The sequence below is a fragment of the Misgurnus anguillicaudatus genome, chromosome 19 (genome assembly GCF_027580225.2).
Source record: "Misgurnus anguillicaudatus chromosome 19, ASM2758022v2, whole genome shotgun sequence".
Taxonomy (NCBI): Eukaryota; Metazoa; Chordata; class Actinopteri; order Cypriniformes; family Cobitidae; genus Misgurnus; species Misgurnus anguillicaudatus.
Genome location: NC_073355.2, coordinates 16,865,097 through 17,009,275, shown reverse-complemented (window position 1 = coordinate 17,009,275; position 144,179 = coordinate 16,865,097). Strand labels below are relative to the sequence as shown.

The following is a 144,179-nucleotide window of genomic DNA, read 5'->3' as shown; positions in this document are numbered from 1 at the left end:
TAAGCCACAGTGATGTTCTCACACGGCTGTTTCTTCATATTCTTGTGCCTGCAACAAACCATAAAGTAATTAATAACAAGCTCAAGCGTTCTTCTCCCAACTCCCAACTATTTACACATAGCACTGGACAAAATTAGGGATGCACCGATCCGATACTTAGGGGCCGATCCGAGACCTTTTAACTGAATTGGTTTATCGGACCAACGAGACCGATCCAAATCCGATACAGTGCATTAGCCGAGGTTGTTACTGTCAAGCTATTAAAAAAGGACTAAGTATTATAAACCATTGGATGGATGCAATACACTATAAAATATCTATTCTTTTTGCGTTTAACTTATTATTGCGGAGCAAAGATTCCCATGAGAAGATGCTTTTAGCTCATTAGTCTGCGCCCGCAATAAAGCATTTGTTAAAAAAATGAATGTGATTTTGTGTGTATGTGTGTGCAATGAAAAATTGTACAAGTAATGGATAAGGTGGTATCGGTGCTAGGCATGGGCCGGTATAAGATTCTGGATGTTAACCTTTAGCAAAAGTACAGTGTTTCGGTATTGCCATTGCAACACTAAAATGTGTTATTTTCAAATGCCAGGTAAAATAAAGCTTTTAAATTATAATATGCTTTCAAAAAATATATAATATTTTCAAATGTATATTAAATGTAAATAACAAATCAATCACATGACTTAATGATTTAATGGCTTTTTTTATAAACACAGCTCATACGGTATCACAGAATTTTAGTGGTTTTAAAACCATGACTGTTTAAACCTCAAAACCGGTAACCAGCCCATGCTTAATCGGTGCATCCCTACACAAAATGATGCTTATTCTCTGTTCTAGTGGTAAAATGAAAAACACAATGTCTTAATTTTAAGACTCTTGTACACGCTCCGCTATGTTTAAAGTGGGCACAAGTGGGATGCAAAAGGATGGTTGAGGCTTGCCAACTAAAACGTTGCTCAAGATTCCAGATGCCTCACAAGCGCTCCCCACTCAAAAAAAAAAAGCTTGGCACTGTCATGTAGGGCCGCTTTCATCTCCATCACGCTAAAGCTTTGATGTGACTAAACTGCAAATCTGCATGAGGAGCAGGTAAGATGGCATATGTCAAAGCCGCCTCGCTTTCCATCGCTCATCAGTATGGAGACGCGACATTTCGGATGAATCAAGAGTTTAAACATCACTCCAGGTCCACTAGAATCCAGTCACTGCAACCAAATGAGCACTAAACTCTGTAACACCTGGAAAATTATAAACATTTGCATGTTGGCTGCCAACTTTGGTTGTGGGCACAATTAGATATTTTTTCTTAGAGCCAAATAACATGAGTCGTAAAATCAGTCGCAAGATTGCATGCAAAAAACCAAAGCTCTTGCATTCCTCTCAACACATGATTTTTCACATATAAAACATTAAATAGAATTAAAACAACTTGAGAAAAATTTTTAATATTCCTTAAAGCTTGAGGAACCACAATGGTTTATACCCTACACTACTTTATACTACACTACACGGGGTATCCACAAAAGAGATCGCTCTAAACAAGATAGATTAGTCAACTATGAAGGTGCACATGCCACAGTCCTGCTGTGTACATGCATGTGCGTGTACTGGTAGTATGGGATGGCGTGCCATGCTCTATGGGTAATCACGAGACAGATGGTACGACAGGACAGCGGACACATACTCTCTCTCAAAGAACTCCGTGTTGGAGACGACCGGCACCACACTGAGCGCGGGAATCGTAGCGGGCCTGACAGCGGTGCGACCCCTCTGGATCACTTCCATCACATACCTGAGGAACATCCCTGAATTAGACACACCAGCTGCTACTGCAGGCTAGATACATCTTAATATGCGCATGCACCGCATTGTGCACTATTGAAGCTGACTAGGAAGGGAAAGAGGAGCCAGCAATGCATTTGTATTGATTTGAGGCAAATAACCTGTGATTATTGCTATACACTAACAAACCAGATTACTCAGTTTGAACTATTAACATGCCCAAGTCGATATCGCTTGAGAAACTTCAACTCCGGTGCCCTTGATCTCTCACCTTTGCTTGGCCTGCAAAGTACCAGATTTCTTCTTCTCCTCTTCAAGCCTCCTGCGCGCCTCCTCAAGCTGGGTGAGGGGGTTGGGGGCAGGGTTGGGGGGCATGGTCGGATCCTGGATGAAAGGATGCGAGGGCTGCACGTTGTTGCGGAGCTGAGCGGTGACCCAAGGGTGGACGGCCCCTGGCCTCTCCACAGAGCTGGGCCTCGACACCTCGTGACTCGGGGCCTTCTTGGAGCCTGAGATGCTTCTGAAAATATGCATGAAAAATAGTTTTAAAAAATAATCAGATGCAAAAAATTTAAACACAAGTAAACCAGACTAAACTAAAGATTTAAATCGCTGGTCACAAACTTCCAAAACTGATACATTTTAGAATTTTTTTTTATCGACTGCAAATTATTTTCTTCTGCAATTGGATAATATATTAATAATATAATATAATATAATATAATATAATATATAAAATAATGTTAAATGATCTGAGATGGTGGATTACTGTTTTTTTTTTTTTTTTTGCTATAATGTTTTTAACGTGTGCTGTATTTTATAGTATGTTTTTTTTTCCTTTGCTGGTGTTGTCAAAGAGAAATTTTAACCATGATTGATAATAAAATTAAATTATAATAAGTATTATAATCATCATCATTATAATTTTTTTCTAAACATGTTTGTAGACCCACAGCCTAGTTTGCACTAATTTGGGGGTCCACAACGTGGCAAACTATCATGTTGCAGTATACTTTAAACACAAGAGCAGATCACCGGCGATCAGTTTACTCACCCGTAAGGGCTCTTCTTGTAGCGTCCAGCTTCTTTCTCTCCTTCCATCATCCACTGCAGAATCTTCTGGTTCCTTTCCACATCCTCGGGTTGGAAGGGGTCTCGCAGCTCGTAGTTCCTCCCATCGTTTTCCTTCCTGACGGTTCGTTTGGACAGCGTGCTGCCTTTACTGCTGCAATAACAAAACCCAACTTCAAATCCACTGAAGCATTAAATAATTTCGACATACGGGACTAATACGAAAGAATAAACATACCCGTAACCCATGGGGTCCATGGCATTGGGGCCGACGCTCATGCCATCCGCATAGTTCCGTGACTTGGATCCAAAGTGGTGTTGCTCCATGTTCCAGGCAAAGCTTCTGGTTGCGTCCACCTCCGCCTGCTCTTTGGGTTTCCCCCCGGCGGGATAGTGCGTGTGGTGGACGTGTTTGTGATGGTGCAGGTGGGCCGCCTCACCTTTAGGTCCGGGCCGAGCCTGGTGCTTGCCCTGTCCACCAGGCAGCGGCATTATCATCCCAGGCATCTTGCCCGCGGGCAGCCCGTCTGGAGATCGGGACTTCGGAGAATGGCGGCCCGTTCCTGGAGACTGACAGCCTGGAGTTTTCATGACACGCTGGACGTGCTCATCCAGGATGCTCTCGGGGTTCTCCTCGTGAGCGTCTCGAAGTTGCAACCCGTTGTAGCTCATTTCAGAGTAGCGTCCGCCGTAATGCTGCACGTGGGCAGGAGGAATCCTGTGATTGGCCAGTGAGGGGGCGGTGGAGACATCTGCATCATCACCTTCTTCTTCCTGTAGGAGATAAAGATACAATAATGACAAATTACTATTAAGTTTGAACTGAATATAAAACATTAACAAATAAACAAAAGTGACTGTTAAAAATATGATGGGAATGCCATAAGGAATCTGACAGACACAAAAATGGGCTTGGGAAACAACAGTGCAGTAACAGATTTAAACCAGCAGATGTCCTCCTTCCACAGGCTTGACAAGATTACACTTTATTGAAATGCCTTTGTTATGGCCACATTCAAAAGAGACAATGACTTGAAACAGATCCATGTCTCAAAACATAACCATGAAATTCCCTTTAACATCAATGAAAACAGGATGTTTTCTTTTTTAGGATTCCAGATATTTTGCATTCACTAGCAAGCAGCACATCATTTATTTTCACAAATCTGGACTGCATCTTGTGACTTCAATGCATGCAATTCACATTCTACATAATTCGCTTTAGACAATGAAATCCGAAGCAGGTTTTGTCAATGAAAATAAATTCTGACTTCAAATCTAAATTTTGTTTTATTATTGTATTATATTCTCTGAGGCACGTATTACCTAAGTTTTTTGCCGAAAAACATACACATTTAAGTAATTTATGACCATTTTCCACCCTGCATTTCATCCTCTGATTAAAGAGTCTGATTTGTGTTTCCCCTTTATAGGGATAGTTCACCCAAAAATGAAAATTCTGTCATCATTTACTCACTCTCATGTTGTTGTTTTTTTTGATGAACACAAAGAAAGATATTTTGAGGAATGTTCGAAACCAAACTGATCGTGAGCCCCATTCACTTCCATAGTAGGAAAAAGACTACTTTGGAAGGGAATGGGGCTCACAAACTTCAAAATATCTTCAAAAATAATGTGTTCATCAAAACAAATAAACGTATACAGGTTTGTAACAACATGAAAGTGAGTAAATGACAGAATTTGCATTTTTGGGTGAACTATCCCTTTAAGAGTGTTCTTTACATTATATAGACCGTTTCAGCAGTAACAACATAAACAAGCTGCTGTCGCGGTCCGCACGTAACTTCCGGTAAACTCCGCTAAAAATAAATAACAACAAAGTACTTTAAACGTAGTTTATTTATATAACAAGCAAAAAAACAACACATAGATTACACCTAGGAAACCAAAACATTTGTTATTTTCGACGAGGAATTTGTTCAAGAGATCGGTTTAGCAACTAGTCAGACCATTAAAAAAATAAAACCGGAAGTAAGGTTCGGATCCAGACGTGTATCACGTGCGTCCGATGAAACCGTCTACAGGATGATTTTAAGTAGAAAATATTATTTTTTAAAAAGCTAGGTTTTCAAAGGCAGGGTCACGCCCCTACAGAAAAATCCAGCTAAAGACCAGCATAAGCTTGTCTCCCTGCTTTGTTTTAGCTGGTGTAGCAAGCTGGTCCAGCTGTGTTTTTGTCACTTTTTAAGCTGGTCTAGTGGGACTTAGCTGGTCAGGCTGAGAGAACCAGCTTAAACCAGCTACTGCCACCTTAAACCAGCTTAAGCAGTTCTTAGCTGGATTTTTCAGTAGGGGTACCTCTTCAGCTACCATGTTACATTATATAGTGCTCAAGTTTACTAGTCCAGTTGTCAGTTCTAGTGATATATCCGATTTTTGTGAGTTTTATGTGTCTGCTGTGTTAGCCGATTTTTTTCCGGCATTATTTACACACAGAGCGCTGGAAGCCGCAAGCGATTGCAGGTCATGTGACTAAAAACAACCAACCTTTCCATGACAACATCGAAAGCTCGGCCTAACAGTTGATCATAGCTGGATAAAGCGGGTTTTATTTCTCATCTCTCTATATATATTTGTATTAGTAAAGTGCTAGAAATCAAAATCCTTTGCAGATAGTTCCTCGTCACTGTGGAGAGTGCAGTTCATGGTTCCATAGCACCCTCACCTGTTTTTTTCATTTGTTAAATATAGTTTTTAAAGTTCAATAAATGTTACTTTTTTAAATTGAGACTTGTAACATTTGGCATCATCGTGTCATTTTTATGATTTAAATTCAGTGAGCAAAAGCAGTATCGGCTCCAAATATCGGCTCAAGAAAATTGTTAGCCTGTATCGGTCATCGGCTAAGGCTGATGAAACAAAAATCGGTATCGGCACTAAAAAAATCCATATTGGTCGACCTCTAGTCAGTTCATGACATTTTGATTTTTTTTATGTAAACAACGCAACTATGTTTTGCAAGTTTTGAGAATTCATATCAAATTAACATTTTCATTTCCTTCTCTTATTTCCATTATGGAGAAAAAGTAATCAAATGCTCAGGACACAGCAGGTAATAGTATGTGCAATGCTTTAAATATCTCTCCAGGTAGTAAAGCCCAAAAAGATTTGAGGATTTGGCAACATGCACATTTTTATTTGTACTAAACAGCTGTGTGGGTCAGCTCTCTGGACGCAGATCTTTGACACCGATCGTGCCAAAAAACAGAGGAGGAGGTGATAAACGGAACACAGCCGCAATGCGCAAAACAGCCAATTTATGATTGCCCTTTGTGGGCGATTCGACCTCTAGAAGTGGAAACTTTGATGCTTATCTAAATCTGATGTTAACTGTGCCATAATAATAATAACAATAATAATAATGTTAATAGCAATAATAATAATAATAATAATAAGTAAAATTTTGATGAGTGATGATGATAATGAGTGACTTTTAAAACTTTGTTTCAGCTTATGAACATGTAAAATGCCATCAAAATGCATTCATCTGTTCGTATTCTGTGCAGAATAATCAGTGAAAAGTAATCTTGGAATATTGTGGTATTTTTCTCCAATAACTTATCTGTGAGCTACTTTTTTTTTTTATTCATGTGCCCTCATTTTTAACCAAAAACTCAAATCTCCTCAAAACGATCCCTCTTTACTTCCGGTCATATGATATGGCAACTGGGCCGTGTCCAGAAAAATATTGCAGCGATTAGCAAATAGCAACATGACCCAACTTCAAAGGATCCAATCAGTCCTCAATGGATAAATTCAAGTCCAGCCCTATCTTTATATCATTCCAGAAGCAGTTTCACTCAGATATACATCAGCATGGGGAAGATAAGACAATCGCTACATCCGTTTTCAAATTTTTTTGGTTCCTTAATCGAGGTGGTACTAAAAAATTTTTTTTTGGTACTAGGTACTGCAATAATTTTTTTTTTTGAAAACCCCCCAAAAATGAGCAGTATCGAGCCATACTATCCAATGTTAAAGCCACATTGGATATAAAGAAGTCTTCTCATCTTCAAGAAGTTCACAGAACAGAGAGCTAATCTCCACGTGTGAGACCGGTGAGAATATCAATTAAAAAGACAATGACATTCCTTCTTCAGGCTCTTAATAACCGAAAGTCACTGTTCCGTGACACAGTTCCTCTTATAAGAGGCCAGACTACATAAATAATCTCTGGTGAGATTTAACACCTGGCTTTGAGTCTGGAAAAAGATTCCCATTTGCGATATGTGTAAGCATTTCTTCACGCCCCGACTGACTTCAAACAAAGTCATTACACCGAGGCAGACTAGCAAGTAGCTCCTGATTCACCTGACACTGAAGAAATGAGCCAGAGTCCCCTTGATGAAGTCTTTAGGAGGCATCCGACCGGCCCGCTCATAAAGAGAGCTGTCTCAGGGCTCAGTATTTAACACGAATCAAAATTAAAGGGGCTTTGTAATTTACAGAAGCACACGCAGGGACAGCAGATCGAGCGAAACAGAAAAACTATAGTACTATATACTATAAAAAGTACAGTATATGGATTACATGGGATTTGCTGCACTTTTAAAGAGTAGGTGAAATGAAATTTATTAGAATTAGCTAACGGACGGCTTTTTTTACTTATCACCAGTAATGAGGAATATATCTCTAGCAGGTTGAAGGCACTCACCAGTCGAACTCTCTTGAGTCTCTCCTCCAGTTTCTCTTGCGCCTCGCGTTCCCTCAGCACCCCCTCCAGCCGGCTGATCAGCTCCGCTGCGAACTTCTCCGGGTCCACGTGAATATCCTTTGGAATCCGGTTTGTGCGCTGACAGATACGAGGAGAATGCCAGTCAGCGCTCAAGGTCACCATTCTCATTTAATGCAGTTCTCTTACAAACCAACTGCACGTGCTTATTGCAGGTACACCAAGAGAGAAGCTTAACAATAAACACATAGTGGAGTACAATACTATAGGAAAAGCAGAAATGCATTAATAGTGGCTAAACAGAGAAATAGATTTTAAAATTAGGAAAATCAGTCATGGGCATGGCCTTACTCAGTCAATAATAAAGATATCAATGTTATATTTTCACATCAAGCAGGATGATTTTTTGTAGAAAATAGTCAATCACAAATACGACTTTAGGTTCACATATTACTTTACTGTACAATTTACTGCTAAAAAAGGGACTCAAAACAACAAAATTCCATGGAATGTATTATTCCAGAAGTCTGGACAGAGAATAAAGAAAGACGTAGAAGGAAAAGACTCATGAAGAAATACAGTCACTGCAACTGTATTTCTTCAAGAGTCTTTTCCTCCTCTGTCTTTCCTCCTCAGTCTTTCTTTGCCTGGATAGGGTCCAATAAAACCTTACAGGAGCTGTTAAAATTTTGATTACAGGGCCAAATCTGATCTAAAGTCTGTTTCAGTTCTCTTTGTTCTGCCCTTCTGTTTGCTTAAGATTCATCAGTCTCCTCCACAGCCCACATGGTTACATGCCCAGTGGAACTGCAGAATCTGTCAAGACTTGACAAGGCGTTTTGGTTACTAACGCTGCCTCCCTGCTGAAGACCAAGCTTGCAGAATTTAAGAGACCCTCTTTAAACTTAAGACAGCTCGAGCAAAAGGGGGTTAAAGCTGCAATTTTCCTGTATTGTGACGTCTCGCGAACAGTAGAGCAGTTTTTGTGAACTCGGGAGCGGGCGAATTGCAATACCGAAGAGGTCAAGATCCTTAAGCACGGCACTACTCACGACAAAAAAAATTAATGAAAATAAATTAAATTGTGAATGGTACAGCACAACTGTGCAAGTAACAACATTGGGCGTGGTCCCATTTTACAGTGAATTTGATTAGATCGAAATTTGGTGAAAAGCAGCTTAATGTGACAAAGCATTGAAAGCGCTTGGCGAGCTGCTCGTAATTTTTGACGCACATGGGTGCTGTACTAGTAGTTAAAATAAATCATAATGTAAGCCTTGTGTAAGTTGTACTAAAGTGTTTACATCAAATCCTTCCAAAACAATTAATTACTTAAACTATAGCAGCCCTGCTATAGTTTTAAAACAAATAAAATTATTTTTAGACTTCTAAATATATATCTACAGGGTTCCCAAACCTTAGTTAACTTTAAATTCAAGGACCTGTCAAGGACTTTCCAGGTCCAATACCCTCAAATTCAAGGGCTAAATGTGGGGACACATTTCAAGTGAGAGCAAGGTTACATTGTGTTACCTATAAAGATACATTGTTACAGTTCTCTTTCGAAGGGAACTCGCGCTGCGTCACTGCGGTGACGCCTCCAAGGGTAAGTGCGTCTGAATGTGTATATCAAATTCAACCAATGGTGAGGCTTAATGACAAAGACCGTGTGACGCGGGAGCCAGGAAGTATATCCCTATCTGAATATTGCCAAAGATGGCGTTACAGGGACGCAGGAAGTATGGCAAGGGAGACGCAGCGTCTCGTTCCCTTCTCAGGGAACAACAGTTACATACGTAACCCGAGACGTTTTAATGTGTCAAACGCAACTATGCAAAAAAGCACTTTGGTATGAATCAACATTCGCATACAGAAGATATAAGCATTTAAAGTGAACAGTTTAGCACATGTGCTTAAAAAGTCTAGAATTTTATGATATTATCCTACACTACACAAGGAATGTGGATTTTTTTCCAGAACAAAAAACTTAAAAATAGATTCAAGCACTTTCAATGACCTGTATCTATGTATTTATATTTTCAAAAACTTGAATTTTCCCCCAGATTCACAAACTTTCAAGGATTTCTAGGACCCGTGGGAACCCTGTTATAAAAATAAAAATATCTATTGTGTTTTGCGCCAATGTTTCGGCAATGCAAGTGTCACTCACAGTTATTACTGGGCATCAGTAAAACAGATCTGAAGTGCCGCTAATAAACTGAATGCAAAAATAGGATTGCGAAATTCCCAGAAGTTTGGAAGCTTTCCATAAAAATGACACGAAAATAAAATGGGAATTGTGGCACACAAATGAAGACGAGTTAGATGTCAAGGAAGCTAATGATTGTTTGTAATACAGAGTAATACAAATAATTTCCATTAATTCCTCAAGTTTCCAACTTGGCATCACAATTTAAACAATTAGCCAATTACGTTATCTACATATATTAAACTATAAACTTTTAGGACATTACAAAATATAGACTTTGGGGTCTACTATTCCTTTTAAAGGCCAGTTTAAGTTAGAAAAGTTTGTACATTTGTGACTCGACATCCGGGAGCCAGCTTTAGGTACACATATGAAAAAACAGCACATCGGTTCCTGTACATCACACACGCGCGCGAGTTGAAGCGTCGTCGCCTCCGAATCTTTCAGTCTCTATAGGTTGAGTGAAAGGCCCCGGTGAGGGGAAGTGTATGTTTGCTCTGTTAAATTGGGCTCTTTCTCAGAGGCTCCAATTATGCCGGAGCTGGTGCAGTGGGAAAGCCGAACCATCAGAGGGGAGGCATCACATCTGCTGGGGCAGAGCAGGCAGAGCTGACGAGAGCATCAGGAACGCTTTAGACAGCACACTCGCGCTCTTTCACTCTCCATCAGCTATTCGCCGGCACATGATCAAAGCTCCCCAGCCACCGCTGTGCATCTTAAGAATGCACATTCATTTTAGGGCCGATGGGAGAGACAAGGCATAGGGAAGAAAAGAGAGAGCGAGAACGGCTAGGAAAGACCATAAGATGATGGATGGAGACAAGATACAGAGAATAGAATAAAATGGGGGGTGGGAAGGAGGGAGGATGGAAAGAAAAGGTAAAGCGAGAAAAAGTGTTGTAGAGTCAATAAGGTGATGTGGAAATCCAAAGCATACTTACAGGAATATGAGGTAGTGGCACTCGCCCGTTAACTTTGGCACTTTCGTGTATCTCGCGTCGGTGGGGTTTGCGGTATCTGTACGGTGGGATTCCGTCTCTGATGAGGAGAACATAAAAGGATTTTAATTCCCAACAAAAGTACATATAAACCTTGTCTAGCTTCACCATAGGACCACTACTGCAAACACAAAACTTAACTCCTATGCCAAATTTGTAATGAACAACGTCAAGGATTCAATGACAAATTTTACATAACGTTTGATCTGCATGGAACAAAAATGGTGCTTTTGCCTCATACCTAGAGCTGTCACGATGATAAAATTTGGCTGACGGTTAATTGTTTAATAAATTGTGACGATTATGATGATTAATTGCCTGTTTATTGCTTTGACACATTATTCTCATACATTTTTTGTTTATAAAATAATTTTCACAGATTGTTGTGATTATTTAAATGAAATCTTTTGCAAGGTTTACCTGGCAGTAAATATTTATACACATTTTTAAAAGTAATCTGATATGGTATCGATTATACAGGCGCTACAGCTCCCCCTTGTGTTTTTAGAGAGATGTGCAATCATCGAGGTGATCTGAAATCATTGCGATGAGGTCAATCAATTGCGATGAGACGATTATTTAATCATTGTGACAGACCTACTCATACCAATAAATATGTGCATGAAAATGACTATTTGGTTCATCTAACTGAACACACTTAGACTGCAAAAATCGACTGGAGCCATTAACATTGTCGAATTTAGTAGAAGCAACATCCTACTGAATCCCCAGGGCAGCAGCGGCAACAACTTCAGAGCGGAGAGCGCTCGGGGTCCTTCACTGACACACAAACAGGGAGCCTTTAATCCCCCCGGGGTCCTGCTGCGGACCCCCCTGCATCTCTGCCTGGCAAACAGCTGATAATGGCCTCTAATCCAGCCCACTTCAGACACATGTTTGTGCCTTTAATGTGTTTTTTCATGACGCGGATCAGTCGTGCCATCTCCGCACACAGCATACTCCCTGTCGCTGCCTCGCCACCTCAAACTCTTCCTGCTGTTCTCCAGTCAAGCAAATCCTCCCAAAACACTTTAAAAAAGGAACTCGCTTCCTTTGGAAGAAGAAGAAAACGTACTCTTCTGCTAAATAACAGCCTAAAAGCGAATGAGGGCTAGCCGGTATAAAAATATATTTATCACCGCTTGCGTAAATGAGTACTAAAAGAAAACCGACCGCTGCGTATCTACGTAACGTCTCCAGCGGACCACGTCCTTTCGTGTCGTTTGAAAGCAATCATTTTAAATAATTGGATCTGACCGAAATACTTCCCGTGAAATGAGTGGACAAATTTGATTACACCTAAGGGCAAAACACTCATAAGTTCTTGTTTGTTTTCGATCTTTCGTTTCCTGTTCTTTCGATAACCTGCAAGTCTACGCTATAATGTAAAGGCCGTTCCCTTTGTTTTCAGGGAAAGTTAATTTAAAGGGAAACAACTCAATGCCTTCAAATTACAGCTCGCAGTGCTTCATACCTCCCAATTTGAAGCTCTATAATTAGCATAAGTAATGACATTTAAAAGCTTTCATTGGTGTGGATAATGAGCAGATGGTCCTCCTCAGAGAAGAGCAGATTTGTGTCTGTTCCCAGAGCAGGGCTGGGGGGAACACCACTAATTCTGCATGCAACAGACACTGTTCTGAGACCAGGGCTGCCAGCCTTGGCTTAAAACGCGAAGTAATATCAAGCTTTGTCTGCGCGGAAATATCTAAGCTTTTGCAGACCTGGTTGCGAGGCGTTTTTTGGGGGTAGGAAAATCCTGCCAATTTGACTCGGGGACAACATAGTGAAATTGAATCGCTGTAAGCTCTAAGATTGGAAGGTTCAGCCGACTTGGATGAATTTGTGTGCGTTTTAAAGATGTGTACGTACACGCTGCTGTCGGTCAGGGAGAGGGTGTCTGCGTCGCTGGACATGCTCTGCTGCTCGCTGTCGTTGGCGCTGGTGGCGGGAGCCATGGCGTAGCCGGTGTTCACGTAGTAAGGATTGACGGGCTCCCTCCATGACGCATGCCTGTTGATGACAAATGAGAGAAGAGATACCTGTTAGACTCAATAATGAAAACTAAGCAATTATGACCAATGTCTTTAATATGTCGTAAAGAAAGTATCAAGTTAAATAATGTATTGTTCTCTGCCCTACCTGCTTTATAACTGCTCATTGCTAAAATGAAGCAAAGTACTTGGCATGTAACCACGAACATATCTGGCATTAATGATGGCCAACAACTTAATCATCTAATTAACCACAAGCATTTCCAAAATGCGCTTTAGGCTGGGCGTGGGCAACATGCAAACAATCACACTTTCAGAAAAAAATCAATTATCCTGCAATTATTTAATGCAGACAAACAACAGCATACCACACAGATAACACCACCGTGTTCTCGTGCAAGAACATGTGCTTTATTAAATTCACAATGCTCTGCCCTTATAATCTAACCAGTACATTTTTACTATATTATGCTATAACCCTAATAACTTTTCTAGCAAAGTGAAGATCACTACCAAAAGAAATTTACCAACAAACAACAATCTGGATTATCTGGTTACAGCAGGCATTGTCTTTTGTTGTTCAAGGACATCAAATAGATTTTTCGACAGATTTTAACCGATTTTCACCTGACTTCAGCACAGCAGATTGCATCTCATCTTTTCTTCACGTCTCAGTTCACAGCTGGTATTAATACGTCCATGTTTACAAAGCTCCTACCTGCCTTAGCAGAAATCCACTGCAGAGCCTATTTCTACATCTATAACATTTCAAGTGTTTTAATGAAAACATTTTATGATTGCCTTCCACAGATTTCACCCTGCTGATACACAAGCCAACCGAGGCATATTACTCAAACCTAGACGGTCAATTTAACCATGACAGACGGATGATGAAAACATGTGGCAATGAAGAAAAGGTAGGCCGCTTTGAAATACTGATTCCTCCTTAAGTGAGTAACAGTTTACTCATCACCTCTTTTTACATACCCAGTTGTAAAATGCAGCAAGATACATTTTATATTAAAATATTGGGTGTTAAAATTGTTTTGAAACTAGGGGTGTAACAAGTAAGGGATAATTGTAGGCAGTCAGAAATATGCCCCGACAGTGTAATCTTATTTCACAATAACAACATTATCCCGCTTATTAAATGGCTATTTACCTCATAAGTCAGGTAAGGAACATTAAATATTGATTTGAAATATTTTATAAGCTCATTTTTATTAATGCAAACCTTCTATGAGGAAAACCTGTTTAATTTTGGTTTTAAGAAAAAGACAAGACACTTAAAAGTCACGAACACACTATTTGGTTACATAATTTGTATATATAATATCATATATGTTAATAAAAGACATATTATATTACATTTTGTGTAATTAAACTGTACCTGTCAAAATGATTTGCATCTAATCATGATTTGAAAACTATCTGTGATAACAAAGTTGAATACTAGTTTACATGAAAGTCAAAAACTCTGGTTAGATGTCACAATCATTTTTTATTAAAACACCGTATGAAGAAAATAATTTCAAAGACTGGGTTTTCCTTTCTGTTTGAAAACATACATCTGTATCCCATGTGAGCTGGTTTAAAAGCTTACGACTGATCTCAGTGTGCATTTGTGGCACAGCTTTTGTTGCAAAAAAGGGTCAAAACACCTCAAACCGATATCGACGGAATTATCTCATCCTGTATTACGTTACCGTAAAAATACTGATACATTACCAAAACTTGATATACCGCCCAGCCCCTAGCACATTATTGTTTAAACTCACCTGTACCATCTACATGTGCGACAGATTGCTTTATATCAACAAAGCATTACTAGTTGCATCAATAATGTTTGTACACGTATTTACCGGACTATAAGTCGCTCTGGAGTATAAGTCGCATCAATCAAAAAATGTGTCATGAAGAGGAAAAAACATATACAAGTCGCTTTGGACTATAAGTCGCATTCATTTAGAAAATTATTATTCTTTTGGGGGGCATTTTGTTTGTTAAGTCTTTCTCTATTGTCTTTAAAGGAACAGTATGTAGGATTGTGGCCAAAACTGGTATTGCAATAACAAAACTAGTGGCTAAAACTGGTACTGCAATCACACAACTGGTGGCCAATACACAAAATGACAACATAAACATCAGTTGAGGGCTGCAACTCCACTTTTTAAATGACAATATCCTGGCCAGACCACTGTCAGTGATATAAGTATTTGAAATGAAAATTATTTCTTAATGTCTAGTGACATATCAGGGACATTTTATGATTAATTGATATAAATTTCTTACATACTGTTCCTTTAAGTTAATGTTCCAGTTAACAGTTTTTTTCAGGGGTAGGCTACAGGAGCAACATACAGCGCCCTCTCATGGCTGTAGATGGCTTTCTTTTGGTTCATGTTGGTCAGTATGAATTAATTTTGACATAAGTCGCACCTGACTATAAGTCGCAGGACCAGCCAAACTATGAAAAAAAGTGTGACTTATAGTCCGAAAAATACGGTAAGTACCACAATTTTAAAACAAGTTATTTTAAGCCATTAAAACACAAACATTTATATGCGTGCGCTCTTCTGTGTGTGAGAAGCACACAAGTCGCGCAACCGCTGCTTATTAAGCTCGTGAGCATTTTCTCGCTTTATTGGCCTTAAATACACATATGCGTCAAAATTCCCATCTTTACAAGTATCCTCATAAACACGACCACAAGGTCTTAAGAGAAAGTGTACAGCTAAAAGAGAAAGCGCACTTGTAACAGTGTATTGATCCGGACTTTGGTCTTAAAGGGGAAGTTACCTAATTTTGCTCCTATCTGTCACTTTTTAATCAAACTGCATTGAGAGAAAATCTATACATATATACACACATCCATACTAGGGCTGCACGATGTGAGGAAAAGTTGCGATGCGCGGTGACATTGTTTAATGTTGCGATGACGATGTGAGTTGCGATAAATATTTTATATTTTTTCATGTTTTAGGAGCCATTCACATGTCGCGCATAAAAACGCATGAAAAACGCTAGACACGTAGGTTATTGTCACATGACCTGCACGCTGCGCTTGTGTCATTCTGAAAAGTTAAAATGTTTTTGAACAGCCTGGAAAAACGAGCGCGTCGCACCGCGGCGCTTCCAGAGCGCACATACTGCGCGCCTACATTTGAAATAATGAACTTGAGCACGCAATAGACCCAATATGTGAATCACCGCTTCCACAGTACCTGTGTTTGCGGCGTCATCTCTCCTAAATCCAAAATAATTCCATGATATAGCTGAAGTGCTGTTCCTTTTCACCACAAGGTCTTCGTCTGACAACACATTTTCCTCACTCTTCTCTCCTTCCTCCGCCATCGTTTTTGCTGACAGGCACAGCGTCGCAACTGACACCTCACAAATCAATCTGAGCGTAGCTGACTTGGGGGTTCCCCTGATTGGCCTAATAGCATGAACTAGGGCTGCTCGATTATGAGAAAAATCATAATCCCGATTGTTTTGATAAAAATCTTAATCTCGATTATTTAACACGATTACTTAAATGACTGTAAAACATGCATTTATACATGGGCTTGACATTAACTTTTTTGCTCACCAGCCAAAATGGCTAGTTGTTTTCCAAAGTTACTAGCCACTCAGCATTTTCACAGGCCACAATTTTGTTGCTGGTAAAATACATTTTATATGATTAAACTTGACTTTGGCATCCTAAAATGACTTTAATTCGAGCAAATTTACTTGGTTTAGCTAAATTAGATGCAGAATGAATTTCAAATCTCTGACCACCCAAATTAGAACAACATTTATTAGCTGGTATATACCAGGTATATCAGTATAGATCATATCATATATTTAGGTGCATAAAAACAGTCCAGTAAGGCATTAATAGATTTACATAGAATGAATATATTAAAAGTGGAGCAGGGGTGTAGAAGATTAACTGAAAAGATAAACACAAAACCCCTCGACAACCACTTTAAATATTTATTAACAACAGCAGTCAAGAAATGTACATGAATTTTACTTTCAACTTGTTTATGCAGATTGTATTTTATATTTTTGATCATGTTTTCTGTTAAAAGTAATTTAAGACTTTTAATGACTTACTGTCGAGAGGGCATTATTGTTGCCCAAAGTAGCCTACATTAAAATGATGCGCGAAGTTCGAACCTCTCAGCTGGCGGGTTTCCTTTGATTTCGTGTGCATTCAGGTATGCGCTGAATTTCTCTCTGCTCTTGCCCTGAGAATGTGCACGCAATATATATCTCTCTAATCACTTCCATGCAATTGTTTTGTCTTTCCCGAAGTGTGTATGCGCTCAGACTGCGTCCTCTTGTGCATTCGCTAATCCATCACCTCTGGCGCGCTCTCTGGGAGGTGGCGCTTTGGTCCGCAACGCTCCGCTGTCTTTGTGTGTTGTGCTCGGTGCAGGGAGTGCTCATGGGAGTTGTAGTTTCCCAGTGTCGAATTGCGCATTGGTTATCATTTTGCATAACTTTTAAGAAAACTACAAAAATGTATATTCAACCAGCCAAAGTGGCTAGTGAGATTGTCTTACCCGCCGCAGCCGAAATCTACCCGCATTTGGCGGGTGTTAATGTCAAGCCCTGCATACATTCAATGCATTGTTTAGTGTTGCTGCAGAAGGCTACACGTGTCAAAGCAGTAGTGTTTAAGTGCCAGCAGAACGCGATTCACGTTTTAAACACGATCGCTTGAAATGCATATAACTTTACAAAAATAAACAGGATTATTACCTAGTGGTCTGACTTTAAACAGATGCCTGTGCGCGCAGCTCTCTGCACGTGTGTGAGAGAGAGAGAGAGAGACAGAGATCGGCGCCACAATCCAGCTGATAATATTTTAAACGTGAGTGATAGTTTGCCTCCGCTCGCTTGAAAAGCATAAAACTGAACAAATACACGAGGATTTCTACTTTGTGTGCGAGGCGCAGCTACTTATGACGCGCTGGATTAATGTCTCAAAACGAAATAACAGAAATGCGGCACACTAATCGATCTCCCTCGATTATCTTGTTTTTGCAATCGAAATGTGCAAAAATCGAAATTGAAATCGAAAAACGATTAATTGCACAGCCCTAGCATGAACGCGCAAACCAGGACTAAACGTGATAGGTCAAATGTTTATTACATGCGCTTACCGTTTTCCCTTCATTCATCGCGTCAAGGCTGTCTGTTGCGATGTGTTCATCTCGTGAGTTCATATCGCGATGACGATGAAAATTCGATGTATCGTTCAGCCCTAATCCATACATAATTATTTATTATCATTCCTTTATCGTTGACTGTTTATCTTCAGAGAGCTTAAGTTTTGTTTCTTTTTATCTTCTTTTTATGCTTGTATAAGTTTTTTGTGTGAATTATGAACATTTCTATGGTATTAAAGATTTTAACCTTATTAAAACATAAAAAAAACATGATATAAAATAGGGCTGGGTATTGTTAGCAATTTCACAATTCGATTCGATTTCGATTCTTGAGGCTTCGATTCAATTCGATTCAATTCAATATTGATTTACTTCCTTCGATATCGATTCAACAATAAGTAAATACACAAGCAATTAAGTACCCGAGTATATTTTTAAATAATGTGTGTAGTATTACTAATGTTCAGAGGTGGAAAAAGTACTAAAATATTTTACTCAAGTAAAAGTAAAGTTACTGGTCTAAAAATCTACTCAAGTAAAAGTAAAAAGTAAATCATTAAAAAGTTACTTTTTTTACAGCGGGGAGAGGTGGAGGATTTTAGTATAGTTCAAAAACGACAAGGGAATATAAATCTCAAACTAGTTATTTTTAATTGTAGGAACATCTTTACAATTAAAGTGCAATAACAAAAAGTTAATAAAATAAAAAGCTTTTTTAAACTAAGAAACATTTAAGGAATTATTTAATGATTTTACATGTGAGTTATGCACTTTTGAAGGTGGTCAGCAGCTTGTAAATACAATCACTGTAAGGTTGTAATTGATGTATTGCTGGTAACATACATTATTTTATTAAACTATATATCTAGTTTAAATGAGCATATAATTAGATGAGTGCCATGTCATACTTTTGACACGTTTATTGTCTTCTAGCGTCCCTGACCTGGGTACCTGATGTCAGACCTTTATTCTCTCTCTCTCTCTCTCTCTCTCTCTCTCTCTCTCTCTCTCTGCAATGTCTAATGAGCTGCGCATTTTCGAGGACGTTCTGAAGTTGTGTTTGACTTGACGCGAAGCTGCTAGACTGCGATGGATAATGCGCATTGTATTAAAAACGCGTCGTGCAAATGAGCATTAAACCCCGGTCTGCAATTTCGTACTCGAGAGCATGAATCCTACCTTTCATAGGAATGAAACACTCGCTTCGCGTCAGTGGAAAGTGGTCGCTTAAATATGACCAGGGGTTTCTTTCATAAGATTTGAACTGAGGCGGGTCTGCATTAGCGCGCGCCTGTCTCGTCCGTCTCCATGGTTCTTTTTGCGCGTTCCCCCGCCCATCAATCATCCGTTGCGCGTCTTTATCACCTTGCTTTAAAAAAAATATACTCTGTAACGGATATGATTTAAAATGTAGCGAAGTACAATACTTCAAACAAAACATACTTAAGTAAAAGTACACATTTTAAAAACTACTCAAAAAAGTAAAAGTACACAAAAAACTACTCATTCACAGTACCATGAGTAAATGTAATTTGTTTCTTTCCACCTCTGCTAATGTTTGATCACGTTGATGGTGCAGGCTTGAAAGAAGTGCTGCTGTTTGACATCTTTGATCTTTCTGTTTTGATATAGCGCGTCTTGTACAAGGCTGAATGCTCTCACTAGAGTGTTGCCCACAGCGCCGCCACTGGCCGGGGGGGGCTGAATCGATTCATAGAATTTGATGAATCGATATTGAATTGAGAAACAAATAATTGCAATGCATTGATGAATCGATATTTTTACCCAGCCCTAATATAAAATGAATCCTATCGTGATAGAAGATTTTGGTCATATAGCCCACCCCTACTTTTAGTGATGTTTAGCATGTATGTGTTTATATCATTTACGCTTTTAAATATATTTTATTAACATTCAAATTGACTTATAACATACCGCATCATTTAGCAAGTTATGACCTTTTTCTTCAATATCGTGCAGCCCTAGTTTAAGGTATACCTGTAGATACTGTGATGCAACGTTTTTTTTGTTAAAGTGTTACATTACTTGATTAAAGCAACCACCATAAAAGCAGGAAGTTTTCAAAATTTTTACAATCTGTTGTATCTTTGCTGTGGTATTTTCGCTTTGTTTACAAAGAATGATAGGAAATTGCAAACAAGGCTTATTTATTGTGTGGTGGTTAGGAACGGCTAGGCACTGTTTGAACAATTCGCCAGTGAGACAGAAGCAACTCTTTATTGCCAGTCTAAACAGAGAATAGAAAGAAACAGACAGAAAGCGAGAAACGGAGAAAAGGGAGTGAGACACTCTGGATCTCTGCAGTCTCCAGTGATTATCCCTCACTCTCAACCCATCCACGGTCTTCTAATGATTCAAGCAGCAGCCATGTCAATATTCACAGTATAAGAGAAAGCCAGAAGCCTTCAGAGACGAGCCCAGCCTTTAGCAGCTCGCTCCACATGCCCAGCATTCCCCATTCTATTTGATTCTGTACAAAACAAAGGCTCTAAAACAGACAGGGGGCATCAGGAATCTCTGAATCATTACCACCATTCAAAACTAATCGATCGCCTCCTTTCCCCCCAATAACATACCTTGCCTGAATCCAACACATTAATTACTGTGACGTCTCTCATGAAAAGAAAACTCGCTATCATATAAAAAAAGCACAGGCAAATTAGGATTTAACTGCCTCCCCTTGCAGCCCATTACCACTTAAAAATCCCTGCATCTAAAGCAACTCTGCTGGGACAAAAGCACGATGCGCATTTGAAAGAAACCATTACCTAGATCCAGGCCACATCGCTGCTCCTTAGATTTGTGCACCTCCCCACACTCAGAATAATTATGAGCTCTTTGTCATCTCATTTTGCATGTGATCACAGCTGACTCCAGACTCCTACAGATTAAACCCTCAAAGGCATCTCTGTGTTTAACAGCACAGGTAAAAGAGACCGTCGTTCACATTACACTTCACCTCTTAAAGAGCCACACATTAGGCAAATCAACTAGCAAACACTGACTAAAGGGCCGTTTACATTATAACGATAACTATAACGTTAAATATATTAGCGTACACATCATAACGCTAACTTTATGCTAATACGCTTACGCGCTGGCCATTCGTGCAAATCACTTGCCTTTAATGGCTTTAACTAATATTGGATGTCTCTTGTAATAAAAATGTTTGCAATTGTTGCAAAAGTGTCACTGAATATGTAAATATGCATTGCATTTACACAGTGGGTAACCAGATGTATTCAACACACTGCGTTTCGCGTAACTCTAAACAATAAGTGAGTTTACATGCACAGTTTTATGCCGATTATGCTTAATATACCGATAACACGTGGGGTCCTGTAAACGCGTAAAATGTTTTTCTGTAATTGGGAAAAAGCCCATAAACGGGTTACGCAAAAACCAATCGGTGCAGGTAATTTTTTGCTCATTACCCCGATTTCGCGTGACACCTTGCGCGTTTCTCACGGTTTTGTCCATGTGCGCATGTCTCCGCGAAAGATAAACGTCAGACGCGGAAGTAAGCACAAAGTAAAGCATAAAAGTCTCTGCTCTACTAAAGCAGTTGGCATGGAAACTGCGAAAATAAAAATGATGTTATTTTTACAGGTTCTGGAGACACAAAAAGAGATAAAACAATATAGCTTTAGACAGATATGCCGTCTGCTTTTTGATCGACTATTATGTACTATAGGCGGTGACGTCACTGCCTGCGAGAAACCTGACAAATCTCCAAGTCCCATGTAAACGCATTTTTTATAATAAGCAGATTTTTGATAGTTATCCGCTTATTCTGTGCATGTAAACAACATACTCAGTGAATCTAGTAGTTTGTGTAATAATACCTTACCTTTTGGCGTAGTCAGTGTGGGAGGAAAAAAACATTATGTACTGAATTTTAAAGCAACTGCATCAGCGCTGGATACTTGGGGTACTTTTATGTTATGGAACTCAACAATGAGCTCCACTGCCATTTCAAGTGTAAGTTCAAATAAATTTGATTGGCTGTGAATTGTTTATTGTTCAGCAGGTGTGGGAAAAACCGCTCAGAAAGTGATCCCAACGATATCGTTCAATGTATCTTTATCGTTATAGTTGTGGTGTGAACTTCGATATTCTCTTTAATATAAAAAGATTTTCAAAACTATATTTTTTATAGTTGTAGTTATCGTTACAATGTGACCGGCCCTTAAATGTGTGCTAAATATACAAAAATTATTTCATTGAAATACTAAACTACAAATAAAACTATTTATTAGGGCTGTGCGATTAAACGTAATCGAGGTAAAACAAATAGGGGTGGTTTCCTGGACAGGGTTTAGGTTAATCCAGGCCTAAGCCTTAGTTATATTAGGTCATTTAAGGTCATTTTACAAACATACCTTACAAAAAACACTACAGGTGTGCATCTTGAGACCAAACAATAGCACTAATATATGTTGAGCTATTTAAGTACAAGGTGTTTTTAAATTAAAGCAGCTCAAACATGCATTTTAGTCTTAGACTAGGATAAGCCCTGTCTGGGAAACCAACCCTTATTTTGCGATTAATATACAAATTGTGTGCTGCTGGACCGATAGTTTGTAAGGCACTTCGAAGGCACCAGTGCTTTAACACGTGTAACCTATTGCAACACTTACGTAATAAAAAAGTTAAGTATGCATTTTCAAAGTCAGTGAGCAATCGTGTTAAATAATTGCATTATACTTTTTTTTACCCAAATAACCGTGATTATGTTTTTGCACATAATCGAGCAACCCTACTATTTATAATATCTTAATATTAGAGCCAAACTGAGCCAAAGACAAAACGGTTAATAATCCAGAACACGTATCCCACATATAAAGGAGCACAATATATCGCAATAAAATTGTTGATTCGATATAATTGTTGCGCGCCGATCTTGCTCACGTTATTTATGTGCATTATTTTCATGCTACAGTAGTAACACTCCTTTAAGATAATTTAATTAATAGGATGAAATAATCAGTTTTTACAATCTTTGCACTACCTACCATCGTTTGCCAGACGTTCTACAACATCTGCTTCAGTTTGTGTTTATTAACCCTTTAGTTTCACTTCATCACGCAGCTATTCCCATCAGAGGTAATAGTTAAAAACATTAGATTCATTAATAATCTAGTATGTGTTCATTTTCTGTCATAGTTTCTTCAAAATGAAGTTTCATTTGAGTCTTTTGATTGCACGCCCCCCAGCACCGCCCATCCCGTCCAACACCTTATGTAACAAATTTTCTGCTGGAAACCCTCCACAACACTATACCCCCTTCCCCAATATTGTGCAGCCCAACTATAAACATAATAAAAATATATTATAACACCCATAATAATCCCATTAAGAAAGTTAAAACCTTTGCTTCAGGAGATCACAAACATTAGCGGTGCTATAGATTTTTTTTATATCGATCTAGCCTAGAACAGACTTCTCACTGCAAAACGGTTTCAGATTTTAGTTTAGTTTCATTTTCGACCACAAGCTCTTGGTATCGTTTGCACATGGTTTTATTTCCGGTCAAACACTTTGCACAAACATTGCACCACACCGAAAATCAGCAATACAAAACTAACCGAGACTACGTTTCCAAACTAAACGTCTGAATTTTCTCACTTCTGATTTTTCCCAGCAAATCAAAGACACATGACGCCTGCAAAATTTAAACGCACAAAACCCTTAAGCGCTGACCTGAAAGGCTATTTAAAAAATAAGCGTGGTGTCTTTCTGTAATTCCGGCCAAAAACTTCATGTAGGCCTAATGAAAAAATCATTTGAGAACAACTTCACAAATACATTGCTCCCGCTAATTAAAAACACATCAGGTCCAGAGGCAATGGAACATACGTTCAGCTGGGTGGAGTGTGGAGGGTGTTTCTGTGGTTTAAGAATATCAGCCTTTCATTTTGTCATGTTATGGCTTGTTAAAAGGTACCCTTTAACAGTTTTCTAAAAATTAAAATGCTAAACAGAGCCTTTTAACGCTAAACATAAACTGCTAGAAGACGCAAGTCAAAAGGAGAAAAGGAAGAAGCGGCAGAGAAACGTTCTGAAATGCAGACGCGCATCCTTTTGTAAGACTCCTGGGGATGTTTCTGATGCTTAAAGCTTACCTGAACGTCTAAAGAGTTGAGAGTTTGGACAGATCAGGGTTACTGCATCATCAACAGATGTCAAGGTTCGTCTCAGACGGTTGAGAGAAAACTGGGTCAACTTCTAGGGGCACATTTCCACAATTTTCAATCTCTTTGCGGGAGGAGTGCCAACAGAGACACAGTGCAGTTTAGCACATCAGAGCGGCAGAACACAATGTATGCCTGAGCATTTTACAGAAGCTAAATCAGGCTGTGTAAATCCGCCTCCTGCTCTTCAATGCCCGCTTAGAATTTAAGCTTTAGCTTTGATAAAAGGAAAAAAGACACTGTGCTAAGAAATTCGTCTATTGTAAAACCCACTCTAAATTCTGATTGGCTGAGCTGGGCTTGAAGTCACTGTAAAATGCTAATAAACGCACACCTGTGAAAGCACATTTTAAATAAATCCACTGAAGCTAGAAGTATAGTTTAGTTTTTAAACACACGCGAGTGTCCCCATGCAGTGCATATTTTCGACATCAGAATAGTACGTGTGCACTGCCAGGCTTTTGTAACCGCCAGTGCCGGATAGGTGGCGCAAGCGCGTACAGGAGAATGTAGCTTGTAGGCCAAAAGATGCTTCGCATTTTGTCGCAATGCGCATGCGTTTACTGTCTGTGTATGTACAAGTATAATAATAATAATATATATATATATATATATATATATATATATATATATATATATATATATATATATATATATATATATATATATATATATATATATAGACCGTTTTATCGGGCGCACGTGCGGTGACGCAATAAACGTTCGGTCCGAACTTTACTTCTGGTTTCTGTTTGTTTAATGGTCTGACTAGACTCTTAAACAAATACCTCATCGAAAATAAGAAATGTTTTGAGTTCCTATGTAATCTATGTGTTGTTTATTTTGCTTGTTATATGAATAAACTAGTTTTCAAGGACTTTGTTGTAACTTATTCTTCACAGAGTTTACCGGAATTTACGTGATGACCACGAAAGCTGCGTGTTTGTTTTTACTGCTAAAACCGTCTATAGACGACAGTTTGGAACTTAAACATTTTTTTTTTTAACAAAACTATTACAATAACAACTACATTTAGTCTTGATTCACATATCGCGTCTTTTGCGCGCTCAAGTTCGTTATTTCAAATGTAGGGGCATGCCTTTCGATGCACTCGTTTTTGCCAGGCGCGTCCGCACCGCATCCAGTTAAAAACATATCAACTTTTCAGAATGCCGCAAGCGCACCGCACATGTGACAGAAAACCTACGCGCCTAGTGTTCTCAACACGTTTTTAAGCGCGACATGTGAACAGCCCCTTATTCGTTTAGCAGACAATTTTATCACAAATGAATCAGCATTTAACATTTTGTCTAAGGAGTCAACAATAAGTGTGTTTTCGTCTACAAAGGTATGTTTATATATTAGGTAGGAAGAGTTTACACCATACTAATTATCAAACATTGATATCTTTAACATTTATTGCACAGCTCTCATTTTGTTGTCAAATATATTTGACCATTGTCCCTTGCAAACTGCACTGTTGCGTTTATTATGTCCTTTCACAAATTAACAATTTTAATTCCACAACTATTCTTTACGAATTCAATGCAATAAGACGAATCATTTACTAGGTTCTAAAACCATTTCGATGTTTATTTTGTAATACTGACCTATTGACTGTACATTACACCTTACAAATTGCTGCCATTTTTGTACTAGCAACATGCCACATAAATCAGTGCTTATAGTCATTTGGGTTATAGGCTCTTCACCTATGTGACCCTGTCTGTAATCCAGGCTAAAGTCTCAATCTAATTTTGAGATTAGGAGCATCAAAGTTTGATTTCAACTATAAATTATCTTATTTAAATTTTTGATGTGCCGTTACTTAGTTAATATTAAAGATATCATGGTTATTTTTCACATAATGTTCTTAAGACTATGTAAGATGATTTTATGTAAAGAAACACCAAATCATAAAAAGTTACTATAGCTGAGTCTTTCAGACAGGGTCACATATGCCTGAGAACAACCCACACTTATGGTAAAAATCACTGTATAGCACTGCGTTTCCTTTAAATCGTCACTTTGAAAGCACCTGTCGATATTTGCTTTTAAAATCACAGAAAGCTTTGTAATCTTCTTCAGACACTGTTCAAAGGCCCACATGCACGGCTTTCTATTCCAGCAGGACAAGGATTAAAGTATTTAGCAGTCACATCTCCAAATCCCATTTTGCTCATATGGAAGGACTCGAGGCTCTGATGCATCAAGCGATTTGCTGTAAATTTCACAGCACGGCTTAAAAATCGGCCTCTGCAGATTAAACGATGTCTGCGCGACGCACAATGCGAACTAGAATTCCCCACACTAAAAGCTCACAATGAGCCATCACAACTGGTGGCGAGCAATGCCGTAGGAATGTCTGAGCACAAAACTTCACAATCCCTAAAACACGCATTCCGATATTATTGTTCTGCGGGCAAACTACGGGCGATTCGGGACAAAAGGGAGATAGCTATCTAAACATACAGCTGTGGGCTTGGAGATACACAAAACATACCCAGAGCCATCAGGTACACGAATACTTAAACCTTTCTTCAGACCGTGTGCATTTTTACTTTTTTTGCAAATATTCAATACGGTTTCTCTTTTGTGCGCCTTCTAAAGAGAATTCATGTTGCGGTTCTCCTGAAGAAACCTTTATTCTACCTCAAAAGACTGCCATTCAAGAGACACCTGCATGGAGAACACAAAGAGAACCCACTTGCACCAACTCGCAGTAGGTAAAGACACCGCTGCTTCCTGGTATCTGTCTTGCAACCACAGTCACAGTTACTTAGAGGTTTCTGCCTAATCTGCATTCCTCTCATCTCCTGTGGAGGGCTGCGCTTAACTCAGATTCGCTTTTTATCTTTTTCTTCTGACTGCGCCTGCACCGGGAGAAAGGCGGGGAAGAGGCAGACAGGAAAAGAGAGAGAGAGAGAGAGAGACGCTTTTCAAAGCTAGTGAGATTTACCTGTATTCAAGGTTGTCGTGATATCTCTTACTGGTGGCCACCCGTTGAGGTACGGTCTCCAAAAGCAGCTTCTGGGTCAGCCTGTTGCTCGGGGTGGGATCACTTTCCGGGTGATGGTCCTGGCCCTGGTCGCACCTCCATTCTTCGTCCTCCTTCACAGTTGACAAATGCCCCGGCAAGACTCTGCCATTTCCCGACACCGAGCTCTGGTCACTGAACAGTTTGGGACTTTCCCCACCCGTCCTGGTGTATTCCAAATATATGTCGGACTTCAAAAACAAAGGGTAGGTGTTCTCCTCCATCATAGTCTGAATCTCCGTCTGAGCCTGGTCGAACATAGCGGGATCGATGTGAAGCTTCATCACGCAGTCCTTGATGAAGCTTTTGGTGGCCGGTTTGATCTGCCTCGACACAATCCCGTTGTTATCCAATATGTACTTTTTATAAATGGCTTTCGCGAGTTTAAGCATCTTCTCCTCGTTGCCTTCGTTCGTCTCCTGCTTCCGGAAGCCGCTGCAGGCGAACCAGAAGTCCAGCATGTCGGCGCAACCCTCCTGTTTTAGGAAAGTCCTGAACAAGTGGATGCCGTCTTGATCGTCCAGCAGAGAGTGCAACGACTCGGCCCACTTCAGGTAGGGTGGCGTCGGGGAAGCGCTGCCCTCGGGCTCGTAGCCCAGATCCAAATCGGGTCTCCTGGGCGTAGCTATGGAGGCCTCGTTCTTGAGGATCTCGCTCTTGGAGGAGTAAAAACTGTGGCCGTATTGCCGCCCATCGCTGGACACCAGATCGCCCTCCTCACCGGGGACCGGGGGTCTGGGGGCATTCTCAGTGAAGCTGCCACCCAGATCTGTCAGATAACAGCCCTTTTCGTTTACACTCATTCTCACAGTGTCCATGCACCCCGTCCCAGTACAGCCCACAAGCCAGAAAGTTTATATCCAGACTCCTTTTAATGCCACGGCTAAAGAATTCCTCCTGTGAGAAAAAAAGGCAATGAGAGAAACATTAAATAAAGGTTTGAGCCATCTTGAATCTATGTTAAATAACTGCTGGCATGCAAAGCTAGCTCTGTTATTAAATTGTCATGTCTTCAGTATATTCCCAAGTATGTATTCAACAGCTATTAGATTTAAAGAGGAAACCCACTTGGCAAATGGTCTATAAAGTCAATAAAGCCCATCAAGTCGCGTGATCACATTTGTCTGCAAGTTTCATAAGAGAACACACTATTGTATGGACATTTCAATTTAATGTCAGTTTAAGACAAACAACATGACAACTAATAACCTTTTCTTGTCTGTGCCACGTACGTTTAATTAACACTTTATCATCAAACCTAACAAATGACCTGAGGCGGCTATCTTGAAGCAAAGATAGCAAAAAAGCAAACCATCACAAACCATTTAACTCACCTGTGACAGGCCATAAATCCAACACTTTCATGTTTCGACCTTAAAACCTGTGACTGCCTGCCAAACAGATCTGATATGTTGTCGATAACCGAGTTACAGAGAAAAGAAGCCTCGAGCTATCCGTGTCCAAGCCTAACGATTACTGTACAAGCTTAAACTTTTAAGGAAACTATATAACTGCAACCCGTTAAGTTAGTTGGATAATCCAGCACCCAAGTACACGTACGTGCACACACACATACACACACGACACGAGTTTATCACCCGTCGTGTTTTATCCACACCACAATAAATCCATCGCAGACAAACGTAAATGTGTATAAAATAAAGCTAGAATTGTAGACTGAAGCAGCAAGACACTAGAGGCTACAAATAAACAACCTACGGTAACACAAATAAAGGCATTGAAAAGCAAAAACATCAAAGGAAAACGTAACGAACGAGGGAAGGAAGTACGTGCGGCGCGAGACCTTCCCTAAGAAGTGAACGGAGATGGCGAAAAACACTTTCACCATCTTCGAGTACGTTAGCCGACATTGCTAGCTAGCTTGTTCGCTACAACTGAAGCGATCCGACTCAACTAGTGCGCGAACACGCTGTTATAACGCGCTAATCATTAAATCACAATTAAAACCAATACACACTCATTCCGCTCGTGTGGTGGAACATCATAAAAAGCGGGGATCTAAAAGCAGATCGCTTCCTCGCGTTTTTTCCTTCGTTAACGACATTACAACACCCCTCTCGCTGCCCTCCCGATTCGCTTTGAAGTGAGCCCCACATTCATCGCATTCATGTCTCGGCCTCAGCAGCAGGAGCGGATGGGGGAGGGGGAAGTAAGAAACAAACTCCACACACACACACACATAGCCAGGCCCTTCCGCAGCCCAGCGACTAGTATGCAACTTTGCAACACTGATTTTTTGCACACTCCAAACACGCGCATCCCGATCGATCGTCCTCGCGGGGATCGAAAACCCAGCGCTAGCGGTTTATAAACCGAGCGTGTGATTCAAACACGAGCAGCGAAAAAGCGACGGCACATTTCATCTCTCTCCCTCCGCTACCGCAAACCCCCATTACACCCAAGCCAGGAGAAGATAAAAGTGTCCGTACTGTACCTGTGAGAAGCTGCTTTCCGTTTCCGAGCGCATCGGGAATAGCGTTGTACGCGACTGGATGCGAATCGTGTCATCGATGCGGATCTCGGAGTTTAAAAATGACAAAGAAAACAGTCGCTTCTCCACCTCTCCATTGCTGTCTCGCGCACTCCTGTGCCCGTGTGTGAACGAGAGAGCGAGTGAGCGAGAGAGAGGGGGGAACAGAGATGTGTAGCGCCACGCGCGGCCAGAAAACGCATTGCTGGAGAAAATATGAAATATAGACGAGGAAAGCATCCACTTCTACTACAGTACACCGTGAAACTTTTTATAATAGTCAAAGTGGTATGAGCCAATTTGTAAAAAATGTTCGTGGACTGAATAAAAACAAACTAACTAGCTGTATATACAGTATGTTTGCAGCTACAGCCAAAGTGAACTATACCTTAAAGAAATAATCTTAGTTTTAGTAGCACACACCTATGTATTTCCCTATCCATCTCTGACACTTTAAACTTCCAAAGTGCTCTACCCCTGCAGTAAAAAGACTATAGTAAACCTTAGTATTTACTAAATTAAACTGAAGTAAAAATCCTAGACATTTTTGTGTATTTTTAACAATAAAACATGTTAAAGTATACTACACTTAAAAAATGCTGTAAAATATTTCTGTAGAAATCACAGTATTACTGGGTATTACTGGCAACTAGCTTCAAGTAACTTACTGTAGATTTTACATTAATGTTATTTACTGGCAACGGTTTGTTTCAAGTTAAATGAACAGGAAACATTTTCAGTCTTTATCTTCTACAGTAAGTTACTGGCAACCAGCTGCATAATTACAGCAAGTTTTTTTACAGTGATGCAGCTGTTTGCCAGTAACTTACTGTAGATTTAAATATATGTTTTTTTACTGACAACAGTTTGTTCAAAGTTAAAGGAATATTAAACATTTACAAGTCTTTGTCTTTAGAGAATAAAGCTATAAAATAACAGCCCCATGCAAAGCATTCTGGGAACCAGAAATCCTCATCAACCCTTTACTGTTTTTTTTTTTCATTCAGATTTTGGTTCCCATGCATGTGGGTATTTTAGTTTTATTCTGTAAAGATAAAAATCTTGTTAATGTTTAATGTTCATTTAACTTTGAACAAACTGTTGTCAGTAAATAACATAAATGTACAGCTGCCAGTAATACTGTAATTTCTACAGTGTAGCCTACTTTACAGTATACATTAACAAAGTGTAATTTGTTGGGTAAACATTAACAAAGTAATTAATATACTACAATTTACTACAGCTTTATTCATGGATTATTATTTTTTTGTGTCAGGTGTTTAATATACACGTGATAAACTTATAGAAACAATTTGCCGGCATCTCTTTTGACAATCTCCAGTTTAACTTAAACATAATGAAGTGTCTTATGTCATACTTCTGATCTTAACACAGCAAAAAATGCCTATGAAACAGCCTCCGCAACTCCCAGCGTGAGGGGAGATTACAATCACGGGTACATTTCGGACTCTATCTCTCCATCTGCCAAAACATGAAAGTACGTTGCAATAAATAAAGAATGCAGGAGATTTAAATGCTGTTCTTGCAGTCATAAAAAAGCATGCAGCTGGAGCTATGCATGTTTATAATCCTTTTACACACGGTTTCTAAAGTCAAACCATACCGAAAGTTTTTGTTCCTCTTTCCTTTTCCAGCCTCCTATTCAACCTTTATAAACAAAGACTAAAATCTACATTTTAGTGAGGGAACGTGTTGTGTGTGAGAGAATATCAAAAGCTTTTGCAGATGATAGGTTGTTTTGGATTTATGAGAAAGTTCAGCAAGGCCATTTATGTCTTATGACATAAAGTGCAGGTCGTATAGTGTTAAAGGACCTGCCTTTGAAAAAATTAGCAGGCCTTAAAACGAATATTACTTTGTATGCGCCAATCCTCTGAAGTTATGACTCAACACCTGGATATAATCAGGCATGTAATCTCATGGATTTATTGTGAAAAGATCAAAGGCCTTTGGAATGTGGAGTCCCGTTCCTCCTTTTTATGACTTTATTTGATTAGATCATCTGAAAATGAAAGAGCAGTTTGCGTTGAACCACGCATTTAATGACATCATTCAAATTGCTCATGGGGCCCAGTCAAAAATTTTTATATAACTTCATCTTTAATTTGACACACCAAAAATTTTTGGTGAATTTTGGTGGCCTTGGCGCACTTTGAAAAATGCTCTTTTATGAGTATTTATACACAGCAAAGAACATTTCTAATGATTCACATGCCTTTATTTTGACACTTTGCACATTTGTAAGGCACAAACCAGCATAACAAAACCAGAAAGAAACTAAGGCTGGGTATTGGCAAGGGCCTCACGATACATGGGTCATGATACAATACAATACAAAACATTGCATGTTGCGATACATTGCAATGCTTTTTTTATTAAAAATTTTAAAAAATACTGCTGATTTTTTTACTTTTTTTAAAGCCAAAGTGCGTCCACACGAAAGCTGCAGGTGTTTTTAAATTTTCTGCCATTTTTTCACTCCCACTAACTTCTGAGACATTGCCCGTATATGACAGACAACTGGACAGCGACAACTACAGCAGCAGTGGAGGGACTATTAATTTTTTTTTTAAATATCAACAGTAGAGATTAAACTACACACTACACACAGATACACTATTGCGGAAAAAAGTATCACGATAGTTAGCTGTATCGATATTTTTGCACAGCCCTAAAAGTAACTGCGTGCACTTGAATACATTTTTAAAGTTACATTCCCTTTGCATGTTTTAAAGGGATAGTTCACCCAAAAGTAAAAATTCTGACATCATTTACTCACTCTCATGTTGTTACAAACCTATATAAATTTCTTTGTTTTGATCAACACAAAGGAAGATATTTTTATGAATGTTTGTAACCAAACCGTTCATGGACCCCATTCACTTCCATAGTAGAAAAAAAGCAACCCAGACTCGCGGCAAGTCGTGTTATAGTAACGAAAATTTTGATTCATTTATTCGTGTTTGCTGACACGAATTTCCACAGTTTTTCGTGTCTTTGGAGACGAATGTCTTTTTCGTCCTTACCAGCACAAATTTCTATAAATGGCTTTTCGTGTCTGTTGCACGACTTTCTTGATCGTGTAATTTTATATTTTGTTTTCTCATCGTTGTTTTCTATTTTTTGACCATTGAGGCTTAGGGTTTGGGTTAGAATCACTTTCTGCAACTTCCTAACCCAAACCCCAACTTCAGGCGAGAATAGTTTTAAAAGCGGACGAAAAACATGTAGAAACCAATGCATAAAATTACATCCACAAACTCGAATCTAACCCTAACCCCAAGAGACAATGATTTAAAAATAGGAAAGAACGATGAGAAAAAAAGTAAAATGACACAATAAAAAAGTCATGGCACAGACACGAAAAACCATTGATAGAAATTCGTGCTGAGAAGGACGAAAAGGACATTCGTCTCCAAAGACACGAAAAACAGCGGAAATTTGTGTTAGCAAACACAAATAAATTAATCCACATTTTCGTTACTATAACACGACTTGCCGTGAGCCTGTGTTGGAAAAAAGAATACTATGGAAGTAAATGGGGTCCACGGACAGTTTGGTTACAAACATTTCTCAAAATATCTTCCTTTATGTTCATCAGAAATGTATACAGGTTTATAACAACATGAGGGTCCCTTTAAAAGGAGGGAAAATACATTTCAGCAGTCTGATTTTACTATTTTCATACTAACATACATTGAAATGTGTAACTAACAAAGTTTGTGTACAACAGTTTACAAACAAGCACCGAGGTTGCACAAAGTTATATTCCCAAATTTCATATAATAAGGGGGAAAATTAAAATGCATTACCTGGAGAAATCTTGTGTTTCCGTCTCGCGTTTTCTGGCATCCCCCAACTCTCCAACCATCGGCAGATTCCATTTCAATATCATTTACTAAATCAAGTTCCAGTAAAAACTGCATCCTCAGTTTTGTCAGAGAAACCAAGCTGATTGTCTTCAAAAAATCTGTCCATTCCAGGTTATTTACTGTGTCCATCCGAATCTGAAAACATAAATATGGAAAATCTTATAGCATCACACTCCAATGGTTCCAGTCCAACACTTAAATATATACGACTTAAATGACTTCATGATGCTTATTCACATTTGAGTAGTGGTTCATTGCAGTTAATGTTTGTACACAGGGTTGATTTATTTTTTCTTAAATAAAGTTTCACAGTCAAATGAGCATGCATATTTCTCTATGTATGGGCTAGTGAATACCATAAGGTCTGCTGGGCCAGTGTTCAAATCAGATGGCATCAGCAGCTGCAAACTCCGATCTATCCTTGCCCTTCCTGAGACCTGGCTTTCATTACTGGGCCCCCCACCGCGAGCCAACACATGGCCATGGGTGCATACCAACTCAGTGCACAACCTCTGAGCAACCACTTGGAAACAATCGAGGGGTAAATAGCATGAAATGGAGGTGTTTGGAAACGGTTTGGAGAGATTGTACGGATTGGGAGAGTATTTTGTAATTGCGCAGCCTTTCACGAGAGGACATTACCGTCGGAGGTGAGCAGGAACCGTTGCTATAGGGAAAACGCAACCAGAGGTTAATGTCATACGGGTGAGTGTGTCAGATTGTTCTATAATTGTTCTTTTACATACAAGTGAAAGTCACTGTCCCAGAGGAAACTATGGGAATCATTTGACAGCTGTGTTCTGCAAGCTTCCTGCATGAAGTTTGATGTTGGCTGTGACTGGCAGCTGTAGCTGCCATTCTGCTACCTGTTGAGTGCCCTTGGAACTCTTAGACAAATGACATGACAGGTGCGCTTTCGGCTTAAGTACCTGCTCCTATACAAAGCAGCTGGTAGGATTGCTGGTAGGTTGCATAACAGACGAAGAAACGGACAGCAACTCTTTTCTGATTTATACTCATGATGTCCACTTCTTCTCTTGGCAGTGATGTCCAATAAAGCCATTATATTTTAAAGAGCACTCAGAAAAACACTCGGGAGACAGCTGCAAAAACAGGAGGCACTATCAAACATAGTCTTGGGAATTCAACTGTGGGGTATTTTAAATGCACTTTAATGTATTATTCGCTTTGCCACAATGGGGCGATGATCTATAATTACAATGCTCTTGCAAAGTAATATCCTTTAATGTTAATATTACAGAATAAAGGGAATGTAACACCTTCCTATAAATCAGCAGAAAAGCAAATCCATTGCAGGTTCTGGCCAAATTGCCTTATACAGTGTGTTATGAAAGTAACATAAGTGAAGTCATTATGTAATTGCAGTTTAATTGACTCATTTAAGTTACACATTTAATTGGGAAAGGTCAAAAAAATAAAAAAGCTTTAGAGTAAACATTTACAAACATCCCTTATACTCTCTGCTGGCTCTAACAAAATACCTCTGCAAGTATTTTTGGAACATTACATTGCAAATTGCATTTCAGATTGCAAATAACTATGCAATAAGGATGAATAAAGCAAATCATATGGGATATTTAGTCAGTTATGCCTGCAGCTCGACACTCATAATTGTAAATTCCAAAGGTTTTCAGGTCTGACTAATGGGAAGAGTAATCAGCAAGAGTAATTTCCACCTTCAAGGACATCCCGCACCATAAATGCAAATGGTGACTTTGTGGTACGTGACACAAGGCATGATAGCAGGTCCATAAAAGTAATTACCTATGAATTTTTCCCATTTGCAAAGTCATCATAAACATTTCCTTTCAAGTGTTTGTAAGCGTGACCTATTGTAGTTCGATGAATCACAGTTTATCTCTCAAGATGAACTTAATACACTCCGCTTTATATGTTACTAATTATAAGGATGTAAATGTAAAACATTTATTTAAACCATTTTGTAAAACTCCTATACCTGGCTATTAGACTGCGTTGTTTATCTTTCTGGAATCTAATTTTGAGTTTAGTCTTATGGGAAAGATCACAGAATGCATTGTTTCAACATACACAATAATGAACAGCGCAGAGCACAGCATGGCACAAAACAACAGACATGGAGACAATTTTAATGAAATGCTCATTTAAGAGCACAGGATATGAAATGAAGCATGCATTAAAAATGGCAGGGAACAGATAAGTTCTTTTAGTGGCACCCATCCGATTGCGGCATCTCACATCTGGTAAGCTAAGCGGGATAAGCTAGTCAGTCCTACGGCGGTCTTTCATGAAACCTATTGTGTGTGACCGCCCCATCTGTTCAGATTCACCAGTATCAAGAGCAGGAGCAGATGAATGGGTTTCCACAGGGAGCCCTGCTGTAACATCACAGAAGAAACGTTTCATCAGAAGAACCCAATCAATATCTTCAACCAAGAATCAGGGGTGGCTCAGAAAATTGGGTTTTGATTTGCTCTTTCATAAGGGGAAATAAAAGAAATCAATTGCTAAATACATTTTTTATCAAATTTTTGTCACAGTCACTCATTTTTGTGGGAATCTTCATATCGACATAAATATAACTATACGTTAATTAATTTTTTCTTTACAATTTTTACAACATTGTTAAACCCATTATGCATATTTAAGAGTGTTTTCTACTGTGGTCACTTTTTCCAAATGACTTCTTCATGTTTTTATGTTATTATCATATTGATGCCACTTTAACAAATGTCTGTAGAAATTACAGTATTAATGGGTATTACTGGCAACTTACTGTAGATTTTACATTTATGTTATTTACTGGCAACATTTTGTTCAAAGTTAAATGAACATGAAACATTTTTTTGATTTTATCTTCTACAGTAAGGTACTGGAAACCAGCTGCAAAATTACAGCAAATTTTTTAAGATTGTTACATCATCACTTCTTAAACGAACAAATAAAAATAAACAATTTAAATTTGAATTGTGACCAAATAAAGTGTTTGAATATGTTAATTTACTTTAATAGCATAGAGAGAAATTTCTCAGTAAACTTGAAGGTGAATTTTGAGACGTATGTCTAAAGAAAATAAAAAATGAAGACAATGACTAAATGTACTACTGCATCATTATTGTGTAAAATCATGCAAAAAAAAAAAAAAAAAGTGAATATATGACCCATTATGTGAAAACCCATGTAAAGTCATTTTTTGTGATTTAATGTTTTCTACATAAAAGCATCCTACACAATATAAAGATTATTCTGTGAAAAAAACCTTCACTGTTAACAGTGTTACTTGAAGCTGGGTGCTGGTAACTTACCGTAGATTTAAATTTATGTTATTTACTGGCAAAAGTTTGTTCAAAGTTAAATAAATTTTAAATATTAACAAGTCTTTATCTTTACGGAATAAAACTATACAATAATAAAATAAAATATACAATAACAGCCTCATGCAAAGCATTCTGGGAACCAGAAATCATCATCAACCTTTTTCTGTTTTTTGCTTCAGATTTTGTTTCCCGGAGTGCTTTGCTTGATGCTGTTGTTTTGGTTTTGCTCTGTAAAGACAAAGACTTGTAAATGTTTAATGTTCATTTAGCTTTGAACGGAATGTTGCCAGTAAATAACATAAATTTGCAGTGGGATAGTCACGGAATTTTTGCCAATTTTTCCGTGGCATTCTCACGGATTGGTTACTCAACTGCTTTTTCTTATTTTCTAACCATTGTCGCTTCGGTTTAAGGTTAGATTTGGTGTTTGCTTAGTATGTCACTTTAACTATTGGTTTATACTATTTTTTCTGATTTATTCTTTTATAATTTCTTACTTTAAACCATTGTTGCCTGAGTTAACTCTAACCCTAAACCGAAGCGACAATGGTAAGAAAATAGGACAAAACAGTTGAGTAACCAATCCGTGAGAATGCCACAAAAAATGTGTAAAAAAAATTGTGACTACCCTACGTAAATTTGTGAGATCAGGCTGATTTAAATCTACCGTTAGTTAACGGCAACCAGCTGCAAGTAATTCCTACAGAATTTTTTTACAGTGTTGATATCTTTAATATTGACAGGTCAATGTGATTCTCCTAAACTCAAAATTGGATTCTAAAACTTTAGTCTGGATTTCACATATTATTTAATTGTGAGTATTTAGGCAACATAATATTGAGGTGATACTTTGTAAAGTGTGTGTTCTTTGAAAATTGAGTCCTTATGCTCCAAATGGCCAATAACATTACTGAAGCTATAGTAACCCTCTTACATTACGTTAGATAGTCTGTGTTGCTTCCCATTATACCTCTTTCCTTTAAAAACAATACACACTAACTTCATGATATCTGTAATTGGTCTGTGATAGTGCGTCCCCAATGACTGTAACACAACAACCAGCCCAGAAACTACACAAAAGGCATTCCAATCTCTCAGCTGCATGTCACCAGTTCTTGTATAGACTGCTGTGGTCTAACCATTTCAGTGCATGTGACAGACTAATATGCAGCTCAAGCTTTCAATAAAAAGGTGATGACAGCCATATTAAGTAAATGAGAATTCAAAGAAAATGGGTCCAGCAGGTGCTCCTCTGTATATTCATTAAAAGATACAAATATGAAGAGCAAAAACATTTAACCTAATTTTTCTGTTTAGTAGTTTAGTTTGCAATAATAAAATTGAACTAAAAACATAAAATAAATCTAAAATAAATGTAAAAATAAATCACCTTATTTTACAAAATAAAATGTCATATATATTCTATTCCTAAATTAATATCATACAGATGTTCTCTCAATGTTAATTGGCCCTAAGAAAACAAGAAAGCACACAACCATGACATTATGCCCCAAAATGACTGATTTATTCTGATGTTTTGATAAGTCCTTTTGACAGGAGTAAGAAAACACATTTCTACCCAGCATTCCTCTGTGTTGGTTTTTGTTACAGCTGCCAGTGCAAATTTACCCCTCCTTGTAGGCTGTGCTTGAAATAGGCTTATCTTTGAGGGGCCTGATCAGTTGACAATAGCCCATTTAGATGTTAAAGCTGAGTGCTGCTCTTCTTATTCCTACAAAAGATAATTATTCCTTCAAATAAGTTATACTTCAAGGTTCCCTTTGGCGCTTCTGTAAAAAGGCTTTGAATTATGAGGGAAACTGAGATTTTTAAGATACAACCAACAATAGACAAAGCAGCGCATGCCTGAAATGGTTGCGCCGGGCGCGCTACGAAACAAAGAAGGGGTCTGGTGGAGAAAAGCTGATTTATATTTGAATGATTGGGACATCATAAAGAGAAAGTGTCTTTGGTGTATTGGTAAGCTGATCTTTTTTAGCGCTTGGAAGTCTTGGGAGAAAGGTGTTATCTAAAGACTGTCAGAATGCACTCTGGAGTCCTGCTGATATCTTTTGTCATAGCTGAATAAATCGTGACTAACAAGGCCAAGAGTGGATTAGGCACAGAGGATTAAATAGTTTGTTGCTTGGGGTTTGTCTAATACTAAACTACTGATTCAACTTTCCATACGAAAACATGCACAAAATGAAATATGCGAGCGCTTTCGCCTTATTTCATCAGCAGACAATGTAGCGCTAATGACAGGGCTAGCCGTCTATGAACGGGCGAAAGAGTCGGATTGATTGAACGCTAACAAACGCACAGTCAGAGAAGCTTAAAAGCTTGTTATTATCACCGATACTATGAGCTGGAAATGCACAGCAAGCGGTCGTAACAATTGATGCGCCGTCTTTTAAAGCAAGAGGGCCGTACGAGAGGCGAGACTACGAGATGCAAACACAAGCGGTCGGAAAAGAGCGACATACAATGCAACGTGGAAGAAGACGAAACCACCGCCATTGCAAAATGGTGCTACAATGCTAAACAATCCATGCACATGCCATCTTTTTGTAAGGTTACCTCGGTGCGCAAGAACAGCAGTTGTCCTTAAATGCAGATTGTCGGATCTTGCGCTACGCAGTCTGCGGCATGCCCAGCCGCCATCTTTAAGCACAATTGGGTTTAGTTGGCGATGGTCCTCCGTCCATCTTTCTTTATCTTCGTGTTTTCCACCCAGCCCCCTCTCCCAGTTATGAGGGGTCTTCCTCGGACATCATATCACGCCATCGACAGGCTCGGTAGGGATTCGACGTGAACATGGAGCTCGTGCTGCTGTGCACCACCAAATCATGGATTTTCTGACCATACTTGATTGGCTCGAAACATATCCGCCGTGGACAAATATTCATCCCAGATCTGAGGCCTTTGATCTGATGAAGGCCCGATTTGAAAGCCCCCTCCAAAGAGCCCTTTAAAGACAGCGTTCCCTCAGATGTTCCAAGTAATGAGATTTAGAGTGCTATGATTAATCTAGGCCAATTTCATACAGACACACATACAAACACAAAAGATACGGACATATGCGTACTCGGACCGATCAAATGAACTTTGCGGAACGATTCCACCCGTCCGCAAATTATCGGAAAATCGCACGAAAACTGAACAAGAGCCCAGCTGGAGTTCTTTGATCGCGGTTTGGAAAAAATGGATCTGAAGAGTCTTCAACAATCATATTGAGAACTACGGCCATCCTGTTTGTTCTCGCTTTCATTTGCCCAAACGCTCATCGTCCAGACCAGATTTGCCAAGCGTTTATTTTTAACATTAGCGGTACCGCGTTAACGCTAATCTTGTTGACCACCATCTCCCCGACACATTTCACGGGGACGTCTACAAGAACAATAATGTGAGTCAAGTCTCAAAATGGTTGATGCTCTCACCTGCCTCTCCTGCTGGGTGTCTCCTCCGCTGTGATTTCTGCGGTCCGCCATGACTGGGCGCAGTCGCCTACTTGCCACCCCAGAGTACTTTCTTATACTCATGAATCTCTTTCTGTTTCTTACTACTGTGTTGCTGAAAGATGTGCATCTTTACTTTATGTTGCAGCTTCGGCTCTGCAACCTGATTGGTGGACGCGAGGACCAGATGATAGACCTCGGGAACCCTATTGTAACTATGGCAACAGACCCCACAGGCATCAGTGATTTGCTCCTAATTGCAAAGTAAACATCAGAAATGGAGCTGAATATTATCACAAAGTGAGATGAACCTTGGGCTGACAATGATCAATAAAAATGCAACGAGCTTTAAAAGCAAAAACAAAATAAGAGCGTTGTCCGGTACGCTGCCCGTTCTAAAGAGGATGAAAGGGGAAGCACAAAGACCACAGAGTAGCGGTCCTTTTCAAACAGCTATACACAGTAGTTTTAAGTGTTTAATGTGAATGATAGATGATGGTTAGGTATTTCATTCATGAATAAACAAACAAACAAACAGAAAAACAATGAAATAGTTTTCTCGAAAATATACGTAGCGAGACGAGAAACAAAATCGATGTAGGCAGATGAGAGTGGCGGAAAGGAAAACGTAGAAGGCGGGGAAGATGATATTGCCTTTGTTGGGTAATGTTATCAGCTGCTTACCTTTCATATGGATTTCACACTTGCTTGTCTAGTAGCAGTCGGGGTCAGACCCAGCAAACCCTTCCCACAATGACCGATTTCCATTTAAACCATCCTGGCGAGGATCCTTGGTATTGCCTGCCACTTGGATTTGCATTGGCGCCACCACTCTCAAACAAATTTACCACACGCACCTCGTCTTGTTTTCAGGACTTCTCATTGCGCTGTCTTTGGGGTGGCGTCGGCTGACAGTGGACCGTTATTGAAAAGACAGTTTTGGGTCCGCACACTGCACGTTCATGAACAGCTATGTGACTACTAAGAAAAAAAGTCACTACAAAATAGCAGCTGGCTATTAGTCTCAGTGGCCCCTGAGCACAGTGCATAGGCTCATAGGTTGGGGGGATTCAAGTGGGGGGGTTCTTGACTAAAGGAGGGGGGTCTTCTGTACCATTACATTTACAAGATTTGTATTGTTTAACTATAAAATTTATTATAGGGCTAATCAGTTAAATATTGAAGTAATATACGTATTGTTCTAAATATTACGAGGATGCATCTCCTTCACAGAACGATAACAATAAGAAATAATAAATGTATATGAAAAACAGAGAATAAATCAGCTCCGTGGTCCCTACCCAGCAAGCAGTTTTGCGTTTTAAAGACGTCTAAGGCGTCCAAACACAGCCTAGACGTCTAGGCTAAAACTTGGTTTGTCAGTGAAAATTTTATAGATGTCTAACCAAAGCCCAAAAATAAATATAAAATGAATGAATGAGTAAAACCAAACACCTTGTAATCACTGTTGACTTTGCTTTCGCTGTGAGTTATCATACATTTCGCAAGTTATTTTGGCAAAAACAACATGTAACCAAATTTTTAGGTGATCAAATAATGTCTCTAAAAAAGGATGTGTTCATTTTTTACACATTTTATGCGGTTTGACACATTACATGCCATTTTAACACATTATGTGTTAAAATTAATAAAAGTGACACCACAAGTTGCATTAAAAGTAACACAAAATGGGTTGTTCCAATAAAAACACAAAGTTTTTGGGACAATGCATTTAGTATGTTGTCCCAAAAATAACATAGTAGTTATATTTACATTTGCATTAGCATTTTTGTGTGTGTGTGTGTTGCACAACCACAATAATACATAAAGTTCACTAAAATTAGCTGTTCAACATTTAATTTTAGTTTTATAACCTTTGTTTTTACTACTATAAATAAATATTATGTGGATTTAAGTCAATACACTTAATATGGTGTATATTGACAGTTGCAGTAAGTCATTACATTAATGATAAACAACAGAGGACTGCTTTTCCTTCAGCATACAAGAACGAGAAAATTAATAAAAAAAAAATAACAACGAACACCACCTACAGAGCCATTCTAATAAAAAGCAAAGGTACCAGGGGACATTGCATACTTTTGTTTGGCTCATAAACAAAAATACCTTCCATACTGTTGCAAAGGTCAGATCAGATGTATAGGTTATTATACAGCAGCCTGATGTATTATTCATAGCATTCTTCTCTGAATAATACAGTAGATTCAGCCATTTTATTGTCACACAGACATTATCTCAATATCTTCTTTATACAGAATAATTGTGATGCCTGTGATTAAAGGTATATTTTACCCAAATATGAAAATTATCTCATAATTTACCCACCTTCAATCTAAAATCTACCATGAGTTAAAACAACCCAGCATTGCATTGAAACAACCTAATATAGGTTTATTTGTTATGTCTGATATTTACCTAGCCTGGCTCCGCCCTCCTACGTTCTTCCGCTTAATTTTCATTTAGCTTCAGAACAACGTCTGGGACTGCTGTGTAGAGTTTCGTTTTCTCCGGCAAAAATCTGCAGGTCCAATCCGCGAACATCGGGGAGTGGCTAAGAACGCAGACGTTGAGGTCGTGCGCCAGACTGAGTGACATACATCATGACCAAACGTTAGCGAGTTGTTTTCTTTTGCTCACATACATCTATAATTTTGTATGTGACCCTGGACCACAAAACCAGTTATTAGTGTTAATTTCTGAAATTGAGATTTATACATCGTGTGAAATCTGAATAAATAAGCATTGATGTATGGTTTGTCAGAATAGGATAATATTTACAAGAACTACAGTATTTGTAAATCTGGAAACGGAGGGTGCATAAAATGTTAAATATTGAGAAAATTGCCTTTGGTGTTGTCCAAATGAAGTCATTAGCAATTGCATCCACTCACAAAAATAAAATGTTCATATGTTTACATTAGGACATTTTCAAAATATAGATCTTTACATATACTCTAATGATTTTTTGGCATAAAAGAAAAATCGACAATTTTGTCCCATACAATGTATTTTTGGCTTTGGCTACAAATATACCCTTGTCACTTAAGACTGGTTTTGTAGTCCAGGGTCACATATATTAACCAAATAAAGTCATTTGGATTACTTTTATGATGTATGGATGCGCTTTTTGCACATTTACCATTATGAGACCTACAGTATATATGTACACAAAAGCTGTCACAGCGAAGACACTCTCTTGATTTTGGTGATTGATGTCCTGAGGGCAACATTATGTTGACACTGGGACAACATTTTAATCAACCAATCAGATTTAAGTTTGTTTCAACTCAACCAGGATTAGCTGCTTCTAGACCAGAGGTGCCCAAACTAGGACCCGCGTGCCAAAGTTGGCCCGCAATAACCTTTAATTTGGCCCGTCATCCCACGTGAGATAAGGAAAAAATATATACATCATTGACGCAGATGTTCATATTTCTAATTAAACATTTTCTAACATTTTTTGTTGTATTTGTACATTAAAAAAATGTAAACTGAAATTAAATCCAAGAAATTAAAGTGAATTTTTTTTTAAATGTACATGCATACTTAACCTGCGCACACATTTTGGCAACAGAAGTGGTGTTGTTCCCCAGTGGTTCAAACGTGTTAGCAACTCAGAAAGTTTATCAAAATGATTTCCCAGGACCAAAATGGTCTGGTTGTTTGGTTGCACTAATATATTGTACACGTATGTGTCTGGCCACTTTATATTTGGTCATCTGCTAACGTCTTGTATCTACTCCACTATAGTTCACGGATCTGGTACCTGTGTTGAAAAAGTTGATAAAGTCAACTTTTTAAAATAACTTTCTCGGTCTGTGTTGCTTCACTGCTGATTCTTGCCGTACTTCCGTTGCCAAAATGCGCGTGCATACTTTGCCACGTCATCATTGTGTACAAACAGTAAAAGGGTCTATAGCATGCGTCACGAAACTCAACGGACTCGGGTACTATAGGCTAATAATGAAGAGGTTGAGGTAGTGGCACGCAGACAAAAGGAAATTTTTTAAATGATTGTCAAATTTTTTTTTTTAAACAGTTACCTTTGAAAATAAAACTGCATTATGCATAAGCAGAGTTATGTATGCTTATTTATTTTTTAAATATTAGAAAATTATAAATTAGGAGAATCAGAGCAACTTTCATTTTAATATAACACAGCAACATTTACTTCCGGCTCACGGCCCTTAGTCAGGTTTGATTGGCACACCTGTTCTAGACCATTGCTTTTCACTTATTATTTCCCTCTGATTTTAGGGTTCACTTATGGTTAAGGTTGGGGTTTAGGTTTTATTTACAAAATGTCGTCCTTGGGTTCCCACAATATGTTGCCCCGAAGACATCTCAAACTTCTCAAAATGAGTTTGAGCACTGGGACGGTACACTTTCTTCAGTTCCAAATATGCACCATTTAGGTAGATATTTACCTGTGAGGTACCTATACCTTAGAGCAGTGGTTCCCAAACTTTTTCAGCGTGCCCCCCCCCTTGTGTATGGTGCATTCCTTCGCGGCCCCCCAAAGAAAATTTGTGACAAAATACTAGGGCTGTGAAAATAACGCATTAATTCGATTAATTAATCTGAGAAAAAATAACGCGTTAAAAAAAATAACGCAGATTAATCCATTCCGTATTGAACCTGGATACATTCTAGCCACCATTTGACTGTAAAATAAAGGAGGTAGACGAGAACGCTCTGGCGGTGACTGGATCATTGACTGTAACATTTACTAAAAAAAACGGCCTGATGGAAGTGATGATGAAAATAAAGTATGCAACGTCTGCAGCAAAGAATTTGCATATCATAGAGTTCGTCCACTCTAAAGTACCACATCATACAAAGCACATGGATTAAAGTTCTCCGTCGTTACACGGATTTCCGTCAATTGCAAAATTATTAAATTAACTTTTCATAAATACGACGTGTATTCAGCTTTTTAAGTGGGATGTGATCAAAGCCTGGAGTGGAGCAAAATCACGTTCCTCTCTCCACTGTAAGCTTTCTGTAATCACTACGCACCGGATCCACTCCGGGTTTTCTGGCTGTAGGGCGTAAGATGAGGTAAAACTTTATTTCAGCTAGCATGGACATACTTATAATGCAGGAAGGCTCCGAAGTTTTGGAGATCGATAAAGGTGTAAAAGACCAATGGAGATTGACTTGGCTTAGCGGAATGATGAAGATTGGGATCAGAAAACCAAACATAGCACAGTATAGGTGTCCTGTATTTTGTGGGTAAACGATTTCTCTCGTACGTGATTACTCGCATCCCGTTTTTGACTGCTACGTTGATCTAACCAGTGGCTGATAAAACGGGTTTGTTAAACTAGTGAGTACACTTTATGTGGCGCCACAAGAACCAAGAAGCAGATGACATCCAAATCCCGCGAGAGCAGTTCGAGAAATCATAACAGAAGACTGCTTCCTAAATGCTCTCGCGGTACTCTGATGTCATCCACCTGTCGGGCTCTTTATTTAAGGTTTATGTTCAATTGCACAAAAAAGCCGTGCAATTGATATTGCACTGTTAAACTTTTGGTAAATAATCTTCCTGAAGCACTTTATTTCCTTAGCATATTACTTTAGGTTATTTTTGTTGATTGTTATGGCCATTATTTGAACAGTGAAAATACTGTAATAATAAAAGAGTTTTTGAGCTTCATTGTCACTAATGCTGATTATTCACTGATTTATTTAAAAAGAAATATTTAATACTTTCACAGCAAAAATTATGTAGGCGATTAATTTAGATTAATTAATCACAGAGTATGTAATTAATTAGATTAAAAATTTTAATCGATTCACAGCCCTACAAAATACTGTTCTAAAACTCAACATTTTAATTAAAAAAACATTATATTATACCAAAAAGTAGTGCTTTTAGTTAGTAGCCTTGTTTTTTTAGGTTTAATTACACAGAATTCATGATAAATTAATGTATTTCATAAAATGTCATAAAACTGGGGCCCCCTGGCACCATCTCGCGGCCCCCCGGGGGCCCCGGTCCCCAGTTTGAAAACCACTGCCTTAGAGGTACTAATAGGCCCTTTTTGGTTATGTGTACTGTTTGAAACGGAACTGCTGTGAAAAGGTATATTAGAAATCTAGTACTTTCTTACTTTTACTCAAGTAAAACTTCTATTTGCTTTTACTTGAGCACTATATTTTTATGTAGTTAGGTATTAAATTTAATTTAATAAAAGAAATTGAATAAAAAGTATGATATTATGCTTTAGAATATAGTGAACTAATTGTTTTCTTGAAAAATGTACTTTACTGTCCATCTAATATAACAGCTAGCATTTACAAATAGAATTGCAAAATAATTACCATTTTCATAGTTGACACTCCCCCATCTCTCTTATTGGTTGGAGATAGTCCCACCCCAAACTAACAACATTGCTTAAGCAAATGTTGCTATGTCTGGCTGCTGGTGATGCTCAGATAAACAAAAAAACACAGTTTTCAGGGAAACTAACCTACAAACAGCATACTTATTGTCTCTGCATGTTAAGCAAAAAAATGAGAAATTATTACAAAACGTCTGACGGTAAAATTTAAGACAAATTCAAGCTCGACTCATATGTGTTCCCTGTGCACAATGATAACTGATAAACAGATAAGAACACAGAAAAGTGTCAAATAATACTCGAGTATCAATTTCAAATACTGAAACTTACTGGAAATGTCAGAAGGAGGGGCTTAAAACAGTTAGAGTGAAATATCTGGAGGGTTATGGAAGGTGTGTCAAAAGAGTATCCAGTTTCTAGCTGGTGAAAGAGAGGCGGCTGCCAATTTATATGACTTTAATGTCACATCCCCAAAACAGAGCTAACCATCCACTGGCACTAAACAAAACTATACCTAAATGAACTAGTCTTCTCCCACAAACCCAAACACTAAATTCCAATCAAAAACGACAACAGTTTATGATGAATCACCAGAAACGTCGGTTCTGGATCTTTGTTATCCTCCGTGAATACCGTATGGCTCATGATGAAATCAGTTTTCTTTTGTAGTGCAGACAGCCTGTCATTTAATCCTCAGGATCATCTCTCCGAGTTGCTTTACATGAGCTACCGAGAAAGACTTTTCTCACCTCAAACAGCGAACCGCTTCACCTAACATAATTCACAGCTGGAAGACATTCTCAGAATTCCCTGTTCTCACAAAGAGGGTACGAACAGACGTTTGCATGAATAAAAATGCTTCATTAGGAGCGTAATGAGACTCGGGATGGTCATGAGCGCTGTAGCATTGATTCAAGATCAATGGAAACCAAAGGTGTTTAGATCAATTCTGCATAACAATACAATTCAACACCTCAAAGCTTTCTCCATCCCCCAGTGACACAAACTGACTTTGGCATTGAGTGGACAGCAAAAACATTGTGGGCTCAAATAATCACAACAAATAATCTGTTAAGTATAGAAAACAAAATTGCATTTGTCTTGCATATAAATTTAGTAAAAAATATAAAAATAGTTTTGCTTAGAACAAAAGATTATATTGCTAATATACTAACTATATAAACATGGGATATTATCTGACACTTCTTGATGTTTGCACAAAAGAAAGCAACATCTTTATACTAGCATTCTTTTATTACCACATTGCATTATGAACTATGTGTACAATTCAAACGCAAAACTTTAAATATCACCACATTTTGCAAAGGTGCACAAGCACACATATAAAGTTGGATGTGTGCTTTGAAAAAACATCACCTACAGCACATTATTCAAAATCCGCTTCCTGCCTTTACAGTCCTTTTCCTTTCTGCTCCCAAATCTCAGTTAAGAGCTTGGCCTGCTCAGGTTTCAGCAACAAAAATGAGCTCTTCTCACTCCCACCCCCATCTTTGTACTTCTCCCCCCTCCCACCTCTGGCTGTCTCTCCCAGAGACTCTTGTTTATTCCTCCCCTCAGGCTGTAAGATTGGAGCCCGGGCCTGCCATGAAAGAGTGCACACAAAACAAGGGAAGATTAAAGGACACCGAGATATAAGGAGTGCATCTGACCAAACCATCTGTGCTACTCAAAACCTTTTTTTACCCTACGCTTACATGCAGAGGTGGTGGAAACACTGTGTAGGCAACAATAAGAAGTGGCACCATAAACACAAACTGTAAAGGTAGCATTAGTCAAATGTACATTAAAGGCAGTGAGCACAAACTACACAAGTCTGTCACAGTTTCCCCTCGTTATACTTTTTATGTACCACAATGAATTTAAATGTAGGTTCACTCAACATTTCTGTGGTATAATATACTCGAATGCATAAGGAACAATTATTTACTAATTATGTGTTACTGTAGCTCGATTGGTTGTGTGTTATGCTTGCAACGCGAAAGTCTTTGGTTTGATCTTCTTGAATGCACTTGTGAGCTTTATTGAGTTAAAGGTGCAATGTGTAATTTTTAGATCTCTTGACAGAAAAGCAAAATAATACATAAAACTATATTATCAGGGTGTATAAAGACCTTTTTATATTGAACCGTTGTGTTTTTATTACCTTAGAATGAGACGTTTTTATCTACATACACCAAGGGTCCCCTTACGTGGAAGTCGCCATTTTGTGCCGCAGAAGCCCTTAACGGACAAACTTTTTTTACGATAACACGTTTTTCCGGTGGCGGTTACCGTAGCTTCTCTATGCGTTTCAAAAGCGAGGGGTGAGCAGTGGACTGAGCCGTTGATTGCAATTCGCAACCTCACCACTAGATGCTGATAAAATTTACACACTGCACCTTTAAATGAAAAATGCTATTAGAAAAGACATTTGGAAAGGCGTTTTATGTTTCCTACAGTAAGATTAAAGAATGAGATGCTAAGACACACAACAAACAAATACAACAAAAGGTATGGCACTTATTATATGGCAGAAAAACAATAGAGTGACATATGTTAGGTCATTTAGTAGAATAAGTTCACATTTGTGCATTGGGTATATGCTTTTATCCAAACCAACTCATGGCGCATTACAATGCATACATTTTTATGAGTATGTGTGTTGCCTGTGTTTGAACCCACAACCTTTTGCTCTGTTAATGCATACCACTGAGCTACAGGACGACCAAAAACGGTTGTAGAGCTGAGGTTCACTGAGTAAAGAGGGCACAAAACACAATGACAGTTCATATGGTAGACATGTGGGTTTGATTACTAATATCTCTGCTGCACTCTTTCACACACTTGGCTCTATGGTTGTGCACTGTTTTAGCGTGTGTTGTGCATTAAAGAACCAAACCAAATCCAGAACCAATACATTTCTTACTAAATTAAAAGTCAGGCTCAGTTCAGCACAAATCATAATAACTCACTCAAATAAGTTGCAGAAACTACAGGCAGATGATTAAACCCAGAATGCAACAAGATCGATTGAGGAGAGCAACAGCCTCCCCTGGCGGTTTCCACTAATATGACAAGACGAATGGATTTAAATGATGCGAGACAAGTTATCAGAATGATAAACGTGTTAAATACTGACACGTTTAACAAGATAATACAAAAAAAATAGTAAAATTGGAATTAATCTTTAAATTCCACATGAGGACAATAACCAGCTCTAAATATATACAACAGTTTGCTACTGTGATAATCCAGAGATCTATTGTTCTTACGAAAAAGTAAATAATCATTAAGATTCAGTCATAACTCAGAGATAACACCGGTTTGCATTATACCGCTGAAAAAAAAAAATCACGACAACCTTTGAAATAAATGGAAGCCATGTTGAAAAATCGCGACTAAACAATGGATGATTGTTATTCAGGAATTTCACATCTCACAGCGCAGGCGCGGTGGCCAAGTGGTAAGGCGTCGGTCTCGTAAACCGAAGATCGCGGGTTCGAACCCCGTCCGTGCCTTTTAAACACCACGACATCGACTCAAGTGATCGGACCTTATTACCTAAGGTCTCGCTTCATCTGGGTTATTCGTTAGGCTTGTGATAACTAAATTTAGAGAGCAAGTATACCCATCAGATGTTAGTCATCACCACAGAGGGTTTATACAGGTGTCCAGTTTGTTAAGAAGGCGATCTACTAAATATTAAAATACTAATACTAAATCGTTAAAAGAATAACAATGTGATGAATATTGCGCGCGTGCCTACACAGTGCCTGCATCCCTCAAAATTCACTCTGTAACAATAGTTTGAATGGCAAAGCACTGTCACAGTCTCGCCAACAGGGGGAGGCAAAGAGCAAGAAATCAGTTCTGTAATCCTACAGGTTTGATTGCAGATTTATAAATCACCTTTATGAGATTCATGCATTTATAGACGTTTTCCCAACTCCATGTCTGTATTTGATTAAAAAAAAAGAGGATATAGTTTATATAAATTACATCCTAGATTTACAAATGTACAGTCTACGTTATTCATAAATTCTATATATGAGGATGCTAATAAACTATTTAGCTGACAAAGCGGTCAAAAGATGTAAACTCGGCCGTTACGCCTCGGGGGTTTCTAAGAACGTCCCTTCCTAGTTTCTATATTTGGAAATGACTTCTAGGAAAATAGAAACTGCCAGATCCATATCCAGTTCCACGTGTTAAACTTTGCTCCCTTTTAAAGCGAAAGAAAAGCATTGGCCAGCGCCGTCCATGCATATTCCGATGTGAGCGATTTTACATATTGCCGCCCATCGTCGATCATTAATAGACCGGAGAACGTCCGCGAGGAATTTCGCGCACAATTGGCGCGTGCTGCCGAAAACGGGATCTCCCCCTGCACGGCCCCTACTGCTTACCTAGTGGCGTGACCACGAAGCAATGCATGAGCAGAGAGATCTTAACATGCACGGAGTCAGTCTGCTGCTCCAGACGCCTGCTGATCTCACCGCCACGAGCACGTACAACGTGCACGTAAAGAAACGACATCTGATTCAAACCGGCCAGATGTCTCTCTTGTAACGCGACAGCGCGTTCGAGGTAAGTTTAAAGCGATTATGCATCGATGCGCGTGTTTTCTTCAGCTGATCTATCGGCAGGTGTGATGCAGAATACTTATTAATTCCACTGATGATGTCATCGTAGACATTCTGCTAACCGTTAGAGTGGATATTCAAATTTTGTATTTAAATGCAAAGAACGGATGACGTGTCTTATAAAGCGTTGAAATATTAGGCGCATGCACGTCTTATTTTCCGCGGATGTCGCTTGCCGACAGAGGCAGACAGATTGTGTCTGAGTACCTGAACTCTCTGGGGAGTCAAACGCACTGTCTGGGACCCAATTGACGATCAGTTGTCCGCAAACAAAAAGCTCAATAGGGCGGATTCGATTAAAAGCGTTTGATGTCTTCTTCAGATCGTGCGCTTGGGAAGCAGGTTTGAACTTCACGTATAATTGTTGCATATGTGTGTTTTTATGATGACATGTTAGCTGGAGAAGGGCACCTGCTGTAATTTATGATTGGTAGAAAGTAACAAAGAAAAGAGAATGGGAGGAATGGAAGCAAAGAACATCAAAGCGAAGACGCTTTTGTGATCATCTCTATTTATAAGGCAGGAAGGCTCAGAAATATGGTGTATAATAATTACACTGGAAATTATTATTTTTTTAAATCCATTGTGATCTCAGTGGCGGGACTTTGGGGGCAAGGTGAGTATTGATCACAGTCCAACTGGCCCGCAAAGTCCCGCTTTTGGGATTTACTCTTACTGCATACAGTAGATGCACTTCTGCATGTACTTGTCTCTACATCTTTACCAACCACAAGTAATCAATTTAATTGGGCGATGTCATATTGGCATGTTTCTACCTGATGCTAGTCAAGGGAAATGTTTTGTTGCATAAACTTTAAGCATAAACCTGTTAATCTGTCCTGTGTCACAGCACTTTAAATACCTCTCACATATAAAGTTGCATATAATTAAGTCTCAATGCAATGCCGCAGGGAGAATAAGGGGCTTTTGGGGGCACTTGTGTTTCAGTTTCACCATCATAATGCCCCTAAAAATCCTTATTGCTCTTGCACTGATCACCATCGTGCGTATAAAAATCTATATGCACTTTGCAACCTTATAATGTAAATGTGTAGGCTGCTGGTATATTGCAGTTGTGTCTATTGACTATAATGTTAATGCACTGTATTTACATCTATTCCCTTTCAGACCGAATGCACACAAAATATGAATATATAAACAAGATATTTACACTGCTAATGACAACATAACAGTGATACTTTTAGTGTAAAGTCTATAGTAAAAGTCATATTATGTGCTGGTTTGTGCACAATTATGCATTGAAGGCATCAGTAACACTTTACAACAAGATTGTATTTGTTAACGTAGTTAACATTTATCATTCTTTGTTTATGGTAATTTCAGCATTCACTAATGCATTTTTAAAATTCAAAAGGTGTTACTTATATCAGTGGTTCTCAATCTTTTTTAGCGTGCGGGCCCCCTTGTGTACCGTGCATTTCTTCGTGGCCCCCCAAAAAATTTTATGACAAATTTGTTCTAAAATGTAACATTTGAATTAAACAAAACAAATAAAATTATTCAAAGAAGTGCTATTGAATAATATTGAATATATATATTTTTTTGTTTACTTACACAGAATTCATGATAAATTAATGTATTTTATAAAATCTCATAAAACTGGGGCCCCCCTGGCACCATCTCGCGGCCCCCTACCTTCATGTACTCAAGTGGTCGTTTTTTAGCTTATAGCAGTCATGTCTAATTTTTTGTCTTTATGTCATACACGATTTTAAATTCTTCCTAAAACATATCAATTGGCCCATGTCCCCTGATGGCCAGTCAAGTAAGAGAAAAGAGACATGCATCTATATTCACAGCTCTTTGCATTCATATTTCATTATAAAAAAATTAAACATTTCAAAACACAGGGAAAATAGCAATAATGATTTACATTGGAGTGATCTTTTATTACACTCCCAAACATATCATGTCGTGTTATTATAGGAACAAGGGATCTGTTGCTAGTCGAGGGAACAGGATGTGATTCCAAGAATGTGAAGAGTCCTATGCCACATGTTAGTTGTCGATAGTTCTGTTACAACTTGCCAAATTGCAACAGCTGGGAATATTAAGTTGTAAACGTTCACATACTCGATCTGATCTATTTCTAGCAACTGTCAATAGAATGAAATATATTTTAATTGTCTAAGGTTCGTATCCGATTGTAAGATTACATTGCATGCTTTTTGCGCGGACTGGCAACCCCTTAAAATCTCTGGGCACTGAGCTGGTTACTTGAGGAGGAATTAGCCGTGGTCCTTGCTCTGTTCTGCGGCCCTGTTAGGGCTCAGCTCATGGTAATAGGAGAAAGGGAGCGTTTCAGCTGGGAAAGTAATTATTGACACCCCACACAGCCGAAAGTGAATCCAACAGTGAATCCTTCCTAACTAAACTCATTTTATACAACAAAGTATTGTAACTACAATAGAATGAAATGTTGTAATGGAGACAGTGAACATCACGCACGTATAAATGTTGTTTAAATCTACTACGTTACAGTTAATTAGGACATTTTAGAGAGCAAAACATAAAATGGATGAGTGGCAACCAGGCTTTGTTTAAAATATTTTATTTAAATGAACAAAAGCATTTTGTTTTTCTTCTTATTGTTTCTTTTATATGTTATTAAAGCCTCTGAATCAGTATTTATGAATCACTGGAGAGTCATTTGTGCTGAGTCAGCAGTTCACATTAAGTGCGTTTATGTGCACTTTATAAGTTCACTTTATAATTTCAACCAGACTAAAGCAGTGACTTGACTTTATGTGAGATGAGGCATTTACATGTTCTTTTACTAACTGTGTCATGTACACATGTACAAAGAGATTAAACTTGTAGTTCAACTATGCAAAACCTGCGGTAGCTTGATTATAGCTTGAATACAGCTGCCAATGTAAATGTAATATGTAAATGAATTTAAACAGTCGTACAAAAATTGGTTAAAGCTGTCAAATAGTCGAGTGTAATCTTTCTCAGACAAAGCGAATGTTTAGCAATTCCCGTAAACGTGTGTTCTCCTTCTTGTCCTCTGTGTTTGCCCTCGCTCGGTTTATAGTACACAAATAGAGGTTGAGCTCGTTCGGAATAAAGTCAGTTACATTAAAGTTATGTGGGATATGTTTTTGAATAGCTCGCTCTCTCTCTCTCTCTCTCTCTCTCTCTCTCTCTCTCTCTCTCTCTCTCTCTCTCTCTCTCTCTCTCTCTCTCTCTCTCTCTCTCTCTCTCTCTCTCTCTCTCGGTTAGTTTCTGTTTATAAGACAAACAAGGCTATAAGCAGATAAAAACATTGAAAACCATGCCTCTGAATCCCAGGGGATTCATGTATGTGCTGATAAAATGTAAATCTTAAATGCACTGCACACCGTAAAAAAAATTAAATTTAACATACTTGGCTTAAACAAATGAAATAACGTATAAATTCAAGTTGAAATTGTTTAAAGTAATATAAAAAATATGTCTTGATATGACAAAAATGCTGCATATTTTTACAGTTGATTTACATTAGAGTCTGACAAATGCATGAATGTGAACCTTTTGAGAAGTTGCATGTTGAAGCACACATACACACCGTAAGACTTCAGTTTGTGCCTCCTGGATGTCATTTGGTTAATTTTTTATTATTAACTTATCTCAAGTTTAACTTAACCTGCATTTTATATTTTAAACAAAGTTTTGACTTGACATAACTTAGAAAAACAAGTTGAAATGATTTAACTAAATTTGTTTAATCAAAATAAACATAAAAATATATGTTGATATGATATTTTTTTTACAGTGCAGGTAGCCAATCTCTGGAAAACAGATAGGAGCAAAGCATTTTTCTCTGCTATGTCTCAAAATTCGCCAGGGTAAAGCTGCAGGGTAATACCCAAAAAAAAGATAAACAGATTTATGTTTTGTAAACAATACATGATATTTGTGATTTTTTTCATCTCTAATTGCTTGCAAGAATGATGAACAATGTTACAGTTATGCATGGTTTTCATGATTATGAAATTTGGCTGACGGTTAATTGTCTAATAAATTGTGACGATTATGACGATTAATTCCCCGATTAATTGTCTCTTTTATTGCTTTGACATTTAATTCTCATAATGTTTTTTTTTTTTGTTCATGAAATAATTTTCACACATTGTTGTGTTTATTTAAAGGAAATATTTTGCAAGGTTTACAGTTAATATTAATACAAATAACACACATTTAAAAGTAATTATTTAAATATATATTTAAAAAACTGAATATTCTACAAAAAAATAAACACAATAAAGTGTCTTAAAAATAACTGAAAATAAAAATGCAATCAAAATAAACTGACCATACTAGAACAGGCATTAAATAGTAGCCAATAATATGACCTACTAAGGTCCTGGACCACATGTTTGTAGTGGCTGCAAAAAATTTAATTCCTTAGAGATCCTTTAGAATAGGACCCTTCACTTCTACTTTTGGAAATGTAAGTTTTACTTGGCAGTTCATACTAATTATCAAAGTTTTGCAGCATTTCTTTAAATGCTGTTTTTTCACAAAATGTCGTTATATAGTGATGTAAATTTTTGATTTTTTTGTGATGTAATCATTTCCGCGTTTTTTCGTGGTCGTGCAGCGAGTTCCTGTTTATGTGTGGTTATCAACGGTTTTGTCCTATTTTCTGACCACTGTTGCTTCGGTTTAGGGTTAGATTTACATAAAATGACATCCCTACCCAAACCCAACCCCAGGCGACATTTAAAAAAATAAATCAGAAAAAATTATATAAACCAATACATAAAGTGACATTCTAATGCAAGCACCAAATCTAGCGCTGAACCGAGGCGACAATGGTTTGAAGGTGGGAAGAGGCAGTTGAGTAACCAATACGTGATGGTCGCACGAGGGCAGGAGTTCGTTGTACAGTCACGAAGAAACGCGGAAATTCGTGATAATATCTTGAAAAATAAATCAAAACCTTATGTGACTATATCACGAAACCTTGTGAGACTGGGTAGTTTTTTCCACTGTATTAAATGGCTTTGCTATGTGTCGAATTACACTGTCAGTTAAGGAGCGCCATCTGATATGGTCTTGTTAATATAGGCGCGGCAGCTCCCCTTGTGGTTTTTAGAGAGATGTGCAATCATTGCGGTGATCTGATTGCGATGAGGTCAAACAATTGCGATGAGACGATTATTTAATCGATGTGACAGCCCTTTACATGTTATAAACAGAAATGAGCAGTTTCCCGGACAGTGTTTAGATTAATCCAGGACTACATTGGTTATATTAGGACATTTAAGTTGTTTATACAAACATGCCTTATAAAAAACAATATTGGTGTGCATCTTGAGACAAAACAATGCACTGATATATGTTAAGATATGTCAGTGCAAGATATTTTTTATATTAAGGCAGCTCAAACATGCATTAGTCTGGGACGAGGATAAGCCCTGTCCGCAAAACCGCCCAAAATGACAAACAATTTAGTTTATAAATCAATACACAAATGTTAATCAGTTAGTAGATTATCAGGCATACAGTAGTAATTTTTAACAAATATAACTAAAACCCAGGGGAAATAAACTTGTCATGAAATAATACTGTTTAAACTACTGTAAACAACCAAATCATCAATATGCCTCACAGCAGGCTTGTAAAAAGGCATTTTTTTATTTTTATAGCTCATAGTGGTGCACTGAATAGAGAGCCTTCAGTATGAGGTAGCGTTATGAAGCCATAATTAGAAAGGTTATTTGTTCATATACGGATTTCTTTATAAATTGCTTTTAATAAACCAGAATACAGAATTTGCACGGTTGGAAACAACACCGTTAAATTTGAGTGTTATTTGTAAATGCCGACAGGTATATCTGAAATGTTAAGACATGCAATAGTTCTTATGTCATTGGTGCACCAACTGGTTTGTAGAGACTGCACCATCCCATGCCGTAAATTCACACATCTCAGCTGAGTAAAATATATAGACAATTCTCACGTGACAAGTTGTGCAACGCAAGAGGAGTATGTTTACTGTTTCTTGCCCTACTACAGTTATATTTAGAAATCAACAGAAGAACTGATGCATGTCATGGTTGTTTGTTAGTTTGGTTAGTTTGTTTTTTTATTTATCGTTCCATCGTTTTTGCTTTATCCCTTACGCAAATTATCCATGTTTTATTGTGGTAAAAGTGTAGTAATCATGGTTTTTTGGTGTATTAATTACTATGAGAACAACCATGCTTTTACTACACTAACCGTATGGTTTTAGAAAACCATGGTTGCCAAAACCATGGTTATTTTGTGGTTACCATGCTTTTACTACAGTAAACATGTTTTTTTGTTTGTTTTGTTTTAACTATGGTAAAGCCATGGTTTATTTTCATAAGAGATTGCTAGATCGACGTGCAGGTTGAGCCTTATTTTTTACTTTAATGCAGTTTTGTTTGATTTTCAATTTAGATATTTTGCAAACATATTTGTGATCCTGCATGTGAAAACCCAGCTGAAGTAATTTTAGTGATTTACTGTTTACTACATAAAATCCTCCTACATAATGTAAAGATCATTCTATTAAAATATAAACTTGAACTTTTTTACTGTTAATTTTAACTATTTGTGTTTGTCTATATTTGACCAAGCATTTTTAGAGTGCCGTTTTTTATTATTCTCTTAATAAGTTACTTCACATAACAAAAAAATGACAAAAAAGTTCAAAAGATTACATACACTTGATTTTTACTATACTTTAATGACCTGTTAGGGGGCGTGTACACCAAGGCGTTAACGCCGGCGTATGTTTTCAATAGAAGGTATGCACATGACGTCACAGTCGGCGAGAGTGACTGAGGTTACGCCCACTGAGTGGCAAAAGAGAAAACGGCAGCATTTGAGTACAGCGTGACATTGGCGAAAACACGGTGAAAATGCGTCTAAATGGGAAACAACTGTTGTGCGATAGACTGTACTAACAGATTAACAAGATTTCGGAGCTATCGTTTTACAGACTGCCAAGAAACACTGAAAGGAGAAGTAAATTGATCGTTCATTCCAAAGTCCACAGACCACAGGTGGGTTGACAAGTTGCTAGGGTCAACATCAAGCAGAGGTTTTACTTTCTACTTAAAAATATTTTTTATTTTTTCAAGTATTTGTATTTTATTCATGTTTTTCTTTGGAAAACATACATTTCAAAGCATATTATCATAATTTTTACTCAATTACATTTCATAAATAATATGTTTTTGTTTTACGTTTAATATTTAAGTACATTAACATACTTTTAAGTAAAAAGTACACAATTTGAATGTAATTAGGTATTAAATAAATTTTAATATGCGATATTAAAGAATACACAGTATGGGTCTATGCTTTAGAATGTAGTGAAGTCAAATTTTCCCAATACAAACACCCTAATAAAGCACAGATGCTTGGAAAATATAACTAATGTAACTAAGTATTGTCCACCTCTGCTATCAAGTCCAACAAAATTTAATTTAAGCTGATAATAGTCAGTTTTACTGGCATTTTTGCAGCAGCCCCTATGAAAACCAGCCATTTTGTTGCACGTTTTGCCAACCGAGCGAGTTCCGGCGTGGTCACGTGGAAAAGTGACGTCAATACATACCCTCTATTGAAGCAGCATAATTTTCTAAAACGGCAGCAACTGGCATTTTTTTCAGCGCTTAGCGCACAGAGTTGTGCTGTGTCCGAAACCGCTCCCTCGATCACTCATTCACTATTGACTATATGGGGAAGAAGTGAACAAAAATGAGCGAGCTTTTTTTACTATTTGTCACATTTGTCATGTTTATTGTATTAGTTGATAATAAAGAGAACAAAACAACTGCTTGTCATATTTATTTGCTATTATGTTTATTTATTAAATTCAGTAAACATATGTATTATTATTTTAAATAAAAGGTATTGCATTCAATTTTAATTTGTTTATAAAGAAAATTTCTGGTGTTTTCTGTCCTTCAGCTGATTCCAGTTTCGTGTTCGTCTCCCGTTTTATCTTGGGAAATAGAGAGTGAGCAACTGTACATCGAATGTTACCCTAAAAGTCATAGTGCATTGTCGGTAAAAGTAGTAATCGAATTGTAGGGAATGAAGATGTCCACTAAGGTTTCGGACACCAAAAATGGCACTATATTGGAAATAGAAAGCGGTTTCGGACAAAGCATAGAAAATTTTTCAACTTTAGGTGTAACGCTCAGCTTGTCACTAGTCCCTTTCACACATACAGTCTTTACTGGTAATTTACTGGTAAATTGCCGTTAACATGTCATGTGTGAACATAACCTTTCCGGTAAATCAGTGCTCCCAATTTACCAGTAAGACAGGTTGTAAGATTACCAGTAATTTACCGGTAAGCGCTGTGTGTGAACGAAAATTATAGGATTACCTGTATTTAAAACGGTAGACGTCAGACCGTGCTGACAGCTTCGGGCCAATCATAGCGTTTTAATACAGATGACGCGTTTACTCCCGCAGTGTTTACTGACGTTTCCACACACACATGCTGCTTGAAAGTTGAGCACACCTGAAGTTTACGTCCCCATTTCTTCACCAAAGTTGTTTAAAACAGCTTACCGCCGAATTGCCTAAAGTGCAAACAGTACTGTTGTTAAAAACGCATTTTCGGTTTGACGTCGTCTCATTCAATGTTGTTTGGTCATGAGCAACTTCGCGACTGTTTACCACAGACGTGAAAACAACAAAATACGGACCGTGGTTATGAACGACGTGGATTGTTTACAAATACAACACTGAGCTCGCCGCGTGCTACAGGTACTTCCGCTTTCTCAACGAATTTACCGGTATTTTGATACTGATGTGTGAATGATGTCTTACTGGTAAAATAACGGAACGCCACTGCGTGTGTGAACAGCACATTTTTGTATTTACTGGTAAATTCATTCTGGTAAATTCATGGTAATTTACCAGAATTACTGTGTGAAAGAGGCTACTGTCACTTTAAACGCTTTAGTACACGCCCCCTTAAAGTTGAATTTGGTCATTTTATATATTGGTTATGCTGATATGGCAGTTGATGAATAGCATCTTACAAAAAACTTTCCACTGCCGATAATAATTTGCTATTTGCAGTTAGCCGTGATTCATTTATTCCACGAGTGATAGTATCCAATTACAGAGATGCCAGCTTGGGTCTTATGATCCCCACATATCGGCCCCTACGAGGTGACCTGCTCCATCTAGAATTAAACAGCTATTATTATTTGGCTGCTTTTAATTCTTCAACTCATAAGTGTTTTTTGATTTGAAACAAAACTACTATAATTACTTTGCATTCCAACATTGTGTGATGTCCAAACTCTTATGAGGGGTCCTAAGTGCATAGCATCATGCTAGTAAAATTCCCCTTTAGAGCTAAAAATAGATGCTTTTTATAATGGACTTATAAGTAAAATATGCGACCATAATATCAGAATGTTTGGCAAATAATGGTATATAAATTTAAATTTGATATGCATTTGGCAGATGCGTTTACCCAGCCCAACTTACATTGCATTTGATCTCTGAGAATCGAACCCACTGCTCTGGCGTTGCCTGCGCCATGCTTTGCCAACTGGCATTCGTTACTGTTTTTCTTTTTAACTTTTTGTTGGTTACTGTTGTTCTCCTCAGCGGCGTTGCCAAAATCGACACCGAGACGAAAAACAGACAGTCTGTCACCACAACAGAGATAACATAATTATTAATGGTAAGATGCATTAAAGATCAGTTCGTTACTAAAGAATGATTTTTCACCAAACACGCTATTAAATTTGCCTTGCCATCTGTTGCAAATTTGAAAGAAATTATAGACCTGACAATACTGGTTTTGTTGTTTTGATTTGCCAGTGGGCTTAGCATGCCCTATACGCAGTAATGGATCATGGTCTTTGGCTGACTATGCTGTCTTTGTGGTTATCACGAGTCCATCACACACTGCCTACATGCTCCTGTGATACAGCAAATTGGCCTCGGTACACAACAGCGAATTTGCTATTCACTTTAAATAAATAGCAGGAGTTTCCATAGTGGATCATGGATGCTTTAATATATGGAAATATTGTACTGGTGGTGGCAATATTACTAATATTACAAGATTCAGTGTTTTTATACCAATCAGAGAGATCAAAGGGAGGGTGAGAAATATAGAAAAGAAGGCTGAATTGACTCTATTGATAAAGAATGTCTTACAAAACTTGAATTTTATGATCCATGGATCCTTTCCTGGAGGGGTATTACCACGTGGAAAACCATTAGTCTGCATTCTTTGTATCTGTAATGCTCCTGTTGTGTGGGAGAGGAGTGTAGCCATGCTGTCATGAGTCATGAGGTCAGGGATACAGAGACGCACACACATATACACATTAGACTGTAGCGAGCATACAGCTCTTAACTCAAACCACATGCCGCCCTCTCACAGCCAAACCAAATGAATGAATGACTATTTTGAAAAAAGAGCTGAGCCCAGCTCCATGCATTAAGGTGCCTGGCAGTCATCTGATATTCATTTGTTAACACGTCCGTTTCATCGCTTGCATTTTTCTCATCCGTGTCAGTGAAGGCTCAGAAGCTTTAGGCTTTAAGGGAATCTTGGAGGGATGATTCCCAAGCGTTAGTTCCTGAAGATTTACTTCCCGTGTGCTCTTGCGGCCGCTGTTTCTTGGGCTTTCTGCAAGTGGAAATTAGAAAGAAAGCAAATGCACGTGGTTTTTATTTCAGAGTCACGTCCTCAGTGTTTCAGACATGGATTTCAGATTCATAGGTTTAAAATGAAGGACAAGCTGCGTGTAAATCATATGATAGCGAGTGAAACATCTGTAAAGACGGGATAGCGAAAGATCAGTGGTAACGTTTTCCGACTATCATTTACATGATAATATGACAAGGGCAAGGATGACTCAAATTTTACCCACTTTCCTGACTGAAACACATGAGACAGGTTAAGACTTGAGGTTGCTCTCAGAGAAACATCCAGTTATTTAAAAAAAAGATTCACTGTATGCTGCAAGTCCAGACAATACTCTGATCATTCAAATAAAACTGAATGATCAGATCTAACTATCTATATCTACCTGTCTGTCTAATTATTTATCTGTCTGTTCGTGCGTCCATCTATCTCTCTGTCGTTTATATCTGTCTGTCTGTCTAATTATCTGTCTGTCTGTCTGTCCGTCCATCTGTCCATCTACATATCTGCCTATATATCTGCCTATCTACCTATATGTCTGTCTGTCTGCCTGTCTGTCTATCTATTTGCCTACCCACATACAGTATCCATCTATCTGTCTGTCTGTCTGTCTGTCTGTCTGTCTGTCTGTCTGTCTGACTATCCATCCATCCAAATACCATCTGCCTATCTACCTATCTATCCGTCTATCCATCCATCTACTTATCTACATATATATATGCCTACCCACATACATTATGTATCCATCTATCTATCTGTCTGTCTGCCTGCCTGCCTGCCTGTCTGTCTGTCTGTCTGTCTATCCATCCATCCATCCATCCATCCATCCATCCATCCATCTACTTATGTATCTGTCTGTCTGTCTGTCTGTCTGTCTGTCTATCTGTCTGTCTATCTAATTGCCTACCCACATACAGTATCCATCCATCTATCTGTCTGTCTGTCTGTCTGTCTGTCTGTCTGTCTATCTGACTATCCATCCATCCAACTACCATCTGCTTATCTACCTATCTATCCGTCTATCCACCCATCTACTTATCTACCTATCTGTCTGTCTGTCTGTCTGTCTGTCTATCCATCCATCCATCCCATCCATCCATCTACTTATCTACCTATATGTCCATCTGTCTGTATGTCTATCTATCTATTTGTCTACCTACATACAGTATGTATCTATCCATCTGTCTGTCTGTATGTCTGTCTATCTATTTGTCTACCTACATACAGTATGTATCTGTCTGTCTGTCTGTCTGTCTGTCTGTCTGTCTGACTGACTATCCATCCATCCATCTACTTATCTCCCTATGTATCTACATATCTATCCGTCTGTCTGTCTATACATCCATCCACCTACTTATCTACCTATATTATCCATCTGTCTGTCTTTCTGACTTTCCATCCATCTACTTATCTACCTATCTATCCATCTGTCCATCTGTCTGTAGGTCTACCTATCTATTTTACTACCTACATACAATATATATATCTGTCTGTCTGTCTGTCTGTCTGTCTGTCTGTCTGTCTGTCTGTCTGTCTGACTATCCATCCATCCATCCATCCACCTACTTATCTACCTATATATCCATCTGTCCATCTGTCTGTAGGTCTACCTATCTATTTTACTACCTACATACAATATCTATCTATCCATCTGGCTGTACGACTATCTATCTATTTGCCTACCTACATACATTATGTATCCATCTATCTATCCATCTGTCTGTCTGTCTGCCTATCCATCTGTCTGTCTTTCTGACTATCCGTCCATCTACCTTCTATCCGTATGTCTGTCCATTCGTCTATCTATTTGCCTACCTACATACAGTATCTGTCCATCTATTTATCTTTCTGCCTATCCATCCATCCATTTACTTATCTGCCTATGTATCTACCTATCCATCTGTTTGTTTGTCTGTCTGTCTGCCTTCCTGACTGTATATCCATCCATCCAGCCATCTAATTATCTACCTATCTATCAGTCTGTCTGTCTGTCTGTCTATCTATCTATTTGCCCACCTACATACAGTATGTATCCATCTATCCATCTCTCTGTATGTCTGTCTATCTTCCTGACTATCCATCCATCCATCTACTTATCTTCCTTTCTATTTGCCTACCTACATATGTATCTTTTTCCTTGTCTGTCTATCTACTTGTCTGTCCGTCCATCCATCCATCCATCTCTATCTGCCTACATGCTCCTGTGATACAGCAAATTGGCCTCTGTACACAACAGTGAACTTGCTATTCACTTAAAATAAATAGCAGGAGTTTCCATGCACTGAAACATTGAAAGACGAGTGTGTGGATCTCAGTACAATGTGTGGAAAGAAGATATATGAACTGAGTGTAAAAGTGTTGAATAAAAATAGGTTATTGAGTAAAAGAGATATTCCTTGGAAAATGCATTTTGGTGTTTAATGTTTAATGGTATAAACCACCATTGACCAAAATTACTGGAGATTTGCAATGGAAAGTGTTGGATGAAATTGTTGCTGTAAATGCATTTACAAGTAGTCTATTGAAAGCAAATGCCCCTTTTGTGATGATGGGGATACTATTTTTCACTGCTTTCTGTATTGTAAAAGATTGGAATTATTGTTTTCGAGACTTCAAGGAATTTTTACTGGGTTTAAAGATACAATTTGTAAAATGCGCCGAAAGATGGCGCCAGATCAAACAAAAACAATGATGTTGTTTACTGACGCTCTGGAGCAGCGTGGAATTATGGGATTTGTAGTCTTTAACTTTAGCCATATCAGACAAGAACGAGAAATCACGTTGATGGATAAGGTAATCAAGTCTTATAAATGTTGCGTTTGATGACATCGTTTATTTCATTATGTAAGTTTATATGTGATGTTCAAAACCAAATTGTTAGTCATATTGATATTACAGTATTAGTCTAAATTCGATGGTAAACACAGCTCAGAATTAAGTTTTCAACTTACAATGATTTTTCACATAATGTATTGACAGTACAAATCTTATTGTGAAGTGTCTTAAAATGACCATTTATATTGCTGTACAATACCTTTTGATGTGCATATCCTCCGCGGGAAGACGCGCTGATTACAATCTACATACTAATGTTGTGATTAATATAATAGCATACGTTTTTTGAAGGGTTACGAATCAAAACAACTCACCCATCGCGTAAAACACAAGCAGGATCAGAATCTCGGTCTAGTTAAATGTTGTCGTGAAGCTCTCTTTATCCAGATAATGCAAGAACAAATTGATCCTCCCTCGTTTTGTTCCAAACTCTTCTTGGGTCGTTTGGTTGGCCCGTACGCTTACAGGAGCTGACACAACCAGCGGCAGACGGTACAGAGATATCCATAAGTCCATAAGCAAGCGCATAGTTCCGCATTTGTCCACAACACTGGCTGCGTCCGAAAACTCAAGGCAGTGAGGACTTGTTGCCTCGCTGCCTCATGAGGAAATGACTTCGGCCTCGGAGGCCTGAAGGCAGCTCAGAGAAAGGCTTTCTGACGCACTTCAAAGGATGCGTGTTTGAAATATGAACAGAGAGCGCCTTTGTGATAACTAATCACATATTTGAAAACTACAATACTAATTTCTCGCTAGAAATTAAATTAAAATGCTTAAAAAGTGAAAATATACGTTTATTTTCACTAAATTTGTGCTCCAGCCGCTTCCTTGGCCGCCATTTTATTTTTTCGAGCTCGACCAGTGTTCTCATGTGGGTTACGTCAGTAAAGGCGGTGACAAAGGGTCACAGGGATATTAACGTCATTGACAGGAGACTGCACTGCCCCGTGTCAATGTTTTTAATGGAAATTTTCTCACGATTTACAAGTAGTTGAAAACATTACAGATATTGATAGTAATCAGCTGGACAAAATATATAACACTGGCCTAGTGGTTTTTGGAGATTTTACTGCAAATATCTTACAAATTGCACCTTTAATGTTGTTTTCTCCAATGTTGTGTTTATTTATGGGTTTAAATACTATAGAGAAAATAGGAGAAAAAGGCGCTTACTGAATTTTATTATAGGTCAAGCAAAGTCAGCCATCTATTTGACAAGAAGAAAAAGAATAGAGGGAAAGGGAGGAGATGATTTAGATGGGAGGCTATTGAAAGCAAGAATAAGACATGAGTTCTTGTTCTATAAATTAATGAAGAATATTGAAGGTTTTAATGATGTATGGAATTATAATGATGCTGTGTGTATTGTTATAGATGATGATCTTGTTTCTTCAATTTGGGTTGAATAATTTGTAATTTTATGTGTTTTTGTAATATGTAGAATAAAGTAGATTCAAATTCTCTCTCTCATATAAATCATATATAAATAAACATAACAAGTGAAATACAAACAGTTTTATTATAAATGCTTAATAAATCATACAGTTTCTTTTTGAATATAAAAACAGAGCTCAGTAGAGTTGTGAATAATTTTTTAAATAAAAATGTCATTTATTTTTTCAGGACATACAGGCAGGGGTGGAGCTGTGATGTCTTCAGGCTCACCTTTGTGATGCCTGTAAAACTGGATGACTCATCCATAATTATAGGGGTTTATGTACAGGTTTATCAAACTTGAAAGAGATTTTTACTCAAATCGCAAGAATATATAAATGCATTACTGGATTAAAAAACTAAAAACTCGCATAAGTAAAACAAACCTTTGATTCTCTAATCCTGTCGTGACGGATACAATCCTGTCGTTTTAATGCCAGTGAAATCAAAAGAGCAGTTCGGAATGATCTGTTTAAAAATTATTTTTGACAAAGAGGCAACATTTCTTTCAATAAAAAACATTAAGTACATGATGTGGCCTCTTTGAACTGGCAGTGCTATAATAGCATGCTGGATTAACAGTGCATCGAAACAAAAGAACATTCAGCCGAAACCTGAACAGTCTTGTTTGAACAAAATGAATAAGACCATGAGAATATACAGCAGTGAACGTTGATAATCCTTGTATGAATAGCCGAACTTACAGCCTCCGTTTGTCAATAAACGTAGGAAAAATAATTAATAATAAAATAATTTAAAAAACAGCCGATATCAGAGCATTTCAAAGCTTCAGCTAATGTCATGAGACTACAGATCTGCTGATGCAACTTCATCTGTACCCAATAGGCATTGGTGTCCTCAAGTCAATCCAACCTACAACTACAGATTTTCCCCACTTGCCAGGTAGGAAACAGTTAGAGGAGCTCCATATGCTTACTGTGATCTCTAGAGACTTCAATTAGATTCATCTCTCAGGGTGTGAAAGCCACAGCAACATGCTATCAGCTTACACCAATTAAACCACGGTCAGCTTCACTGGATGATCATAGTATTCTTCTACAGGGCCAAAAGTGAGTTCAAAGTCTTTTTTTTTATGGGTAATGCCAAGCTCTATAGGCAGACCCAATGATGCATTCACCCTCACCAGAACTTGTAGAGCTGCAGATCATTAAACGTTGAGAGTAATTATATGGCTTGCTATTATGAAGGTGATCATCTAGGCGGGATTACACATGGGAACAAAATTATATAGTGCTTACCGAAGAGAAGCAATTTCACCCCCTATCCCCACCCCTGGTGAAACTACTGTATATTATAACACTTTATGACTGTTGTTTCTTTCTAACAGCCAGTATGTTTGTCAGCCCTCGTGTGCCATATAGTGCACATGTATGTATGTTTCAATATGTTGCCGTTTTATGTGTTTGATGGTATTATTACTAAAAAACTTTGTTTATGCTTTTGTCTTTTCAGGATACCATCATGTTCCCGCAGAGGCATTTATATAGATATTCCTTTTGTACGCTGTCAGAAAAATGGTCCCTAGCTTTGACTGGGAGATTACTCTTTCAAAAAGTGCACCTAAAGAGTTAATATTTGCATACCTATCTGTAAGGACCTTTTTAAAGGGTACTGCCCCAGTGACAGCTTGGGAGTACTTTTGGGCATTTTTCTGATAAGTATGTGTCAGTAGGGTCCCAAAATTCATGATCCTCAAGTCTATATGTTGCCATTCACTTATGTTGTGATAGGTATGTATACAATGTCCCAAAAAGTATTTGGACCCTTGAAAATATGTGAAAGTCTGTGCATTGCATATAACCAATATTTCTTTATTTTATAGAAAATCATTTATTTAAAAAATATATATATAACTAGCGTGATTTGATATATTGCTATAAAATGTATTAATTTTTGAATTGTGACTTAAGCGTGTCCAAATTCTTTTTATGCCGTTAAGATATGTCCTGAATTGCATCCAACTTCAAAGATTCAAAAAAGCTACAAAAGCTGTCAATGCAGTGATATACCCATTAAAAAAGTAGCCTACATCTTTATAGAGTCCATATTAGCACTTCAAATGTACATATTGATACCAAAATGTATACAGTACATATAGGACTTTTTATAAAAGTTACTGCCCCCAATGACAGCTTGAGACCATTTTTTCACTTTTAACCAAAGTGTTTTGTAGTAAACTGCAAAGTTATACTCCAAAATCATGATCATGTCTACATGTTGCCATTTGCTTATGTTGTGATATACAATGTCCCAAAAAGTATTTGGACACTTTAGCTATTGTACACTTGAAAATGTGTTAAAGCCTTTGCATTGCATAACCAATAAACCAAGTATCATTTAATAAAAAATATATATGACACGGTCTAGCATGCTTTTTTTGTAAATTACATCAGATTTGATATATTGCTATAAAATGTATTCATTTATGAAATGTGATTTAAGTGTTCAAATTAGAGATGCACCGATATATCGGTATCAGCCAATAATCGGTCTGTCGATAAAAGCTACTTTTCAGCCCATAGTTTAAAAACAGCCGATAGCCATGACTGATATATCCTGTAAAACAAAAGAGGACATGAAAATGCAATGATTTTGAGCTCTGTGTATTGGAAATGTAAGTAAACATTTCAAGTTAAATGTTCAATATTAATGGTCATCATATGAATGAATAAGATTTAGAAAATTTCATCAGAATTTAGGTAATGCAAGTTAACCAGCAAACTAACGGTATCTGCAGATATCAGTCTGAATAATCGGCTATCAGTATCATTATTTATTTATTTATTCACTTATTTTTTGTAATAATGATGCATCTCAAAGCAAAGACAAAAACAATCAAGGCCTAGAAAGTAATTATTAATACCATTTCCTCTCTGCTAATCCGATAGAGCTGTTACATCAGAATAAGTAAAGGGAGTAGTGGGTATTTTTTATCTATTTTTTGACAATGGGTAAATGTATGCCCCCCCCCCCCTTTTTTTTAAACAAACCCTGGTGTATTTTGTTGTATGTGTTGGATTATGTATGAAATAATGGAAAATAATAAATCACAAAAAATAATGATGCATCTCTAGACCAAATGTTCAAATGTGTACAAATAATTTTTTAAAGCCTATTTATGCATAAGATCTATTGAAGATCTGTCCTAAAAAGCTACAGAAACTGGGCAGTACCTTTTAAAAATAACATCTTTGTACCTAAAGCGTCCATATTAGGACATCAAAGGTACACACTGGTACCAAAATGTATACATATCTAATAAAACATATTAGGACCTTTGTAAAGGTTACTGTCCCAGTAAAGAGTAAAAGTCAAATCACCGTACATCTATATTCTAGATCTGTATATTTTTTTACAATACCGAAGGATGCAATTTACTGCTGGGTTGTTTTTGATCTTACAGCACCCAGATGGAAAGATGATTTTAAAAAAAGAAGTAAAATCATTTCAACAAGTAAGACCATTGTCTACAAATTCAAGATGCTCTCCTAAGAAGTCAACAAGCAAACATGTAGACGTGAAATTAAGACCCCCCCTGCTTCGCCCCTTCCATGTGACTGCAGAAGCATATGACTTCCATAACTTCATCGGTCATTAACCGCTGATGGTAGGACACAATTGAGTAAGTGTTCGTGAGACTTGCCCCAGATATTCAGGTCCCAGTCTCCAGCTCTGGCCTATGGGCAGATCTATTTCAGACTGTGAGGAACTTCACATGAACACTCGATGCATACTATGGAATGCAAAGATCGGTTCTGTCCATTAATATCTGATGTTTCTTATAACAAGTGGCACACAAAAGCAGATTACCACGATTTACTACATTTTATTGTTGTGTGTGGACTATTAAATTGATGCAGTGTGTATGTTTAGTACACTCTAAGAGTGGCTGGGTTATTTTTGAGCCATATTGCGTATATTGGCCAGAACACACTGCTGGGTTAAAAATGACCCAATGTTGGGTTGTTGTTATGCAACCATGGGTTATAATAACCTAGCAGTTGGGTTAAGGCAGCCCGACATTTGGTCAATTTTAACCCAATGTGGCTCGAAAGTAACCCAGCCATTTTATGAGTGTATAATAATATAGCTTTGGAGAGCAAAAGGGTCAGACAAAGGCTCTGAAGGCTCGTAAATGTTTGATTAAAAACCTTTCCCATAAGTAATAATACATCACAGTATATCATATGCGACCACACTGTAAAAAAATGTTGAAATGACCTAAAAGTAGTGATCAGTGGTGAGTTGTCAGTTGAAATTGCCTAAAATATATATATATATATTTTTGTTAAATAGCAAGTTGAAATGACTTTGATTATAAAAAAATTTAACAGTGCAAGATTATACATGAAACAAGACCTAAATGAAGGTAAGAAAAATGCAATGCATTTGCTTTAGATTAGAAATTAATTATCTTGAGTGATATTGTGAGTGTTTATGTTGTAATGACATTGTTAAACCGACAAACAATAAAGTTAATATGAGCAAAATTCTTTTGTTTGCCACGTTTGTGAAAACTGAACCTATATTGCCACCTATTGGTAAGTTTTAGCACCAGCTGTCTGGTTTATCTTCTAAGTCTGTCTCTTTCTCCTGCTATCATACTCATAGTCATTTTAAAGAATGAACAAGGTCTTTTAATGAGTCTGATGTCATTTCTGTGTAATTTTGGGAATGAGAGAGAGGATATTATAAGCATTAATTCGAGAACCGATTAAGATTAGAACACAAAAGCATTTATGAAAAGACTTTTAAGGACACAGGGGGAGCTAGATTTCCTTTTTGGCCTAGAAAAGACAACAAGCTCTGCCAGGGTCAGAATTCCCATCATTCCCATGATATAACCACATTTGCTTTTGGCAAAGCTATGGTAACCGAACCAGCTAGTTAATATTCAAAGTTCCAGTATATGATCCATTAATTTTCCTCTATTAGTGCCAACTCAGTGTGTGTGTGTGTGTGTGTGTGTGTGCACAGTCAGACTCAAACCAATCATTATTTTACGTTTTATAGATAATCTTCTGAGCACTAACAATTTAAACTGTATCAAATATGTTTTCTGGGATTTGTAATGCAAATTAAAGTAAATAACTCGGTTTTTTAGTGTGATATAAATAGTTTGAAAGGTCTGCACAATCATCACTGTCAATATGAAACCTATTATTGGTATTTTAATTAATATTTTCAATAGCAAACATATTCATGATTCAGACAATCCTTTAGGCATTTACATGCATTGTCAGTTGTCTTAGCATTATATTTTTCTCTTTAATAAACATACCATATAAGCTAACGGATACAAGGCCTACACTCTCAAAAAAAAAAAAAGGTAAAGCTGTTTCTGAAGGGGTACCCTTTAAAAAACTAAACATTTGTGTCTAAATTAGTTTATATTAGTTGTTCAAATGTGCATATTGGTCCCAAATGAAAACAATAATGTTACATACTGGGATCTTAATAAAGGGTATCGTCCCAGTGACAGCTTCTGTACCACTTTTTGAATACAACATGCTTCCAATTACAAAAATGCATGTTTTCTGTTGGTCAACTAAAACTTTAATGAAACTAAAACGTTTTAACTTCATTCTTAGGACAAATTTATTTTTTCATGAATTTCATAAACAGACAGGTTGTCACAATTGATTGGTGTGTGGTTTACATGTTGTAAATGTACTTATGAATTACAATTTCTGTTGGCCTGTAAACTGGTTTGATATTTTTGTTACCTTTATCATTTTTGCTCATTGAATTATTTTTTTCTTAATTGTTTTGTCTTCATGTACACATTCATGTATCATATGTGTAATTAAAGGTGCAGTGTGTAACCTAGTGGTGAGGTTGCGAATTGCAACCAACGGCTTAGTCCACTGCTCACCCCGCGCTTTTGAAACACATGCTACGGTAGCCGGCACCGGACAAACGTAATCGTAGGAGACAACTTAGTAAAGAAATTTGTCCGTTAAGGGCTTCTGTAGAAAAATGGCGGCACAAAATGGCGACTTCCATGTAAGGGGACCCACGGTGTATGTAGATAAAAAGGTCTCGTTCTAAGGTAATAAAAGCATAACCGTTCATTATGAAAGGTCTTTACACACCCCTGATAGTATAGTTTTGTATATTATTTTGCATTTCTGTCAAGAGATCCTTCAAAAAATTACACACTGCACCTTTAAACCTCAGAAAAATAAGGCAGAAAATAAGTGCTGTTGCTACCAACAGCACTACATTGTATAATTGAATATGTTTTGTTTTGTTTAAATCTTAAAGCAACACTAAAGAACTCTGGCTCTTTGCTCCCCCTACAGGTTAGAAGCGTAATTGTTCATTACCACTGTCGTAAATACTGCAGCATAGCTGGCTCTGATTGGATTGTAGGTCTGCCGTAAAGCAAGTTTTTGTAGTATTCACTCGAACTACAGGACCGCTACCCGATGGTTGGAAACTTCTTTAGTGCGGTTTTGGCCGATAGAGTGCTGCAAAACGAATGTGAAAGTGCAATTCACCCTGTTTTGTTTGGATGAACCACTGAAACTTTTTTGGAAACGTTATTTTAAGGTAAAAAAAAATCTTTGGTGTTGCTTTAAGTTTTGTTGAAATTTGTATGTATAACCTGTATTAATTGTCTTGCTGCTTCTTGCTGTTCTGGTCTAAAAACATTTGGCCAAAGGACTACAGCTGAAAAAAACTTGCTGGCTGGCTAACATTGGCACATTTACAGAAATGTTGATTAATGTGTGTTGTCATTTATAAATAAGTAAATAAAAATAAAATAAAATTTTGAAATGTTTTATGTCATAAATTTTCTTTTGGGGGTCATGAAGGGATGCACCATACACAAGAAGGGCCCCACGCCAAAAAAGTTTGACAACCACTGCTTTATACTGTATGTTATATTTTCATAAAAACGCATTCTTCTCAAGTCAGTGTCAGTAAACAGCAGGCAACCATTGTGACAACCAGTGGCGGCTCGTGACTGCTTATCCGAGGGGCGCAAATTCAAAATATGTGTTCGGACTGGAGTGTCATGTGTGTTGCTTGCATTTTCAAAATATGTGTTTGTTGCGTCATGTGAACCATGTGCATCACGTGTTTTGTCAAAACAAGTGCCCGCTGCAGACGCGTCAAAACCATCCATGATAAAGGAGACGCTCACGTTCACAAAATACACGCAAGACACTCCCTTAACAGTAAACTCTGATTACACATGAGATTATGCGGGTGATTCTCACGAAAACGTGGTTTTAAAAATGTCAATGACACATTTTTTTTAAATGACATGACAAACCTGAAAGAACATAATTTGGAGATTCTGCACATGCATTTAAAATCAAAGTATTATGCTTCTATTAATTAAATTAACATTTAATAAGCATCTGTTGCGGTAATGATAATCAAAATGTTGTGTAAGCATTCTGACAAGACAATATTTCAAATTAACTGTAAAAAAATGATCTTACCTGGTAGCCATCTTGAAGTAACTGGTCCATGTGCTTGGTCACTCAAAATCAAACTTTATTAAAATTCTGTATGTGTGCTTAAACTGTTCTCAAAAAGTGATGAGAACATCAGGCATGGACACATCATTTTCCTAATTTTTCTTCACTATTATTATACATGAATATTCAGTAAATATTTTTTCTGTCATCTAAAGTAGTCTAGCAAAACATCCATTTATTTTTTTTCTTCATATTTTTGTGTTAATTTGATTAAATTACAACATAACACATGTTCAAACACAGCCGGACACATTGCGGTAATGAGAATTTCAGCAGAAAATGAGATAAAATTTACAATTATAAATTCTTATGTTGAAATCACACATTGTGCAAGGTAGAACACAGTATTGTGTTAATTCTGATGCTTTTTAATGTTACTATATTACACATTTTAAAGCTAAAATCATTAGTGCCGTGGTGTTTCAATGGTTTCGTGAGAATCACCCATGCGAGTATCTGGCAAACGTGAGCGTCTCCTTTATCATAAAACCCTTAGACGCGTCTGCAGCAGACACCCACCTTGACAAGACACGTGATAGGTTCACTCGTACCAGCCGAACACATATTTTGAAATTACGAACCACACACATGACGGGCTACATACATGTTGTGACGTACTTCGCATCAAGCACCCTCGAAAAAAGAAGTCACCGGCCGCCACTGGTGACAACTTGTCCCAATTATTCACAAAAAAATCAACATGCAATGAACTACATCTTTGTCATAACTTCTTGTCATTTGAAAAATAAACCTGTGAAATTTGACCCTGTCTCTTCTTCAGACTGAAATGCCATAATGTCATGGCGAAGTGCCATGCAGAAAACAAATCTAGGATGTTGCTCACTGTATAATTAACCATTTCTTGGAAGCTATGTATATATAAAATGTACAAATATCTATTTCAGAAATTAAATTCATAATAAAGAAAAACACTCCTATACCTATAATAGTTAAAGGGATAGTTCACCCAAAAATGAAAATTCTGTCATCATCTACTCACCTATCTGTTGCTACAAACTTGCATACATTTCTTTGTTCTGATGAACACAAGGGAAGATATTTTGGAAAATGTTTGTAACAAAACCGTTTGTGGACCCCATTTACTTTCATAGTATTCTTTTTTCCTACTATGGAAGTAAATGGGTCCATGAACGATTTTGTTACAAACATTTCCCAAAATATTTTCCTTTGTGTTCCTCAGAACAAAGAAACGCATACAGGCCCGCAACAACACAAGAGTAGGCAAATGATGACAAAACCCTCATTCCTGGGTGAACTATCCTTTTAAGGCATAAAATATAAACTTAGATGTTCTGCTAGATTTCTTTACTAAATGCATTACTGTATATAGAATCAGTAAATATTGCATGTTGGATGTACACAACCACAGAGGAAGTCAGGCCACACAGCGTATTTTCTGTTGAATGGTGCTTTTCTTAGGCATCTGGCTGCCTCTTTGTCACATCGGCAGAGGATTTTCGCACATCTGTCATTAAGCGAGTCTGCGTTGAAGACACATCAGAAATACGTCAGAAATGATTGACTGTGTAAAATTAGCAGTTCACATATAGACCTTAGGAATCCATATTGTGTGCATTTAAACTAATACTTTATGACATCTCAACAAAACACTCTCAGTCCTGCCTATATTAGTATGTTATGATGTTTACTGCGGGAGCAAGAACTTAAAATATCTTGCGGTTCGGTGGAGAAAACTACCGCTTTTTAGCCTGGACTCTCCCATCTAATATACACCCTGCATTTGTTCTGCTTCCTAAAGTTGAGAGTTAAAACCAACCAAAACATTTGTAGGCAGGGATTTTTCCTCTTTCAGTTCCCCTCACAAAGTTTCATTAACTTTCACTTCGTTTTATTTGGAATCATGGCTGTTATAATGTTAACATGTAAATAACACAGCATACCACAGTCAGGCTCCTCGTCGTCACACGTCCACTGATAACTGTCTGTCTTTGTTTGACAGCCAGCAAATTCTGCATCTCCATAACAGCAGTCGTGCTTGTGACAACACCTATTAAAGATAATAATTGCATAATTGCAATAATAATAATTAAATAATTAAATGGCATTAAAGACCTAACCCAGGTAGACGTTGCAGAAATACAATGTGATCTCATACATGGGATAATGTTACAGCGGCAGGACAGTCGAGTGAGTTATCTAGATAAAACTGCTGACTTGGTTAGATCAGAATGAGCTCTTCCTCTGTGGAATGTGGTGTAATAACATGTGCAGGTTTGTTTATTCATTTTCATATCGCTCAGGCTGCAGAGGGAGCTAAGATGGATCTCTGCATCCTAAAACGAGGTGAACGAAATGGCTTAGGGAAATTGTTATTTTGCGCGTGGGTGTGCCGAGTCTACGTCTTTTCCAGACGGTCTGAGGTAATGGAACACAAAATGACACACTCAGACTAAGATTAGACTTAGAGTAGGTTTAAGAATGGGCGAATCTAACCGCAGCAGAGAAAGGGCATGAGGTCACATCGAGTTGCTAGACAGTTCGGGGATACCTGGTGGTGCCTTACCAATCTGCTCTGTCCCTGGGCCACCCTTCACCCCCAAGGCCACAGTAACATCCATACATCATATAAGATAAAGCTGATCTTCCCGTGCTGCACTTGATAACCCCAGCCAGTTCCAGGAGACCCCTTTTACTCCGTGAAGACCTCTGTGGCTGCAGGGAAGCCACACTGACTGAAAAGTGTAAAAATGTGTGAATTAACCCCTCGGTGGTCAAAAAGCAGTCACTAGGGTGCTACCCCTTCGAAAAGTACACCTTTGCACCCAAGGAGGTACATATTGGTAACAAAGAGTGCATAGTGATAGTACCTCATATTGGTACCATACCAAATGGACACATATCTGTATCTAAATGGTACATATTAGGACCTTTATGAAGGGTAGCACCCCAGTGATCACCTTTTTACTATTTATTCAGACAGCGCTGGTATTAATAGTAATGTAACCTGATTCACACCTTCATATTCCTTTATTAATAGGCAACACTGTTATTCAAAGTAACTTTACAGCATTTGTAATACATGAAAGTATTTATCCTTTTAAATACAATGCCACATTCCTTGGATACCTCAGTCAAAGCAAAGAATCGGGTCATTTTTTTCCAGTCGAGTGTTAGATTCCACTGAAGTGAAGTGTTCGAGTTTGTGTTTATATAAATGAACAGTGAAATGCTATAAGTAGCTATGTGCATAGGTTGATGCAGTCATTTACATTCATATTTCATAGTTTTAACCAGGCTAATAAGGAAATTGGAGGTGCAGTGTGTAATTTTTAGAAGGATCTCTTGACAGAAATGCAAAATAATATACAAGACTATATTATCAGGGGTGTATAAAGACCTTTTATAATGAACCAATATGTGTTTATTACCTTAGAACGAGACCTTTTTATCTACATACACAGAGGTCCCCTTACGTGGAAGTCACCATTTTGTGCTGCCATTTTTCTACAGAAGCCCCCTTAAAGGACAATTTTTTTACTAAGTTGTTTCCGACGATGACATGTTTGTCTGGTGGCGGCTACCGTAGCTTCTCTATGTGTTTCAAAAGCGAGGGATGAGCAGTGAACTAAGCCGTTGGTTGCAATTCGCAACTTCACCATTAGATGCCGCTAAAATTTACACACTGCACCTTTAAGGAAAAAAGCTATTTCGACTTGGCATGGGTAAAAACCAGGGCCGGTTTTTGCTATGGGCAATGTGGGCGAACGCCCAGGGCGCAATCTATGTGAGGGCGCACGAGCGCCCTAAAAAAAAAAAAAAAAAATCAAAACCGCTCATTTCCATGTCAAGTTAGTGCTGAGAAACACAGTTGTGTGCGTGTCAGAAGAGGCACCGGTGAGGGGGGCGGGGAATCAACTTGCGACTGCAAGTCCCTCGCTCGCCTTAAGGGGGGCGAGTGAGGGATTGACTGATCCCAGGCCAGAGAGAGGCCACACAACACAAACTGCTGCGTCTGCTTCCAAGTAAATTGTATTTATCATTCCTAAAATTAACATAGACCCATATACCTACGAACATGTAATTAATTGGGTTATGTGAAAAAAATTCTGTAGAGTCATCTACGTGACTCACGTCACGTGACTCCGGTTGATTGACGGGCAAAACGGACGTTGTTGTTGGCAAAATGTAATGCAAAGTTAATGATGTCGAGTCTTCATCTTCATCATCATGGATCAAATTAAAAGACCAAAGTAGCCATCTCAGTTGCCCGGTTCAGGAAAAGAAGATGAGGAGAAACGGGCAAAAGATAAAGGTATGCCGAATTCTATGAGTGACGACGTGAGTGACGTGACAGTAGGAAATAGGCTATTTATATTAGCCTCGCACTCTTGCTAATATGTTGCTATTAGCCACAGAATACGATTGTATTTGGTTTTAGTTTTGCTGAACTAGCAACTGAATTGAGGCATCATGCCATGCAACTAAATTCACTCTATAGGTCTAGCTTATGTGTGCAACACAAAAAGTGCAAATTCACATCACACAGACCTCCTGACTGTCTAATTTTTTATTGCTTTACGCTATATGTGTCAACTTAAATAACTTCTAATATACATTGACATGGCATTTTGTAAGCTACAGTGATATAGCTTTTTAAATAATTTGTAGTGTATGCTTAGTTTATAGGATGTTAACAAATACTAATAAAATGTGTGTTATGGTCATTTTAATTGGGTAACTTAATTGTAAATTCAGGGGCACTTCTGAAATATTTTAGAGCACCCACTGGCCAAAATGAGGAGTCAGATACTTCCACAGCAGCAACTGTGTGTGTGTGTATGTGTGTGTGTGTGTGTGTGTGTGTGTGTGTGTGTGTGTGTGTGTGTGTATGAGTGGGTGTTTATACTGTATTACATGTTTTTCTCTGTTCTTGCTACCTTTTTGTATTTAAGATTATATATAACAAAATAATATATGTTGGTGGCGGGGTTTGGGGGTAATTCTTTTTTTTCTGGGGGCGGCCAAGGGATGGTTCGCCCAGGGCGTAAATCTAGCCAGGACCGCCACTGGTAAAAACAGTCAGTGTAAAAATGTGTATGTTTAAAACTATTTCGGATAATGTTTTATAATATACAAACTATATTGCTGTAACATTCTGGATGAGTCTAAGTGGGTTTAATGCAGTTGTTTACCATACAAATAAAGGTGATAAAAGGATTTTCCCCATTGATGCCACCAACCTTTTCACACATTTAACCCTTAAATGCACACCTTGGGTATTTAGTGACCCGGGCCATCATTCACTACTCCACCGTGTTCCTTTTTCAAAGTTAGACCTCCAACTGCTTAGTATTTCTCAATCTACATCTTATTTACGGTTTAACAAGAGAAAAAAATACAAAAATGTAAAATAATATCTGTTTTATAACTGATGGATCCTGACTTAAATCCTCACGTGCAGAATGTTTTTATTTTTGTTCGTTTATTCCTAATCATTTATTTACATAATCATCATAATCATTTTATAATCATTAGTTATCCATATAATTGTTTATTTGATTATTTAATATTATTTTTATTATTATTATTATTATTTATTTTATTATTATATTATTGTTTATTCATTTATTCATTCATTATTATATTTCTATATTTTATTCATTTATATTGTCTTTTCATTTATTCATTCATTTATTCATTATATTTCTATATTTTATTATACTATTCATTCATTCATTCATTCATTATATTTCTATATTTTATATGTCTTATTGATTTCATTGTTGTTCAGTCTTATAGATGCCTCACATTTGTGAAGTTTCATGAGCTGTCCTGTCTGTGTAAACAGAGATAGATAAAGAGAATGTTTATGGAAGCTCAAGGTTTGTGGGATGTTGCTTTTAAGCAGTTTTGGTATAACAGAGCATGTTAAATTCATTCCTGTCGGACGTTTGAGCATTGAGACATATGCAACTGTAGCTGTCCATCAATAAAACTCTGTTCTATTTTATAATCAAAACCTTCGTCTCATGTCCTGCTTGTGTTCTTCTTTAGCAACGATCGATCAATCTCTTAACTGACAGAAGCCGGTTTAAAAAGTAAAATTATATTTTCTGACGGTGCTGGAGTGTTTTTTTAATTTGTCTGGTGTGGAGACCTGATCTAACATAACTAATTTAAGGTAAAAAAAACTTTATAGGGTCACTAAAGACCTGAAATATAATAGTGTAAGATAAATGTTAATAAATTTTTTCATGTTTTTTTCTTTTGTTTTGGTGACTAAAATAATGAGCAACCCAGTGGTTGGCACTGTTGTCTTACAGCAATATGGTTCCTGGGTTTTGCCTGGCTAAGCCAGGCAGCCTTTCTATATAAGCCGGTGGCTTAAAGGTGCAGTGTGTTATTTTTAGAAGGATCTCTTGACACAAATGCAAAATAATATACAAAACTATATTATGAGGGGTGTATAAAGACCTTTTTTATAATGAACTGTTATGTTTTCTTTACCTTAGAATGAGACGTTTTTATCTACATACAATGAGGGTCCCCTTATGTGTAAGTCGCCATTTTGTGCCACCATGTTTCTACAGAAGCCCTAAACGGACAAACTTTTTTACATTGTCTCTGTTGAAGACATGTTTTACTTGTGGCGGCTACCGTAGCTTCTCTATGCGTTTCAAAAGCGAGGGGTGAGCAGTGGATTGAGCCGTTGGTTGCAATTCGCAACCTCACCACTAGATGCTGCTAAAATTTACACACTGCACCTTTAAGATGCTGGGATGCTCCTACCCTCCCTTGATCTTGTACAGGATAAGTGCATGAATGGATGGACTGAAATTATTTGATACAAATGGTGCAGTGCTCTCAACCCTGTACATTTTTAACATCTGTGTAATGACAAAAAAGTTAAAGTATAACAAAGCATGCTTTGATTTATTATTCTGGAATTGTTAATGAGATATTAGGACAGTTTTGTACTATTTGGGCAGATTAGAGATCCAAACGCAACATCCCAGGTCACAAAAGACCTGAATATGTATAATAAGAATCAGGGAAACACTCATGCATTTAAGGGTTAACAGTCTGTAAAAGCTTTTTCCACTACAAAGATGCTGTGGATGTTTAAAGTTTTTTATGAAACCAAACAGCCCACCAAAAATTTTAAAATCTTTAAAATTGTAAAATAAAATACATTTTAACTATACAACGTGTACATTCACAAACTAATCGCAACTATTTAATGCCATGGACGAAGGAGTTAAAGTGAATTGTTAAATAGGAGAGCTGACTCACCTGTGAATAGCAGGACTGTCCGGTACAGCGCAGTCATTGTACTGTCAGGTAATAGTGGAGTCTCTTTTTAGTGTCGGATAAACAGACTCTCTTCAGTGCTATAGCCTTTTTTTAGAAGTTACTCAGTGAGTAATCTCGGGACAGCACTCCTGCGAGTGTACTGTAATCCTCGCACTCGCTTACTCTTGAAGGCTGCTGCTTTTCTTCCCAGTTAAAATTAGGAAAAGTTAGGAATTGTCCCACCATGCAGTCATGACTGATTGGATGCTCGGATCAGCACCGCCCTATATATTCTTCATGCAGTCATGTTATTACACAAAACAACATGCACGCAAATCTTTTAAAACCCCTTTTGTCTGTATAAAGTAGGCCTAGTTATGAAATTAAGATTGCTTAGGGCGTTTACAGGTTTGAACAATGAATAGTCTACTACGCAATATAAAATAGCCTACTTTTTGTTTCATTATTGCACAAACTCATTATTTAACTGATTCAAAAACGTATTTAATTATTACTCAAATTCATAATGCAGTGTTAAATACATTTTGTTTTAGCTCAAACTCATTTATTGTTGAATATTGGTTCTTTAATTACAGTTTAAACTCGTTTACTGTGCACATTTTATTCTTTTGAAATAAATGTTTAAACGTTCCTCTGTTCTGATAATTGTTAAGTAAACGTTTTTCGTCCATATGAGTTATTATTGCACGCTTTGTCAAATTAAACCTTGTTTTTGTGCATTGTAAAATAAGCCTATTTTCATATAGTTTTAATACATGGTGAAAGGGATTGTTCAATTGTGTTATGGTAGGCTAATCACCCTTAGGTTGTTTAAATCTAACACATTTTCTTCGTTGTAACACATAAGACACAACGTTGATTGACGGTCTCGAATCCTGCTTACTTTCACTCTTTGGAAAAAGTGTTCATTTATTAAAATGTATTTTGTTAAAATAAAGTCAGGGATGGAAAAAATTGAAGCCAAAAGAATTTGACTGCACGGTTTACGTCAGGCCTTTCGACTGTATGCAGCGCTGCGCAGTTTGATTATCTATGACATCATATTACCGCGAGAAAGTTGAGCTCTAGAATCACTCTCGCGGTACTTTGATGCCATGAGCCGATTTGTTCTTGTGCGCCGTTTTCGTGTGCGTTTAACAGGGGGCGCTCAAACCATTTGTAACCAGTAACCAAAAAGTGAACAAAACGTCATGAAGAAGATGACGTTGCCCATAGGCAAGACTGAATTGACGGACACGTGAAAATATTAGTTTGTATGAAGAGCTCTGTTTTATATTGACCACTAATATCTCTGAGGTGAGTTTTAAAGACAGTACCGTGGATATGTTGGCATAAATATGTTCGGGTGAACGCTGGTTTAGCCGGACGACATGGCTCAGTTGCGCGGTAAAATGCTACCGTGCTAGTCTACCTAGCGACTGGCCATGTAGCACAATAGTTGCGTGGCCAACCATCAGGCTAAAACACAAAAGCATATGTCCTAACTTGATAGAAAATAGGCGCCCTTGATAGTCATCTGAAATGTACATCAAATTTGTGATGAATCTTTGCGTACACAAAGAACGTGTTTCAACATCTGCTTGATAGTTCATTTGGGCATTAAATGTGCGTTTAAACTTTCAAATGTAAAGTACACACGATTCTGAGACACAGACGGTGTTTCTATACGGCGATTAGTCTGAAAAGCGTCAGAAGTTTCCATCTGTTTAAACAAGTCATCATCAGACGCCGCCTCTCATACAAGTGGTATGCGCATGTATTCCATGTTGGGCTAAAGTTAAGGAAGTCAAATGTTTTATTATGCTATTGTATTGTGTATAACGCCATATCGCCGGCCCGTAACGTTAGTTAGAAATCTAGATAACGAGACGTCGTTGGTTGGTTTTGGGAGCGGAACAGGAAAGGATTTCCATTAAAGGTTTCGCATTCCGCCGCGAGACGCATATTCATTTCTAATGCTCAATTGAATCTGCATCAAATCAATGTGTGTGCTTGATTTACATATCGACTTCATCCTAGGTTGCTACCATAGTCGAGTCCTACACACGTATGGGAAGATGTCAGCCACATGCCAGGACCGAAGCAGCCGGTGGCAGGACATTCAGAAGGGACTACAGTTTATTCAGTAGGTTTTTGGCTTTATATAAAATAATGTCTGGTAAGGCCTGAGCACGAATGCCTTTTTGAAGGCTGTACAATGGGTTTAGGTTGTGTTATTGAAGAAATGGAGTATAAATAGTTTGAGCTTGACATCATTTACTTGTGACTTATTTATGTAAGAAGATAAGAATGTAAATACAATTCAAACACTTTGGGAAAATAATTTACATGAAGCCTTGTCACAGCCAAATCATCATGTGTTTTCTTTACAAAATTGTCCTTTTTTGTACTTGTCATTTAAACTCATTTAATTTCATTGTTAAATGTTTAAATTAGGGAGGCTCCAATGGGATTTTTGCAGATGCCGGTTTTAACAAACAGCCATTGCCTAAACGTATTTTTTATCTTGCTTTAAAGTAGCAAAGTTTAAAAAGAAGCATTAGGGTATTGCTGCATCATCAAATTATTTACATGAAACATGGGTTGGATCTATTAAACATTACACAAGTCAACATCGTAAGACACAAAGTAAGATACGATGTAATAAAATACGAGTATGACAACCTTTAGAGCTTGTTTATGCTAACTTATGCTAATTTATATCACATAAAAAATGTATAAATAAGCATTTTGTTTGGTCATAGGCAGACAAGCATCTCAACTTAATGTTTTCTCAGTGTGTTTGTGTTTACAATGATATAATGTTGTTGCACACTAGCTTACACACAGCACAAGGAAGTTTTAAACAAATTTATGCAAGCAAAGATGGACATTTTGACATTATTTTGTGTGCAGGATTCAAGAAATAATCTGCATTTTATGGAAGAATGCAAGTACATGTAGGGAGTGTGGCCTCAATGGCCCTTCAGTAAAGCCGGGTACACACCACAAGATAATCGGGCTAAACAGGGCTCCAGACTAACTTTTTTTACTAGGAGCACAGTGGCCCCCAACTGAAAATTTTAGGGGCGCAACAGGAAAATTAAGGGGCACACACCGTAAATCAAAATGCTAACCAAATATTCACATTTCTACTAAAAATACACTGTAAAAAATTTGCTGTAATTATGCAGCTGGTTGCCAGTAACTTACTGTAGAAGATAAAGACTGAAAATGTTTCATGTTCATTTAACTTTTAAAAAAAACTGGTGCCAGTAAATAACATAAATGTAAAATCTACAGTAAGTTACTGGCAGCTAGTTGCCAGTAATTTAATTTCTACAATTTTTTATATTTTATAATGATAAATGCAGAAAGTGCTGTTTTCAAATTCAGTGTCACATCACAAAAAAAAGGTAAAATTTACTGGGCGCACATGTGCGACTGGATGTAAAATTCAGTGGCACACTCTCAAATTTTGGTGGCAAAATGCCTTGCTAAATTTGCGACGATTTCCCCCTTACGACAATTCAAGGGAAAGTCCCGATCATCTTCGTGGTTGCGCCGATTATCTTAACAGATTTTTCTGTGGTGCGCGGCGGTGCGTTAAGAGTGTTTGAATTTGCTCGGAAGCATGTTGGGGCCGCTCTGATTGCAAATCGTAAATATTCAACATGTTAAATCAGAAATCTTGTTGTGTGGGGGAAGCCCAAGGACAAACGCACAAACAAGCTGTAGATTGTCACGTGAAACGACATAATGATAAATGCAGAAAGAAACCCAAGCTTCTGAAACCCAATCAGAAAGCAAGCAGATGAAACCATAACAACTACCATAACAACTACATGGCGCAGCAGGTACCATCCAAAGTGAGAAACACATCAGAGATGTAAGAAGGCAGTCCATTGTAGTGACATTTCTGTATGCCCGTTGTTTGCCATTTTTGTTAACTGTGAAGTAAGGCTGGGCAAAATGGGTTTTTTTTTATTATTATTATTATTTTGTGGTCGATTCAAAATCGATTTTCAAAGGCCACGAATCAATTTTTTTTTTCATATTTATTGCCACAAACATTGAACGTAAGATTAACGTTAGATGTCACCCTCTTTTTTGCCTTGCATGATGCTTTATTCGTGATTTGTAATGCAGAAGATGCATTTTCTTAATGAGCAAAATGACCTTAGAAAACAAGTCTAGTTTTTAGAAAAAATATAAAATTTAAATGAATTTGTGCTTAAACCAGCAAAAATATCTGCCAGTGGGGTGAGGAAAAAAAATCTAAAAATAAGTTTGTTTTTCTTAAAAGCTTAATTCAAGAAAACATTCTCACCCCATTGGCAGATTTTTTGCTTTGTTTTAAGCACAAATTCATTTAAATTTGATATTTTTTTGTCTAAAAACTAGACTTATTTTCTTTGGTAATTTTGTTCACCAGGAAAATGCATCTTGATTTAAGAATTTTTAGATATTTGTACTAAAAACAAAACAAAAATACTAAGTAAGAAAGTCAATTTTTGCAGTGCTGTCATGACCACATAGCGACACTCCACAAACTTCAGGAAGAAAAGTGGTAAAGTGTCGATTTTGTTTCATCATGTTTGTGGTTTCTCACATTTTGGAAATCTGATAAGATTAAAAAGAAATCTTTTGGTGTGTACCCAGCTTAAGTATTCAACTTAAATTGCATTAAAGCTTAATGTTTTAAAAAAAGACTACACTGCATTTTTTTCAAATTTACAGTTTATTCCCATGAATTCCCATATATTCCGTTAATTCTCATGGAATGTTTCCAGCCTTGAAAATTCCTGGAATTTTGCAAGTTGCAACCCTAAAATTATTCTCTGTGTAGATGCCTTACCTGTTCAGAGGAAAAAGCCATCTTTGCTCCAATATTTTATTTAATTCCTTTAGATATTGGGAAAACCCTGCTATAATTAGCAACAAATATTTAAATTGTTATAACAAATATTTAAATCCGATGGAAAAAAATTGGCCAATACATATCGACGGCTGAAACATCCCTTCTTCTCTAGTCTAAATGTCTTTTTATCCACTTTCTCCTTGTAGGTCTACCTTGCCTTTTCCTGGCACCCAGGATCAGTATGAGGTTTGTTGTTTGCATTAATAATAAGTAAAGCATTGATTGCAGTTTGGATTAGCTGTTTAAAATATACCTCCATTCATGCCTCTAGGAGTTTATTCGGAGTTTGGTGAAGAATTTGTTTGGTGAGGGAAACGATGTGTTCCTTGAAGGCGAATGGACGAGATCTGTTGAATTATACACAGAGGCCTTAAACATAGCAGAATACGCAGAATCGGAGGATATCCACATCTCTCCAGAGATCCAGGAGAAGCTTCATGCTAACCGTGCTTTATCCTACTTAAACATTGTAAGATTCACTTGCATGCATACAGTGAATTTTGTAGCGGATGCCTGTTAATTTTCCGGGTTGGTTTGTAAATGCACTGTAATGTGTTTGTGGTAATTGATGTAGGGTCTACACGATCAAGCCCTGGGCGACTGTGAACAAGCTCTTCAAATGAATAACAGCAACTACAGAGCACTTTACCGGAAAGCTCGATGTCTAAAAGAGATGGGAAGACATCAGGAGGCATATGAGGCTGTTGCTAAATGCTCAATGGCAGTGCCTCAGGTCAGAGCACTTAACTTCGGGGGGTTTTGATCGAATAGCTGATGTATTGCTTCATTCTTAATGATTAATTTATTTTGCAGGATACTCATGTGATGGAAATGACACAAGAGCTCGCCAAAATGTTAGGACTAAAAATCCGTAAGGCTTATGTCAGAAGCAAGGTAAAATTGTGTTTTTCTCATTCAGTTATCAAAAAGATGTTCACGCATGTTTTGTATTTTAACAACTGAAAGTAGCCAGGCACTTGCAATGCCTTCAAAAAAGCCAAAGCGGTGACTTCAGGGTTCCTACAGGTCCTTGAAAATTTGTGAGTCTGGGGAAATAACTTAAGGCCCTGGGAAGTTTTTGGAAATATACATCCATAGTTACAGGTCAATGAAAGTGCTTGAATCTATTTTATGCAAGACGTTTTCTGGAAAAAATCCATATTATTCCCTGTGTAGTGTAGGATAATATCATCAAATTTCTAGCCTTTTAAGCACATGTGCTAAACTGTTCACTTTAAATGCTTATATCTTCTGTATGCCAATGTTGATTCATACCAAAATGCTTTTTTGCATAGTTGTGTTTGACACATGAAAACGTCTCGGGTTACGTATGTAACTGTTGTCCCCTAAGAAGGGAATGAGACGCTGCGTCTCCCTTGCCTTACTTCCTGCGTCCCTGTAAAGCCGTCTTTGGCAATATTTCAGATAGCGATATACTTTCTGGCTCCCGCATCACCCTGTCTTTGTCATTAAGCCTCACCATTGGTTGAATTTGATATACACATTTATACGCACTTACCCATGGAGGTGTCCCCAAAGTGTCACCACAGTGACGCAGCGCGAGTTCCCTCAAAAGGGAACTGTAACAATGTATCTTAAAAGGTAACACGATGTAACCTTGCTCTCACTTGAAATGTGTCCCCACATTTAGTACTTGAATTTGAGGGTATTAGACCTGGAAAGTCCTTGAAAGGTCCTGGAATTTAAAGTTAACTAAAGTGTGGGAACCCTGTGACTTTGACTTGCATGAAAATTGGGGATGTCCCGATACCACCTTTTACAATGTCGATACCAGAATTCTGAATTAGCCGATACCTGCCGATCCAATACTACTGCGGTGTATTTTTCGTGAACAATTTAAAATTGCAAATGTACACGCACACAAATTGTCTATAGTGCTTTCTACTACATCTAGTATAATTTTAAATGTAAAAAAACAATAATTTAAAATGATTTACAAGTTACAAGAACATTAGTAATTATTAATCATGGCAGTGTTTAGGAGAACATATAAATAGGCACGTTTGATTAAATGAATATGTTATATGCTAAATATATTTTCCTTACCATTGGTTCACACCAGCCGCGTTTGAGGCGTCAAATTCCCGTCTACCATGTCTAGTTTGCCGCTTGAACATTTTGAGTTTACCAGCTTCATTCACGCAGCGAGACCTCCAGACGCGCGTCAACGCGTCATTACATTGACTTAACATTGAAATCACTCATGCTTGACGCCTCTACCGTGGCTGGTCTGAACGCAGCATCCCACTCTGGAAATTACAGTATTATTGGGTATAACTGGCAACTAGCTGCCAGTAACTTACTGTAGATTTTACATTTATGTTATTTACTAGCAACAGTTTGTTCAAAGTTAAATAAACATAAAACATTTTCGGTCTTTATCTTCTACAGTAAGTTACTGGCATCCAGCTGCATAATTACAGCAAAAACAAACAGTCTAATTGCACAAAACTGTCACGTAAAAAGCTTTAATCTGCAGATGGTTATTTTGGGAATTATCATACGTCAATTGATATATGCGACTCAATTCGCACTGTGGACCTTACTTTATTTTCAGCAGTGAAGGTGAAGACTCCCATCGGTCCACACTGTTTCACAGTATCATGAGGCTTTGGATCTTGTCGTTTAGTGGCCTCTAGTGATTGTAAATTACATATTGTGCCTTTAAATATAAGAAACATTAGCTTGGTATTGTTAATCACAAGTTCACACTATACAGATAACTAGCTGTCTGTGATCAGTTGTCTTTGTTTGTTTTTTTAAACAGCCTGCCTTAAATGTTTTGCCTGGTGCAAGCCTATCAGGAGCAGTTAATGATAAGGTAACTTATCAAGGTCATGCATGTGTCTGTTGTTTAAAATGAGAACATTCAGTAACCTCACAGTGTTACTTTGTTTCCTATCAGCATTCTCAAAGCTCTTCTGTAGAGGACATTGAAATGGGTCAGTGCTTTTTTTTTTAAAGAGTTCATCTTTTCCTCAAAAATTTTACTGGCATTCATCTAATTTCAACCTCACTCTTTCCATTAAGTAGAATTGGGCCAGTCTACGCAGGATATAGGCGGTCCAGACAGCATGCCGGTATGTTCTGCTGTGAGCGAGAAGGCCAACGTAGAGTCTCAGCCTCTCGTCGGTGTGATCTCGCCACCAGTCATTCCAGTTGAGTCCCATAAACCAGAGCCTGTACCTATGCCCCTGCACATGCCTATGGTTAATGGGACCAGACCCACTGACTCTTACTCAGTCCCAGAGCCTCGAATAGACTATGATGCAGATATTATCGGGGATGATCTGGATGAGCTGTTGGACAGAGCAAGTCCTCCCGAGTCATCTTTGGTAAGCTAAACCACTAAGTGTTGAGTGCATACAGATATAGTTTTTTTTTTTTACTTATGATAACGTATGTCTCTTTTCCAATAAGGAGATTCCTACAGTAGACGGACCTATTCCTTTACCCACCAGTATTGCCGGCAGTAGTTCACTGCAGAGTCCTTTGCTCATGCCATCCCATTCAAGTCACTCATTTATGAACGTGGTCCAGCAGTACACGGTTGACTTGCCCGCACCCTACAACAAGCCTCAACCTATTTCAACCTATTCTCTTGGTCTGGACACATTTTCAGCTCTGGATGAATTGGATAATTTGTCTATTTCAGGTCCTCAGACAGGTGCGTTGCCCATTTTATAACCATCTGAATGGTGCGGGTCCAAAATAAACTTTTTGCCACACATACAAAATCATAGCAGAGACTGAAGCATTCATAAAGTCGTAATTCGTTTTTATAGTACGTCATTTGCATATGTGGTGTTTTATTTACTTTGAAGGCATAATATGTCATATTCGTAAAGTACAAACACCCTGAAATTTGAATTGGGTGTGCTTTTTGCTTATAGCTATAATAAATTTTGCTTATTTTTTTCCCCTAATCTCTTTAAATCTAAACAACGAATCAGATCAAGCTTTTAGCCAGCATCGCTTTATGTCGGTAAGTTTATTTTCTTTGTGAGTAACATTTTCATAATGATTTAAGCTCTGTTGGTTTGAGATCAGCATTTTCCTCTTTCAGCTAGCCAGCAGTGACATGCCCATGCCAGGCATTCCGCCCATCGGGACCGGTTTCGGCACATCCATGCAAGATTATCCCCCGCAGCTGGATCTTGCCAAGAACCCACTCGCTGATAGCCACGATTTTAAACAGGCCTGTTCTTCATGCTACATTAAAACTGGTAAGCGTTAATCATGCAGAAACGTTGCTAGGCAGCAGACGCGACCTTTCAAAGCCACATGTTTTGTATGTTCGGCGTTATTAATCTCCCTGTATCCACAGGACCTGGAGTACTGGATTACACCTACCATCTAGAGGACCACAAATGCAAAAAAGATTTGCTGTTGGGAAGGCGTAGGCATGACGAGCTCCCAACGTGGAAACTTATTCGCCCGAGACCCACCAAAAACCAGTACATGGGGCCTTATTATATTTGTAAAGGTAATTTGTGGCTTTTCTTATTTACATGTACTTTTTCATGCATTTGGTGCTTTTTTTCAAAGCCACTTACAGTGCATACGTTTTTATATCAGTATGTGTGTTAACTCGTGACCTTTGTGCACATGCCACCAATTGTGCAACAGGAGACCACAAGCTTTTCTTGCTTTCCCCTGATTTTTAACCAAAGGAACTAAAATGTTTCTAAATGTTGCTTTATAGATGTAGCAAATGGGGAAGAATGCAGATATCTTGGACACTGTACCTTTGCTTATTGCCAAGAAGAAATTGATGTCTGGACCCTGGAACGCAAAGGCTTCATTTGTAGGGAAAATCTGTGTGATCCGTACGGATCTAGACCTAAGATCAATTTGACTGTTCCAAAAATCCTACAGGAGAACCATGGGATATTTATGTTTCTTTGTGAGGTAAATCATGCTTTTTGTGATTTTAAATGGCTTGCTTTATCCGGATTGGTTGACTAATGCCTGAATAATAATATGCATCACATTTATGTGTTTTGAGTTTCAAGCTGCTGACTTAACACACCTCCTTTTTTCGTCATTGAACGTGAATGACCGGTTTTGTAAAGACTGGCATTTCGGTTTCCATGTTTGTTTTGAAAGGGACGTTAACTGTACCAATATCTAACATGTGACTTGGTCTGTGAGGTTTGCTTTGATCACAAACCCAGAATAATCAGCAAAACCAATAAGGACAACCCCGGTCTATGCTCTCATCCTGTGACAAAGCATGCATTTGAGGAAAAGAAGTAAGCGTCTCTTGTGTGAATGAGCTTTTTAGTGGATGGAGTGATTGAATGACTACAGCTGTACAGTGTGAATGTCAAATTGATTGTAATGTGCACGCACACAGTCAAACACATCTATGTAGATTTTAGTTTAAAGCATTGATTTAGGGATGTTGATCCATTGGTGCAAACACATCTTGTTCATTTAGTGATACAAAACACAGACAGGGTGATAAGGATCCCAGCATTAAAGGTCATCTAATATATCAACTTGATTTTGGTCTCGGGGTGTCCCCAAAAATGTTACTGTGATGTTTCGGGTACAAATTACCCTATAGATCCATTTATTATACCATGTTGAAAAGGCCCATTTTTGAGATGTGCAGGAAAAGTGCTGTTTGTGTGTGTGTGTGTGTCTTCGTAAATGCGTCCCTCTCCGTTTACTTTAATCTATTAAAAAAAATCATTATTAATAAGACAACCACCTTACTTCATTGTTTATAATGGACGGACGGTAGCGAATTATGTAAAGGATATTTAAAATAGAAATTATCACGTGACTGTGGTCTTTGGATGATTGTGGGTATGGCCTACGCAAAGTGAAGTCAATTTGCTCAGAAAACGCCAACAGCTTGTCCCATGAGGCTGTTGAGGTTTAGGGATTTAAAGGTGCATTGTGTAACTTTTAGAAGAATCTCTTGACAGAAATGCAATATAAAATAAATAACTTCAGTGGTGGAAAAAGTGCGGGCCCCCTTCCTGATTTTAGATCATGAAACTAATTTTAATATTAATAATCTCAACTGTTGTTTATCATACCTGAGTTAAGTTTCTCTAGCCACACCCAGGCCTGATTAGTGCCAAGCCTGTTCGCAATGAAGAAATCACTTAAATAGGACATGTCTGACAAAGTGAAGTAAACCAAAAGATCCTTAAAAGCTTCGCATCATGTTAAGATCCAAAGAAACATTAGGAACAAATGAGAAAAAAGTAATTGAGATGTATTATAAAGCCATTTCTAATCCTTTGGGACTCCAACAAACCACATTGAGAGCCATTATCTACAAATAGCGAAAACATAATATAGTGGAAACCTTCCCAGGAGTGTCTGACCGACCAAAATTACCCCAAGAGGGCAGCGACGACTCATCCAAGAGGTCACAAAAGACCCCACAACAGCATCCAAAGAACTGCAGGCCTCACTTGCCTCAGTTAAAGGGCGTGTTGCAAGTTAAATTTTTCAACGAATTTGTGCAATTTGCTTGTTGTTGATAAACATTTAAACTGTTATCCATTGTATTTTATGTTGTTGGGTATCAGAAAACGGAATATAATACGAAAAAGTACAGCAGTTTGCAATGATTCTCCTTTCCCCCACAACGCACTGTATGACGTCACGCTGGGGAGAGAATTTACCAAAGCTGCCTTGAGAGCATTGAGAGTGACTATAGAGAGATGAGTATAGTACAGTTCTGATAGCGCAGATTATAGACAGACAGACAGACAGACAGACAGATGGATAGGCTAGTATAGAGAGATAGGCAGACAGCCAAATAGCATAACGTTAGCCTAACTGTGTGTAGAAAGTAAACAAAAATTAACATGCTCGTGCATGCTGGCTTGAGGGGGTCCATGATCCTGCCTGAAATGGGTGTAACTTTATGCGATCATAAGCACAAACAGCATGTCAAATCCTGGAGTGAGGCACGTCACATCTGTTCGCGGGGTCGACCAGCGACCAAAACACACTCACTTCCTTACAGCCAGTAGCGGAGTGACAATCGGGAGAGTCTGGACTTTTGCGGTGGGCCGATCTGATAATAGTTATACATTTCGAGTTATATTAGCAACACCGTCTGGCGCGTGATGTGTGTCCCCGCAGCCCGCTGGTCAAACTGTGCAGCCTCTCTGCTCAACAAAATATATAAAAGTGCTCAACCTGTTCGGCAGGTCCAACCATGTACAGGATTTATAAAAATTTAAAAAGCGGTTCCTCCTCAAATGGCATAGCCTTTGACATCATTTGATGTAAAAAGCTGCCGAACGCCTGTTTATTACAGTATGCGGTTGGATCTGAGTGTCCTGCAGCTGCTGACCACTGCTTTTGCGTATAAAATGATCGTGTGATTCGTTATGATCGCATAAACAATAGCATCCTTTTATTTCACAAAACAATATATGTGATAGACTAGTAAGTGTGGATTAAGGATGTTTAAAAATCTCTAGCCTGGTGGTCAGGACATAAATGGATCAAATCAGCAGATTTGCAAAGTTTTATTTATCTCCACATATATCATAAATAATAATTAGCATGGTAACTTTGCTGTATACCACATTATATATTTCCTATGATGTATATATGATTTCCAAATTATATACGTAAGTATTAAACAGCAATAAATGTCTCATCTATCTCTATGGCTCTGGCTGAGGCTTTTGCGTAAAAAAACGTTAATACCAAAAACGTAAAAAAGTGGTCTTTAAGACCATTTTTTAGACATTTAAAAAATGATATACATATCTTGAGTGATTTATGTACCCATTAATCGACGGTGGTGGTTAACCTGCAACACGCCCTTTAAGGTCAGTGTTCATGACTCCACCATAAGAAAAGCACTGGGCAAAATGGCCTGCATGGCAGAGTTCAGAGACAAAAACCACTGCTGAGCAAAAAGAACATAAGGACTCATCTCAGTTTGGCCAGATAACATCTTGATGATCCCCAAGACTTTTTGGTAAATACTCTTGTGGACTGATGGTGTGTGTCCCATTACGCCTGGTGTAACACAGCATTTCAGAAAAAGAACATCATACCAACAGTAAAATGTGGTTGTGGTAGTGTGATGGTCTGGGGCTGTTTTGCTGCTTCAGTACCTGGAAGACTTGCTGTGATAAATGGAACCATTAATTCTGCTGTCTACCAAAAAATCCTGAAGGACAATGTCCGACCTCAAGCTGAAGCGAACTTGGGTTCTGCAGCAGGACAATGATCCAAAACACACCAACAAGTCCACCTCTGAATGGCTGAAGAAAAACAAAAGTAAGACTTTTTTAGTCAAAGTCCTAACTTCAATCCTATAAAGATGCTGTGGCATGACCTTAAAAAGGCGGTTCATGCTCTCAAACCCTCCAATGTGGCTGAATTATAACAATTCTGCAAAAATGAGTGGGCCAAAATTCCTCCACAGTGCTGTAACAGCATGTTGCAAGTTGTCGCAAACACTTGATTGTAGTTGTTACTGCTAAGGGTGGCCCAACCAGTTATTAGGTTTAGGGGGCAAGCACTTGTGGGTTTGGATTTTGTTACTGCATGTTGTGTTTACTTGTGTTATCTTTAATTAATATTTAAATTTGCTTCGTGATCTGAAACATTGAAGTATGACAAACATGCAAAAAAAATAAAAAATCAGGAAGGGGGTCAACAGTTTTTCACACCACTGGTAATTATTCGTCTGGATGGAACTTCACTTCCGGTCTCTGTTTAATGGTCTGGCTAGTGGCTAAACTGAACTCTGCTATAGTCTACTGTGACCTAAATATGTTATTTCGTCCTAATGACGCATTTTTGAATGAGGCGCTTATACTCTGTTGTGGCTTGTAGTCCGGCAAGTACGGTACTACTCTAAAAGACTTTGTTGCTATTGACTTTTTTGTGGAAGTTTACCGGAAGTTACGTGTGTTCGACCAAAGCTGTTTGTTTATGTTGTTACTGCTGAAGTCATCTATTAAAGACCTTACATAATGAACTGTATTCTTTTTATTACCTTACCTATGGGTCTCAATAGATGGAAGTTGCTGCCATGTTTCTACAGTAGCCCTTAACGGACAAACTGTTCTACGTTGTCTCGGACATCATCATGTTAGTCATGTTATGGCTACCATATGCATTTTGAAATTAAGTGGTGAGCTGTTGATCTCACTAGATGCCACTAAAATTTACACAGGCAGATTTTTATCATTACAGAGTGGTTGCGACACGCAATAATGTTCAAACGACAAATAAAATTGAGTTTCTAATATTAGGTGACCTTAAAGTAAAAACATTTGGGAATGTTGTGAATGTTTAATTTGAGTGGACTGTTCCAGAAAGCCGTTTTATTTGTCTTTTTAGTATGTTGCTATAAAGCCCCATCTCATGCGAGATCTTGTTAATAACCGATTTCTGTTATTGCTATATTCCTCAGGTGCCTTGTACATATTTTGAAGGATAAAACGGTTAGGTACTCCAAAATTCGTCCCTACCACCCTTTCTGCCAGATGGATCTGTGTAGGCATGAGGTGCGTTACGGATGCCAGCGTGAGGATTCCTGCTTTTACGCCCACAGCCTCATCGAGCTCAAAGTGTGGATGATGCAGAGTGAACAGGGTGAGCTGTCTCTCACATTTCATGATTCATGAGACATCAGAGCTGACAGAATTGCTTAACCGTTTTGATTTGGTTTTAGGCATTTCAGCAGAAAGTATTGTTCAAGAATCCCAGAAATATTGGAATATGGATGCTGCTCCTCAGGTAGAATAACGTTATAATAATGCACATGTCCACGTTTCTATGAAAGATCTCTTGCAATATCCTTTTGTGCTAACCCCATAGGAGCTCCCGACAGCCCTGCGAAGATTTGGTCCACCCAACCTAAAGTTGCAGTTTGTGTGCAGCCAGTGTTGGAGAAACGGCCAAGTCATCGAGCCAGACAAAAATAAAAAGTACTGCAGCGCCAAGGCCAGGCATCCGTGAGTCTGACTTATGTGTTAACTTACTGATACCGTACTCTTTTGCGCCTCCTGCCAGTGTCTGATAGTATTTCCTGCTTTGTCGATTCCTGTTATCTAGTTGGTCTAAAGAGAGACGGGTGGTTCTGGTTAGCTCCATTGAACGGAAGAAGTGGACAACAGTTCGACCTCTCCCAACAAAAAAGCCTGTTCCTGCTCAGTTTGAAGTAAGTGTCATGTTTGTTCGAGCAATAGAATTTTCCAAAATTAATATGAACAAAAAATGTTTGATTTATGAATGTCACTATATATCTTGCCTCCTGTGTGTTGTTAGATTTGCATGCATGTGTCGGCTGGTAAAAAGTGTCAGTACATTGGAAACTGCACGTTTGCCCACAGCACAGAGGAGAGGGATTTATGGACCTTCATGAAGGACAACAATAGTAAGTTAATATAACTTAATTTGACTAACAAATCCTTTAGCTATCTGACAATGATATCTCAAATTTTTTTTAACTTTTTTGCATAAATCATTTCTATCAACCCTTATGTCTGCCTGTGGGTTTTGCAAATTATGTAATTTATGTATTTTTTACCTCGAAACTCCATTGGATCCTGAAACTGTCGGTAAAACCTCGTAACTCCACCCCGTCTCTTCAGTGAATAAACTGAAGCACACATTTTGGAGCGTCTCTGTCAGAAATGTGTGATCTATGCATGTTTGTAATGCAAAGATAAATATATTTATTTATTTATTTTAGGGATGCACCGAATCCAGATTTTTTTAGGTTCGGCCGAATCCCGAATCCACCGTTTAAGATTCGGCCGAATACGAAACCGACTACCGACTCCTACTCGCATCCTTATTCCATTAACACAGTAAAACACATTAATGAAGTAAACAACGTCCACAGCAGTGTATTTTTCATTTTATTTAATTTTAACTACATTATGCCAGGATGACAAGTTGGAAAAACTATTTTGACAATTACCATAAGCCTATGCATAATGAAAGCGATGCGTTGCGACACGCTCGTTTTTCCAATAAGCAAGCAGCTCCGCGCTGAAAACTATATTTAACTTTGAGTAAGAAGCTCCGCTCGTCAATGTCAGTTTTCACACGGCCATCCAATTACAATGGAGGAGGGGCGGGACATTACCACAGCAACCAACCGGCTCACAGCTGAAGTATCACAGCTACAAAGCGCTCGGCTGAAAAACAGCTGACATTCGGCGTCCTCAATGCGTTTTCAGCCGTGTTTAAAAGTTTTGGTGTGTCCAGCTCCTAAGGCTCACCGAAAGAAAAAGCTCATCTCCACGTCTGCACCCGATGTGTGTAATCAACGGCCGCGTGACGTCGACCAGCGTAGCGCAAGCCAAGGGTTCGGTTCGGTGGAAAAAAAAATCTAGGATTCGGCTGAACCCGAACCCCGTCAAAAAGCCCAGTATTCGGCCGAATCCGAATCCTGGATTCGGTGCATCCCTAATTTATTTATATTTATATATTTATTTATATTTATTTATTTATATTTATATATTTATTTATATTTATATGTTTTTATATTTATATATTTATTTATATATTTATTTATATTTATATATTTATTTATATTTATATTTATATATTTATTTATATTTATATATTTATAGCATATCTGTATAGCATATCTGTATGCTGTACTCAACAAACACTAAAAGCTAATATTTCATGTATTTAAGAAACAGAGACAAGTTTATTAACCTGGCATTTGTTGTCAAGTCATAGACAAAAGGACAGGGTTTGCGAACCCCTGGTGGTTTGCAAGGAAATTGCAAGGGCGTTTGTGAGTTGATGAAGAACAGTTAAAATCATAAAATGTAAGTTATTTATTAATAAAATCGATTACTAATAAAAAATATATTTTATTTGTTTAATCTGCATATCATTGACCATTACACAACAATACAATATATTCAAAAATTGAGAACTCAGTACATAAAACGTATCTGTCTATTTTTGCATAATAAAAGAAAATTACTAGATGAAGGTCCAACAACAGGCAATAATAACCATAACTATGTAAAATGCTACTAATGAAAACTTTAAAATGGATGAAAATTAAATGTTTTTGAGTGAAACATGTTTTATTAAATTATGAAAATATTTACTTAAAATCTTAGGAGGTAGATCAAGTAAATAACCTGGGCTAGGACATTTTAATGCATTATGTTAATGAATTTTAAAATGTATTAGAAAAAGCTTTTTTATATGAGATGACTATTTTATATAAGAGGAAAACTCAAGCACGTTGCTTTCATATTCTGGGCTCATTCTGTACATAGTATTCTTTATTTTTTTTAGGTGTGTACAGATTTTCACATTTTAATATCACCGTCTAAATGTCTTATGCCAACGCACTGTAATGCATTGTATTGATAATGTTTTACTATGGGAAAACTCTTAAAACAAACTTTACGTTTATATCCTGTGCACATCTGCTTGTCTGTACAAAAGAGCTATGATTATGCAGGTCTTTTAAAGGCACGATCAGTGTTTTATTTTGATCTACTAACTGCATTGGAAGCGCTAATTCTCATGACAGACATATGTCTTCTCCATCTACTGGTCAAAAACCAATTTACTCCCTTCAAGCTTTAATTTGTAAAATGGTAATAATGACATGTACAAGTGTCTGCCCATATATAAAACTACAACATCAACTTTGAGAACATTGCATTAAAATATTTATCAATGCAACGTTTTTTCCATTACCTGAAAAGTAGCGGTTTTGGAGATGCTGAGGTTTTGAGGTTTTAATCTGACAGCCAGCAATATTATGAAAACATTGGCTACTTACAGGCTGTGCGTCAGATGCGGGATGAATTATGATAATAAGCGTCGTGTCCCATTTAACAAGCCGAGGAAGTAAACTGTTCCCTACAATCCGTGTGTTTGTTGTAGTGTAAGAAAAAAGATTTAAGTTGGAGACGATAACTTGCATCATCGTTTACTTGGCATTTGTACCTTTTGCATATTGTTAACATGTACTAATACACACACACCAAGGGAAATGTAAAATGTGCTTTTTAAATGTTGTTTAAAACATCCTAAAACCTAATCATAGGACATTACAACATTATAATACAGTGTGAAAGAAGGATGCATGCATGATGATTGTTTGTTTTTGTAGTTGCAGACATGGAACAGCTTTATGAGATGTGGCTTCAGTCTCAGAGACCGGGCTGGAGTGAAGAGACCTCCAACAGTTCTATGAGGGAGAATGGAAAACAGATTCATATGCCCACAGACTATGCTGAGGAAATGGTATGAAACGAACATGTTATTAGAGAAAATATATCATTCAAGTTAATTATTTTCTTTGACATAACCTTGCTTTATCTTCATTATAAAATCATTCTAAGGGTACGTGTTTACATGCCGACAATTTGACAAAAACTAGTTTTTCCTTTGTGTTTTTCAATGTTTATTTACTGATAACAACTTAGTCAAAGGGATCTCCAACTAAAAACGCTGTATCATGTATGCCTGACCAGTAGATGGCGATGTCACTTTTAAAAGAAAGTCTCAATATGCGTTCTTGAGTGATCTTGTGTCCTCGTGTTCTCGCTCTATAGCTGTGTCCCAATTCAGGGGCTGCGACCTTATAAGCATGGGACCTTAAAGATGAGCACTCGGTCTTTCAAGGTGGCAGCCTCAGAAGTTCGCGAAGAGAACTGAAATGAGACGGTCTAACCTTCGGACGACCCATAATTGGCGTCACCTGCTGCACGGGCCTGTCAGCAGGACATGATTAAAATAAATATGAAATCAGAAAAATATTAATTTAGTTTAGAAAATATGACACGTTGATGTAGATTAAACTATTCAACAGTATATTAAATTAATCAACCTTAGAAATATATGCATCATAAAAATTATAATATTAACACAAAACATAACTTATAATACTAAAACAGTGACAAACTTTTTTTTGATAAATACACACTTTTATTTAATGAAGGTTTTAATTGTTTATTTTAGAATATCCAGCCGTTATATGCAGTCGTTGCAGGTGCGCAATGAATCTTGGGATATCCTCGGCTGTTAAGGATCCATTCGTTCTATCCTTAACATTGTGGAGAAATGAGGACGCATTTTTAAGGATTCATTCTAAGCATCCTTTGAATTCTCAAGTCGCGCTGCTGTGACGCAATCGGTCTTAAAATACGTCCTTAGAAGGTCGCAGCCTTTGAATTGGGACACAGCCTATGTCATCATTAGCCATCGAAGTTCAATTCAGTGCACTGAAATTGTTTTACGCCCCAAAAAACAATGGGGCAAAACAATGGAGGAGGAAAGAAGTGCTACTCACAGTAGAGGTATTCCCGGGTCCAAAGAAAACCCGACGTGCATAAATAATTTTTTTTTTAAAAGAAAGACACGACCAGAGACAAACCCGAGAAAATTAGACCCGAATCGACCCGAACTAGAGGCAATTTTTTTTTAACCCAACTGGACCAGAATGTAAACGGCACTGACGTGTGTGCATTATGCAGATCCACAAGCAGCAGTCAGACAAAAAGAAACTCTGATGGCCTCGCAACCAATTTGGCGAGCTGCTTCATTCGTTTTACTTCGTTTTCTGATGACGACACCAAGGTAACCGCTAAAATGTACATTTAAAATTGACTGACATGTCTGTCTCAACAAAAATGAACCTACCGCCAGCCACACAATGTCGCATATGGGTCGCAAGCGCTCTTGGCAAACAGATGAGAGGTTTGAAAAGGACATTGAATTGAACATTGAACACACGCAGAGTTCGGGTCTTGTTCCGTTCGGCAAAAACACATTCATTTTAAATTGCCCGAGACCCGATGCTGCTATTATTGTACCCGACCTGTGTCTGAGGCACATGTGAAACTTTTAGACCCGAACCCGATCGGATCTTGGGTTTTTGGATCTAAGTGGACCCGTGAAGACCTCTAACGCGCAGCGCACGAGAGTGAGACACTGGTTAAAGTAAACTTTAAGTAACTTGAGTATTAAATGCATTAAAAAAACGCAAATTTGATATTTAAATGTGTGTTTTATTTGCATAGAACAAATAATCTTAATTGAGTTTCTTATTTTAGATGATATTATTATTTTCTGACAAGGTATCTAAAATATTTACGAATTTGCCATTACAAAATGACATAATAAAAAATATAGTGACGTATAGACCGTTTCAGCAGTAACAACATAAACAAGCGGCTGCACGTAGCTTCCGGTAAACTCCACTAATAATAAATAACAACAAAGTTCTTTAAACATAGTTAATTTATATAACAAGCAAAAAAACAACACATAGATTACCTAGGAAACCAAAACATTTGTTATTTTCGACGAGGAATTTGTTCAAGAGATCAGTTTAGTCAGACCATTTTATTAGGCCCCAAAAATACTGATGGCGTGTAAATGAACATGCAAAACAAAAATTTTTAGCTAAAAGCGTTGTCATGTAAAATCACTAGGAATAATTTTTTATTCCTGAAAGTGACTTAACTCATCATGTTGCGTGCCAGCCATCTCTATGAGGTTGTTAAGAGGCGTTCCTAATTCTGCTTGTGCAGGTAATGCTGATAAACAAATGAGTAACCGGACCTGGCGTCCTCTGAGTAACTGGTGAAAGAACGATGACATAAACTTCACTGCTTCACTCCCACTGGTAGTCGCTCCTGAAAGTCGTTCATTATTTGAATAAAGTTAACTTTTCTCAGCTGTCCTGTACCTGGACGCGCCCACTTCCTGTCGCCAACTGACACGATCGCCAAGCTTCGATTTAAAGTGAACGAGATTGCGCCTCTCTGCCACTGCTAGTCGCTGTCTGGTTGTTGTCTTTTTATAAATTGCTTTATAAACACCATCCTCATAACCTTGATATGATGCTGTTTTATCAGGCTGGAAACCACTGTTGGTTGTGTGGGAAAAACTGCAATAGCGAGAAGCAGTGGCAACAGCACATAACCTCAGAGAAGCACAAAGAGCGAGTGTTCAACTCTGAAGATGATCAGAACTGTTGGCAGTATCGCTTCCCCACGGGCACTTTCAGAGTCTGCGAGTGGTAAGTCAGGCTCTCGCACATAAAGCATTTTGATGGGATGTGAGATGCTGTCATTGCTAATGGATTGGTTTTTATTCTTGTAGGTACCTTAAGGGCACTTGCACGGAGGAGGAACTTTGTAAGCTGGCACACGGAGAGGAGGAATTGAAAGAGTGGAAGGACAGAAGGGAATTTCTTTTGATGAAACTTGCCAAAGCCCGAAAAGATCACTTAATAGCACCGAATGATAATGACTTTGGCAAATATAGTTTTCTGCTTAAAGATATTATGTAATGTTTTAATTAATTTGACAGTTAATGCAGGGTGTTCTGGAACTATGATGTCTTGGGTTCAGTATTGACTTTGGCGAGCATGGTGTGGCTCTCCGTGATGGAGGACACGATGCTCCTCCCAGATTTTCGTGAAAAGCACAGAGCTGGCCTTGTGTTCTGAGTAATCACGGCTTTGCTGCTTTTATCACCGGTTAAAATCAACGCACCGTCGCCTTTTATGTTTCTGTTATTAACTAGCACAAAGCAGATCACCTTTCAGGAACTGGAATTCGGATTTCGTTCGGGAGGCCTCAAGCAGTGCGTTGTGTGACATGAGAGGAGTTTTATTGTGAAACTCTGAGATTCCCATTGAAGGTTTTCACTACACTATCTGAATCTGCTTGTTTGTTAGTTTGTTGTTTTTTGATTGGGTCTTGTATCTTTGTTCTTCACCAAATGAGTATGTTCTTACAATTGCTGTGTTTATGTCTGTTGGTATTATATGGACCAACATAAACACAATAAAGTTTTTATTTTCTTATCTGTTGTTTCTGAAAACACAACTGTATTATGGAAATAATACCATGTATGTGTATTAATAAAGGACTGAAAGAGTGAAAATGGCATCATTCAAGTGAATAACGTTGATTTCAAGACCCATTTTAACCATAAAGGAGAGATACTGATTAACCTGCTAACTGCATCTCTATGGTGAATAATAAATGCATTATGCATTGAGTCTGCTGTGCATTCATTTAATTTCTTACATTTTCCCCCTAATCACATACGTCACTGTGACGTCACCGCTCCGGCTGGAGGCAAAACGTAAGCAGGAACTCATAGCAGGCGCGCTAAAAGTTTGAGGTTTTGACTTAAAAATGTCGTCTTGTTGTGTTTTTGGTTGCCAGAATAGAAGGAACGCCTCTTTTTGCTCCAGGCAGCTAAGCCCCGCCCACCCGGAGACGTTGCAATGTTTACAAAGTTTTAAGGGGTAGACTGAGAGTGTCTTAATTTTTTTTAAAGATTTTAAAAAATACACTAAAAAACACAAATGTTTCATAATACAACTATTTCAAATAAAGTTATCTAGACGTACATATTTTTTTATCTAGACGTACAGGTGTAGACTAGATGAACGTTTTATGAATTACGTCTTAAAATTACAAATTGGCAATCTAATCTTTCGCTCTCGCGGTACTTTGATGTCATACGCCACCCGATAGGCTTGTTCGACTTCATGCGGCGCCGCAAGAACCGACAGCGGGATGACGTCAAAGTACCGCGAGAATGATTAGAGAAATCATACCGAGTCAAAATTCGTCTTGCTCTCGCGGTACTTTGTCGTCATCCTGCTGTCGGTTCTTGCGGCGCCGCATGAAGTCGAACAAGCCTGATGTCATCCCCGTGGTGGTTTCCACCTGACGTCACACATCTATAGAGCCTCCCATCTGGAGGGCATAACAGCGCTTTGTTTCGCTGCCCGCCAGTTTTATTTTTACCACATTCGTTAAATCAAAATGCCGGACAGTTGTTGCTCGGTCGGATGCACTAATAGACGAGGAAACAAGCCCGGGCTGTGTTTCTACCGAATCCCGTCCGAGAAAGAAAACCCAGAGAGGAGGAGATTGTGGATCTGTGCTATCAAACGCGCCTTCGTCACTGCAGAAGGCAAAGAATGGCAACCGTCAAAGTACACGCGTCTCTGTAGCGAACATTTCATCAAAGGTAAACTCAAGTAAACATCGAGTATTTGAATTGTATTTCTAATCATTATATCTTTACGTCCATGGTTGGTTTTCGTGGGGCGACATAACTTGACAAGTAAAGGCCCGTTCACACTATTATTAGTACGATTACTATAAATATAAATCCCGAGTTCCGATTCGCCTACTGTCCTTTATTCGTAATAAGAATTGATATGTCCTAAACTGTACTGTGTGGAAATGAGTATCCTCAAAGTACCCGGATAGTCTACTGCTTCCGGTGAGTACATGCATTGCACACAGCTGCCCACAACTCATTGCGAAAAGGAGGAGTTTAGTGACGCTGCACTGATTTGATTGATAAATCAAATAGTGATGCTTCTCATTTGGAAAGTAATGAACAATATATACTATACAATTATGTATTGGATTAGGAAAGTACAATATACACAAAACAAAATTGACCATTTGAAAACCAAACCTGTCACATTTTATGAGTGATTTCAAATTATACAGTAGGCTACCTCTTTGGAAAAGTACTCATTTTTTGTCTTTTCTCTTCTTTCTTCTCTGGTATCTTATGTGGCATTGAACAGAATGTGTTTTATACTTGATGTTGTTATTCAATAAAAAATAGTGGTGCTTCTCTGAATGAGTAAATTAAGCTCTGTACAGTAAACATTACATAGGAAATAATGACTGAATGAAGAAAAGCTGAGATGCACAAAGTTGTGTGTTATTGTTATACACTCACCTAAAGGATTATTAGGAACACCTGTTCAATTTCTCAATAATGGAATTATATAATCAACCAATCACATGGCAGTTGCTTCAATGCATTTAGGGGTGTGGTCAAGATCTCCTGAACTCCAAACTGAATGTCAGAATGGGAAAGAAAGGTGATTTAAGCAATTTTGAGTGTGGCATGGTTGTTGGTGCCAGACGAGCCAGTCTGAGTATTTCACAATCTGCTCAGTTACTGGGATTTTCACGCACAACCAAACAAACATGGTGTGAAAAGGGAAAAACATCCAGTATGTGGTAGTCCTGTGGGCGAAAATGTCTGGTTGATGCTAGAGGTCAGAGGAGAATGGGCCGACTGATTCAAGCTGATAGAAGAGCAACTTTGACTGAAATAATCACTCGTTACAACCGAGGTATGCAGCAAAGCATTTGTGAAGCCACAACACGCACAACCTTGAGGCGGATGGGCTACAACAGCCCACCGGGTACCACTAATCTCCACTACAAATAGGAAAAAGAGTATAAAATTTGCACAAGCTCACCAAAATAGGACAGTTGAAGACTGGAAAAATGTTGCCTGGTCTGTTGAGTCTCGATTTCTGCTGAGACATTCAGATGGTAGAGTCAGAATTTGGCGTAAACAGAATGAGAACATGTATCCATCATGCCTTGTTACCACTGTGATGTTTACTTGGCACACTTTAGGCCCCTTAGTGCCAACTGGGCATCGCTTAAATGCCACGGCCTACCTGAGCATTATTTCTGACCATGTCCATCCCTTTATGACCACCATGTACCCATCCTCTGATGGCTACTTCCAGCAGGATAATGCAACATGTCACAAAGCTTGAATCATTTCAAATTGTTTTTTTTTACATGACAATGAGTTCACTGTACTAAAATGGCCCCCACAGTCACCAGATCTCAACCCAATAGAGCATCTTTGGGATGTGGTGCAATGGGAGCTTCCTGCCCTGGATGTGCATCCCACAAATCTCCATCAACTGCAAGATGCTATCCTATCAATATGGGCCAACATTTCTAAAGAATGATTTCAGCACCTTGTTGAATCAATTCCATGTAGAATTAAGGCAGTTCTGAAGGTGAAAGGGGGTCAAACACAGTATTAGTATGGTGTTCCTAATAATCCTTTAGGTGAGTGTATATCACAATGTCATCTAGGAAACAACATTCACTTTTGTCACATGTTACTAGTATGTTCCTGTTCTTCTGCACTATAAAAATAAGCAAAAACTTACACACATCTTCACAGATGAACACAACTTTTATGAATTTTGAAGTCTAAATACATTTACTATAAATAAAAATGATAATAATTAGTACTTCAAAATTCAAGTTGTGATCATCTGTAAAGATTAACTTGTTAGACAAAATGTGTACGTGTCATAAACGTTTGTCAAACACAGACCTTTTTTTTTTCGATAATCTAAATGTCTATGATCTCTTTTGGGGAAAAATGTATGGGCTTTCTGAGAGGGAACCATTGTCCCGCTAACTTCCGGGGTTGGCCTACAAAAATACGTCATCCTTCCAGCACTCTATTGGGATGTAAAAAATTGTTCAAGTGGCGAGCGATCCTCCTCTGATGACGTCTGTTTGACGATTTGGGTTTAACATGCTAGCTGACTGTCTGCTGCCAACAAAGCCCACCCACCATTTTACTAATTCAGTATTCTGCTTCACTCAGAAATGTGTCCCAATACGGAGGTAAAGTTGGTTGCAACTTCCGGTTTACGCTGAGCCCACACCTAGTTTTTGAAAGGGGTTTTACCATTCTGCACTCCAGTAATGATGATATTACAAACATTACTATTATTAACTTTTGACATGATCCCACTTGTCATTCATTATAGGTGCCAAATCTGATGACCCGTCGTCACCTGATTGGGTACCATCCGTCTTTTTGCACACAACAGCCACCAAAAAGAGGAAAAGGACAAAAGATGTGGAGAAGTATGAACAGAGCAAGAAGGAAGAGGAGATAAAGGAACAGGCTGCGGTTGCTGTTCTCCTAAAACTGTCATCAGTGCCAGCGCAACCTCCTGAGGATGAGCAAAAGTGTGACAGCAAAGTGTGCAAGGAAAAGATTGCAAGATTACAGAAAGAGTGCAATGACCTCAGAGAGGAAAATTGTAGGCTAAAGGCCATTTTGAAATCTGGAACATTTCATGAACTTGCTTTAGGAAAAGATGATAAGAAGGTCAAGGCGATGACTTAAAGCCACATTCCTCACTTATCGGTACAAAACATGCTTCCTTCCTATATGTCAATGGTTGTTTACTCTGTAAATAACACTTCCCCTTTTAGTGTATTTTAAGGTCTCAATTCCAACAGCAAACAATGCATTTAGAAGCACCAATTCAAGGATTGTGTTCTGACCCCACCACCATCTTCAGCCATGAATGCCTGTGATATTTATATACAGGCCTTTGGTACATGTGTCTGTACTGTAGACTGCTGTGAGATTTATTGGAAAGCCTAGAGACTTAAGAGCAAGAGCAGAGACATACATCATCATCATCATACCAAAAGAAACAATTATATGAAAAGGGATGGGGTGCAAGGCAAACTTTGTGCACTGTAGTTATCTTCCACATGCTGTACATGTTTGTAATGACTCTCCATCCAACCTGTATTGTTTAATTATATTAATTATAATTACAAGCCAGTGATAACAGTAATTGTTATATCATGAATTAACAGAAAAGATAATTAGGTAAACACATAACCCTTTGTGGTATCCATTATAGTCTATGTGTAATGACACTTGTTTTGTGTGTGTTACAGCTTGTTCAAATACAGTATCTCACACAATGTACGATAGTCTATATGTATTAAGTACCTCATCAGACTTTTTGTAGATTGTAGGTTCTGAACAAAATAACTGTAAATTATACATATGCTACACTCAAATGAGAAAAATAAGTTTTGAGAAATCTGTCTACAAATGCTTAGGATCAAAAGACCAACAGTTCATTAAATAGTTTGAACACATACATATATGACAATAAGCTCATATTTTACTCACCCTCAAGCAGTTCTAGATGTATATGACTTTCTGAGTATTATTCATATATTATACTTTTTATTATGGATTTGGAAAGTCTATTGCTTCACATCAGAAGACATTCAATAACTATATGGATTCGTTTTTTTATGGATGATGCACCAGAGGCGTCATGCCCATTCAAACTGAGGGGGCACGTGCCCCTCGGTTTTTTGAGCCAAATGGATTTTGCATCCAACCTCAAAATCAAAGAAGCGTTCATTATACTTTACTTTCTTTTAATCTGTTTAATATGCACAATATTATAACTTCTGTGCTGCATCCTTGTCACTTTTCAGAAATGTTTGCCGTTTTGATAGTATTTGGATTATGTTACATTACAATTCTGGCGTCAGCGTCTGAGCGCGCTCACGAGCTTGCTGTTGCTGCTGCATTTGGCTATCTGAAGAATTAAAAGCTCACAACATTTCCAAACACCAGTATGGTAATGTGCAGTTTACCTGCTCTGTGTAGAAAACGTATAGTTTAACATGTGACCGTCTCCACTTTAAATTAGTAGAGATTTTTAGATTCATCCTCTTGGTAGTAGGTACCACGCCAAAGTTCGCCAGAGTTCACGGGGGCGCGGAATCACACATGCTCATATGATGTAAAATTTTATGCAAAAATACGTTTCTTTAATAATTTTATCTAAACATATTTTTTTTAATCATTATTGAACATTAAAGGAACAGTATGTAAGAAATGTATATCAATGAATCATAAAATGGCCCTGATATGGCACTAGACATGAAGAAATCATTTTCATTTCAAATACTTATATCACTGACAACAGTGGTCTGGCCAGGATATTGTCATTTAAAAAGTGGACTTGCAGCCCTCAACTGATGTTTATGTTGTCATTTTGTGTATAGGCCACCAGTTGTGTGATTGCAGTACCAGTTTTAGCCACAAGTTTTGTCATTGCAGTACCAGTTTTGGCCACAATCTTACATACTGTTCCTTTAAAATCAATCACGTGGCTATAGCTTATGTCATTTTCGTTGTTTATATAATTTATGGATTTAAAATTACATTAATTTCATAGGATAATGCAGTTGTGCAAAATGGATTAATGACAAAATTAAACAAGTCATTAAACAAAACGTAGATAAACAAAACATGCCGTTTCAGATGTAAATATGATGCCAATATGTCATTATTCCGATGGGCTTCGTGCCCAGCTGCGCTGCTTCCTGGGGTTCGGCCGGCTCCTTGTTTCCTGTCTGCCATTATTGAGGTCAGGCACACCTGGATTAATCAGTTTGTCCAATAATGGCAGACAGGAAACAAGGAGCTGGCTGAAGTTCAGGAAGTAGTGCAGCTGGGCATAAAGCCTGTTGAAAAGTATTTGATATAAATGTTAGTCAACACTTTTATTTTGGAGGTTTTTGCATGAAGGTGCTATGATTGTTAGTAATGGTGCCATGGAAAAGACTGAAAGCTCTATAATATATTTAGTTTGATGTCTGTGTATGCACAAATTTCTGAGCTGTGCACAAAGTGCCCCCTTAAAAAAAAGGTGCACTCCTAGGAGCTTAAATAATGGGGCACTACAATGCCATAATAAAGCCAAAAAGAGCCTGATAAAACTCTGACTGTGTACACCTAGGATTGTTTGGGGGTCTGCTTTTCATAATTTGGGGTGAACTATTCCTTTAAAGGGGACATACCATGAAAATCTGACTTTTTCCATGTTTAAGTGCTATAATTGGGTCCCCAGTGCTTTTATCATCCTAGAAAATGTGAGAAAAAAAACAGTTTTGGTAAACCATTCTCAACAAACATGTGGAAAAATAGGTCATTGAAATGTAGCCCCCCCTGCGATGTCAGAAGGAATCATCTTATAATAATACAGCCCCTTTATCTGCACTATCCAACCACGGCACTGTCATTTAGTGCGGAGATCAACTCATTTGCATTTTAAAGGACACACCCAAAGAAGTGGCAATTTTAACATGCTATAATAAATTATCTATATGGTATTTTGAGCTAGAACTTCACATACGTACTCTGGGGGCCCCAAAGATTTATTTGACATCTTAAGAAGTCTTGTGAAAGTCCCCTTTAAACAAATCTCACAAAACACTAAAGGCAGGAACATTTTTAAAATAAAGTTTTATTGTTTGGTACAGTCAAAACAAACACTGGACACATTGAGCAATATACTGATCACCCTACTGCAAATACCCTCAAATATGCAGATTAACATGCATGTACCATCCATCACATCAATTGTTTATCTGTAAAGTGAAATAATTCACAAAAAACTGTCAAATAAAATGCTGTACATAAGTAACGTCAATGAAATCATTTCAGCTGCATATCGAGATTTTGGCCACATCTTTAAAAGGCCTAATTGTTGATTTTGCTTTATGAATAACAACAGATAACATTTAAATGGTTAATGTATAAAAATAAATAATTTCTCTGATTTCCTTCTCACGTGTACAAATGGCAAATACTGCAATGATGCAAGAGCATTTGAGATGAATGAAAAGAAAATAATACTGTGAACAAAAAGTTAGAAGCTTGATACAAGTGAATAAACAGGCCATCTATAAAAATAATATATACACTCTTTAATGAGTTTTCTTCTTACAATATAGAAATTTGCTCAACCACAACAATGAACGCCTCTGGTGCCCCAACACTAGGATAAAAAGGCTTCAGTCATTGGCTTTCAGGGTAGTTGTGGCTTCCTAGCAAAAAACAGCAAGTGCTGTGACAAAATCGCTTCAAATACATTAAATAATAAAAAGTGCAAATAACATGGTCATGTAAGAGCATTGATACAGCTTTTCTTTACACAATTTGGCAATTTTTAATATTAACGCTTAGATTAATATTACTTGAATGCAGTTGTTCTCAAACTGGAGGTGCAAGATGGCCCCAAAATCAAAAAATAAGATCACTAAACAACAGCACTACATTGTATAATGTAATATTTTTTTCAATAAGTTTGTGATATGTTTTACGTAATGAATTTTCTTAAGGTAGTGCACGCCCAAATGTTTGAGAACCACTGCTTTAATGTGTAATAAAAACCGCAAATATAGCATTTCTGAGGCATCTTTTAAAAAGCTAAAAATTGTTGTTAACAACAATTTATAAGAGAAAATATGATTATTAACTTAAGTTTAAAAAAAGTCTCATAACCAACCCTCTAAAGTTTATATTTTTGACACAGTCAGTAAAATCAGTCCATCTTAAAACCAGAGCCAGCTCTGGACAAAAGCAGTAATGTTAAAACAGCACTAAAAGCAGCAAACAAAATCATTTTTGTTCAATTTCAGAATTCGACAACAGTTAGCACTGCATATGACATCAAAGCAGACGGTTGTCAATTTCACATTATAATAGGGTTTTGTCGGACCACCACAAAATGTGGAAAAGAAACACTTAAAGCAACAAAGTATGGAATATGTTTGTCTTGCACCATTTCAAAGGGATGTACACATCGAGTTGTGTGATACTGTGAGGTTTTGAAATTATATAAGACTTGACAGGGTCTGAACATGGACGGTTAAGTGTGGCTCTCAGTGCCGTTGGGGGTAAGCTTGGTCTTGTGCTCAACTTTTGGGCCCTTGGCTGAATACTGAACCAGCAAGAAGGGCTCCTTGGTTTCGCCTTCACCTACTATGCTTTCTTCATCTTCAGACTGACCGATGCGCTGCAGCCGCAAGTAGCACCAACAACCAAGAATTAACGCCCCTAGTGCTGCAATGGCAATGAGTATTACAATAATTGTCACGACCCCAGTGGTGGGGCTATGGTCTGTGATAGACATCTTGTCAGTTACTGAAAAACTCTCTGGCTTTCGGTTTTCTCAGGATGTCACAAGTCCCCACGTGGCAGCTGTGCAAAGGTTGCAAGTATGGTTCCTCCTACATCTGAAAGACACAGAAATAAAACACATGACTACAGCAATTTATTAAAAGAATGTAAGCCAACCAATCAGTGCAAAGAAGTCTGTATATACAGGTGCTGGTCATATAATAAGAATATATTAAAAAGTTTATTTATTTCATTAATTCCATTCAAAAAAGAAAACTTGTATATATTATTCATTCATTACACACAGACTGATATGAAACAAATGTTTTTTTCTTTTCATTTTGATGATAAGGAAAATCCCAAATTCAGTATCTCAGAAAATTAGAATATTGTAAAAAGATTCAATATTGAAGAGACCTGGTGCCACACTGTAATCAGCTAATTAACTCAAAACACCTGCAAAGGCCTTTAAATGGTCTCTCAGTCTAGTTCTGTAGGCTACATAATCATGGGAAAGACTGCTGACTTCATAGTTGTCCAAAAGATGACCATTGACATCTTGCACAAGGAGGGTAAGACACAAAAGGTATTGTGAAAGCGGCTGGCTGTTCACAGAGCTCTGTCCAAGCACATTAATAGAGAGGCGAAGGGAAGGAAAAGATGTGCTATAGTATACATGCTCATTCTTTTTAAGTTCATACTTTTCAGTTGGCCAAGATTTCCAAAAATCCTTTCTTTGTATTGGTCTTAAGTAATATTCAAATTTTCTGAGATACTGAATTTGGGATTTTCCTTAGTTGTCAGTTATAATCATCAAAATTAAAAGAAATAAACATTTGAAATATCAGTCTGTGTGTAATGAATAGATATAATATACAAGTTTCACTTTTTTTTATATGGAATTAGTGAAATAAATCAACATTTTGATGTAATTCTAATTATATGACCAGCACCTATATAGTCCCTCACTTTTGTCCCATTTTTGCAGCATCCCTCCTACACCCATCAACCCACTCATGCTTTTACCCATCCAATTTAAGGAGGGGGGAGTACTCTGGCTTCGGTCTAAAATTCCTACCTTCAATGACAAATGTAAGTTATGACCACCACATTGTGCGGTAAATTATTGGCTGTTTATGTAGTTCATGGTTACATTATTAAATGGCTAAGCATTTTTATATTACTTTGTCCAATGTAAAATCTGGGTCCAGGACACGGCTCATACAGGGCCCCTGCATGACTCTATTAATTATTTGAATTATATAATTTGACATGATTGTAACATTTATCAAGAGATTGGTGTAACTATACGTTAAATACATAACCTTAATGAAGCTGCACGACTTTGCTGTTGACTTCAGTATCTTTCGCGCAGGGCTTGAGGTTTTAAATATCAGTGGACTGCACGAGGCCCTTTCGCTTGACGCAACACATACAACAATCATGATAATACAAAAGTACCCACGGAAATGAAAGTGCCAAATAAGGCCGCGGTCGTAATTTTTGCACATAAATGCATTTTTCCAAGCGAATAGCCTAACGTTACATCAGTCATGCATTTAACAGAAACATGCGTTTATGTACCGGTTTTTAACCTAGACTGGATTAAGCAACAGTTTTTAAGATAGACTTACTGAGAAGTGTGACAATATGTGAAATAGTCTAGGATAAAGCTTACCAAATCAGGATCTTTTATCGATGAAAATCGTTTATGTGCTGTTTCTCGTCCAGAGACATTTTGTGGACCATTCGCGTTACTTCATCCTTCACGCGCGGACAACGGCATTAAACAGTCGCTCGTCATCCAGACGACCAGCCGATGTATACTTCATTAAGCAAAATCAATAAGTCAATAACGCATATTTCCATCAGCCAGAGCATATAAATACATGGCTCGTTTGTCGATGTACAGGAAATTAGATCATGGCTGTGGTAAAACATACATCCAATCACATAACAGTAAAGCGCTTTGCACAGATATGGGGCGTTTATAGCATAAAAGTCCTTTCGCTTGTCAATATTCAGATATTTGTTTAACTCCAAGACTTGTAAAGGTTTATTATTATTTTAAAAACTAACAGCTAACTTACAAAAAAATGTCTGGATACATTAAAACTGTACAGTGCTTTCAAAATGTATTTTTGCATCCCACTAAAATGTAAAAAATTAGTTCAGTTGATACAAAAATGTTGATAAACAATGTGACGTATGTAATCACAAAAGCTTTAAAATAAATTTTAAAATGTAATAATAATTAAAATATATTTTATTATTTAATAAAGTACAATTTATTTCAGCAATAAATATATATTTAAAATTATCTTTCTGTAAAGAGATAATAAATAAAGGTTTCAGAGTATAAAAATACCAAAAGTTATGTATAAGTCTTAAGGTATTTGCATGGGTCATCAATCTTTTAACTAGGGCATATGGTAAAGATGCATGAAGGAATGTCTGAAACATTTTTTAAAGTTTTCGTGTAATACAAACAAAGTCCTGTAGACGGATCACTGCTGTTGGAAAAAAACTCGTGACCAAACCAAACACGGAACTGAAAGCAAACTTGCTAACTTTCCCATAATTCAAACGTCCTTTATGTTTTCTTGCTATTTTTTATGTGCATTAAGATGTGTTTATCTAAAGCTTGCATAGTCACCTGTTAGACTGTCAAACAGAAACACTCGGACCACCCACGCATTCATCACTTTCACGGAAATCAAAGTACGTAACCAAGAAGGAAACGCATTGAGATTATCTTCGCAAGAAAACGGCAACAAACAGTAAGTTTCTATTAACATTTACACTTTTTACCACATTTTTAAAACCATAGCGAACGGCGTTGATAACTCGGTTTCACTTTTAACGTAACTTAGATGGAAAATGGCAGTTTTGGTTGACGTGCTTTAGGCTTTCCCCCACAAACATTACGTTAAAACTATCGTAATAGTGAGTTGGTGGTAAATAAGTGCTACAATGGATTTACTACAAATATCACAGTTATGACCCACATTAAAAATGAATGTATATATACTTTACTACAGTAAACTTTAAACTGTAGTACAATATTTTAGTAATTACTACACGTTGTCAATGTATATTATGTAGTAGTGAATTGATCAACTGTATTACGTTCACAATGTAGTAATGTTTACAAACGTTGTATCTATTCATGACATGAATTTTACTACAGTTCACTATAGTAAATAAGTACACTACAGTATTTTATCAAAGGAGTTTTTTTAGTAAAACCATGGCTATTTTTGTATTACTTTTTTACAACGTTGCTATACGATTGTGCTATTGCTAATACAGCACCAAAGGCAATGGCAAGCGCACCTCCAATGGAGACAGCAGCACTTGTGGGACACCCACTACCACCATCATATGAAGAGACAATAGGTACAAACCCACAGTACCCACCAGGAGGACCAATGCCTTATCCTACCACTGATTCGAAGGTCTATCAGCCTCAATATCCTCCACAAGGCTATGGACAGATGTATCCACCACCCCCACAACCGGTCAATGCTCCTGTTGGTAATGACCTGTTTACTTTCTTTTTCTAACAAAATGTGTAAGTTTGCACTGGGAGTGTTTTAACATGGGGCAGAATGTAACAAAATTAGTTTAACTTGTATAGCATAAATAAATATAGTTTATAATTATATTAATGGATGTGAAAGGGTTAAGTCAACATTTGATTAATTTAAATTAGCTTTTTGTATCCTCTGAATCAGAAGATTTATGTTTATTTGATATAGACTTTATTTGTGTTACTAGTAACTCTCACCCAGTGGTGTTGATTTTTGTACTAGATTTACAGCATTGGGATTAGTTTTTATGTTATCACATACTATCTCCTATATTTCTGTTTATAAGTTTTGTAAATCATTCTGATAGTAAGATTGAATCTAAGGGGAAATGTGATAATAATAGTGATTGCTCTTGACTTTGCTGGTATAGATTGTAAACCACACAAACCAGCTAAATGCAAACTGGTTCAGTAGTATTGCTTCTCCAACAGCATTTCACATTTCTCGAAATATTAGTCTCCTCCCTTCTTAACTGGAAAAAATGTACCAGCTGAAAGTGAGTTGGAGGAGAAAAGTTTCCAAAACTGACACATGACAGAGGTGAGGGACGGCTATATATAGAGACCTTTTTGCTTCAATTGATTGGATTACATGACCTCACTTCTCCCGAACTTAAAGAAACTTCATACATCATTTGAAGTATTTATTGTATTTGAACAGTTGACGGCTATACATGCATCCATATTTACATGCACTCATTTGTCAGATGCTTTTATTCAAAGTGACTTACAATGCAATACATTTTTTATCAGAATATATGTTTAAACCCATGACATTTTGAGCTGCCAACACTGTGCTTTACCACATGAGCACATATTTCTAATCACTTTTGTGTGTTTTTTTTAGTGTCAGTTCAGACTGTGTATGTTCAGCCTGGTGCGGTGTTCAGAGAAGCTCCTGCGCAAGTACTTTGTCCGGTATGCTCACAGACTGTGATAACTGAACTGGAGTACACATCAGGTGCATTAGCCTGGCTCTCTTGCGTAGGCCTGGCCATTTTCGGGTAAGATCAATATAATCTTTTGTTTGTTTTATTAAAAGCTGATGACAGTTGTGTGCTTAGTGTCACAAGAACACTTTCTTCATTGTTTCGGCTCTGTATTGTTTCTCTGTAGGTGTATTTATGGGTGTTGCCTGATCCCCTTCTGTGTGGACGGTTTGAAGGACGTAACGCACCGCTGTCCAAACTGCAAGAGAACTTTAGGAGTCTACAAAAGAATCTAAACCATTTGCTGAGCAGTTATGTAACACCTCTGTCAGTGTGTAGCCTTTAGCATTTTCTGTAATACCAACATACATACATCATATATATATACTATCATACATACATACAGTATACGTATATATACACTGTAAACAAATACTGACTGTGATTTCATAAAAAATGAATATGTGATTTATTCAATTATGTATTTGTGTAGTGATATTTGTTAAATAACACATTAGTTACTGTGAAGTAATGCTTACAAGGCTCAATGCATATCTTTATTCTGTTACCTGATTTTGAGATAAAACAAATACTACATATACACGCATCCCAGATAAAACAAGGTGCATATTTCATAGTTTCTGCAATCTGCTTTACAAAACCCTACTAGTGGTTTAACACTCTCATAAGTTAAATAAACAAATACACAAACATAAAAAAGATTCATGGCAAAATTTGCTGAAGATCCTCCACTTCATAGATCCAGTTTTTTCTGTGAATCGTTGCGTTTTCAGAAAGATCTGCCATTTTGACAGCACGTAGCACTGGCTCTGGACTATGAGACTGAATGACCCCCATAACCATTACATATTTACCTGTGAACAAAATATAATAGAGTTTATGGACCAATGCAAATATCTGTATTTTATCTCAATATTAACAATTTAAGGTTAGTAATAGAAATGGAATCTTTAAACTAAATAGGATTAAATGTTTTTCTTTCCTTATACATGTTATGTCTATATTTTTTTCCAACTATTACTGTTACTTAATCAATACTGGTCAATACAGATTAAAACCATTTTATGTGTGATGTCATTACTTTACTGCAATAAACAAAATGTTCTTCAGAATGGGTGACTAAGAGTTGCAAGTAACAGAGGTGTGGATAAAGTAACAATCAATATTAATAAATAAAAAATACATTACTTTTAATGAATCATATCAAAAGACAACCAACTCTATGCAAAATGTAAAGCACTCTCTCAGATTTTATATAACAATCTATGATCTGTCAAACATGAACTTGAATATCTGAATGAAAATTCTGGTATCATCTTACAATGAATCCACATTCATTATCATTAATGCATTAGCTAACAAATTAACAATACAAAATATATTTTAGAGCATTTATTAATCTTTGTTATGTAAACACAACATTTTATTGGTCTTTATTGATAATGTGCTGTGATCTGAAGCAATAGAACACCATTAAATCATACTTGAAGAAGGCCTATAACACTACAACATCATGAATTTTTTAATGATTTTAACTGCTGGTGATTCATACTAGATATCTATGGTTAACAAACAAAACCTACCCACTTCCGTATGCATATGTGTGTGTGTGTGTGTGTGTGTGTGTGTGTGTGTGTGTGTTCAGTTTATTTAAATGCCAGTCAAATTACAGACAATGCATAAACCTCAACCACAGAAAAAGGAAGCAGATATTAGGTGCCCATAGAAATGTGTGACCCTGTCTGTGAAAACCTAGTTAAAGTCATTATTTTGTGATTCACTGTTTTTAGACTTCCTAAAGAGTGTCTCTGTTCAGTTAAAGAACACCTATTACATTTCTAAAAACAACATTATTTTGTGTATTTGCTGTAATATAATGTGAAAATGTGGTTAAAAAAACACATTATTTTTCACATACCATACATTACTGTTGCTCCTCTATGTCCTGGCTCCCTGAAACACGTTGATTTGGTAAAAAGCTCATCGTTCTAAAAAGCGCTGTGTTCTCTCTGATTGGCCAGCTACCAGCATGTTGTGATTGTCCTGAATAGCTCTGACTTCAGCCGGAAATGTGATGCTCCTTACCATATTTGGAAGATCAGCTCACAATGCAATGAAAATATGCTAATTTTTCAGCTCCCCTAGAGTTAAACATTTGATTTGTACCATTTTGGAATCCATTTAGCGGATCTCTGGGTCTGGCGGTACCACTTTTAGCATAGCTTACCACAATCCACCGAATCTAAGTAGATCAATGCAATGACATTACTGTGGGTTTACACCAAACGTTAAGCGTGCAATCGCATCGCGTTGCCCGCTCTAGATTACTCGCGGGATTTAACTTCGTGTCATGTGAATTTTTCGCTTGAGTTGAATATTTTCAACTTGGGCGAAGACGCGTTTGAGGCGAATAGCGCCACCCATATCGCGTCATTCGCATCGCCCCACTCGAGGACGCCTCTGATCGGTTCTTTGCATTGACTTTATATGTTATCTACTCGCGCAAAACGTTGAACTCGCATTTGGTGTAAACCCACAGTTACGCAGCGCCCGAAAATAGTCACCTTGGTTACTTTCAATAGCAGTGGACTATTTTCGGGCACTGTGTAATTATTGCGCCTCCTGCAGCAGCCATGTTACACCAGCAAAGCCCTTGATTATTAAGCCAGAATGAGAGTACAGTTCCTAGTCATATTGGCCTAGAAAATCATAACTTTTAATTTTCTGTCGGTCTTATTACATGATGTAACTACAGAAGAGTCACGTTTTAAATTATAGGAAAAATATTGAAACTCTTTGGTTATTTTTTAGCGCAATGCTAATGGTCTAATCAGATTCAATGGACTATGCCAAGCCATGCCAAAAATGCCACCGCCAGACCCGGTGATCAGCCGAATGAATTCCAAAAATGTCAAAATGAAATGTTTAACTATAGGGAAGCTGGAAAATAATGGATGGATTTATCATAAAACGCAAGACATGTACCAAAGCTGAAGAGACTTTAAAACTGAGTAAGGTCATGTCAAAGATTAAAATCAATGTGAAATCAACCTTTGATGCTCCAATCTCATAATTACATTATGAAACTTTAGCCTGGATTTCACAGATAAGGTCACTTGTAAACGCATCACACAACCATCCAATGTGTTTTGCTTTATTTTTCAAACGAAGTAGTGACTCAAGTTCAACATAATTTGTCATATCTATCTAAAATGACAAAAAAATAGGTTTATCTTTAGCCCATTTTTTTTATGAATATGGCATTTCTAAATGTTTATATATAGTTAAGTGCTAGCCTTATTTTGTCTGCTGAGTTGAGGTTAGAGGATTCGTTACGCAATCCCTAAAACATGTAATTCATAACCCAAACCACTGACCAGGACTAAGGCACGGTTTTCCCTTTGGCACGTTGTTAACTCCAGTGACGAGGAAGTTTCCCGTCTCATCAAGCATCAGTAAAGTATTGAGATCAGACTGGACCTCCACCACAGTCCCCTGCATCCAGACCACAGACACCCGTAATGAACTCGCTGTGTCTGATCCCAGTCTTTTAATAACATACTCAGACTTTGTATTTGATGCCTGACACCCCTCACGCAGCTGACTGGATAACACTTTCACAGGAGGACATCGTGTTTTATCGCCAGACAAAACGCTTGTGGCCATTACTTTCTGTGAGAATTAAAACCGCGGTATTTTTACGTGCCGTAAACCAGCTGAACGGACATGACGACATCGTTTCAAAATAAAAGCGTGCAAAGTTATAGGCGTGTTCGACTTCTGATATCACAGTACCGCGAGAGCGAGCCGAGAGCTGTTCTCTCGAATAGCTCTCGCGGTACTTTGATGTCCAATGTCGATCGGTCTGCGCAGACGTACATGAAGTCGACACGCCTTATAAAAAACAAGTAATTAACAAATATATCAGATATTGATTGAAGTAATTTTCTTTATAATTTGATGTATACAAAAATGTTATTGAACATGTGATATGAATACAATTTAAATCTGAAGATATGTAGCCTATTAGGCTAATAGAAAATTATACAATACTATAATTATGATTATGATTATGGGATATTGCACCTTTTTTTTTTTTTTTTAAGAAACTGCGCACTGTAGTAGTAATCCCAATATGTAGTACTGAATTGAAACATACAACATTCATCATCCCCCTCTTCATCTACTGTAATTAGCTCTCTATAATGCAGTTTCCTCTCTCCTTTTCCTCCCTTCTTCACTGATATTATCAGAACTATGAATTTTAACAAATGTATTCATCAGCATATTCCCTTTCTCTTCTTCTGTAACAGCTGTAACTTCGATAGTCTGTCTTCTGATTCCATTCATTCTTCTTATAATACCCCACACTTTATTCAGTTCCGTCTCTCTTCCTATCGGATCACAAAATAATCTCTATTTTTTGCTGTTTTAATAGTTCTTCTTACCGTTGCTTGTATCAATTTTTACTTGATTAAATCTTCAAAATTGTGAGTCCTCTTAAAAACTTTATTTATTTTCCACATTCTTCATTCCACCATGCGACTATCTTCCTTTTCCTCATTCCTTTTCTTCTAAGAATTTATTGATTTGAAGATTCAGTTATTGCCATCTTAATACTCTGATTTAATATTTCTATTATATTATCAACATTAATTAATCCGAACATTTCATTACTTATTTCTGAAAAATTTAACACAGTCTGCCTTATTATAAACCCAACTTTTTTTTCTCAGTAATTTTATTTATATCATATCTTATTTCTAAAACAATTGTAGTGATCACTTCCCATTGTACCTTCCTTTTTCACTTCCCACCAACACTTATCTGCTAAAGTGAGTTAAATAAAGTCAGAAAATGTCAGCACAGGGAAAAGATCAAATATTTTACATAATGTTAAATCGCCTCAGTGAATCGTCAAAAAGTAGGTTGTTAGAGATCTTTAATAAAGTGTGGGATAATGGACAAATTCCTAGAGAATGGAAAGAAGCTGTGGTAATTCCAATAAGGAAAGCACGGAAGGAAGGCAGAAGTCCTTACGACTAAGGCCAATATTTCTTACATAAGGACTCAATAGTAGGTAAAGAACATGAAATACAAAGAGCACAAGTAAATAAAGAAAGCGTTGTGGCAGTATTTTTCAATATAGAGATATAATGTGGAAAGTGGGGTTGGTTATTAAGTTAAGTAAAAGTGGGACTTAAAGGGTAAATGATTTGTTGGATGCAAAAAAGCATCAAAGAAATAAGATATAGATATACAAACAAAACATAGAAAGAGTAAGATGAAATATATAATCAAATAACACGTGAGGAGTAAATGGGGCCTGTAAAGTCCAGGGGCCTGTACAATGAAAATGATAGGCTACTCAGGGTTACAGAATTAGTTTTAAGTTGACAAAACCAAACCAATGTGCAGTCCTTGTTGGTACAAGCTATTTTCATGGTACCCATACTCAGGATTTGCACAAACTAATCATAAACTTACCTGGTTTACCAACTAAACCGGCTTATAGGCCCCAGGACGGTGGTATTATAGAATTCAAAGAACTGTCGGTAAATATAGAACCACAGGGAATAACAGACGTACGGAAATCATATCAAGACTTAGATTTGGCCACACTGCGCTTAATGAAACTCTGAATAGAATGGGGGAGACATCAAACAGGAAAATGTGAACATTGTAGTGAGTTGGAAATTTTGCAACATGTTGTAAAGTGTCCTAAAAATTGTTAATGAGAGAAAGAGTTTGTTTAGCTTTATTGAAGAGAAAGAAAAAAATGGACTTTATAAGCATTTTGCGGAAAAGGGAGGTGATAAAGGTCTTATTGGTGCAGTATTTAAAGGATACAGGATTATTTAAAAGAATATAAGATAGTTCTTGATCATTGTTCCTGATCCACACTCCCAATCAGTAGGGGGCGGTAATGCACCCAACATGTGTTTGCCAACCGCCAATAAAACACCAAAGAAGACTAAAAAGAAGCTCAAAATGACTGGTTGTTGCGTTCACGGTTGCTCTAATCGATAGCCGTTTCTCAATGTCAAGGATACTTCCTTGGCAGGACTAGTCCTTACAAGTCACTTCCTTTAGAGGCTAAGCGAGGCTCCTTTTAAGCATTCGGAGAACACGTTAAATGGAACAGGCTAGCAAGTGCACGTCATTACGTCATTGCGTGATTGAAAGGTGTGCTTTCGGTGCTGCGCGCATAGGATTGTGGGTGATTTCAGCGCGTGAAGAGCGCGAAGGATACAAATTTGCATCCTTTCCTGTATATGGGATATTTCTCGAACGAAGGACTCAGTCCTTGGCTGAAATTTCAAGGATCCTCGACATTGGAACAGTCCTTCGACGGACGTCGATGACGTAGCATCCTCGAAATTCTAGCTTCCGAGGATCCTTCCTTGACATTGAGAAACGGCTACTATTCCACCAAGGGGCTTAAGTTTCATAGGATTCCGAAAGGATCACATCCGTTTCAGAAGAACCGGCGGCGCCTGTGGCTGCAGGCACTTAAACGTCTTGATTTGGACGAGGACAGAACAAAAAAATGCTCGCGTCTGCAGCGCCCACTTTATATCAGGTGAAGTTTATCTAGGTAACAGTTACTCGTGAGTTTAATGGAAAGCATGGTTTAAACTATTGATTGTATGTACGGTGTAGTTTATCAATGGAGCTAAAGTTCAATGACCACATGCTGCTAGTTTCATGAGCAGGCGTTGGATTTGGCAAGTAAACAAACGCGCGCGCCTGTGTTATTTGCAGACGAGGCATCATCATTGGATTCCAGTATTCCTCGTTTACATGAGTGATTGTATGTACGATGTAGAATAATAATCAAATGCAGCAGAAGTTTAATAAACTGGCGTTAGATTTGGCTAGTAAACAAACGCGCGCGTGCGTGCGTGCGTGCGTGCGTGCGTGTGTGTTTTATTTGCAGGTGAGGTATCAATGGACTCAAGTAGTCCTGATTTTGTGCCTTCTGTGTTTTTGCACACAAAACGGATCAAGAACCTCCAAGCGAAGTTGGATAGGTAAGAATATTTAGCGTTTCCCCCTCTGTTCTATTTAGTTTGTTTTTCTCTCTTGCATAACTTTTCTGCTGTTTTTACTCTAGGTACAATAGGAAAAAGAGGAGAGATATATCAAGACATATCACGGCATCAAATATTTGTGTTCCTTCTAAAACCCTGAAACCAGAATGCAGCATGGTTCGTTGTCCAGGTATGAATATTTCATATTAACTGATTGATTGTCAGGGTTCCCACCATCATGCATTTCCAGAAGAAGTTATTCAATTAGAACTGTGTTCCGTGCCTTGATGTCTGAGTGACTTCTGGAAAACCGGACCTCCGTGCCCACTCAAGAGAAAGAAGTCTTGTGCTTTTGGCAAAGCCTCCTGCAAAAATATCACAGACACACAAACATGTGAAGTTGACTTTGATGGTAGTATGTGTGTGAATGCTTCAATGCAAATGTCCAGACAAAACTGCTAATCTTTTGTGCATCATTGAAGGCTATCGCTGTATTTGTAGGGACACTTTATCGTTACCACCTTTTTGCTACAGCAGGTACATCTTACTATCCCATCTGGTGATGCTCCAAGGTTGCAACACTAAGCCACATGAGCTGACGCTAAAATCTGGATGACTTTGGGACATATATGTAGTGTAGGCTTGTCTTGCCATTTCCTTCACGTTCTTAGCCCAGAGCACAGATCGGACATATAACTCCATTCCTTTATACTGCATTATATTATTTAGGTATGTTTTGCTGATCTTGTCCATTGTGGTCGATTGGTGAAATTTAGTGCTTGTGATTCAACCAGCCCTATCCACCTTATTTTCAAACTCGTAAGTGATGTGAAGTGGTAATTATGGACGGATGTTTTCAATAAATGTACAGGATTACAGTTTAATATCTCATAAAACGTAGAATTGGAAAGTTGATAGCTTTTTTGTTGATTGCTACTGGTTGAAGGACCCACTTTGAACCTTGTGCCAATCAGATGTGTGCATTCTATTCGTTTTGCATACAAAAAAGCATACAAAATCAAACAAACATCACAATTATTCCCTTTATTGCGAAGCATACATTTAAAGGTGCAGTGTGTAATTTTTAGAAGGATCTCTTGACAGAAATGCAAAATAATATACAAAACTATATTATCAGGGGTGTATGAAGACCTTTCATAACGAACCGTTATGTGTTTATTACCTTATAATGAGAGTTTTTATCTACCAGTGTTAATTTTGGCAGCAAATTCTGATTTAGTTTTAGTCTTAGTCTTTTGAATAACACACCATTTAGTTTTAGTCTTATTTTAGTCATCTGAAATATTTTAGTCTTAGTTAAGTTTTTTAGTCTGTTATGGAATGGTATTAAGGTTTGAATATTCAATACAATATGAGAGGAATATGAGAGGAACTTCTACCTCCGGCAAAGCGAGTACTAACCATATTCCAGAAAGCAAATATGTCGAGTATTACATGCTCAGTTAGGGGCTGTCATAACAATTGGATTTAGAGAAGAAAACTTTTGCACCAACAATGTTACGAACACAACATGGAGCGGTCTGAGTGTTGTGGTGCGCCTTACAATTTACACCCACCACCTAAAGATGAGGAGCAACCGAGGCAGTGGCTAACTAAAGGCGCTAAACTTGAAGCGCCCACCCAAGCGCCCCTTATGTTTGTTCGTACCATTTAACGGACGGGAAGCCGACAGACGAACACCCTTATCCCGAAAAATGGCTCGGTTAAGATATTCCTGATAAGAAACCACGCCGGTTGCTGGAAAGGTTGTCAGATTCAGGTAATATGGTTGTTAGTAGTGATGTTACATGAGAATTCTGAGTTTGTATAGAGCGAAAATGGGCGTGCCAGATAAAGGCTCGATTTAAAGCTTGTGGCGTTAACGTAGAAATCACGTGACCAATGACAAACGAAAGTTGTGTTCAAGTTCATGCGGCTATGCGCAGATCGATCGGCGAGGTTTTCTGTGGAGAGGGGGAGTGAGGGGCAGAAGACGTATGGAAGGCCATTAGGGTCAAAACGTGTAAAACTAACATGAAACATGCAATTACGTAAATCACATGTTAACATGCAATTTGAAATTAAGTGTTAACACGTAATTTTTTTTGCTGGCACATTGGAACCCATATTGGACCATGGAGCTTTACCACCACCTACTGGTCTGGCACTTTTGCTCAAACACACAGAAACAACAGACTAGGCTTGAAAATCTCAGAATTTATTCCAAAATATATTTTGAATGTCTTTTGAAAGCATTAGTAGGCTACAGCTACATATAACTACAGTGTAACTGTATTTAATGGGTTTATTTAAACTGAACTATAGCACACATTTCTCCAAACTATATTTTCAAATACACTTTAACTGTGTCAATTTTTTTTGAAGTTGACACAAAAGTGTTTCCTCTAGGATTTTTTTAGCTGTGGTGACAGGGGGCTCCCCTGGTGGTTAAATGTGTGTGTATTAGGGGTGTCAACAATAATCGATTCGGCGATGCAATGCGAGCATGCACGATTCAGCATCGATGCAGCAACGTGCCATAATCGATTATGTCACTGTTTATTTTCTGGTCTCGAGTGGACAATAAAGTTGTGAAGTTTCAATTACTTCTGGGGGCATAACAACAACAATCAAGATGGCTGAGGCGGAGAGAGATGAACGCGATAGACGGGTAAATAAAAACGCACCCTTTTCCATGGAAAGCGGACGTATGGGCACCTTTCGGATTCTACGAAGTTAATGGGGAAACTAGACAAGACTTATGCTGTGTGTAAAATTCTCATCTCAGGCATATAATTGTCATTGTCTTAAAGCTGCTAAGCTTCAGTTTTTGTTGAGAATAGCTGCACTTGACTTTACTACTTGACTGATGAAAAATTTGCCTTGTTGTGTACAGTAGAATTCTGATGCATCGCAATGCATTGTAGAATCGAATTGAATTGTGAGGGCAGTGCCAATGCATACCCCTAGTGTGTATGTTGTTTATTATTATTATTATTATTATTATTATTATATATATATTTTTTAATGTAGAATGTATACTAACATGTGTTTTATAATTTTCACACTGTCTTTTCCTTATATTTATAGCCTCTTGCTTTTGTATGTTTGTTTTGAAATGTATTATCTAAAAATAAATTTTACATGCATAGCTTCATTCGCATTTTTCATTGTAGTTTTAATGTTTTGTGCAAGTTCATGCTCATGTTTAACATTAGGCTGCAGTTCCCTGTTGCAGAGTCATGCATGGCCTCTTTGATAAACCGCAACTGCAATGATTAACTAGGCTGAATTAGTAGGCTCGGCTAGGAATTAATTTTGTCATTCTATGTATTTAAGTGAAACACATTTCCTGTACTCAACTTTATTTATAAAGCACTTTTAACACCTCAAGTGGAATCAAAGTGCTGTACAGAAAATGAAAAAATTAAATTAGAAAATTAAAATAAAATAAAGCATAAATAAGTGTATGCTTATTTATTAGATTTTTTTTCTCCAAACAGAGACATAATTATCATGTTCTGTTGATTTGAAGCCATTTGCGCATAAAATTAAACACCTGGAGAAAATGATGATATTTTAGGAGATTTATTTATAAATGAGTGAACAACACGAATCAAGACAGAAGCGGTCAAAAGTGGACAAAAGAGACGGATTTAAATACCAGGTGTAAACAGAATGTATCTCTCTTGTCCACTTGTGATCCGATCGACGAAAACACATCTTAATACCAAGTGTAAACAGCCCTTAAATGTAAACTTGAATTCGGAAATTTCACGCAACAGTGTCCAAAACTACCAATAAGGTAGGAGAAACCTCATTACATTGCTGAGAAGTTAACGTTCGCAACACCACGTCTCGATGTAACATTGCATAAGGGTACAAACGGTCACATGCAGAAAATATGTATTAGTGACTGAGGGCAGAGCATTGGCCCAATCGGGGCCAGACAATACTGTTTACTGGCCCTTTTATATCTTGCGCTGGCCCCATGCCATCGGCAGTCCTTTATGTTGAGACCTGTGTAAGCTTTTTTTAAGTACTAATGCAAAAATATGTTTGGTTATATTATTTTCACAGATGCATCGATGAGCGTCAGTGATGTAGTGGACAAATGTGCAGATAATACTATGCACATGCGCCTGCACTGGGATGCAGCAACACAGTAGGAGGATCCATCTCTTATTGACCACCCAGTTGCTACATTTCTGATGTAGAGGATGAGTAAGTGTTGCTTTGTAGGTCTGTTCCACCATCTGGTGATATATTTTATTTTGTTGTGGTTTTGCTTTAACTAGTACAAGTAGTTATTTTGTGACCAGATGTTACTTGTAAATATAGGTATTTTTCCTTTACAGTGTTACATGTTGTTAATACAGTTATTTTTAGAAAATTTAGTTACCTGGACTCCATTCCCTTCTTTACCATACAGTTAATAGATTTGACAAGATACTTTGTCTGTTTTGAATATTGAATTTATGATGTTATCGCTTAAAGCTGGTGTGCATGTTTTTTGAAAAACAGTTTGGAAAAGGGAGTCGGGTCGAGTACTAAAACACACTTGTAGCCAATCAGCAGTAAGGGGCGTGTCTACTAACCAACATCATTGCCTGGGTTGTGTATGTGTGGGGGGTCTATCAAAAAAAGGTTCAGACTCTATTGGGGTAGGGGCGTGTTTGTTTGGGTGATTTCATGTCCTTCATGTTTTTTTATGTGAATTAAGATGCATTTATGTAGAGCTTGGATAGTCATCAGTTAGACCAGGGGTTCTCAACCTTTTACAAGCTGGGCCCCCCCAAAGCAGGTTCATTGCTGTCGGGCCCCCCTCACACCGATAGATAGATAGATAGATGCTCAACATACAGTACAACATACAGTAAGTGCTGCATATTGTTGCGTAAACGTCATCTTAAGTTTTTTAAGGCAGAATAATAAATAGTGTATTTGCATTTTGGGCAGGGGTAAAAGATCGGATTCATATTCGTTTGGCAAGACGCATTTATGTGGCCAAATGTAAATGGAACAGTTTTAACAAATCAGATAGCTATCCGATCAGAGAAAACACATGAAGTGACCAGGTGTAAAAAGGCCCTAAGTTTAGGCAATATGTAAGTGTTCGTGTGTGTGGCTATGTTGAGAGACGTATCGGGGGACAGGGGCTAATCAGCTGGACTTAGGCACAATCTTTAATAAAACCAACAAAAGAATTATTTGGCAGACAATTCAGATTTTATTTCAATACATAACGATTGTAGTCTTTCGTGTAGCAGTTTAAAAAAAAAAATACTGGCTAGGGCTGAGATTTGATCTAATCTTTAAAAAAAAATGTGGGATAGTCTTTAAAAAGACTGTTGGGGTTTTGTTGTAAAGGACGGGAACGGCGGCGATTCATTTGACGCCTGGACGTGGAGGGGTGTGTGTCTCCTCTCTGCTCTGACTGCAGCTTTCCAAGTATACTCCCCCCGGCTACACGCGGATGGGCATGTTCGACAATATACGCAATACAAATGATTTCTTATTCAAATAATTAGTCTAACTAGGCTGTCAGGGCAGCAGCTGGTTTGGCGACATTTACAGTACATTGAGAAACTGACGCGGCCCCCTGGGAGTTTTGGACGGGAGGGGCTCACAGCACTCGCAGGTCTAACTGCAGAGTGATTCATGCTTTCGAGTCTCCAAACACCACAAAAGTCTCAAAAACACCAGTAAAAATCGCTGGATTTGTCGCTTTTGACAGAAAAAGTTATGTTTGCGTTATAATCAGTGCTTGAAATGGGGGGATAAGGTGGCGGTACTCTCTTTGCATTGTCAAATCATGGCATTTTTATAGTGAAAAACAAAACTTGGAGATATTGCTGTTACAACAACAATTTATTGTTATTAATTAACAATATAAATGTATTTAAACATGTTTGTGTGAGCGTGGCTGCGTGCGTGCGTATTCCTTACAAAGACTTTTTCTTTTTAGAAGTTGGTCATTAATAAACTTAATAGTCTTGAAGTTTGTTACAACAATTGCATCTAGATGTTAAACAACCAAGAAAACAGCCATGATCTTGTTTTTTTTCAGTCATATTTCGATATTGTTACAAGACAGCAAACATAGTAAATAACTTCACAAGAAGTAGGCCTACACTTGGGTTTTACAGTTCAAATCACTTACATTTTAGACGAAATATTGACTGTTTTGGTCTATTTTAGCAGCGAAAATAGATGAATCCAAACAAAAAATCACAGCATAGCGCGTCTCACAGCAACACTCAATTGTGGTTTGAATGATTCAGAACGAATCGGTTGAGTCAAAGATTCAATGACTCGTTTAATACTGCTTATCACCTGTATTTTCGCGCTCACCAGTCCAAACACATTTTAATTTTTTTTCAGGAGTTATGTATATACAAAATGATAACTTTTGATGACAGTAGTTTAGTGATAATAAATGATTTTTTTTTCAGATTTTATTTTTTGCCTCCAATCCTGTAGTCACTCGCGCCCCCCGCGATAGTGTCGGCGCCCCCCCAAGGGGGCGGGCCCCACTGGTTGAGAACCACTGAGTTAGACTGTCAAACAGACTGACTAATAACACAACTCGGACCAACCACACATTCATCACTGTCACGGAAATCAGGCAAGTACGTAACCAAGGAGGAAACGCATTGATCAATTTGAGATCATCTTCACAAGAAAACTGCAACAAACAGTAAGTTTCTGTTAACATTTACAGCAAAAACACTTTTTTACCACATTAAAACCATGGTTATTTTTGTATTACTTTTCACAAAGTTGCTATATGGTTGTGCTATTGCTAATACAGCATCAAAGGCAATGGAAAGCGCACTTCCAATGGAGACAGCAGCACTTGTGGAAAAACCACTACCACCATCATATAAGGAGACAGTAGGTACAAACCCACAGTACCCACCAGGAGGACCAATGCCTTATCCTACCACTGATTCGAATCAGCCTCAATATCCAGCACAAGGCCATGGACCAATGTATCCACCACAACCCCAACCAGTTAATGCTCCTGTTGGTAATGACCTGTTTACTTTCTTTTTCTAACACAATGTTTAAGTTTGCATAGAGACCGGGAGTGTTTTAACATGGTGTAGATTGTAACACAATTAGTTTAACTGATTAAATAAATAGATATAATGTATAATTCAAGATCATATTAATGGATGTAAAAGGGCAAAATGTTAAGTCAAGTTTATTTATAATGTTGCATTGTTTTAAATTAGCTTTGTGTATCCTCTGAATTAGAAGATTTATGTTTATTTGATATATAGACTTTGTGTTACTATTTACTACTCACCCAGTGGTGTTGATTTTTGTACTAGAGAAATTACAGCATTGGGATAATGTTTTATGTTATCACACATACTATCTCCTGTATTTCTGTGTATAAGTTTTGTAAATGCTTTTTAGTCTTTATATTTTACCTTTAGGATCTATTTTTCGGAAACACAGGATTTCCTTTCATTTCTTTGCTGATGACACTCAAATATATTTGCCGGTGCGGTGTGTAACAAGACTAACTCATCTCTGGATTCCTTAAAAAATTGTTTGAGGGATGTGAAAATGTGGTTATCCAATAACTTTCTAAACTTAAATGATAATAAAACTGAGCTGATTTGGTTTTGTACCCCTGAAATATGTGATCCCTCAAAACTACGAGAACTGTCCCCATTCTGTAAACCAGTGGTTAAAGACTTAGGGTTTTTGCTTGACTTGAAATTTGATAATCGGATAAACGCAGTGGTGAAATCTGCATTTTTCCACTAAAGACTATTATCTAAAGTGAAATCTTTTCTGTCATGTAAAGACTTGGAGGTGTTAATCCATGCCTTTGTGTTTTCAAGATTAGATTACTGCAACTCTCTCTATATCGGTGTTTCTCATTCCACTTTAAATCGCTTACAAGGAGTACAGAATGCTGCTGCAAGACTTTTGACTGGAACCCGTAAATTTGATCATATTTCGTTTTTATTTATTTATTGTTGTATGGCTGTAAAGCACTGCCCGTTGTTGGAAATGTGCTCTATAAATAAATGAAATGAAATGTAAATCATTCTGATAGTAAGATTGAATCTATTGCGAAAGGTGATAATAATAGCAACACCTACATTTTGCACTTGACTTTGCTGGAATAGATGGTAAACCACACAAACCAGCTAAATGCAAACTAGTTGCTTCTCCAACAGCATTTTACAAGTTTGCAATGCATTAACATGCAATCAAATATGATAAAAAGCATCCAGGCCCCGAGCTCAAAATATTAGCCTCCTTAACTGGAAAACATGTACCAGCTGAAAGTGAGGTGGAGGAGAGAAGCTTCAAAAACTGACACATGACAGAGCAGGTGAGGGACGGCTATATATAGAGACCTTTTTGCGTGGATTGATTGGATTTCATGACCTCACTCCTCCCGAACGTAGTTAAATAAACTTCATACATCATTTGAAGTATTTATTGTATTTGAACAATTGACAGCTATAAATGCATCCATATTTACATGCACGCATTTGTTAGATGCTTTTATTCAAAGTGATTTGCAATGCAATACATTTTATTAGAACATGTTTAAACACATGACCTTTTGCGCTGCCAACACAGTGCTTTACCATTGAGCTAAACATAAGCACATATTTCTAATCACTTGTGTTTTTGTTTTTTTTGTCAGTTCAGACTGTGTATGTTCAGCCTGGTGCGGTGTTCAGAGAAGCTCCTGCGCAAGTACTTTGTCCGGTATGCTCACAGACTGTGATAACTCAACTGGAGTACACATCAGGTGCATTAGCCTGGCTCTCTTGCGTAGGCCTGGCCTGTTTCGGGTAAGATCGATATAATCTTTTGTTTGTTTTATTAAAAGCTGATGACAGTTGTGTGCTTAGTGTCACAAGAACACTTTCTTCATTGTTCTGCTCTGTATTGTTTCTCTTTAGGTGTATTTCTGGGTGTTGCCTGATTCCTTTCTGTGTGGACAGTTTGAAGGACGTAACACACCGCTGTCCAAACTGCAAGAGAACTTTAGGAGTCTACAAAAGAATCTAAACCATTTGCTGAGCAGTTATGTAACACCTCTGTCAGTGTGCTGCTTTTAGCATTTTCTGTAATACCAACATACATCATACATATATACTATCATACATACATACAGTATATATATATACACTGTAAAAAAAAGGTTGACTGTGATTTCATAAAAAAACTGAAAAAATGTGATTTATTCAATTATGTATTTGTGTAGTGATTTTTGGTAAATATCATATTAGTGAGTAACTATTACAAAGCTCAATGCATATCTTCATACTGTTACCAGATTTGAAATAAAACAAATACTACATATACACGCATTCCCAGATAAAACACGGTGCATATTTCATATAGTTTCTGCAATCTGTTTGCTTTACAAAACCCTACTAGTGGTTTAACACTCTCATAAGTTAAATAAACAAATACACAAACATAAAAAAGATTCATGGCAAAATTTGCTGAAGATCCTCCACTTCATAGATCCAGTTTTTCCTGTGAATTGTTGCGTTTTCAGAAAGATCTGCCATCTTGACAGCACGTAGCACTGGTTCTGGACTATGAGACTGAATGACCCCCATAACCATTACATATTTACCTGTGAACAAAATATAATAGAGTTTATGGACCAATGCAAATATACAGTAACTCAATATTTATATAAAATGTTTTTCTTTCCTTATACATGTTATGTTATGGCTGTATTAATTTTACTTAATCAATACAGGTCAATACAGATTAAAACCATTTTATGTGTGATGTCATTACTTTTCTGCAATAAATAAAATGTTCTCCAGAACGGGTGACACAGTTGCAAGTAACAGAGGTGTGAATAAAGTATAAATCAATATTAGTAAATAAAAAATACATTCATTTTAATGAGTTATATCAAAAGACAACCAACTCTATGCAAAACGTAAAGCGCTCTCTCTCTGATTTTATATAACAATCTATGATTAAAAAATCTGTCAAACATGAACTTGAATATTTGAATGAAAATTCTAGTATCATTTTACAATGAATCCACATTCATTATCATTAATGCATTAGCTAACAAATTAACAATACAAAATATATTTTAGAGCATTTATTAATCTTTGTTATGGTAATACAAAACTTTATTGGTCTCTATTGGTAATGTGCTGTGATATGAAGCAATAGAACACTATTAAATCTTACTGGAAGAAGGCCTATAACACTACAACATCATTAATTTTTTAATGATTTTAACTGCTGGTGATTCATACTAGATATCTATGGTTAACAAACAAAACCTACCCACTTCCGTATGCGTTTGTGTGTGTGCGCGTTCAGTTTATTTTAATGCCAGTCAAATTACAGACAATGCATAAACCTCAACCACAGAAAAAGGAAGCAGATATTAGGTCCTCATAGAAATGTGTGTGACCCTGTCTGTGAAAACCTAGTTAAAGTCATTGTTTTGTGATTCACTGTTTTCTACATAAAATCTTCTTACATAATGTAAAGAACATTCTGTAAAAATATAACCAAGTTATAATAGGACATTTAAGTAGTTTTTACAAACAAATCTTACAAAAAACAATACTGCTGTGCATCTTGAGACAAAACAATGGCACCACTGTTATATGTTAAGATATGTCTGTACAAGGTGTTTACTAATTAAGCCAGCTCAAACATGCATTTTAGTCTGGGACTATAAGCACTGTCCGGGAAACTGTCCAATATGGTATCTGTTGAAAGCTTAAAAACTCAGCTTTTTTACCCATCAGATCAACTTAATAATATAAAAATAAAAAAATGCTAAATAAAATGCAAGAACTGCTATTTTTCACTGTATATTTTTTATAGTTTTATATGGAATGGGTCAAGTTTGGTTGGACATGTCCCCCCGTGAAAACACAAAATATTTTTTTGCTGTTTTAATAGTTCTTACCTTTGCTTGTATCATTTTATACTTGATTAAAACTTCAATATTGTAAGTCCTCTTAAGTATTTAAAAAACTTTATTTCTTTCCTTAATTACTTTTTCACATTCTTCATTCCACCATGGGACTATCTTCCTTTTCCTCATTCCTTTTCTGAATTGATTGATTTGCATCTTCAATTATTGTCATCTTAATATTCTGATTTAATCTCTATTTCATTATCAACATTAATTAATTCAAACATTTCATCACTTATTTCTCTAAATTTAACCCAGTCTGCCTTATTATAAACCCAACTTTCTTTCCAAATATTAATTTATATCATATCTTATTTCTAAATCAATTGGGTAGTAATCACTTCCCATTGTACTTTCCTTCTTCACTTCCCACCAACATCTCCCTGCTAAAGTGAGTTAAATAATGCATTAAGAAGTCCGAAAAGGTCAGCACTGGGAAAAGATCAAATATGTTACATAATGTTAAATCGCCTCAGTGAATCGTCAAAAAGTCAGTTGTTAGAGTTTTTTAATAAAGTGTGGGATAATAGACAAATTCCCAGAGAATGGAAAGAAGCTGTGGTAATTCCAATAAGGAAAGTAGGGAAGGAAGGCAGAAGTCATTACGAAAGTGGGGTTGGTGATTAAGTTGAGTAAAAGTTTAAATTAAAGGAAAAATTATTTGTTGGGTGCCGGCTTGTGTAATAGGAAATGAGTTGGCAGATGAGTATGCAAAAGAAGCAACAAAGAAATTAGATATAGATATACAGATAAAACATAGCAAGAGTGAGATGAAATATATAATCAAACAACATGGCAGTAGATGGCAAAAACAATGGGAAGATGATAGATCAGGGGCCTGTACCATGAAAATGGTACTCAGGGTTACAGGATAAGTTTGCCAATGTGCAGGCCTTGTTGGTAAAAGCTATTTTCATAGCTATCCAAAACCCAGGATTTGCACAAACTAATCCTAAACTTACCTGGTTTACCAACTAAACCGGCTTTATAGTAGGCCCCAGGACAATGTTATTATAGAATTCAAAGAAATGTTGGTAAATATAGAACAACAGGAAATAACAGATGTACAGAAATCATAATATCAAGATAGATTTAGCCGCACTGCACTTAATGGAACTCTGAATAGAATGGGCAGACATCAAAGGGGAAAATGTGAACATTGTAGTCAGTTGGAAATTGCATTTTGTAATAAAGTGTCCTAAATATGTTAATGAGAGAAAGAGTTTGGTATCTAGCCTTATTGAAGAGAAAGAAAAAAGGGAGGTGATAAAGGTCTTATTGGTGCAGTATTTAAAGGATACAGGATTATTTAAAAGAATATAAGATAGACAGTTCCTGATCACAGTTCCTGATTCACACTCCCAATCAGTAGGTGGCGGTAATGCACCCAACATGTGTTTGCCAACCGCCAATAAAACACCAAAAGAAGAAGAAAAGAAGATCAAAATGACTGGTTGTTGCGTTCACGGTTGCTCTAATCGATATTCCACCAAGGGGCTTAAGTTTCATAGGATTCCGAAAGGATCACATCCGTTTCAGAAGAACCGGCGGCGCCTGTGGCTGCAGGCACTTAAACGTTTTGATTTGGACGAGGACAGAACAAAAAATGCTCGCGTCTGCAGCGCCCACTTTATATCAGGTACGTCTAGATAACAGTTACTCTTGAGTTTAATAGAAAACATGGTTTACATTATTGATTGTCTGTACGGTGTAGTTTATCAATGCAGCTGAAGTCTGATGACCACATGCTGCTAGTTTCATGAGCAGGCGTTGGATTTGGCAAGTAAACAAACCCGTGCGCGTGTTATTTGCAGACGAGGCATCATCATTGTAATCCTCGTTTACATGAGTGATTATCTGTACGATGTAAATAATAATCAAATGCAGCTAAAGTTTAATAAACTGACGTTAGATTTGGCTAGTAAACAAACGTGTGAGTGTGTTTTATTTGCAGGTGAAGTATCAATGGACTCTAGAAGTCCTGATTTTGTGCCTTCTGTATTTTTGCACACAAAACGGAGCAAGAACCTCCAAGCGAAGTTGGATAGGTAAGAATATTTAGCGTTTCCCCCTCTGTTCTATTTAGTTTGTTTTTCTCTCTTGCATAACTTTTCTGCTGTTTTTACTCTAGGTACAATAGGAAAAAGAGGAGAGATATATCACGACATATCATGGCATCAAATCTATGTGTTCCTTCTAAAACCCTGAAACCAGAATGCAGCATGGTTCGTTGTCCAGGTATGAATATTTCATCTTAACTGATTGATTGTCAGGTTTCCCACCATCATGCATTTACAGAAGTTATTCAATTATAACTGTTTTCCATGCCTTGATGTCCGAGTGACCTCCGGAAAACCGGACCTCCGTGCCCACTCAAGAGAAAGAAGTCTTGTGCTTTTGGCAAAGCCTCCTGCAAAAATATCACTCACAAACATGTGAAGTTGACTTTGATGGTAGTATGTGTGTGAATGCTTCAATGCAAATGTCCAGACAAAACTGCTCATCTTTTGTACATCATTAAAGGCTATTGCTGTATTTGTAGGGACACTTTATCGTTACCACCTTTTTGCTACAGCAGGTACATCTTACTATCCCATCTGGTGATGCTCCAAGGTTGCAACACTAAGCCACATGAGCTGACGCTGAAATCTGGATGACTTTGGGACATATATGTAGTGTAGGCTTGTCTTGCCATTTCCTTCACGTTCTTAGCCCAGAGCACAGATCGGACATTTAACTCCATTCCTTTATACTGCATTATATTATTTGGGTATCTTTTGCTGATCTTGTCCATTGTGGTCGATTGGTGAAATTTAGTGCTTGTGATTCGACCAGCCCTATCCACCTTATTTTCGAACTCGTAAGTGATGTGAAGTGGTAATTATGGACGGATGTTTTCAATAAATGTACAGGATTACAGTTTAATATCTCATAAAAGTAGAATTGGAAAGTTGATAGCTTTTTTGTTGATTTGCTACTGGTTGAAGGACCCACTTTGAGCCTTGTGCCAATCAGATGTGCGCATTTTATTCGTTTTGCATACCAAAAAAGCATACAAAATCAAAATACGAATCATCACAATTATTCCTTTTATTGCAAAGCATACATTTAATATAAAACTTTACCTGAGTCTCCACAATAGCCAATTGCTCATATCAAATACTACTCTCACTCAATGGCATTTCTGCAAACAGTTTAAGTTGCACACTGTATATTTCAACACACACAATCATCTCATGAGGGTGGTTTCCTGGACAAAGATTAGCTTAAGCCAGAACTAAGCCTTAGTTTATTTAGGAAATATAACTGGTTTTCACAAACATGCCTTACTAAAAACATTACTTGTGTGCATTTTTGAGGCAAAACAAAGGGCATTGATGTATTTTAAGATATGTCAGTGCAAGTGGTTTTCAGTTTGGACAGCCCTTACGTTTATTTTAGTCTAGGACTAGTCTAATCCCTGTCCGGGAAACTGCCCCTTAGTTTTAGAGGTACTTCGGCTTATTAAAAGCCATCATAGGAAAAGAGACCTACCTACTCATGAATGGCACCAAAATGGCCAAATGCTCTTTTAAACCAATGGTGTTTCTACAATTAATTCATAAATACATTACGTCTTAAAAACGTAAACAAATAATCTTATTGAGACAACTTTTCAAAGGCCTATTAAAATGCATGGAGACCTACAGTTTATTCCCCTGCGCTGCACTGACACCTGGTGGTAACATGTGGTATCTGCTCAGTGCATTGTTCAGGGTGCTCCATCTCTTTATTTTTATAAATAACGTCATAAATAAAAAAATCTAATTTTGCTCAGTGCCACATTAACAAGAGCTATTTATCACATATGTTCAAAAGAAGAAATAAAGATTTACAGAAAATTGAGTACATTATAGATTTTGTTGTATAATTCATAAAATGTGACAGATTTGGTTTACAAAGGGTACATTTTGTTTTGTGTGTATATGGTATTTTACTAAGACAATAAATAACACCCTAATATATTCTTCATTACTTTCCAAATTATGAAATACACCACTTTTTACCATACGACCCAATTTATAAGTCTTTTATCAAAATAAGAGACACATTTAATGATAAGGAAGTGTATACAGATCTGAAAATACCTTCCGCCTGAAAATATGTAATTTATATATCCCTATAATTTACAATAATAATTTAAAATAATAATTTATATATCCCTCATTAACCACAAATTTTTCAATATTAACTTTTGGCAAATGACTGCGAGCTCCATCACGTTATTCTATTCACCTTAATTTTCACCACAACAAAGGCGGCGCTATTGCATTCACAAGTTTGTCATCTAACTTCCGGCTGAGAGGAACTTCTACCTCTGGCTAAGCGAGTACTAACCATATTCCAGAAAGCAAATATGTCGAGTATTACATGCTCAGTTAGGGGCTGTCATAACAACTGGATTAAGAGAAGAAACCTTTTGCACCAACAATGTTACGAACACAACGTGGAGAGGTCTGAGTGTTGTGGTGCGCCTTACAATTTACACCCACCACCTAAAGACGAGGAACACCTGAGGCAGTGGCTGAAGGCGCTAAACTTGAAGCGCCCGCCCAAGCGCCCTTATGTTTGTTCGTACCATTTTACGGACGGGAAGCCGACAGACGAACACCCTTATCCCGAAAAATGGCTCGGTTACGATGTTCCTGAAAAGAAACCACGCAGGTTGCTGGAAAGGTTGTCAAATTCAGGTAATATCGTTGTTGGTAGTGATGAGGGTTCCGAGTTTGTATAGAGCGAAAATGGGCGTTCCAGATAAAGGCTCGATTCAAAGCGCGTGGTGTTAACGTAGAAATCACGTGACCAATGACAAACGAAAGTTGTGTTCAAGTTCATGTGGTTTTGCGCAAATCGATCGGCGAGATTTTCTGCTTGCAGTGGAGAGAGGGAGTGAGCGGCTGAAAACGTATGGAAGGCCATCAGGGTCAAAACGTGTAAAACTTACACTAACATGTAGCACATTATTACGTAAGTCACATGTTAACATGCAATTTGAAATGAAATGTTAACACGTAATTGTTTGCTGGCACATTGGAAACCATATTGGACCATGGAGCTTTACCACCACCTACCTACTGGTGTGCTCCAACACACAGAAACAACAAACTAGGCTTGAAAATCTCAGGGTTTATTCTCAAATATATTTTGAATGTCTTTTGAAAGCAGTGTTTTATCATTTTCATGCTGTCTTTTTCTTATAATTATAGCCTCTTGCTTTTCTATGTTTGTTTTGAAATGTATTATCTAAAAATTAGTTCTAATTACATAGCTTCATTCCCATTTTCATTGTTGTTTTAATGTTTTGTGCAAGTTTATACTCATGTTTAACATTAGGCTGCAGTTCCTGTTGCAGAGTCATGCATGCACTGAAACAAATTATTCATTCAATTTATTAATTTTTTTTAAGGTGTTTGCAATAAATTTATTTAAGCTACGTTTAAACAAAAGTTTTGTATTTTATTTTACGTTACTAATCTTTTTTGTTCAAATGTAGCTTTAATAAATTGATTGCAACCACTTACCTTAAAAAATTGAGTGAATTGAAAAAAATAATTTTTTTGAGTGTGGCCTCTTTGAAAACCCGCAACTGCAATGATTAACTAGGTTGAAATAGTAGGCTGGGCTACTAATTGATTTTGTCAATCTGCTATGCATTTAAGTGAAACATATTTCCTGTACTCAACCCAACTTTATTTATAAAGCACTTCTAACACCACAAGTGGAAGCAAAGTGCTGTACAGAAAATGAAAAAATTGATAAAAAATTTGAAATTAAAATAAAATAAGCCTACACTTATTTATGCTTTATTTATTTGATTTTTTTCTCCAAACAGAGACATAATTAGCATGTTCTGTTGATTTGAAGCTATTTGTGCATGAAATTAAACCCCTAGAGAAAATTATGATATTTTAGGAGATTTATTTATAAATGAGTGAACAACACGAAGCAAGACAGAAGCGGTTGAAAGTGAACAAAAGAGGCGAATTTAAATACCAGGTATAAACAGAATGTGTCTCTCTTGTCCACGTGTGTTTTTGTCGATCGAATGACATCTTAATATCAAGTGTAGACGGCCCTTAAACGCAAGCTCAAATTCTGAAATTTCACGCAACAGTGTCCAAAATAACCAATAAGGTAGGAGAAACCTCATTACATTGCTGAGAAGTTAACGTTCGCAACACCACGTCTCGATGGGAACATTGCATAAGATTACATGCAGCCAAACGGCCACATGCAGAAAATATGTATTAGTGACTGAGGGCGGAGCATTGGCCCAATCGGGGCCAGACAATACTGTTTACTAGCCCTTTTATATCTTGTGCTGGCCCCAGGCCATCGGGCAGTCCTTTATGTTGAGCCCTGTGCAAGCTTATTTTAAGTACTAATGCAAAAATATGTTTATTTTTTTACAGATGCATCGACGAGCGTCAGTGATGCAGTGGACAAATGTGCAGATAATACTATCCAAATGCGCCTGCACTGGGATGCAGCAACACAGTGGGAGGATCCATCTCTTATTGACCACAACTACACTTTAAAACCGCAACTCGACTTGACACCACCTACATCTGAAATTGAAACACAATGTGTTGTGCCAGCGCCATTGTACATAACTCTGCTGCGAAATAACCACCTTTGTCAGCTCTACACAGGATTGACATTGGATGTATTTTATTCAGTTGCCGATCACCTTACAAATACATACAACAACAGCTTCCAGCTACACCCTTGGGATCAGCTCCTGATGACTTTAATGAAGCTCCGTCTTAATTTATTGCAGGGTGATCTTGCTGAAAGGTTTGGTATTTCTCAGCCTATTGTAAGCAAGGTGATTTCATGTTGGATTGACATCATGGAGGAAAACATGAGGTATTACATGCCATGGCTTCCCAGGGAGACAATCCAGGCAACGATGCCTCAGTGTTTCAAAGAACAATTTCCAAATACAACATGTGTGATCGACTGTTCAGAGACACCTCTTCAAAAGCCCTTCAACCTTGACTCGAGAGATGAGTCCTACAGCCAATACTATGGCCAGAGCACCATCAAATACCTGGTCTGCATTGCACCATGCGGACTGATCATGTTCATTTCACCAGCGTATGAAGGAAGGTGCAGTGATACGTTTATAACGGCTAATTCGGGGTTACTGGAATATCTTGGCCCAGGCGATGAAGTAATGGCAGACCGAGGCTTCACCATTACAGATCTTCTCTATGAAAAGAAGGTCAAACTTGTCGTTCCAGCATTCACCAAGAAAGACATGCAACTATCTGAAGAAGACACCATTAACACTAGGCACATTACTGATGCACTTGTCCACGTTAAGCGGGTCATATGCCAACTGAAAAACTTCAAAGTCCTTTCTCAAACAGTTTCAATTAACCTCATCCCTAAAATTGATCAAATTTTGAGGATTTGTGCAGCCCTTTGTAACCTTCAAAGCGACATCATTTCTGATGTAGAGGATGAGTAAGTGTTGCTTTGTAGGTGTGTTCCACCATCTGTTGATCTATTTTGCTGTGGTTTTGCTTTAACTAAAGTGTAAATAGTACATGTAGTTATGTTGTGAACAGATGTTACTTGTAAATATAGTTATTTATCCTTTAAAATGTGACAAATGTTACATGTTGTAAATACAGTTATTTAAAAAAAATTAGTTCCCTTTTTTACTATACAGTTAAGAGATTTGACAAGATACTTTGTCTGCAGATGGTCATCAGGTCAGCAGCTGTGTATGTCACAAACACATGTTAAATATATTTAAGTTTATAGATTTATAACATGCATGTTAACAACACAAACATTGAAAGAGATTATCATAAACAGTGTTGTTAAACTAGTTACAGTAATTCTATACATTTTGAAAGGAGCAAGTAGTAATAAGTAATACAGTACATTTTTTAGTAACTACGCTGTAAAAGAATTCCATAGAAATTGCAGCTGGGTTGCCGGTAACTTATCGTAGATTTAAATTTATGTTTTTTACTGGCAACATTTAGTTCAAAGTTAAATGAACATTAAACATTTACAAGTCTTTGTCTTTACAGGCTAAGTTTACACGTGGGCGGCTATTTTCATAAACGAACATTTCAACCTCTCCGGTTTCAAAAATAATATCGTCCACACATGTCAGTTTTCAGAAAAGTGTTTATTTACACGTACCCGTGCACATATGCCGTCAAGAGAAGCTCAAGCCCACGTAAGCCAATCACCGGCCGCGCTGGTGGTGACGCGAACTGGTTCTTCGTGTTGGAGGGAGGAGTTGTTGCAGTATAGTGATCGATGACGTCAAAGTACCGCGAGAGCGAGTTGAGGAATCACACGTAGAGGTCTAATTTCGAATTGCTCTCGTGGTACTTTGACATCATCCGTCTGTCGGTTCTTGCAGCGCCGCATGAAGTCAAACACGCGTAAAATTGCTGACCTCCAAGCACTCGTCTCCGCTCCTCGACATAATGGAGCAGCTGTATTTGCAAATACAAACACACGAAACGAGTTTGCGCGAACATAAATGTGATCTTGGAAGCGTTCAGAGTAGCAGTCACATGTAAACATAGGTCGCACTATTGACGTAGGTGCGAGCTCTGGCGCATACTGTGTGACATTGCCTGCTTAAACATCGGTTTGTCTCAGTTTACATGCAATCTTGCAACCGAAGATTTTCAAGATCTCCACTCTGGCCGGAGTTTTTAGAAACAATCGGTTTCAGAGGCGAGTTCTCCGTTTGCGTGTAAACGAGGGGCACAAACGAAGGTAAATCTCTCAGTTTTTAAAAAGAACCATGTACGTGTAAACAGGGCCACAGAGTAAAACTAAAAAAACAGCATCATGCAAAACATTCTGGGAAACAAAATCTGAAGCATAAAACAGGTTGATGATGATTTCTGGTTCCCAGAATGCTTTGCATGAGGCTGTTATTGTATAGTTTTATTCTGTAAAGATAAAGACTTGTTAATATTTAAAATTTATTTAACTTTGAACAAACTCTTGCCAGTAAATAACATAAATGTAAATCTACGGTAAATTACCGGCAACACAGCTGCAATAACATTGTAATTTCTACACATTTTTTTTACAGTGAGCTCAACACTGATCATGAAAAATAGATAAAATGTGTTTTATAGACTAACCTTGCATTTAGTCAAAATGCATAATCTAGAAGCCCATTTATGTTTGAATATTGCAACATCAATCATGTCCTGTCAGATAGGACCATAGACTGTAAAAAAAAAAGATGGACGTAGTGTCCGTGACATCACCCATAGGTTTCTGAAGACTCGTGGATATCAAAAAATGGGGTGGGATGTGGGTGAATCTGGGGTGGCTGGTTGCTGAAATCCGATACTATAGAGGGTATGCATTGACGTCACTTTTCCACGTGACCACGCCTGAACTCGCCCTGTTGAGTGGCAAATGATTCAACAAAATGGCTGGTTATCATAGCGGCTGCTGCGAAAAACGCCAGTAAAACTGACTTTTATCAGCTTAAATTTAGTTGGACTTGATAGCAGAGGTGGACATACTTAGTTACATTTTCCAAGCATCTGTGCTTTATTTGGGTGTTTGTATTTGGGAAAAATTTTACTTCAATACATTCTAAAGCAGGGGTGGAGAACCCTGGTCCCGGAGGGCCACTGTCCTGCAGAGTCCAGTTCCAAGACCAATTAAACACACCTAAAAAATCTAATTAAAGTCTTCAGGATTACTTGGAAATGAAATTCAGGTGTGTTCGATTAAGGTTGAAGCTAAACTCTGCAGGACTGTGGCCCTCGATGCCCACCCCTGCAGTGGGCATAACCGCAGTCATTTTCACTGAAGGTGACGTCACGTGCATATCCTCTGTTGTCCACCTGCACAATCCTATACTTTACCCTAAAGGGCGTGAGACGCCAGGCAATCTGTTTCTACCATAGACTGTAAAAAAAGATGGATGGCTCTCTTTCATTGGTGATAAATGAAGCCGCCAATGTCCCGATACGGCGCTGACATCTTGGGTCTTGAGTCTGC

General features: G+C 37.7%; 9 protein-coding genes and 1 non-coding gene across 24 annotated transcripts in view; 6 read left to right on the top strand and 4 right to left on the bottom strand.

Annotated features, from left to right (window-relative positions):
• The window catches only part of axin1 (axin 1), a 43,853-nt gene extending 3,402 nt beyond the window's left edge, over positions 1-40,451 (bottom strand). Inside the window, exons 1-11 of one of the 4 annotated variants that reach the window (XM_055190284.2) lie at positions 40,315-40,451; positions 33,498-33,692; positions 27,096-28,070; positions 12,635-12,775; positions 10,706-10,802; positions 7,538-7,675; positions 3,101-3,636; positions 2,846-3,016; positions 2,063-2,311; positions 1,694-1,801; positions 1-48 (exon numbers count right to left, since the gene is read on the bottom strand). The exon at positions 1-48 is cut by the window's left edge and continues 102 nt beyond it. In XM_055190284.2, the coding sequence (XP_055046259.2) occupies positions 1-48; positions 1,694-1,801; positions 2,063-2,311; positions 2,846-3,016; positions 3,101-3,636; positions 7,538-7,675; positions 10,706-10,802; positions 12,635-12,775; positions 27,096-27,991 (2,384 nt within the window). In that variant the 5' untranslated portion in view covers positions 27,992-28,070; positions 33,498-33,692; positions 40,315-40,451. Of the gene's footprint in view, positions 49-1,693; positions 1,802-2,062; positions 2,312-2,845; positions 3,017-3,100; positions 3,637-7,537; positions 7,676-10,705; positions 10,803-12,634; positions 12,776-27,095; positions 28,071-28,507; positions 29,326-29,628; positions 29,826-33,497; positions 33,693-40,314 lie in introns of those variants that run through there. The other 3 variants (XM_055190268.2, XM_055190276.2, XM_055190292.2) reach the window with 3 other exon arrangements.
• Positions 40,452-50,149: 9,698 nt separating this feature from the next.
• On the top strand, positions 50,150-50,221 carry trnat-cgu (transfer RNA threonine (anticodon CGU)). Its single transcript has one exon. It is a non-coding gene; the product is annotated as a tRNA-Thr (tRNA).
• Positions 50,222-75,035: 24,814 nt separating this feature from the next.
• pla2g10 (phospholipase A2 group X) lies at positions 75,036-81,364 on the bottom strand. Its single transcript, XM_055190255.2, has 4 exons — positions 81,086-81,364; positions 76,356-76,524; positions 75,733-75,839; positions 75,036-75,312 (listed from the first exon to the last, which is right to left on the bottom strand). The coding sequence occupies exons 1-4, from the start codon at positions 81,120-81,122 to the stop codon at positions 75,164-75,166; spliced, it is 462 nt and encodes a 153-aa protein (XP_055046230.1). The 5' UTR covers positions 81,123-81,364; the 3' UTR covers positions 75,036-75,163.
• An 879-nt stretch (positions 81,365-82,243) lies between these two features.
• On the top strand, positions 82,244-103,043 carry zc3h7a (zinc finger CCCH-type containing 7A). Its single transcript, XM_055190247.2, has 23 exons — positions 82,244-82,402; positions 83,126-83,231; positions 86,153-86,192; positions 86,278-86,475; positions 86,581-86,739; positions 86,820-86,900; positions 88,795-88,848; positions 88,933-88,969; positions 89,061-89,362; positions 89,448-89,694; positions 89,981-90,012; positions 90,094-90,253; positions 90,355-90,513; positions 90,733-90,938; positions 91,182-91,282; positions 95,446-95,627; positions 95,707-95,771; positions 95,853-95,989; positions 96,090-96,195; positions 96,303-96,411; positions 99,139-99,272; positions 101,891-102,054; positions 102,138-103,043. Exons 2-23 carry the CDS (start codon positions 83,164-83,166, stop codon positions 102,325-102,327), a joined length of 2,931 nt encoding a protein of 976 aa, XP_055046222.1. The 5' UTR covers positions 82,244-82,402; positions 83,126-83,163; the 3' UTR covers positions 102,328-103,043.
• Positions 103,044-103,675: 632 nt separating this feature from the next.
• Positions 103,676-107,769, top strand: LOC129432046 (THAP domain-containing protein 11). Its single transcript, XM_055190236.2, has 2 exons — positions 103,676-104,030; positions 106,627-107,769. Exons 1-2 carry the CDS (start codon positions 103,823-103,825, stop codon positions 106,989-106,991), a joined length of 573 nt encoding a protein of 190 aa, XP_055046211.2. The 5' UTR covers positions 103,676-103,822; the 3' UTR covers positions 106,992-107,769.
• Positions 107,770-109,920: 2,151 nt separating this feature from the next.
• Positions 109,921-113,560, bottom strand: snn (stannin). The gene is made up of 2 exons (XM_055190220.2): positions 113,275-113,560; positions 109,921-111,712 (listed from the first exon to the last, which is right to left on the bottom strand). The coding sequence occupies exon 2, from the start codon at positions 111,607-111,609 to the stop codon at positions 111,346-111,348; it is 264 nt and encodes an 87-aa protein (XP_055046195.1). The 5' UTR covers positions 111,610-111,712; positions 113,275-113,560; the 3' UTR covers positions 109,921-111,345.
• Positions 113,561-114,091: 531 nt separating this feature from the next.
• On the top strand, positions 114,092-117,203 carry litaf (lipopolysaccharide-induced TNF factor). The gene is made up of 4 exons (XM_055190192.2): positions 114,092-114,376; positions 114,909-115,133; positions 116,036-116,192; positions 116,305-117,203. Exons 2-4 carry the CDS (start codon positions 114,920-114,922, stop codon positions 116,411-116,413), a joined length of 480 nt encoding a protein of 159 aa, XP_055046167.1. The 5' UTR covers positions 114,092-114,376; positions 114,909-114,919; the 3' UTR covers positions 116,414-117,203.
• rmi2 (RecQ mediated genome instability 2) lies at positions 116,647-119,851 on the bottom strand. Its single transcript, XM_055190204.2, has 2 exons — positions 119,516-119,851; positions 116,647-116,992 (listed from the first exon to the last, which is right to left on the bottom strand). Exons 1-2 carry the CDS (start codon positions 119,802-119,804, stop codon positions 116,841-116,843), a joined length of 441 nt encoding a protein of 146 aa, XP_055046179.1. The 5' UTR covers positions 119,805-119,851; the 3' UTR covers positions 116,647-116,840.
• A 2,718-nt stretch (positions 119,852-122,569) lies between these two features.
• On the top strand, positions 122,570-132,945 carry LOC129431992 (lipopolysaccharide-induced tumor necrosis factor-alpha factor homolog). 8 transcript variants are annotated; one of them, XM_073857036.1, is made up of 8 exons: positions 122,570-122,721; positions 123,079-123,172; positions 123,256-123,362; positions 127,253-127,396; positions 129,628-129,872; positions 129,987-130,205; positions 131,856-132,006; positions 132,118-132,944. In XM_073857036.1, exons 6-8 carry the CDS (start codon positions 129,998-130,000, stop codon positions 132,224-132,226), a joined length of 468 nt encoding a protein of 155 aa, XP_073713137.1. In that variant the 5' UTR covers positions 122,570-122,721; positions 123,079-123,172; positions 123,256-123,362; positions 127,253-127,396; positions 129,628-129,872; positions 129,987-129,997; the 3' UTR covers positions 132,227-132,944. The 8 variants fall into 8 exon arrangements, with proteins under 8 accessions (XP_073713137.1, XP_073713135.1, XP_073713132.1 ...); XM_073857034.1 differs by lacking the exon at positions 123,256-123,362 and adding an exon at positions 124,859-124,952 and having other exon boundaries at positions 129,628-130,205; positions 132,118-132,945; XM_073857031.1 differs by having other exon boundaries at positions 129,628-130,205; positions 132,118-132,945.
• A 2,561-nt stretch (positions 132,946-135,506) lies between these two features.
• On the top strand, positions 135,507-141,842 carry LOC129431988 (uncharacterized). Of its 5 annotated transcripts, none has more exons than XM_073857027.1 (4): positions 135,507-135,768; positions 136,084-136,177; positions 136,261-136,367; positions 140,582-141,841. In XM_073857027.1, the coding sequence occupies exons 1-4, from the start codon at positions 135,522-135,524 to the stop codon at positions 141,643-141,645; spliced, it is 1,512 nt and encodes a 503-aa protein (XP_073713128.1). In that variant the 5' UTR covers positions 135,507-135,521; the 3' UTR covers positions 141,646-141,841. The 5 variants fall into 5 exon arrangements, with proteins under 5 accessions (XP_073713128.1, XP_073713130.1, XP_073713129.1 ...); XM_073857029.1 differs by lacking the exon at positions 140,582-141,841 and adding an exon at positions 136,705-137,048; XM_073857028.1 differs by lacking the exon at positions 140,582-141,841 and adding an exon at positions 136,471-136,645.
• Positions 141,843-144,179: the final 2,337 nt, after the last annotated feature.

Bases quoted from the DNA above. Each gene is read 5' to 3' on its own strand.
- pla2g10 (XM_055190255.2), bottom strand. From the start codon at position 81,122: ATGACTGCGCTGTACCGGACAGTCCTGCTATTCACAG. The intron at 76,525-81,085 runs GTGAGTCAGCTC...TACACTTTTCAG, and splicing joins GACAGTCCTGCTATTCACAG to TCAGTGTGGCTTCCCTGCAG. The intron at 75,840-76,355 runs GTAAGGCACCAC...TATCTTTAATAG, and splicing joins CCCAGGGACAGAGCAGATTG to GTGTTGTCACAAGCACGACT.
- zc3h7a (XM_055190247.2), top strand. From the start codon at position 83,164: ATGTCAGCCACATGCCAGGACCGAAGCAGCCGGTGGCAGGACATTCAG. The intron at 83,232-86,152 runs GTAGGTTTTTGG...TTCTCCTTGTAG, and splicing joins AAGGGACTACAGTTTATTCA to GTCTACCTTGCCTTTTCCTG. The intron at 89,363-89,447 runs GTAAGCTAAACC...TTTTCCAATAAG, and splicing joins GTCCTCCCGAGTCATCTTTG to GAGATTCCTACAGTAGACGG.
- LOC129432046 (XM_055190236.2), top strand. From the start codon at position 103,823: ATGCCGGACAGTTGTTGCTCGGTCGGATGCACTAATAGACGAGGAAAC. The intron at 104,031-106,626 runs GTAAACTCAAGT...CATTCATTATAG, and splicing joins TAGCGAACATTTCATCAAAG to GTGCCAAATCTGATGACCCG.
- snn (XM_055190220.2), bottom strand. From the start codon at position 111,609: ATGTCTATCACAGACCATAGCCCCACCACTGGGGTCGTGACAATTATT.
- litaf (XM_055190192.2), top strand. From the start codon at position 114,920: ATGGCAAGCGCACCTCCAATGGAGACAGCAGCACTTGTGGGACACCCA. The intron at 115,134-116,035 runs GTAATGACCTGT...TGTTTTTTTTAG, and splicing joins ACCGGTCAATGCTCCTGTTG to TGTCAGTTCAGACTGTGTAT. The intron at 116,193-116,304 runs GTAAGATCAATA...GTTTCTCTGTAG, and splicing joins GTAGGCCTGGCCATTTTCGG to GTGTATTTATGGGTGTTGCC.
- rmi2 (XM_055190204.2), bottom strand. From the start codon at position 119,804: ATGGCCACAAGCGTTTTGTCTGGCGATAAAACACGATGTCCTCCTGTG. The intron at 116,993-119,515 runs GTCAGTGGTTTG...TTTTGTTCACAG, and splicing joins AAAACCGTGCCTTAGTCCTG to GTAAATATGTAATGGTTATG.
- LOC129431992 (XM_073857035.1), top strand. From the start codon at position 129,926: ATGGTTATTTTTGTATTACTTTTCACAAAGTTGCTATATGGTTGTGCT. The intron at 130,206-131,855 runs GTAATGACCTGT...TTTTTTTGTCAG, and splicing joins ACCAGTTAATGCTCCTGTTG to TTCAGACTGTGTATGTTCAG. The intron at 132,007-132,117 runs GTAAGATCGATA...GTTTCTCTTTAG, and splicing joins GTAGGCCTGGCCTGTTTCGG to GTGTATTTCTGGGTGTTGCC.
- LOC129431988 (XM_073857027.1), top strand. From the start codon at position 135,522: ATGTGTTTGCCAACCGCCAATAAAACACCAAAAGAAGAAGAAAAGAAG. The intron at 135,769-136,083 runs GTACGTCTAGAT...TTTTATTTGCAG, and splicing joins CAGCGCCCACTTTATATCAG to GTGAAGTATCAATGGACTCT. The intron at 136,178-136,260 runs GTAAGAATATTT...TTTTTACTCTAG, and splicing joins CTCCAAGCGAAGTTGGATAG to GTACAATAGGAAAAAGAGGA.